This window comes from Haliotis rubra, unplaced genomic scaffold (genome assembly GCF_003918875.1).
Source record: "Haliotis rubra isolate DU_JTF1 unplaced genomic scaffold, ASM391887v1 Scf165, whole genome shotgun sequence".
NCBI lineage: Eukaryota > Metazoa > Mollusca > Gastropoda > Lepetellida > Haliotidae > Haliotis > Haliotis rubra.
In genome coordinates this window covers 4720-148898 of record NW_025765614.1, presented here as the reverse complement: position 1 = coordinate 148898, position 144179 = coordinate 4720, and the positions used below count along the sequence as shown (strand labels likewise).

Sequence of the window (144179 nt, the reverse complement as noted above, 5' to 3'; positions counted from 1 at the left end):
GAGCCTTGTTAGACATGATGCCGATAAATGACACATGTATATGCACGTCCTAAAAGACCACATGGCAATGTCTTAGTTGCGGTGTAATAACATGTCTGTGCTATGACAATGGAGGACCTGATACTGTCCTTGCTACACGCACTGTTAAATGCGACACATAGACTTGTGGGCATTCCTTAAGGTAGCTTCTGAAGTCCTGATATACCTAGTAAAACAGTCTGAATTCCACCTTCCTGTAGTCTTAATAAGGTGGTCTTCATTTTTAACTGTGGCTGCCGTAGTGGCTTCCCAATCCGGAATGAATGCCCCGAGTAGTCCGCGGAGCTAAAGCCGGTGTAAGATTGAAAACATACCCGCGTTGAAAAGGTACCCGGCGGGTACTTTTTCAACATTGAATTATTACCCGAACTCCCTTTTCAACGCCCGGGGTCTTTTTACAACATTGAATATTTACCCGGCTATTGAAAATAAACCCGGGTCACGTATTGAAAAGATACCCTCGTTGAATAATGACCCTCGCTGTTTCTACACTGTCAAGTAAGATACATATGTTAAGATATATACGCGTATGCAACGTACCGGACATCTTTGGTTTGATGCAATGTGCGAAATAGCCACTGGTCCGCTAGTCCGTGGCTAGTAAAATTCCAGTCGGGCCAGTAAATCTCCACAGTCACTGGGCCGACTGGCAAGAGAACTTTCATGGGGTGCTTTTGAAAACATATAATTCTCTCCTACATGTTAACTTATAATATACTTTTAAATCATGCAAGATTATGGCCTGATAAAAATGTTCATCATATTGGCAGCTTAATGATGAAACCCGTGTCTACATTCAAATTTCGGGCTAGTGATATATTTTGTGGGCTAGACTGGTAAGTACAATTTGGAAACTGTTTCGCACACTGGTTGGATGGTGAACATAGACACATTTTAGCTCACCTGGACAAACTTCAGATGAGCTTATGTCGTTGGCTGTATGTCCGTCGTCGTGCGACATCTGTAAACATCATCTCCGAAACTACTTAGCCGATGAGGCTGAAACTTGACATACATGATCCAAACCAAGAGGACACCAAAGGTTGTTAGAGGCATTCCGATCCAATTTCAGATATGGCGACTACAGCGGCCATATACTGAAAATGACATTTTCGCTCTTTAGTCCCCAATTTCTGCAGTGAATCAGCTGAAAGTTGATATATCTGTGCCAGATAGCAAACTCAACAGATTTGCTTTACTTCGCCATTTTACCTGTTTGACCTGTTATTCGGCACGGCCTTTAATTTCAGTTATATCTTTAAAACATGTTCTCTGAAACTACTATCTACTTGAGTGATCAAGTTGAACATTTTCATATATCTTCTTGCAATATGTATATGGCCATATTGAAAATGCCATTTTGACTGATTTGTGACTCATTTCTGCAGCAATTCAGCTGAAATTTACAATGTAGGTACTGAATAGTAAGAATCAACAAATATAGTGCGGCTTTTGCTGTGCATCGCATTTTACCTTCATTATAAAATTGCCATCTTGTCCCATTAGTGGCTCATTTTCGCACCGATTCAGCTGGAATTTGTTAAATAGCAATGCGTAACGCATGCATATCATGTTACGGATTTGGCTGTGTGTTTTGTTTTGACCTCTTTCGTTGCGCTAAGCACGTTTCCGTAAACTATAGTGCCATGGCACCATTGTTTCTGATATAGTTGTGTTATTGTAGGTCTATGTCTCTTTGATTAATTGTATCATGGCGAGAGTACTTTTGTACTGTTGAAATTGGACCAGTAGTATGTTGCACGTTTTATAACGTATGACAGAAGTAACTTTGTCAGCGTTCCTTGAATGTTGTATACCGTGCGTGTCAAATCTCGTAGATTGTAGTAGAATTATAACTTATAGCATGAACTATTTTCAAGAGTAGATGTCCAATTTTGTTAAAACATGTTGATCACACGTTCTTTCTAACTGTGATATGGATATGTCGTTGTCACAGACGAAACTCAATGTCTGTTTTAATGACACCTATGTGTCTGCCTGGGTGTCTGCTAAAGACAATATTCAATACACAACTTCGATCACTGACCACATGCAATTTGAACACCTATCAGGCTATACACCATAAACAAAACGCATTGATTTATGGCCGGAGTTCGGTCGCTGTCACCTTATGTAATTACACAAACAGGCAGGTGTGATACTTGTACACATGACATGTTATGATGTTTGTTGATTGCAAAATGTTATACACAAAAAAAGAGCATGTATTTACAAAACCCAACATCTCTATATATACACACACAATGAGCCGTGAGGGCATCTGCAAAAGTTGAACCAGCCGTTACACTTGAGTGCACACCCACCCGCTCTGGCTGGGTTCGGTATCCCGGCTGCTTCGTTTCTTGGGAAGTAAACCCAAATACAAAATATTACACTTTTGATTTGCGATTGTACGCTAATAATTTTGTTCATATGTTTTTTTCATAATCAGCAATGTATATTATATGTGATGAATAAGTGATAATTGTGTTTTAATTATGTTAAATTTGTTGGTTGCATGTGACCTTTAAAGTTATAGCTAATTCCACTTAAGCCTTCTTACTGTGAGCTGCAAGTTCTGAGACAACTTGTCTAAGACTACAATTACAAGCGAAAACAAAACATAGATATTTGTAGCAGTTTACCGCTTCAATGTTTCTCTCATCATAAAGCGAGTTTTCCTTAACCGCTAATTCCCCACCTCTCCTAAAAACAAGATTTTTAGTTATATCTAAATTTACAGTTAATCCCCAGTTATCTGCATACGATTTTAAAGTGTCTAACTGGCACTGAAGACCACCAATAGTATCTGACACAAGAATTACATCATCCGCAAATAACAACATTAGAATTTCAAGTACATCTGGAAACAATTGGTCTCCATGTTTACCATAATTTGTGATTTCTATAGGAAGTTCATTTATAAACAATGAGGATAACATTGGACTCAACATACAACCCTGCCGTAAACCAAATGTACCGTTAACTCGGATTGAACTCTGACACACGATTTCACTGTTTTATATATACTCATGAAAGCAATTTCCAGAGTTTATCTGTATTTACAAAACCAAAAGCTTTTATAAAACCTTCTTCTACACAGATTTTTCTCGATGATAGCATACAATGTGAAGATATTTATCCATAACATTTGCCCATTTTGTTAGTCTTTCATTTAAAACACAAGTATATATTTTCCCGTGTGAGCTGAGTAAAGGAACTATAATTGCTCTACTCCACATTTGTGGGAAACAACCATTTAAAATATTTTATTGAACATTGCTACTCAAAAGGGCATTATTTTAGATTCACTTGTTTTAATCATTTTATAAGGACGTTATCAATACCTGGAGATGTACCATTTTTCATATGTTGTATCACATGGATTCAAATCACTGTTTGGACACTGTTACGCAGTTGAAAATTAAACTAAAACTACATAAATTTGACTTACCTTTCAATCAACTAAATGTGAAATCCCCTTATAATCAACTAAACGTGAAATCCCCTTATAATCAACTAAACGTGAAATCCCCTTATAATCAACTAAATGTGAAATCCCCTTTTTAACGCAATGAGAAATGTGAAATAAACTAATAAATCATGAAGTTTAAACTTAATATGGGGAAACTGTCCATCTAGCAACTGTCAAAATGTTAATGGATAATTCTCTCGACTATGTGTATTTCTATTTCTATTTAATCTATACTTTTCTTGCTAGTTCAACATCTATCACGTGGAGAGATTTACCCATTAACAACCGTCACTAGCGCCTAAAACTGAAAGTTTTAACATCTGTATCATACGCGGTCGACCTTCGCACAGAATCTCGTGCAGCATGAAAAGCTAGTGTCCTTGCCGCGCGTGTATTTGTGCTATCAAGTACTGTGTCCGAGAACATCAGTTCTTCACGGACCCTTCAGAACAGACACTAATTTAAAAAAAATGAAAATCTAGACTTTCGCAATCGTATATTGGTTTCATATGTTATGATTAACATATATTTCAAGTTTGAACAAAATCGGTGAAGAAATGAAATTTTAGAAAATTCTACCTCTACACCCGTTACATCCGTTACATAAAACACACAAGGCGTGACACTCGCGATGCTAGAAACCTGATCGAAACTGGACAGCCCGATTCAACACAAAATATTGTGTTGAGCTTGTAGGTCATGCTTTTACCTTTCTACTCATCGTATTCAATTTGTCTAACTGCATTTCATATTTGACCACTGACCCTCGCATTAGCACAACCCTCTGCTTTGAACAAACGTCTGGCCTCTCGTCGGTAAACATCGACAGTTTCCGTAAATCTTGATTGCTATTTAAGCCGTTTCGAGACAATAACACATATGCCATTTGTAAACAATAACACATATGCCATTTCCAACACCAACATGTGCGTTGATATTTCGTGTCAGCTCGCTGTTGTCTCGAAATGGTACACACAAAACATGGATCTTAACGACCAAATTGCTTGAATATAGTTAGTATTAATGTAGTTTGATTAGGTATAATTCGATGATTTGGTCCCATTTCTTCCTGTTGTATGCTGGAAATAAACTGAACGCCTAGTAATAGTAACTAGAAAATGGTTGTTACCACATTATATAATTAATGATAAATAGATCTAACACATTTGAAACACATAACTGATTAATTCGAAAATTTATTTATGCAAAAGTGTAAGTGTGAAAAAAAATAAAAGTAAAGAAGAATATATTTATTATTTTTCATACATCATTTCAATATAACATCTATATATTTTCTTCCATTTTGCATGGGGTTGATCACGGTGACACGATATAGGCATTGATCTTAAAGTATGTACCCCTCCAACCCCAGATACAGCAGTGGCAGTTTTTTATGTCATCGGAAAACGGACACATTATGAATTATTAATAGAATGAATCCGATACACTGTTCACAGAACTGCACCATGATTGCAGTAGGTTGTGAAATAATCATGGTTTGAAAAGGTGAAAAAATATCTTCACATTTCTCACATCTTGTTTTAACCAGACATATTCAAATCCAAGTCTAAACAGAATATGTTTTATATGAGTAGCCCATATTGTACAGCCAGTGTCGTCCATTAGATAGAATTGGCGAGGCAGTCAGTGTTCATCCTAATACAGTAGCTTGCACCAATACTTAATATTTAACCCTTGGTCTGAGAGGGGCTCTGACACAGTCTCTCCAAACCATAGCATTGTTTGTTGTTTTACACATTTTATGCTGTACATCTTCAATAATTTTACAATATAGGGTTCCCTACACTTCTGCACCATAACACACTATAGAGACAATAATAGCATCAACTATCTTAAATATAACTTGGCATTGTATATTTCCAACTTTCTTTTAATACCTGTACAATGTCATATTTGCCTCTTTACTCTGTGTACCATGAGTAGTTTGTGCTTTAGTCCAAATAAGTTTAGGTGGTAACACAATATCCAAATATCATAAAAAGACACAATTTCGAGACACACCATACAATTTTAATTTTTAAAACAAATCACAATAGTGAACTGGTCAACAATTTCAGAGAACATTCTCCAAGCAAAATCACTGATTGTGTGTTGAAATATAGGTATGTATGCACTGCTGTAAAATATAAAAAAGTAAAGCAAAAAGAGTCAATTGCTGCATTTAATCAAACGTGTTACCTGCTATCTGGCTGAATATTGTTGATATCAAATTATGTGATTACTGACATGTATCAAATCCATTCTAATATCACCATGGTTATCATGCTCAAAATGATCAATACATGTATATAGCAAATGTATACTCTCATACTGGTTTCAAGCCATAAAAACTGCAGTGCTCAGGACAGGTGTCATAAGTAAAAATCACAAATAGTGGAATGTATCTGTCCAAAAAAGTTCATCTACAAATATATGTACCTTTATGGCAAGGTGTGCATTTTTAGGGTAATCTATTAACATACTGATCATACTGTGTATTTTTATATATTCAGTTTAGTAAAATAATGTGTCAAATTCCTATGTATCGAGCAGTATATCTGTGTGTATTTTTGTGTACAGAGAATTTGATTCTCCATGTTTATTGCCATCATAAACATTTCTGAATAATATTGGTATACCTTTGTCATGTTGTTTTGCAAACCGATTCAGACACTTAATGTGACAACATTCAGATAACTCCCCCCTCCCAACATACATCCCCACCTCCACAAACATATCCCCAGCCAACAACCAGACATCCTACTACTGTACATGCCCATCCCCACAACACCATACATCCCCAACACCTCAACCATACATTCCCACCCCCACAACTCTAGATCCCTACCCCCACAACCATGCATCTCTCACCCACACGTGGTTTGGGGATTTGGGATTTGTGGTCCTTAGGGTGGATATCTTTGGTTGTGGGGATGGGAATGTGCAGAAGTGGGATATATGGTTGTGGGGATGTAGGTTGGGGGGGGGTGGTGATTTGTTGTTTTGGGGGTGGTGATGTTTGGTTGTTGGGATGGGAATGTGAGAAGGTGGGATGTTTTCTTGTGAGTGTGGGGATCTAGGTTGCTGGGGTGGGGATGTGTGATAATAGGGGTGGGTTTGTATGGTTGTTTGGGCCGGGGTATGGTTGCGGGAGTGGGAATGTGCGGTGGGATGTATTGTTGTGGGTGTGGGGATGGGTGTTTGTTCTCACAGGACGCAAGCAATCAGTTATCATCGATGGGGTAAGGTCTGAGAGCAGAGAATTAAGGTATGAAGTGCCACAAGGCTCAGTCCTGGGCCCAATTCTGTTCACTGTATATACCATACCCGTTGGTGATATAGCCCGAGCCCACAATCTCAGTTATCATCTCTATGCTGATGACACTCAGCTATATCTCGGATTCAAGCCACAAACTGCATCTTCTGTACAGAATACCCCAGCAGACAATAACACATTGCATAGCTGAGATCAAATGTTGGATGAAGGGTAATTTTCTGAAACTGAACGATGACAAAACGGAGATTCTCATCATCAGCTCCAAACAGATAAAATAAAAGTTCAAGGTCCCTGGAGTTCAAATTGGAGACACGCTTGTTCAACCAGAAAGCCATGCTCGAAATCTAGGTGTCATCTTTGACTCAACATTAAGCACGGAAAATCATGTTAGTAACATCTGCAAATCTGCAAATTTCCACCTAAGGAACATCAGACAGATAAGCAGGTACATGGACACACCATCAGTAAAATGCCTAATCCATGCATTTGAGACATCACGCCTAGACTACTGCAACAGTGTACTCTATGGAACACAACAGCAGTGCATGGACACGTTACAGCGTGTTCAAAACACAGCTGCCAGACTCGTAATACGCACACATATGTATGTGCACATAACACCAGTCCTGAAGGATTTACACTGGCTCCCTGTAAAAGACAGCGTTGTATTTAAACTTCTTGTGTTGGTTTACATGTCCATTAACGGGCTTGCTCCAATGTGCAGGGTGGGATGTCTGTCAATGACGTATAAAATCCACGTTCATCAATCACGGCTTTTCACCTTTTTGGTAGTGCTAGTGTCGTTTAAGTTTTTGTTCTCGGTATAATTCAAAGGAAATTTATGTTGTACGAAAACTAACGTTGCTATCAAGTTTGATGTTCTATATACGCCTTAGTGGACAGGTAATAGCGAATTCATATATATACTTCAACGCGTGAAAAGGTCAAATAAAATAAAACCGAGGCTATGTTAGAATATCAGTAGATTTTGCATTTAAAAAAGCGTGTATACTTACGTTTTATTTACACCAAGGTGTGCCCCATTTCCTAATGGACGCTCTTCAGGCCCGATTTCTCGAAACAAGCTTAAGTCTGAGTTTTGACTTAAGTTAGAGTTTTTACTCAAATTTGAGAAAATGTATTTCCCAGAATGAACTGAAATCGATATAAAACTCAAACATAGTAGAGAATTTGAGTTTGGTGGATAGATTACTTAAGTTGTTTGGGTTTTTATTTTAAAAATGCAGTTGAGTTAAAAAATCAGCTGTTTCAAATTGTCAAACTCAGTTTGAAATTTGAGTTAAAACTTAAGTTTGTTTCGAGAAATCGGGACACTGGCACATCTGCCTTGTGAGGGACTCTTAGCGGTCCGGATTTGGATTTGAAAAACAGGTTGTCGTTATCCAGATTGAATTTTTCACATTTTCGCTGAAAGTTTGAAAGTTTGATTTTTAGACGCCCACTTTGGGTAGTTCCTACTGCTTTTGAAATCTTAGATATCCTTGACTTCTTGTTCTTCCACATTGATTAAAAGTGTTGAAATGCAATGACTTTATCAGTGTTATATTCTTTTGAAATGTGTAACATTTTTATACGGACGTGCATCGGCACGATATCAAAGATTTGGATGTTCCCGTCTGGATCTGCGGCGTCTATCAAAGACAGGCACAGTCGTCCAACACATGATTTATTTCGGTCTCACCGTATGTACAGCATTTTGAACAAAACATTTTGATAAAACCATAAATATGTGTACACAAGCCATTCCACACGGAATTGCGAGAGACCATATTAAAACACAAACACGAATCTATAATTAAGTTGAATTGCTAGAAATATACATAAATAAGTACATGGGTAAAAAGCTAATCAACGGTGTTTCAATTGGCTACGTACGTTTAGAGCGTTATGAACAGCGAGGGTCATTATTCAACGCGGGTATCTTTTCAATACGTGACCCGGGTTATTTTTCAATAGCAGCCGGGTAATTATTCAATGTTGAAAAAAGACCCCGGGCGTTGAAAAATGAGTCCGGGTAATAATTCAATGTTGAAAAAGTACCCGCCGGGTACCTTTTCAACGCGGGTATGTTTTCAATCTTACACCGGCTCTTGCTAGAACACGTCCCAACCATGCCAGAAACACACTCCTAGATATGGGTTGATACTCCCGATCTACAAACGGCTGATCCTTATTTGAAGCATTGCACTGCATTCCTAAAGAGAACAGTCTAGACAAAGCAGAATACGGACATGTTATGGTGTTGGTTGTGAAAAGTGAAATAGAAATACCCCGCCGGAAGGGATCGGTCTTGGACACTTTTAAGGTAATAGTACATTTCTTAATGTGATGTAGCAAGGAGTGGGTGTAGCAGCTGTTTTCTTCATGAGATGCTTGCGGTAACTGGGCCAATAGTTTGAATCTGAAACCTTGATGCAAATTAGTGTATACTTAAACTGAGATAAACTACAGTGAGTAATATGTACAGCGAAGCATTTATTTATTGTGTAAAGCTAGGTTTCCATGTGCACGTATTGTCTGCGTAATTGCGTGATGCGTATTACGTATTACGTGTGCGTGGTGTCCAATTCCATGTGTACGTGTATAAAGGAGGGGCGGTGGGGTAGCCTAGTGGTTAAAGCATTGGCTCGTCACGCCGAAGACCCGGGTTCGAATCCCCACATGGGTACAATGAGTGAAGCCTATTTCTGGTGTCCCCCGCCGTGATGTTGCTGGAATATTGCTAAAAGCGGCGTAAAACTAAACTCAGTCAGTCAGTCAGTATAAAGGCCATGTGATGCATTAAATCAAGTCTTTCTTTTTCTTGAGATATAACTTTCTGAATAAAGTGTATTCAAAACGGAACTTTGAAACTTAACATGATATGAAGATCTATATATTCAAAATACCAGTCCTTTCTTGGTCATCGTTTTCCTGAAGTTTCGTAACGGTTGCAATTGCGTTCCAAATATTGCATATCTTCCTAACATGGATGTATCGTAGATGGCTGGATTGCATTTGACGAGTTCAATTAATTGTTCAAGAATTATCTCGGTCACCGAATTCCTTGGCATTTTGCGTGTGTGTGCAATAAAACCACGTGACATTGGGGAAACCCTTGGGAATCCCTACTTCCGGCCTCCGTATAGTTGCGTGATGCTTATTCGGACGCTTTTGAGCGTCAGCACGCAGCACGCGTGCGTGGAAACGGCTATTACTATTTTAGCATGACGTGTTGTCTACGTACTACGCATCACGCACTATGCACTAAGCGCACATGGAAACCCGGCTTAAGGATATGAACACTCGCGACAGTTCGATATGTGTAGGACAGCAGTTTGGGATTATCTTCGTGTTGACTGTATACGTCATGGTCTTGTTACCACAAAGTGAGAGTGTTCCATATGCGTACAAATAAGCATTATATATCTGAAGGCATGGGAATATCATCTGACAGTCCGAGTCTCGGGGTAGGGTCGGTAGGCTAGTGGTTAAGCGTTCGCTCGCCATACTGAAGAGACCGAGATTCGATTCCCAACATGGGTACAATGTGTGAAGCCCGTTCTTGGTGTCCCCGCCGTGTAATTGCTTGAATATTGCTTAAAGCGGAGTAAAACTGAACTCACTCTGAGTCCGTTGTAAATTTAAGACAAGTGTGCAAGTTTGCTGTTTTTACGTTTTCGGTGTCGGTTTGCATTTTCACTTTTTGTTCACTTTTGTAACAAACACCCTACCCTCACGAGTCAGTGTAGATGTCTTGTTAAGTCCTCAGTTAGGAACATCCTCCCCGTGTTGGCCTTAAGTTCCATTTCACCTTTGGATGTAGTATTGTATCCATGCTCTCCCATCATTTCTTTTTTACCGAATAGATCCAAATTAAAATGAGATATATGTTAGGAATCATATTCATTTCAGTTAGTCTGTCCAAAATAGTGTCACTTTGGTGAGTAACCGAAATTGTCAGTTTTATATGCAAACTGTCCAAAAAACGGTCGTTGACTGTAACATACAAAATGAAAATTGATGCCCAATCACAAGGTGAGATGATCGCAAGGTTCATGTCTTTTGAACATATTTTAAATGCAAACTACCTCCAATTGTAGCTTCACTGGCTGCACATTGCAAATATTTGTTTGTAGGGAATGAGTTTTGTGATACTTTTAGAATTTCCTTCCTGTCGTTGTGCTAAATACATGCTAGATGTTGGCAAATATTGACATTGCCAGCACATTACGAATTACTTCTTTCAAAACACAATGAAATAAATATATAAGCCACTGGTGCTGCGCTTGTACACAGCAGATGTAATTCAAAATTAACATGTTCCTATTTTCGATAAGAAACAGTAAATGCGCTATCGTTTGAGTTGCCGATCACTTGATTGTTTGCCTGCCATCGGGAGAACTGCTCTGAGGCCCATGTAACAAACACGTTTATATGGGGACTACCAGTAAGGATGGACATGCTCACCCTCATCACGGTCAGTTATCCGTTCATATCATTTACCCATGAGAAAATGTAGCATTAATCTAAACCCGGTCACACCAGATTCAACGCTTTTCATCTATGCTCAGGATTTGAGATATTTGCCAGATGTTACAGACATGGCATTCATGTTCATAAATATTCTAAAAAATCAACACCAACATTTGCAAATGTTGAAGCTAGATAATGTTTCAAGCGTTCGTGTCGTAAACCTGGAATAACACACTCACTTCTAGTTTTACCAATGTTGGAAATACGTTCCTTCATGTTGTTTCTTTCCAATTTGATATAGAACTTCGTGTATGAAATTCTTTGAACGATTTACATATGAATGGTAAATTATAATGCAGAACTCCAGTAAATATGTATCATTACAGGCCACACACGTAAACACCTAACTTACTAATAATTTACAGAGACTATACAATATTTCGTTTACATTAATGAACATTTAAATACCCAAAATCGTATGTGTTCCGAGTGAACTCCAAAACGTTATCTTCTGCAGAATGGCAAACTTGCTCTGTCCTACAATTAGATAAGTAAAATGTTTGAAATGTTCTCTTTAATTCTTTTTCACTATTTATATTGTATTTGTATCATTTGTTTCTATTCATTCATTTTTATGTAAACCTTCTGTGAAAAGAGGTTTGTCAGACAAAACATGTACTTTTGGGCTGGATTCCTCTAACACTATAATAAAAATCTTGAAAATCTCGAATCTTGATAAATATCCATTTTTAGACGATAGTTCTGATGATATACATTTTTGTTAAATGTTTGATTCTTCCTTCAACGGGTAACAACAACAATTTCTATGAATTGCCTCATAATGTTTGGAAATTCCTTTCTTGAAAAGGGGGCAGTGGGGTAGCCTAGTGGTTAAAGCGTTCTCTCGTCACGCAGAAGACGAGATTCCCCACATGGGTACAACGTGTGAAGCACATGATCTCTCCCACCGTGATATTGTGGGAATATTGCTAATAGTGGCGTTATACTAAACTCACTCACTTCCTGAAGAGAGTCGAGATGACACGAAGTCGTGGGTGAATGAGAGGGCTGTACTTTCTACTTTTAGAAATAGGAGGATAATTTATTCCATAATTACCAGCCAATAGTCACTATAGCCAGGTGTAATAGTGGGTGGTGATACGATTAATGTAACGTAAAATAAATCAACAATATCTGAAAAGGTTGATTTTCTGACCAGTTTACCATTACCCAATCTGCTCTAATAGTTTCGGAATTGGTCTTCAGCAACCCTTGCTTGTTATAAACGGCGACTAACGGGATCGTGTTGTCAGGCTCACTCATTTGACACTTATTATCGTTTCTCAGTCGCGGTGATCGATGCTCACGATGTCAATCACTGGAATGTCTGGTCCAGATTCGATTATTTACAGATCATATACCTGGTATATTGCTAACTGCGGCGTTAAACAACAAACAAGCAAACAAACAAACAAACCATATGTTCGACAAACGCAAAGTCACGGGCATCACCAGTCCTCATGTTCGACAAACGCAAAGTCACGGGCATCACCAGTCCTCTGAAGTGTTGCAATTCGCAGTGTTGTTGCATCCATTGGAAATCCTTTCCCTTGGGTGTCCCTGCTTGTTCTCCCGTAGGTTTCACCCAAGTGGTAAACGTTCAAGACCTTCACCCCAACGAATGAATCCGATATGCCGTAAAGGCTGATCATCTTCGTTATGAGATATCTTCGCATGACTACCACTTAACCAACGGCCATAGTGGTCGTATAAAATTTGAAGTTTTTTAATACGGATAGGTGAGAGATTCAAATACGCATGTGCGTTTGTTTGCATAACGGCACTCATTTATCCTAAGTCGAGTATTTTCTTATCGATTTTTTTAGATAATATACTCTCCCCAAAAAGAAACGCATGTATGAATTTCAACTGTATTTTTATGTTTATTTTGAAACATCTTGTAGGCTTTATGAGTCAATGAAATATAGCGAAATTGCACACTGGGAATGCAGACTTATCCGTCTTTGGCACCAACTCGAGGAAAGTCAGTCTGAGTGTCACATGGAGACGTGTGGTGGCGCTGAAGTCAATACCTCGTGTGACCACCGTGGGCATCCAGAACTGCACGGCATCGCCTCGGCATCGAACGAAGAAGTCTCAGAATCTCGTGTTGCCCAATCGCAACCCACTCTGCCTGTAGTGCCTGTGCGAGTTGCTGAAGTGTCTGGGGCTGAGGGTTACGGCGTCGCACCCGTCTGTCCAGGGCATCCCACAGATGTTCGATCGGGTTTAAGTCCGGTGATCTTGAGGGCCAGGGGAGCACATTGATGTTGTGGTTCTGGAGGAAGTCTCTAGTGTGACGTGCTGTGTGGGGCCTGGCATTGTCCTGTTGAAACAACTCCCTCTGGCGATCAATGATTGGAAGGAGGTGTGGGCGTAGGATTTGAGCTGTCAGGTTGCCCTGGATCATCACCAAATCACTTCTCCTACGGCAGGTGATCGCTGACGGTATGTACAGAAAGCCTCCTCAATCCGGGTATTTGTCGAGCGGTACTGGTCGCCATAGCTGTTCGATGACGTAGGTGATGTACCCGGATGTAGCGATCCCGCGCCGCAGTTGTCGCTCGAGGTCGCTCACTACGAGGGGCATCTGCTACCGCATTCTACCGGCGATATCTCTCCCAGAGCCGTGAAATGGTGCTTTGGTGAACATTCATGCGTCGGGCAACTGCACGTTGAGACTGGCCAGCTTCAAGCAAACCAATGGCGATATGACGGTTGGCTTCACTTAGACGTGGCATTTTGCGTTCGTCAACAATATTCCCAAATACAGTGAATAATTGACAGACAGCAATCAACCTTTTATACCCATCATTGAGACTGACACTACACGCCGAAATTGAAAATCATTCTGTTAAATACGGGTATTTTACGGATGGTGCGTTTAATTGTGATGTTTCAAAACATAAACACCATAGGACTCATAAACAGAGCAAAACCTTTTGTAAAATGAATCACGTTTTAATTCATTGCTACATGCAATTGCTATTTTCATGATGCGTTTCTTTTTTGGGAGAGTATATAATTATAACTAGCTATGAGTTTCAAACCAATATACGGTATTTCCACTAATAAGCGCCCGGGCGCTTTTATTTTTTCAACTGACTTTCACAACCCGGGCCTAGATTTTCGAAGCTCTCTAAGCTCTAAGATAGTCATAAGTGCTATACATTAACATTGACTTACGACTATCTTAGCGCTAAGAGAGCTTCGAAAATCTAGGTCCCGGCGTTTATTAGAGGCCCGGCGCTTATTACATAATATCCATCAACCCGTGCCATGTGGAGAACAGAAAATTATGACTAAACGGACCATTCCTTAATACATCTATTTTTGGATGAAGGGAGAATACATTTATAAATAACGTACTCAGCGCTTATTAGAGGCCTGGTGCTTATTAGAGGAAATAAGGTAATATTGATATTAATAATCAATTTTAATCCTAAACACTGCGTTTACATTTCACTTCACTGAAGATATTTTGCTAAAAGCGGCGTAAAACCAAACTCAGTCAGTCAGCAGTCATGCTAATATTTGAAGCGTATTCACTTAACATTTAATAGCATCAAGGTTATACCTGCAAGTTCAGACAACTGGGAGACATCCCGTACACCAAATCATGTTTGGACTCTCCATGAATTCTCCAGTCACAGATTATTTTGGGACATGAAGCTCGCGCAGTTGTTGTAAACATTGCCGGACAAAAGAAATATTACACTGAAAATCGGATTCGACAAAAAACATTACTAACGTTGGTTGGCTACCAAAACATTGAGGTTCAAAAACAAAGCTCTGATACCCTCTGACACCGAATAGCAATTTGCCCCATGTTTAGCCACTGCTGGGTGTAGAATGGGTGTATACTATTTTTGGTTGTTTACTTTCGCTTATTCTATTATTATATGGGCATTTATATAGCGTTATAGTCAATCCCACATGCATGCTGAATGCGTTTCTTTGTTTTCCCCATGATCATTGGATATCAATTTCAGCGGCACATCATATTATCAATCTCAATTCCCTGGGGATCATACATGTAAAACCCTTGCAGCCACTGGGCGCATGTGACTTTCCCAACCTTTCGAGGTACCCATTCACAGCTGGGTGGACTGGGGCACATTTTTTGTGACTGATACAGCGTTGAGTCATAAGTCGACGCCTTTGAAAAATGAAAATGCATGCCTCTATTGAATGACCTGCTTGTTGATCTATGAAAAACGACAGGTACACAAGAGGTAACAAGGTCATCTTTTGTGTTCGTGCATCAAACGTTCCTCGTTGTAAATGCACCCAATAACACGAGGGGCGGTGGGGTAGCCTAGTGGTTAAAGCGTTCACTCGTCTATCCGAAGACCCGTGTTCGATTCCCCACATTGGTACACTGTGTGAAGCCCATTTCTGGTGTCCCTCGCCATGATATTGCTGGAATATTGCTAAATGTGGCGTAAAACTAAACTCACTCGATAATACGAATTGGTCACGAATGTTACCAGAAATGCTTTAACCATCATCGCTCCGGCCATGATCCTCGGTAAAGGAACTCTTAGAGACAGAAGATTAGATCTTTTCAGTGTCGTGGTCCAATTTCTGGTGTCACCCACCGTGATATTGCTGGAATATTGCTAACAGCGGGTCATGCACTCATTTTCTTGAGGTGATCTTTCTGGTCCAGGCTCAAATAATTACCATATAGCTGAAGTGTTACTGATTTCGGCGTCAAACAACAAACACAACTGCCTGGCATGAAAGTATTAAGAGTTATATATGAGGTAGGCGGACAGCAGGGTTTAGTGGCCGAACGCCAATTTCATTATCATCATCTTGCGTAACAAAGACTAAACATCACTCACACAATCAGAAGTGAAATGGGACTTCTGAATATGTTCAAATATCTGTCGAACGTTGAAAACCATAAAAGATCATCAGGACAAGCTTGGTTACTGAGTGGGTTGTTTTACGCATCCTTTTGACAACATTCCAGCAATAACAGGGCGTAGACACCAGAAACAGGCTTCCGCCATTGTATTGTACGAGGGGTTGTATTGTGGTTATTTGTTATATGACCCGTGAAGATCCAGGTTAGAATTGGTCTTCAGGAACCCATGCTTGTCGTCAGAGGCAACTAAAGGGATCGGGTGGTCATAAAAACTCTCCTCTGCAGGCAACATGCAATGTCATCAGTGTCACATGTCATCGTATCCCAATTGCGTAGATCGATGCTCATGCTGTTGATCACTGGGTTGTGTTGTCCAGACCGCCGCCATATAGCTGGAATATTGCTGAGTGTGGCGTTAAACAAGAAACCAACAACAACAAATATTTGTGACATTGCTGTCTTTGGCGCTGCACTTGACACAAAAAATATATACTTGCATTATCCAGAGGAAAACGGCCCTTAACGATGTCTGTTTCATTCCAGTTACAAACCCGCCATGTTGCAACGAAAGAATTTGGTCCAACTAGCGGTGGCACTTTCAGTACTGGCCATCATCGGTTTCGTCACCGCTAGGATTCTCATGGCTAATATGACCAATTACGGGCCAGCTGCAAAGGAACGGTCAGTAGTCCAAGATGGTTTCAGGGCAGCCGACCAGTTAAGAAAACAGAGGAATAAGCTGTCGGAGATACTGAACAATACGAGGAGAGAACTCGCGATGATGAGTTGTAAAATGGTCGAAATGACTACAAAATCCAATAAGGTAAGGATATGCTTTCTTGCAAATGTTTCAGTAACGTTTCTCTACGAAGCCTATTCATGTGTGCAGAGAATACAAGCGGTAAAACACTTTCCATTGCAATAAGAAATCGTTCCTATAGTAAAAGCAAAGCCGATTGTACAATTCTGACTGCATCACCGGTATGTGGTTTTGAATCATTGCCACCACCTATTGATGATACCAGAGGTTCGCCAAAAGCTGAGCCTGTTTTGCCCCCACATGTTGAAGAAGAAGAGAGGTGTCCTACTTCATTTGATGAGTGTGATTAATGAGTTTCTAATCCCTCTCACGTGACCTCATACGTAGGTTGCTAGGTCACCTAATGGAAAAACCCATTCTTATCAGTTCATGACACGCAAAAGGGCATGACATGACATGACATATAAAGGTTTACACCCATTAGTCACACATCCCACATCAATTGTCAGACGCTGGACTAGAGATCAATTAGGGCAACACCCATATATAAATGGGAATGCCACAGTGGGATATTTCAACCAGTTAGTTGCACCTAAGGAAAACTGTTACTGTGTATAAATATCTTGAAGCTATTTTTGATAGAAAATGTTTTTTCAAATTATCTATATCAAATCTTTGCCAACAAGCTACTAAAGCCATGTATTTTGTTTTATGCAGGAGTCAAAATGTTAAACTTATCAATACAATGTCAACTATATCTCTTTGATTCAACGGTGAAACCAATCTTGTTGTACGGTTGTGAAATTTGGGGGTATGCTATTTTAAAACAAACTGAAAATGAACATATATGTTTTATGAGGAAATTATATTCTATTGTATAGAATCTTCGTAATGAAGGTATTCACAGCTGTAGCTGGATTTCATGAACAGAGAATATTTCTAATAACATTGGTTTAAGTTATGTATGGCTTTTACAGTCTCCTACACCCCCCCCCCCCCAAAAAAAAAGAAAAAATCACCAAAAATCATACATATTCTCTTTTGAAACTTCATGCCACCATTTACCATTTGAAAAAGGAAAATGGAATAGGATACCAATAGTTGAAAGAAATAGTAAATTATGTTGTATGAATGATGTGGGTGATGAGTTTCATTATATTCTTAAATGCACAGATTTCAGAAAAGAAAGATCAATATACCAGCCTACTTTATGAAGGTCCAAATATGTAAAAAAAATAAATCACTCTTGACATGTAAAAATATATGAAATGAAAAATCGCAGTAAATTCTATACATATACTCTCCCACAAAAGAAACGCATCATGAAAATAGCAATTGCATGTAGCAATGAATTAAAACGTGATTCATTTTACAAAAGGTTTTGCTCTGTTTATGAGTCCTATGGTGTTTATGTTTTGAAACATCACAACAAAACGCACCATCCGTAAAATACCCGTATTTAACAGCATGATTTTCAATTTCGGCGTGTAGTGTCAGTCTCAATGATGGGTATAAAAGGTTGATCGCTGTCTGTCAATTATTCACTGTATTTGGAATATTGTTGACGAACGCAAAATGCCACATCTAAGTGAAGCCAACCGTCATATCGCCATTGGTTTGCTTGAAGCTGGCCAGTCTCAACGTGCAGTTGCCCGACGCATGAATGTTCACCAAAGCACCATTTCACGGCTCTGGGAGAGATATCGCCGGTAGAATGCGGTAGCAGATGCCCCTCGTAGTGAGCGACCTCGAGCGACCACTGCGGCGCAGGATCACTACATCCGGGTACATCACCTGCGTCGTCGAACAGCTACGGCGACCAGTACCGCTCGACAAATACCCGGATTGAGGAGGCTTTCTGCACAGACCGTCAGGAACAGGTTGAGAGAGGCTGGTTTACGTGCCAGAAGACCTTATTTTGATCCTGTGCTTCGACAACAACATCGTCGACATCGAGTTCAATGGTGCACCAACGTTCAGGCCTGGAACCTACCGAATTGGCGTAGAATCTGGTTCAGTGATGAATCACGATTTCTATTGGAACGACGCGATGGAAGAATGCGGTTGTACAGACGCCGACGTGAACGTTTCGCCGACGCTTGCGTTCCCCAGGTGGACAGATTCGACCGGGGCAGTGTTATGATGTGGGGTGCGATCATCTGCCGTAGGAGAAGTGATTTGGTGATGATCCAGGGCAACCTGACAGCTCAACGGTACTGTGACGAAATCCTACGCCCACACCTCCTTCCAATCATTGATCGCCAGAGGGAGTTGTTTCAACAGGACAATGCCAGGCCCCACACAGCACGTCACACTAGAGGCTTCCTCCAGAACCACAACATCAATGTGCTCCCCTGGCCCTCAAGATCACCGGACTTCAACCCGATCGAACATCTGTGGGATGCCCTGGACAGACGGGTGCGACGCCGTAACCCTCAGCCCCAGATACTTCAGCAACTCGCACAGGCACTACAGGCAGAGTGGGCTGCGATTGGGCAACACGAGATTCTGAGACTTCTTCGTTCGATGCCGAGGCGATGCCGTGCAGTTCTGGATGCCCACGGTGGTCACACGAGGTATTGACTTCAGCGCCACCACACGTCTCCATGTGACACTCAGACTGACTTTCCTCGAGTTGGTGCCAAAGACGGATAAGTCTGCATTCCCAGTGTGCAATTTCGCTATATTTCATTGACTCATAAAGCCTCCAAGATGTTTCAAAATAAACATAAAAATACAGTTGAAATTCCTATATGTGTTTCTTTTTGGGGAGAGTATATATATATATTCTGCAAATTGTAAAATCTTCCTGCTAACTACTATTCCGCCATAATATTATCATTTATTGTCATCTGTACCTCATATGCCGATGATATCTTCCTGAGTGTAAGAAAGTTCTGTTCTGTTCTGTTCTGTTATTTATTTATTTTATGGGCCATTCCTATTTCATTAAGAGGTAACAGGCAGCGGATTAGCTGTGCACTCAACCAGATGGTTTGTTGTTTTAACCTGTCTGACTATTGGGGTGTCTGACCAATGGGAGGATAATCAACTAAAATCGTATCACCCAATCAATAAACAGTATCCATAAATGAATAGTTGTTTCTGCGACAACTGAAATAGGTGAATGCCATGTGAGGCTGTAACTGATAAGATACATCATATGATCGGTTGATATATGACTTTAAATAACCCTATTTTGGTCCTCAAATAGATAAACCCATCAAGTGACCCATACTCTGATTGCTAAGTAACCGAATGGATAATCTCGTTATCCCTCCAGTACATCATTGATGATTTTATTAACAAGAACTATAACCTAAAATACAGAGATGACAACCCAGTCTATGTAGGTTCAAATGTTTGAGTAACTGTGTTTAGGCATCTTTATCTTTATCTAAGCCCTTGTTTGTTTTTGAACTGGCCGTGGTCTGATAAGGTCCTGACCTTGCTAAACCCAAGTGTGTTTCACCTCAATCTTGTACTCCTAATGTAGCCAGTAAAGTCTATGTGTATGTATACAGTAAAACTTGAATTTAAAACTAAAGATTTAATTTACTAACTGTAAAATTGACACAGTTGTCAGTAGAGCGTAGAATACTTAGGTTGCTACAATTCAACGCCGGTAATGTTCTACTGCTGGGCCGTCTCACCTCAGTCTGATGAATAATGAGTCGATGTTTAGAATATGGTCAAATATTGTTAGATTATAAGTAAAAATGTTCTATGGTACAGTAGGACATATCGTCAAGATGGACAGCACTAAGACTAAAGCTTGGACATGCAAGAGGTGCCTGGGATACGTCCCTGTGTATGCTTGGTGGAATGATGTCTACGATGACACGTTTACCTGTGTCTACTGCAAGTCTAAATCAAGGACAGGGTAGCCTCAAGAAATGTATTTATATTGAAATTGAAATCACTATAGCCTGTCTAGGTCTGAATGATCTGGATAATAGCATTACTACTAAACAGATTGTGCCAAACATTTTCATAGTTCACACATCATACTGAAGATTTCCATATCTACACTTACGGACCATTTCCAACACCCAGTGGTCCACTGAGGTCCAAAACATACCTACGTTGTCTAGGTACCCAGTAATGTTGAAACCTCAAGTCCGTATTGATTGGGTGATACGATTCTATTTGTCATGTCATGTCATGTCATGCCCTTATGCGTGTCATGAACTGATAAGGATGGGTTTTTCCATTAGCAACACGCGTATGAGGGATTAAAAAGTCATTAATCAATTCATCAAATGAAGTAGGTCACCTGTGAAAAATATCCTCCACCCTTCCCACCTCTGCAACACCCACAGGTTTCTCCCGTCATAAACACATGCACTTGGGAGTCTGAGGGACCTTTTACCTACTTTCTTTAGTGCCAGTTCTTACGGAATGTTTCCAGGTTGATCAGCATCATTCCCCAGTCCGTGGGTTGCAGCCCACATCAAGCAGAGACAAAATGATAACATTGAAATTCCTCGTCTAAACACCCAACTCGCTCATTCATATAGCTGGAATATTGCTGAGTGCGTCGTAAAACTAAACTCACTCACTCATTCATTCAGATAATGGATTAAAGGCGTCAATGTGTCGGAAAATGTAAGTGATAGTCAATGAATATTTTGTGTACCAATAACTTAAGCTTTGTCTATTTCTCTCCAACAGAGTTCTGTTGCCGTTACTGGCGGGTGGTGCAAACAGTCAAGTAAATCGGCAGGTGGGCATCACTTGTTTGACAAACCTCTGGCAACCCAACTTTCACTTTTCTTTCAAAACAAAACCGTTGCGAGTTTCGGGGATGGTCCGGGCGACTACAAGAAGTTTCTGGACTCGACCAATCGACTTCGTGCATACGATGCTTTTGATGGCGCCCCCTATGGGCGGGAAACAAGCGGCGGAGTAGTTCAGTTTGCTGATCTAACGGTTCCCCTGTACGGACTTCCGCTGTACGACTGGATCATAAGTCTGGAGGTGGCAGAACATATTCCAAGTAAGTCTGAAGACGTCTACATTGACAACATCGTGCGTCACGCAAAGAAAGGCGTAGTTCTGAGCTGGGCAGTACCTGGTCAAGGAGGTCTTCAACACATCAACAACAGACCCTTGGATTATGTACAGAATCTTTTTTCGAGCAAAGGATTTGATACAGATATTGTGGCGAGCCAGGAACTTCAAGAAAAGGCAACTTTTCCATGGCTGAAGAGAAATGTTTATGTCTACAGGAGGAGGTTTAACAGTGTGGCCGATCCAATAGATGCATAAATGCTTGATGTTTTCGAAATTCCTTAACAACAGTTATAAAATGGGTAATGTGTACCAAGTGTGCTATATTTTGTTTCCAGGAATATAAGATCAATAAACTAAACTAATTACATGTTCGGGTCTTGTCTGACGCCAGCTAGGCTGTGGTAGCCGCTGCAAGCACCATTGTCATAATGCAATGGCGCACATGATCTATAGTACTCGGTTATCCGATGGTCCCATAAATACAGAGGAAAAAATAACATACAGCACTGTTGGTGTCCCACATGTTTCCTTGTTAAAAAGACGACCTTCTCTCCTTTGATATACATTATCCCTTATCTTACCTCACACATAAATGTCGTTTTCTGATTGGCTGAACGCTTTTCTATTATTTTCAATGTACCCTGCCCACAAGCGAGTAACATTTCCGATGTTAACTGCTGGGAATGCCGAACTGTGGGAATTCATTTGGTACTTCGTGTTAGTAGTTCTTTATCTCGAATAATTGAGTCATGTATGATGTACGGAAATTACCAATGTTTTGTGAATGCAAACCTATGCAAGGGAGATAACTCTAAATTTGTTTTTCCTGTCTGTCGGTGTCGGTATTGACTAATCGCTGAACTCGGGTACTCCTTATTACGATCTCATAACATTGAGGTGTTCGGTAAGATAAATACGTTGTTCACTGGTCTCTCGGGGCCCATGTGTTGGTGTACCCTCTTTGTTTGTTTATGTTCCTTCGGACATAGAGGGTACATCAACCCATGTCCCCCTCGTGACCACTGACTGACTGACTGACTGAGTTTGGTTTTACGCCGCTTTTAGCAATATTCCAGCAACATCACTGCGGGGGACACCAGAAATGGGCTTCACACATTGTACCCATGTGGGGATTCGAACCCGGGTCTTCGGCGTGACGAGCCAACGCTTTAACCACTAGGCTACCCCACCGCCCCTCGTGACCACAGAGCAACTGATGTCGTCATAATGCAACATTCTCGTTGTACCTCCCTTGTCATAAAGACGACTGGAAACCGTGGATGGATTGTTTGCGACAAATCAGCGACATCAGACACCAACTGGAAATGGAACGTGATACAGGGATCGGATTGCACAAAAATACCGCAGAGCTGTGAATGCAATTGACAGCGCAGACACCGTGCTCGTAGCAGTCAGCATGGGGTTAGGTGCGGCCGGAGTTGGGTTATTGTCCACCATCGTGGCCGCGTGCTTGGCATTGAAATAGCGGCTGGGGCCTCGGGATTGGTGGGAATAGCTCTTAAATTTATTTCACGCCAGCTGCAACATAAAGCGTTGAAACACGACGAAATTCGCATTCTGGCCGAAGTGAAGTTAATACTATAGAGGATCATATCTCCACAGCCCTATCCGATAGTAAGATATCCGAGGAAGAGTTTAGGCTGGTGCAGTCTCAACTCGCCAAATACCACAGGATGAAACAAGAGATAAGAACCAAGTCTCGTAAGACAAGTGACATGAGCGAAGAGGAGCACAAAAAGCTCATAGAACAAGGGAGACAACAAGTCAAGCCTTCCTTACCAAAACCAAAGAAATCATAGGAGAATAACGCTAAATTGTTTCCTCGATATTTCACAATTAGACTAACGTGTACCTATGTGCATAGCAATGGCATACTACATGGGGAATATTATAATTCAACTCCTTGAGATGGAAAACATACAAATTGGGTGGATAGACGAAAACTTTGTTGATAAACTTGTTGAAGGGTTTCATCGGATGGTTCCCTCTGAAAAAGAGTGGGGAATTCTTTTAGACTTTCTAAATATTTATTCAAACGAGATCATTTACCTGTTAATTTCAGATATACTCAACCAGCAGAAACCGTATCATCAAATCTTTATGGTTTCGTTTTACGATTGATGGAAAAGGAAATGCGTCCAAAATGGAGATATTCGACAACAACGCGCCACCAACCCGATGTGGTCTATCCATAAGTACCACATTTTAATGTATAAAAATATGGGAAACATTGAAAGATGGTCGACGACGTTTTCTCTATTTTTCGACCATCGGTGGGGCATTATTGGCCATGAAAAATGCCACAGGCTGTAGTGCAGCAGTATCACCATCGCGTATACTACTCGTAATTGTACGATCGTTGACATGCGTCGTTATCGCCAATCGTAGCAGTGAATTATTGCAGAAAAGGTTCCTTTTTTAGATTCGGATTGTGAAGTGTGGGTATTAAGTTGAGAAGTGTTTGGTCATGCAGGACGTTATATGGTAGAAATGTGAGTCATTGAATATACATGAAACTAACGCAGTGTTACTATACAGTGTTATTGTGTATGTGTATTAAGTGGAAGGTGTTCAGTTGTTATTGCAGTTATGGAGGTTTGGGTATAGGGGATGAGGATATGATGTTTGATCTATCAAGGCTCATTCATCTATTCATACACAGAGGGCAGAAATATTATGCTTTTACATACTTGTAAACCGCTGTAGAGCCATATAATGATTCATGATCAATGCCACTGTCGCATGACCGGATCCATGATAACGAAACTCTTGTTAAAACAACAAGCGTCCTTCAGCTGGGGCTAGGTTGGATCGGATACAAAACTACTACACTGCTCGAATTGTTTGCATAGATTGTTTGTTCGTGACAGTTTGACGTAACAGTAACTTTGGCGTAACACATAGTAATGCAACACGTAATAGTAGAGCCAATTGAACGCAAGGCAGTAAAGTATAACAGTCGGTCCAATACATATCAGTAATGTGCAACAGTTAGTTCAACACATAACAATAATGTGCAACAACAATTAGTTGCAACACATTCAACACATCACTCTAATATTGAATGAAACAGTAGACTCTATTAGTAAATGAAACACATGGCAGTTGACTCTATTAGTGAATGAAACACATGGCAGTAGATTCTGTTAGTGATTGAAACAGGAGATACTAAGTCCTACGTAGGAGATAGTACGTCCTCCGTAGGAAATAATAAGCACTACGTAGGATATACTAAGTCGTAAGATATACTAAGTCGTAAGAGATACTAAGTCGTACGTAGGAGATCATGAGACTAAAACAAAATTCACCATGGCCCTACTACGCTTCCGTATGATACTCCATGTATTCTTGTGAGGGTGGTGTGGTTGGCTGGTGGTTAAAGCTTTCGCTCGTCACGCCAAGGGTCGGGTTCGCATCCCTGGTGGGAATAATTTCTTTTGTCCCCACCGTGATATTGCTGGAATATTGCTAAAAGCGGCGTGTAAGCAAACTCGCTCATTCATTCACAGGCAATATTCATTTAAGGCTGACGACATGCGTCGTAGCTCACAATAGTGAATCAGTGAGTGAGTTTAGTTTTTCGCCGCTTTTAGAAAAATATTCCAGCAATATCACGGCGGGGGACACCAGAAATGGGCTTCACGCATTGTACCCATGTGGGGAATTGAACCCGGGTCGTCGGCGTGACGAGCGAAAGCTTTAACCACTGGGCTACCCCACCGTCACTGTAGCTCACAGTAACAATCACTGGATTGTTTATAAGCCCACATACATTCGCACACATTTCTATATTGATAACATGGGCTGTCGGGTAGTCTAGTGGATAGTTAAAGCGTTTGCTCGTCACGCAAAAGACCCGGGTTCATTCCCCACATGGAAGCAACGTCTAATGCCCCTTTCTGATTACCTTTATTGTATCCCGACTTACAACAAGCGGCAAGCAACCTTACTCACTTTAAGGATGGACCAGTGAAGATACAGGTTACCACTCGTCTTCAGTAACCCTCGTAAGAGGCGACACAGGGATCGGGTGGTCAGGCTCGCTGACTTGGTTGACACATGTCATCGGTTCCCAGATCATGCTGTTTGATCACTGGATTGTCTGGTCCAGACTCGATTATTTACAGACCGCCGCCATATAGCTGGAATGCGGCGTAAAACTAAACTCACTCACTCACGATGTCTGACGTATCGTTTCAGGTTACTATGCGTGGCGCAGGGACACTGGCGCGTGGTTTACACAGAGCCTTCGCAAGGTCCTAACACCGTGCAATGCAACGTGCTTCTCACAACGCTGCTGACCTTCGTAAATCAGAGATTAGCAGTCTGGTATGAATCATCGTATGGAAGTGACACATCCATGAACGAAAAGAAGCAAGTTCCTTGCATCACGCATATGCTGACCAAAGACGTGTATTTCAGACCTAAAAGCATTCAGCATTCCACTTTGGTATAGTTGTATGAACAGCGGAGCATGAACAACGACTTGATAAGGCAATATATGAACACATACAGTTGCGTCTCTTGGCTAGCAGGATGTGCTGAATAGCCCGAAGATAAATCGCGACTGTTGTGTGATTCTGTTTAGTTCTTTAGATCAGATCAGATGATCAATCTCATAGAATTTTTGATAATATTAATCTCGCGCAATTTACGTAAATTACAATTCTGTGAATATTGTATCACTTTGCTTTCATACAGAGGTTTCAGTGGTTATTCTTTGCCGAGATGTGCTTATTTGAAGTGATGTATTTTAACTTGGAAGCCCTTGATGTTGTCAAGATGCAAACATCGCAGTTCAAATTCCAGCAAGGAAAATCAGCATGGTGACATTATCAGTGTAATGTGTAACAGTAGCATACAAGAGTTGGTAATTGTGTAGATGGTGCGGACTTCAAATCATGTTTTAACACATTTGGTCTGTGTTGATGTTCAACCGTATGAGAAGTCCAGCTATATGGCTCCGGTCTGTAAATAATCGAATCTGGACCAGACAATCCAGTGATCAACATCATTAGCATCGATCTACGCAATTGGGATACGTTCACATGTGTCAACCAAGTGAGCGAGCCTGACCACCCGATCCCGCGTTAGTCGCCTCTTACGACAAGCATGGGTTACTGAAGATCAGTTGTAATGCGGATCTTGACGGGTGCCCTCTGGAAGGATGTTTATTGACGTATGTACATGAATACTACATCAAACAAGAACGATAACTCCCTTTCTGTTTAATTCCAGCAACAATAAACATTACTGAAGCACTCTAAACGTGTTGCTTTTAAAGATGTTAACATGTAAACAATAGTAATGATGATTGTTTGTTGAAAATATACTGGCCACATAAAGAAACTGTGCACACAGAAAATATACATATAGGCACACGGCGTCTTTATACATAAATACAGGTATGAACATAGCAAGTATTGGAGACAATCAAACGCTCAAGCACGTGTCAAGCGACGTGACGTCATTGATTGTGGCCTATGCACTTGCAATGTTTTACTGCATGTGCAGCCCGTGCAGCTGTACACAACATGTAAACCTGAGAAATTGCTGTCACTGTAGAAAGTTTGATCTTTGGTCATTCAAACGTTCACAAATTCACATGAGGAGTCACATGCACATCATTCCAAGATTAACATCTGCTCAACGTCAAGAAGCCATTGGAATGGTTCAAACAGGAATTAGCCAACAACAGGTGGCAGCACATTTCCAATGCCATCGTAACACGATATCTGCATTGGTCCGGCGTTATCGAAACAGTAATGACGTCGCCGACCACCCACGTTCTGGGCGTCCCCGACGTAACGACGCCAAGACAGGACAGATGGATTCGGGTGACTCTTCTCAGACACAGGTTCAAGACGGCAGTGACCACGTCCCAGACCATTCATCGGGCCTTCAATGCTCATTTGCTAGCCTCTATGTATCGTCGATGCACTGCTGTGCTTCACGCACATGGTGGTCATACCCGTTATTGACTTTGTGACTTCGTCGTGTGACCCCCTACTTGATTTGAACTTCTGACGTCATCGTTACGGATACTGCTCATGTTCTTTTGACATTTTCTTGTGGTCCGATACTTCAGCTTAGAAAGTGTCTACTTCATTTCGTCTTTTCTGTGTCGTATTCGAATTCTGAAGGAATATTCTGTGTGCACAGTTCCTTTATGTGTCTAGTAGATATTGTAGTGAGTGAGTGAGTTAAGATTTTAAGTCACATCGGCAATATTTCAGCCATATCGTGACTATAAAGAAGTTTTGAATTCATCATAAATACATGTAAGTTATATAAACCTGTCAACGAAGGACAGTAAAACCAACTAGAACATCACAGACACAATAAATAAAACTAGTATCTATCTCTAAAACTGGATTTCAAATTAGGACAATACAATATAAAAAAACGGGCTATAGATCACCGGCAACCGAAGGTAGATCACCATACTAGGGACCATGGGGACTTGCAGTACCTTTGCTACCTGCATGGACCCAAGTTGGATTTATACCATCCCTTCTGCCGCTGGCGATTGTAGGAAGGTTAAGCCATAAATTAAAATCACACAAATGCTACGTTTAAAAATTTTGGTAAGCTGAAATGTACTTTGAAGGTTTTGGGAGGAGGAGGACGAAAACATATTGTAACGTAATTAATAGCATTTTATTTCACCTTTATATCCAAACTTGCTGTTAAAATGGCTGTAAAATATATCTCCAACTGAAGAATTTGTATAGAGTCCTATTGTGATTTAGTGATTATGCAGTGTCTACCCGTTGTCTGACCTTGCATGTAACCAAGCTGTGTACCCCTGGTCGAACTTAAAATGAATACGCTCAGAAAATATGACGGACCCCACTAACGTCAGACTAAAATATTCCCAGTCAAGTGAATGTGAGCACAGTGTATAATTTAAAGTTGATTAGTTATATGTGAAAATATTGTTTTGAAACACGTAGCTATCATTATCCCATTTTATAAAAAATGGAGATAAAATTACCTGCTATGTCACTTTTCAGTGTTTCTGGCAAACTATTGACTAATATTTGAAACAATAGTCTGAGACAGCAGAATATTCCTGTATTCCCATGGCCAGCTATTTCTCCGGACATGTCCCCTATCGAGCACGCTTGGGATGAAATGGAGCGATGTTTATGTCAAACCCAGAATGTTTATGTCAAACCCATTGACGTTAGCTGAATGGGGACAAGCGTTGGTTCAGACATGGAACAACATTCCCCAAGCTTTCTTCAATCACTTAATGTCGTCTATGTGCCGTCGTTGTCAAGTCTGCATCAACGATAATGGTGGACACACACGATACTGAATTTGTTAACTGACTTTTGACACCACATCTATTCAATGGTGAGTCACGAGGTCTAGAGTCAAATCGTACAGATTTTGATATTATCCTGTCAGCAGTTAAGCAGAGATTAAGGAAAACACCACAAGTCATGTTATTAACATCATTTTGCATTAAAAAATGACATAACATCAAATAATGCCCAGTTACTTTATTCCACCAGTATAGTTTCGCACATAACATTCACCGATGCGGGGACAAGTATTCTTGGAGGATGTGGAAAGCGGCAAGTAGTGTCGAATTCTACCTACTATACTTATCTGGCAGCTGCGAGGACGTCCATGAAGCGGCAATAAAATTTCTCTATAACAGATAACAGATCGAGAAGACTAGAGTCACGACATCTGTCGAAGACCGCTACATCCGACAGATCCATCTCCGGAAGAGATTCGGGACGGCATGAAGAGGGAAACTTAAACTATTAGCCCAATGCTATGGAAAACCACAAGAAGTACAACACTATTAAAAAGACATATATGTATGGTTGTAACATGTGATATGGTAACATGTAAACACATGTAAATGTCTCTTGCTAGAGATTTATGTTCCATTTAAACCCAGTGCATGTAATGACAAGTCATGTGTTGTTTGTATATTTCCGTTGATCGAAATTGCAACCTTTGTAAGTGACCCGTGTAATAAATATATCAACGTATAGGACATCAAACTAGTTTTGCAAGATTCAGTACACACATTCCGATGCAATCGAAAGCGTTCACAGTCACACATGCACGGTCACTAATACTTTCCGGCAAAGCAAGCTTTGTTTTATTGGCTAGAACTTTGGATCACCTGACAGAACTTGTGCAGTCTTCCAAGTAAATCCATACTTCAACAACAAGGAAATCTCGCTGATTTGTTAGAAGTTCGGACCACAGACACAAGTCTTCCAGACTTGTTTGAAAGCGAAGGTAATTTTGATTTAAACAATATTTATTTCCTCAGATGCCATGTATATGTATATATTTACACACAATAGGATTTGGGGGATTGGCAAACAGGCACAATTGCCTATGTAAATGCTTCTCTCCACATAATATGGAATATACACACACAGACGTCACACATTAATTAAAGGAAACAAAATGCGCATCCACATTGTTGATGTTGTGAAGTTTCTTGGAGTTAAACTGATAATAACGGTACAGTCTTAATAGAGTAGTCAAGTATCGTTGCTAGATTTTATATATTAGTGAATCGATTTGTTTCTTGAATATAATTGTGGACTGATGTTACTAGGTTATTACTCTCAGTATCACCTTATAGAATAGTTTTGATATCAAATCCTTTAACGTAGAAATATCTGTTTTGTCTCAAGTGATTAAAACGAGGACAGACAAAAACATAATGTAGTGGATCCTCTGTGGAATGGCCACAAGGACAGGAGGGGTTTCCAGGCAAATGCCTATCAACAAGGTGAGAGTTCAAATCGCTACAACCAAGACGTTGTCTGCATAGTATTATCTGACAATGGCGTGATCCGAAGTTAGCATACTGTCTGACATTTGGACACAGAGGTCTATTCTTGTTTATGATACGTTTAAACTGTGCAAGTGTTGGGGCGTTTCGGGTAGTACTAGCAAGGGAGTTCCAAATTTGGATAACAGACGGTAGAAAGGAGTCCAGTTTCTCTGTATATACGTTCGTGGTTCGTGCCTCTTACTGCACCACAGATACTTTGGAGGGCTAGTTTACATTGTTCGTGTGTCCAGTTATCCCACATGTGATCGCAGTAATCAAATGTATGAATCATGACTGATTTATACAGGATGTAGAGTGTTTCGCTCTTGAGGCGATATTTTAGACTCCGTAAACAATTTATGAGAGGGCTGTGGGGCTGGAAAAGTTACTTTTAGGAAACAGCATAGCATGGCTTCGGTTTTCACTGGGCTAAATGTCACCTGCCGCTCAGACCGGCGAAGACCGGCCGCTGGGTAGATTTATGACCGTTGATAACCACAAATTAGTTCTTAGGTAACTTTTGAACCAGTTACATAATTTTCCAGTTATACCCGAAGACCAGAGTTTGTCCAGGAAGCCTTGATGCCACCGTCAAAAGCCTTGCTGATATCACAGAACACGGCTCTAATTTCTCTTACCTCTTCAAGTGCTTTAGATAACGTCTGATACAAATCAGTTAGTTGATACCATGTAGAATCGCCACGTCTAAATCCGGAGTGAGCACTGATTAACGTATGATTTGATTGGAAGACATTATAAGTATGTTTGAATGTGCACTTCTCAAAGATTGTTAAAGCAACTGGTCTATAGTTTGAACATTCATGGATACTACTATCCATAAACGGTATATATTGTGGTTTCGGGCTACGCCCTCGACATATTCAGCTGTCAATCAACACCGGCTCGCCCATCGTCTATCTGGACAAACATTTCGTTTTTAGATAGCAAAACTACTACTGGTTCAGAGAGGAGGTTGTTTAAAGCTGTAGCAGTTCCTTGGTCGTTGTCGAATATATTGACTTTATAGATGACTGTAGGAAACTGATTATAAGGAATGTATTGATTTATATACCTTTTGACTAGACGCCACCATGATTTAGAGCCGATCTCATGCTCTCATGATTTAAATACTTTCTTCATACTCATGAAAATTGTTGTGCAGAATCATGTGTATAATCTGAAGCCTTGCAAGTGTGCATTCAGTTCTTTGAGTGTCTTATATATGCAATATGTTGTGGAAAGAGGATTCTGAAATATGTTTGTCTATACGGGCCACCTCCTGTAAAAAGCAATCTATCAGATTCTTTATTATTATTATTGGTTCCCATGGTTACAAAGTCAGCATCAAAGGTATACAGTAACAACAAACACAGAAAAGGTGAAGATAGATTGCTGTAAAGATGTAATTATACTTAGTTGCTGAATATTGGGATGAGTGAATTCCAATTATGATTGAAATTTCAATTTCATTGTTTCTCTTTGAAATACATTTTTCTACTGAAGATATTGCTTTTAATACCGTTTAATAATTAATGAATTTTGGAATTGATTGCTTAAACATTACTTATAGCTAAAATACATGGAATTATCATGAAACGGCCAACCTATTATCAAATATTTGCGGGCGCTGGAAATGATATTGGACCGCTCAACCTTAACGACGGGCCACTATCAGTTCTGTTGTCAAGTGACGTCATAGTGGGTGCGTGGGCTCACGGTTCATTCGACATGGGCTTTGGACTGTACTGGCAGATATTCTGGGGCAAACAAGTCAAAGCAACCCGAATTCCCGCTTTAGCGGTAATATAGGCTTTCTTGCTGGTGCTAACCTTAACAATTGCACTATTAACGTTGTTGTTGGACCAAAACCGAAAACTGACGTTGTGTCTGACATAGTTTGACATGTTGCAGTCCATGGTCTTGTCAAAGGCCAAGGTCGAATATCGTCACGTTCTGTTGTGACGTCACTTGAATTGTTCGATGACGTAATTGCATTCGGTCAGTCAACCCCGTCAGAAGTTGGTTTTGAGTAAACTTACAGTCAAATCCCTTCACTGTTTCCTTTTTCTTTTCAACACAAATTCCATGTATTTTAGCAATAATAACGGTAATGCTATTTCTGAGGGCATTATCATTTGCAGAAGCCCTCGGTCTTTTTCAACTGCTATCCTTCGTCGGGCAGTTAATGGAAGACCTCGCGCTTCTGCAAATGATAATACCCTCAAAAATAGCATTACCCTTATAATAAATTGATATATGTTTTGCCAGAGATAATGATTCGATTTAGTAATTCATCATTATGCAATGTACCAAACCAAATCAAATATTTTGTGATGTTTATTTTTCGTGGTAAATAGTTATTAATCCAGGGTTCTAGATCATTTCAGAATTTCATGCTTTTACAAGATTCCCAAAAACCACGACAAATGCTCTCAGAAACATCATTGCAAAAAACACACAGATCATTGTCAATCAGGTTCATTTTCAATAATTCCTTTTTAGTACAAATAATTCTTTGCAAAAATCTGTGTTGAAAATAAAGATGTTTAACATCTTTCAATCCTTGTCTATAGAAGTTAAAAAATTGTGCCAATCAAATTCACAATCACTGAATATCATTTCCCATTTAGTACAAATCTCAAGTTTATCATTTTTGAAATCAGCTTGTCATAAAATAGTCTTGCACCCTTTTGCAGCTTTCATATATTTCTTTGGTAAACATTGATGTATACATTGTAGGGAGGAATGATTCTTGTCTATTAAATAACATTTTCCAAATATCAGGAAAGATGTGAAGTAGATAGTTATAGTCTAATAGTGTCCCTCTTATGTTGTATTTTATCTTTCACTTATCAAAGGCATTAATCCATGTTCATCACATAAGTCTTTCACTGTCAATAAACCCTTATCAGACCAGTGTCTAATAATAGGACTGTAACGATGCATCGAACTATCGATGGATTGCAATTGTTGAGTCTCCGATATAAATTAATCGATGGTAGAAACGAATAACTATCGATGCATCGACAGTATGTGTGACTATCGATAGTTTAGTAATTGACGTCTGTTGATAAATGCACAGCGCAAAATACAAGAAGTACCAGATTCCTTCACTCTGTGTTAGAGTTATCCGTCCCTGTAACCTCTTAAACAAACTTGATATGGGTTTCTTGTCAGTTATTAAGAGACTGAAACTACTTCAGCTTGTTTTTATTTCAAATAAGCTAAACACTAAACATGGGAAATAACTTCAAATGAGACAATTCAAGGAGAAAAGACCTGTGCAATAGTATTGAAATAGTTGATCACAATAGACTATCGCTATCGCAATAGTTGTTTCCCCCTCAATAGTCACCCCTAGTTGTGATCATAATAGGGAACTGTGTGTGTGTACACAGTGTGTTCAGTGTGTGTGTGTGTGTGTGTGTATCCCAGACGTGTAGTGTGTGTGTGTGTGTGTGTGTGTGTGTGTGTGTGTGTGTGTGTGTGTGTGTGTGTGTGTGTGTGTGTGTGTGTGTGTGTGTGTGTGTGTGTGTGTGTGTGTATACACATCCTAAAAGTACGTCTTTGTAACTTGTAAACATTTCATATGAGAGTTTTATCCATAGGGCACAATCACAGCGGTGATCGGGAAAAAAGTCATCTGTTATCAAACACCCTAATCTCCAGTTATTTTCTTTGTTTATACTGTACTTCATAAATACTATTTCACATTCATCTTCAAATAATCTTCAGTAATAAAAACATTCTGTTCTCTAGTTATTTGCAAAAACTAACAACTGTTTTGAAAAACGTCCTGTTCTCCAGGAAATTATATATACACCTCCGAGGGCAGGTTATCGATTTCAGCGTCGTCACACAGTGTGCTCCCAGGTTGGTATCGCACTCACTCATGCACCAGACAATAATCAACTAGTCCTAACCAAAATTCTCAATGCCATGAGACCAAGCTGTTAAAATCAGAGACGAGACAGGCCAGATTTTTGCCCAGACGCTCCTGAAACCGAAGAACTATGGATCCGGTTCCTGGCGTCATGGCAGCGGTCTTTCTAACCTCGTGGGACACCAGCATCATTCCATCTGGCGTACGATCGAATGGTTTCAAAAAGAACATGCAACAGTATCTACGGCGATTGCGCAAGATGCCGTTGGCAACTACCCAACAAAGAGACGAAAACACAAGTCATATCCAGCTCTGGAAGAAACTACAAAATCTGTGTTTGGACAGAGTGGCTGGCCGCAAGACTGTGACTCGCAAGACTCAGACTCTTCACGGTATTTGATGGAACATTCGGATACATGAAATATGCTAAGACAGTTGATGTAGTGCTATTGCAGATGGTAGTGTTGTGATCTGTTCAGTTTATGATGTCATGTATTATACAAAAGGGATGATTTCAACTTTCCAAGATACTTCCCGTTCACGTCGAGAAATAATCCAACAGTTCCGGTCCAGCCTTTGGTGTTTACATTTCACAACTTTTGACGTACAAGCAAGTGTGCTCTTTTCATTAGGATTTCAAAGAGCGCCATGCAACTCTTGCTCATCAGTTGTTTGATAAAGTTTACAACATTCAAGGTCTCAGAAAAGCTTTCAAGAAGTTTTATGGTAGACATATTGAGGACATTTCAAAGTGTGATGCATCAGTAACAAAAAATCCCTACTTTGGCTTATACCATACGTTCCCGATTTATTTCAGGTTACCAAATGACTAGACTTGGCATATGTTTATGACGGGTGCCACCGGTGGGGCAGGATACGCCCACCTTTTCACGAACACCTGATATTTCATTTCATAGTGATGCATCGTATCGCATGGTGACAATCACTGGATTGATTGGTTCAGATCCGATTTATTCACCAACAACATCATACAGCTGTAGTACTGCTATAACAAATAACTGCTCATGATATAGACACAATTGTACAATCAACTCTGGTTTAGGCAGAGATTTCTTATGAATGTGGAAATGGTTTTGTCGCCTCTATCTAGATTACGGAGTTTTCTCCAAAGTTTGGTCAGATGGTTACAGAAAGATTAATAATATACAGAACAACTTACAGATTCGTCCCTGGTGTCAACCATACTACGTCAAACTGTGCAGTTAGAGGTGAGATGGGATGGGATGGTCCTCATGATTCAGTTTAATGTTTGATGTTGTGGATATTCTAGTAGAAATTTGAGAAGACCCCCGGTGACTTCTATTTTTAAGCCAAAGACATCGCTTGACTTCATCACACATTGTGAAAAATAGGTGGTGGCAAGATGAGGAGATCTCGTTCACAGCAGTACTATCCAAGCGCCTACAAGGTTTTAAGATAATACGAATCTCATAAGTGACTCACAAGCTGGCTTTCGGAAATCCGCATTCCATAATAGATGATATATAGTGTGCATGTGTTTAAAGCCCTGAAAAATATTTTCCAAAACATCTGGAGCGTGGTGGTCTGACTGGTAGTTGTGTGGTCTTGCAAACTTGACATTGATGTCATTCTTGGTGTTGAAATTAGCAGGACAACCGCTGGCATGTTCTTTATATCTATAGAATATCGTCTCCTTGTAACTGTTCTTCTTTGGGTACTCATAACCAGCATGGAGTAATATACGTCCATCTCTAGGATTAGGTACAAACTTGACCTGAACGTTAGCATTTACCATGGTGAATGATGTCCCTAAGATGATAATATGGATAAACCACCGTACCCCCCAAAATGTAAATGAAGGGGCGTTAACTTAACTGAATTTTGAATGGAAACGTTTAAAAACATGAGATGAAGTAAACAAGTGAGTGAGTGAGTCTGGTTTTACGCCGCTTTTAGCAATATTCCAGTAAATACGCTTTAACCACTGGGCCACCCCACCGCCCGAAGTAAAAAAGCGGAAGCTATGAAGCGAATGTGAAAAACTAGCAGTATTTGTTAGTTAATGAGAGACAGAGGTATAACTAAGATGAAAGTAGCTATAAATGGGGACATGGCCATGTGTGTGAAGTGAGGTGAGGTGAGGAGAGGTGAAATTGGGTTTAACGTCGTGCTGGAGAATATTTCGCTCAGATGACGACGCGCATGCGTGTGTATGTGTATATGCGAATGCTTGTACTAGCCCAGACTTAAGCTGGTTTTATAGTGCTAGCCCACTGAGATACCATGCCGCAGTGAAACATAAATACCCCACTCACACACAGTATACTGACTCCGAGCCGACCAGTCCTTGTTGTACCCATTAATGCCGAGCGCCAGGCAGGGACCAACAAGTACCATATTTTAACGTCTTTTGGTATGACGCGGTCGGGGATCGAACCAGCGACCTTCCGCTCTCCGGGCGGACGCTCTAACCACTACCCCACGGAGGCGGTCGTGTGTGTGTGTGTGTGTGTGTATGATTTAAAGGGGGGTAGTGGTAGTTAGTTATACATATTTCTCCATAAAATGGTTACATTGTCAAAAAGGGATTAAAGGTATCCACTTCATGTTAAACATGTTATATATATTTTCAACACTCTATACATTCTCAAAAGTAATACTGCAATTTCCACCTCATGTTTAAACTGTTACATACTCATGGAAGCAAACAAGGGAACACCTGAAAATACAGGCGCCCCAATATTCCTGTCCAGAATTTCACCCACAGTGCAATACAAAGCTTGTGAAGAAGCCTGGAAAAGAACAGAGGAACACCCGTACCCCCAGGAGCCTCCATGAGCATATATACAATGCTTTCTATACATGTTACATATACAACGTTTGCCGTATATTGTCGAAAGTACAAACATACAAATATAAACAACAAGCCTTCCTTTAATCTACAAGGGATACACAACACAATATCCTTTTCTGCTCTCGACCTTGCCTACTCCTAGTGCCGTTGACTCGCATTTCATGTCACATGTGTGGGCTAAAGACATGGTCATCAGATAAAAAGGTTCCGACACAGCCTGTGTTGTTATTTGTAGATAGAATTTCATCTGGAGAGGAACCCACTTGGAAGAAGTCGGGATTATTCCCGTGTTCTTGTCAAACAAGAGGGTTTCTTTGGCAGTGTTTCAAAGCCTAAATTCCATCTGAACACACCTCATATCGAGCCAGTCGGGATATTCCCGTTCTCGTGTGTAATGCTAGGGTATGCCCGACGATTTCTGAATATGTATGTGCTCCGAATCTGATATTCGGCTGTGTTTATCTCACCCAATATTATCTTTAATTGAAAATTTTATTATAAATTGTATATTTATATACTTATCCTATCTCACGGTATGCACCTCTTCTCTTCTTCTACGACCATGTGTGGAAACGTGCTGTAGGCTAAGTTGAATCAAATCTTGATGGCCTCTGACCCGCCCTGACCTCTGCCCTCACTCCGACATCAGCACCTGTCAATCATCTCTGTAAGCATGGAGCTCGCTCAGACGATCATGTGACTACCTGTGCCTGTCATTCTCGTCTTGAAGGTTCTAGTAATCTGTGATGTGGGGCAGGTCGGGTGGGTCCTATCGCGTGAGATATGATAAGTATATAAATATACAATTTATAATAAAATTTTCAATTTTTTAAACTTATCCTATCTCACGGTATGCACAATCCCACGGTTGGTAGGCGGGTCGCAGATTACCCTGTTACTACCACCAGGAAAAACGCATAACCCAAGAGGCCAGGAGAAAGCACCAACTCCCGATATGCAAACTCCAACTTGAGATGGGTTTCTTCATGTAACCCCTTGGCTTACACAGCACAAAAACTCTAGGGAGTGGGTGCTCCCGAATTAATGTGGTTTTCGGCCGCAACTTTTGACAAGCAAAAGGACGCAGTTTGGCAAGTAGGCCCCGCCGCCCAACGATTTATCAGGTGACCCCCGTGAATTAAAGTCGAGGACCTTAATCTGGCCAGTCCCTGCTTCGAAACTACCCCCAACAGACACACGCAGGAAGGCGGTGAAAGAGGGAATAGTTCGGATGCTCAACTAGTTTAACGTTCAGTACCAATCTCCCTAACGTACCAAAGGTGAGAAAGCACTCAGGAGCAGAACGCTTCGAAAACCATGTAGGTAATCGGAAATCAACACTTAACTGACGTAATTGCTCAGAGAGTAGAGGTCAGTAAGCGGAGTCATCTCTGCATGTAGCACAAGACTGGCCTCACAGTCTATGAAGTCATAACTTATGACAGTGCAGACACGCCCTATTCCCATAGGTGAGAATGATCTAAGCCCAAGAGAAAAAAGTACCAAGACATGGATAACATCGGTATCTTATATTAGGTACAAAGCAAACCTGACCAAGGAAGGATTGCTTTATTTGCGAACACGGGCCAATGACAATTGCTGCGCCAGGACCAAGGGGCCGAATTGATGTAGACCTTCCACGTCTGTAACTGAGAGGTCCCTCTGGTAGTGTGAAGCAAACACCGTATCTGATCGCCAAAACAGCCCTCCATGATGGACCGCAGGGAACAATTTCTGTGAAGAGCCATGGTGGAGGCAAGAGCTCGAGTCGCATGAGGCTTCGCCGTCGACGGTGGAGGCAGGTCAGCAAAGGCAGAAGCACGCAGGATCGTAGTTCGCATCCAAAACGCCAAAGTAGTACGGGAGACTTCCGAGGTGGAGGCAGTAGACAATGGAATGAACAATCTCTTACGCAATCTGCGGCGATCCTGTGAGGCATCTAGGTAAATCCTTAAGGCACGCACCGGGCATAAGGACAGATCCTCAGTGTCATCTGGGCCGAAGATAGTGAACAACGGCTGAATCGTGAATGTGCGATCCGGCTGTCCTGGTAACTGATTCTTGGCGAGAAAATTCCACTGCAAACCATGGAAAACTTTCGCATGTCTAGACCTTTCAAACCTTACCCGAGAAACATCAAGGGCATGCAACTCAGAAATACGAGCAGCCGTAGCCAAGGCCAATAGAAAGAAGGTCTTAAAGGAGACATGTTCGAAATCTTTCACCTCCAAAGGTTCATAATCAGCTGACGTGAGATGAGCAAGTACAACGGAAAGATCCCAAGCTGGAGGACGGGAACTTCCGAGATTGGTCAGCCAGTTTGTAAGACTGGAGGAGAGACTGGAGTTCAGGGACAGTGGACACCTTCACACCTGAGGCAGCTGCAATAACCGCGTTAAGAGCCGCCAGATAGGTAGATAGTGTAGAACCTTTGAGTTTTCTGGAGGTTCGGAGATGCTGAAGGTACTCTGCCACCATCTGCGGGGACGCCCTAGTGGGTGATGAGACGCCCCTCTTCCTGCAATACGCTTCGAAATTCTTCCATTTGTCAAAGTAGAGTGACCTCGTAGAAGTACGATGCGCTGTAGTAATGGCAGGAGCCATCCGTTTAGAATAGCCCTTCGCCGTTAATGACTGATGTAGATGTGCCAAGTGTGCAGATGGAGCGTCAACAGGGACCAATGTAGCTGGTGGGAGTGCGGATGTACCAGGAGATCGTGTCGAACGGGAAGTGACATGGGATCTGGTTTGGCTAGGTCTTGAAAGTTTACTGACCAACTTCTGGCCGGCCAATAGGGCGCGACCAAAAGCAGAGTCATCCCCTGAGTTGCGCACAGTTTCAGTAACATGCGAGGAAGAAGGGCCACTGGTGGAAACGCGTAAGCGTTCAGGTCCTCCCACAGAATGGCTAGAGCATCGAGGTCCCAAGCCAGAGGATCCGGAATCGGTGACACAAACCGAGGCAGCTGATGGTTGAATCGGGTGGCGAAGAGATCTACTGTTGGAGTCGTCAACGGAAGGCAAAAGGTCTGGAACACCTGAGGATGCAATTCTCATGCCGTTGGAGAGGGACGACTTGGTCGGGACAGAGAATCTGCGATGACATTCTACAGCCCCGGAATGTGGGTGGCTCGTACCAAGATGTGGAGAGAGTCCACCAGATCGAAGAACCGTTGGGTCCACTGCAGCAGTTGAGTAGACCCCGTGGACCCCATCCTGTTGATATGCCAAACCACAGCTGCGTTGTCCGACCGGATCATGAGGGAAGTTGCTCGTAGGACATCCTGCCAGTGACTGATTGCAAGCATCACCTCCCTGAACTCCAGAACGTTGATGTGACAGACGCGATCGATGGGAGACCACCGGCCTGCCACTAGTTGATTGAGAAGCTGAGCTCCCCACCCGTGTAGAGACGCGTCCACATACAGGTGGTGAGACGGAACAAACGGCCCTTAACAAACTCCGTCGCAAACATTCAATGCTTCCATCCACCACAGGAGATGGGTATGGAGCTGCAGAGGTAGAGAGATCAAGGCAACGGGATCTCCCACTCTGATGTAAGGTGCTAGAAAGAACTGAGGGTGAACGCCTGAGCCGACATCAAGGGGCCCAGGAGCTCCTGCCACTGACGAAGCGTCCTGGGTTGCACCAGTGCCAGAGAAACCAATTGCTGAATCTTGCAGAAACAATCTCTCGGGACAAAGAGTTTGTTGGACTCTGTGTCGAACACTGCTCCAAAGAATTGAAGACGGCGCATAGGGGCTAGTTCCGATTTCTGCAGATTGATTAACTAGCCTAATTGGCGAAAAAGCTGTATCGCAAACTGCATGTGACGAAGCAAAAGGGCATGATCGGTCTGCGCCTGAATGCAGTCGTGGATGTAAGCTTCGAACACTATCCCCTTGCGGTGAAGGAAACAGGTGATAGGCTTCGATAACCGTGTGAACAGCCACGGGGCCGAAGAAATTCCAAACGGGAGGACACGCCACTGATAGTGGGTGCCCTCGAAGACAAACCGAAGGAACTTTCGAAGAGCCGGAAAAATCGGGATGTGAAGGTACTCATCCTGGAGATCGAGACTGACCATGTAGTCTCCCGGCTTGATGATTGTTGAGAAGAGCCACCGACACCATACGAAAGTGAGGCGGGGGTTGTAGAACCATTTTATGGAAAATCTTCATATTGAAAATTAATCTCAACTTGTCCGAATCTTTCTTTGGCACCAGAAAGATTGGCAAATAGAACCCCAGGTCGGTCAGAGCCAGGCCCAGGGCTTGATCGCAAGTTTCTGAAGGAGAGTGTCGATTGTGGAGCGTAGAACAGCCGTCTGAGATACGATACGTTCGAGTAGCCAAGCTACCATAACAGCACTGAAGAAGTGCTGAATGTAGGAGGTTCGTGGCATGAAGATGTCAGCAACGTACACATTGTACACAGAGTGATGAAGGCCATATAAACAATGAATGTAGGAACGTTCGCCAAATGAAGTTTTTCGTCCACCAGATGGAGTGAAAAAAAAGTTAGTAAATACGATGCATGGGATCGTCAGTCTACCGGAACATTGGTAAAGTTGATTGAATGGCAGAGGTAAAAAAGACCAATGACTCCAGACACGTTCGATAAAGAGGCGAAGGTAGTAACATCGATGCCTACGGACAGTCCGGACATAGCTGCAGTGACCTCTGAACTGAGGCCTTCAGCTAAAAAACCGAGTAAACCCAGCCAAAGTGAAAGCGCCTCGCCGATTCCGTCTGGCACCCGCGGTAAACTGCATCTCCCGGCTGACTGACAAACTCGACATAATCACTCCTACCGCGAAGGGCACCGTTCATCATCACTGGCAATTAAAGGCTGGGATAGGTATACGCTTCGTCGGACCAAGGCAAGTCTGTCAGGTACTTCCTAATCGATGTATCATCAAAAGTCTCCCCCGTTGAAAAGCTGTTTACAACTATACACGACTTCCTGTTATGTGAGCTATGCTCGACTTCAGCGCAGGGCGTTGTCTCTCATGGACCAATCAAATTGCAGCATTTGATTCATCTAAGATTCCCGCGATGTGACGTCACCGGTGTTGCAGGAAAAAGATCCTTGTAAAAGCTTGTGCAGTCGTTGATTTCTTCATCAACACTCGGCCTTGTCCGTAATCTCCCGGAGTTACACGAGTGAACACGTGTACAGCAGACTGAGTGGAAAACGCGCGAAAGATTTCGCCGCGTAATACCGATGTAAGTAGACTGTCTCCCTGGCTATTGTGATTGTTTCCTTCTTCACTGAAGATAATGTAATCGTCATCTTAACAGATGATCAGCTGAAGTTCATACTTGCTTAAGGCTGTTACTTGTAGACTATAGTCATCGGTCTCAATGAAGCACCGTAAATAACCAATTGTGTTGAATACATAAAGGTTCTTGTAGAGCTACAAGTTCATCTACGACTCCCATTGCAGAACTTATACATCAGCGTGCTTGACTCTTGTGAGGAAGGGGACAGTTTGACAGTTATCACTAGCCTAGCTCAATACTGGAGCCAGTGAACTATGAGAAAGCACCGAACCAGGAACACCATGAGTAAGCGCTGAACCGGGAGCACCATAAGTGAGTGTAGAATCAGGAACCCCATGAGTAAGCGTTGAACCGGTAATACTTTAGGTAAGCGCTGAACCAGGAAGACTGTGAGTGAGTGCTGAACTAAAAGCATCATGATGAAGCGCCGATCCAGGAAAACCGGAGGTAAGCGCCGATCTGGGAGCACCGGTTATAAGCGCCGAACTGGGAACACCAGTAGTAAGCGGCGATCCAAGAACACCGGGAGGAAGCGCCGATCCGGGAGCACCGGTAATAAGCGCCGAACTGGGAACACCAGTAGAAAGCGCCGATCCGGAACCACCAGTTGTAAGCGCCGATCCGGGAACACCGGGAGGAAGCGCCGATTTGGGAACACAGGTAAAAAAAACGCCGAACTGGGAACACCAGTAGTAAGCGCTGATGCGGGACCACCAGTAGTAAGCGGCGATCCGGGAACACCGGGAGGAAGCGCCAATCCGGGAGCACCGGGAGAAAGCGCCGATCCGGAACCACCAGTAGTAAGCGCCGATCCGGAAATGCCAGTTGTAAGCGCCGATCCGGGCACACCGGTAGTAAGCACCGAACCGAGACCACCAGTAGTAAGCGCCGATCCTGGACCATCGGTAGTAAGCGCTGATCCGTGACCCCCAGTAGAGAGCGCCAATGCGGGAACACCGGGAGATAGTACCAAACCGGGAGTACTAGTAGTAAGCGCCGAATTGGACACAAGCAGTGCTCTGAAAGACATCACGTGATCGGAAACAAGCGGCCCTCTCACCGATATCTGGCCTAAAGGACGCTTGTGAGGCAAGTGGTGCACTAGAATAAAGTGGTGGTCTAGAAGCAAGTGACACATTCGACTGAGACACCGAATGCGAATCAGACGAAGTAACAACCACCGTAGACAGATGAGGTTGTGGAGAGGACGTAGACAACACAACAACGCTAGATGGAGACGAGTCTCCAACGTGATGGGGTCAAGGCCACGCGGTCGGAACAGTTGTCGTAAGTTCTCACTGAGGTAAGAATCAGACGCCTCCCCTAAGAAATCTTCAGTAGGAGACGGGGACCTCGAACGACGGACTGCCGTTTCGATGCCGACGGACCCTCAGATAGTTGACGGCGATCTCGATCGGATAAACGTCTACCAGCCACCCGGCGATATGCCGAGAAATCATCCTTGTAGAGATCCTTACAAAAAGAACAATGACGCGACCATTCACATTTGCCTAAACAGTCAACACATAAGGCATGTGGATCCGCCGCCGAGAAATTACTATTGCATTTATCACAATGCTTTCGTTTCTTAGAACTACTGCGATTAGACTTTCCCATAGTTGAAGAAAAAACGCAAACAAACTTTCTATAGACAAGCACACGTCCACACGACGTAGCGACAAGAAAGAGAATGACAGGCACAGGTAGTCATATGATCATCTGAGCGAGCTCCACGCTTACAGAGATGATTGACAGGTGCTGATGTCGGAGTGAGGGCAGACGTCAGGGCGGGTCAGAGGCCATCAAGATTTGATTCAACTTAGCCTACAGCACGTTTCCAACATGGTCGTAGAAGAAGAGAAGAGGTGCATACCGTGAGATAGGATAAGTTTAAAAATAAGCCTATTTATTGCGTCAATGTGGTCCTGTTTCCTTGTGTAATGCTAGTACATGCCTGATGATTCCTTAATATTCGTGAGCTCCGTATGTATGTGCTCCGAATCTGATATTTAAGGCTACCGTAATTCTGGAATATAGCCAGTACTTTTTTATGTATAAAGGAAAAATGGCATATTCAACAAATAACATAACAGATCATAATTCTTTTGAATAAAATATTTTCAAAAATGTTTCGAGTAGGATTTTGAAAGATTCGTTTGTGACCTTTTCCCATTAAAAGCCAAAAGTGACACTGTTTTAGTTAAATTTAAAGACGTGTGTAAATATAAGTACATTAGACTAATGATGACCCATCTTCTACAATTTCATTATGATAATACCATGTCTCACATTGTTTAACAATTCCACCTTTACAAAAAAAAATTAGTTTAATTTTCAAGAAGAACATTTAACGTCCAAGCTGAACACAATTATTTATAATATTCAACTGCTCTTGTAATCTACTTATTCCATCTGAAATATAGATAAAACACAAGTTATCTTGTTTGTTGTTTAACGCAGCACCCAGCAATATTCCAGCTATGTGACGGCGGTCTGTTAATAATCGAGTCTGAACCAGACAATACAGTGCCTGACCACCGTGCCTAATTCCGTTAGTCGTCTCTTACGACAAGCACAGTAGTCTTTTATGGCAAGCAGGGGTTGCTACAGACCTATTCTACCCCGGATCTTCACGGGCAACAAGTTATCTTGATATGATTTATTAAAAGATTATCAGTATTACACCTTTGACAACCAAATTTGTGCCACTGTAGATAATTAAAATCTAAAATATCAACAAAAAGGACAATCCGTTTGTCACCAAATTAGAATGATGAATTGAAAAATTACTTACCATCGGGAATAGCACATTAAATGTCAAAACGGTAGATGGTAATGAATATCCTTTGTTATTTATACCCATCACTGGAAAAAATTGTGAAAAAAAAAGCTTATAGAATCCGTCGGAATAGGTGGTGGGTCAAGCCACTGGATTCAACAGCTGTCCTTAGATACGTCCTGTATTCCCCCCCCCCCCCCCCCATGGGAACTGCGAACGGCATTTCCGTGGTCCTATTCTTTAAACTTCCGTTGTAACTCGGGGGGACCACTTCTTGTCTTACTTCAATCTCAGACAAGTTGAATCATGTTTATTCGTGGGCCTATAGATAAACTAGTATTCTCCTATTACTAGATATCTTATAACAACCCATAGATTATGATAAGATCTTTATCATAAATGAGTTGCGATCCCTTCATGTACAGGTAAGATCTTTACCCGTACAGGATCTTTAATCACTCATGCTAGCCTATCCTAGACTGTGCGCATGGACTTTCAAACTAATACTTTTCCTTAGTAAAAGTCATCTACAAGTCAGCGTGATAAAGGGTGAGATTTTCCAACTCAGCGCCTTTGAGGAACCGTTAGTTGCTGTGCTACAACGAAAGGTCCAAATTGGTGAATGCCTGAGACGTCTTCAGTGGCTATGTCTCGGAGGTAGTGGTTGGCAAACACCGTATCCGACTTCCAAAGGCAGCCCTCCATGATTGTCGGTATAGAGCAATTTCCGTGCAGAGCTAGTGTTGACGCCAGTGCTCTGACTTCGTGTGTGGTTGGAAGCTCAAGGAGGTTCTAGTTCTGCTGCTTTATAGGCTCTCAATATAACGGCTCTCATCCAGAACGATATGGTCGTTCTTGAGACTTATGCTGAAGTCATTACGCATCATATAAGTGTAGACTTCATCTTTATCCTTAGAAGGAGACTCCAAGTTCAACCCGTTAGCAATCCATGCTGTAACTTCTGAGTCTGGGAAGATGAAGTCCGTTTGCAAGTCCGAAGTCTCCTGATTATTAGAGCTTGGTCTCAACAATTCATCCATCTGCGAACCTGTTTCCCTTCTCGAACCTTCGTCCTCGTTTCGCGAACCTCTATCTGAAGATTCCTCCCTATGCGAACGTCTATCTTGAGAGTGTTCTCTCCGCGAACCTCTATCTGTGGATACATCTCTTCGTGAACCTCTGTGAGGTGAGCTATCTCTTCGCGAACGTCTATCGTAGGGCGAAATCCTGTGATGTGAGTCTTCTCTTCACGAACCTCTGGCTTGAGGTGAGTAACTTCGGGAACGTCTGTGCGAGATATGAGATCTCAACCTAGAGCGGCTAGGTGTAGGAGCTGGATCCTTTGATGTTCTCGAACGTTGAGGGTTCGCAGAAGTAGATTTGAGAGAAGGTAAGTCATCTCTTCTATCCTCCAAGATGACAGAGTCGTCCGACTGGGGAGACCTTCGCAAAGGTGTATGTTCGCCAACGTAGCCTTGGGATGTAGTTCCAAGAGGAGTAGATTCGCGCAGGCCCGTGGGTTAGCACATGTCCGTAGGTTTGCGCACGGTGTCGGTAGATGAGAGGCTTTTCCTAGCCTTTGATTCCTCCTGGAATCTACGTTCCATCATGGCCATCATCTGGTTGGTGAATTGTGTCATAAATTCCCCCTGGGTCGAAGTTCTGCATAGGTTGACGCTGCTGCGGTGTAGATGACTAGAAGTAAGAGGTAGTACGTCAAACATCTGTCCTGCTGTGACTGCAGTAGGGGACGATCTCGTAGTAGTAGAGGTCGACTGAGTCGCTGATCTCATAGATACTTCGGGTAGAAGTAATGGGGTTCGTCAAAAACGTCTAGTTCGTGAGGAGGTACAATATCTTCGTTGAAGGATTTCTGGTGCGTAGATGAGCTAGCATGCGTAGATTTGCCTTTCGATCTGGTAACAGCTGACTTCTTCTGCGTTGTAGAAGAGGATGACATCTTTTTCTTAGTCTGAGACGGAGTCGACTGAGATGCAGACGATCTCTTCCTGGCTCCCTTACCAGCAGACTGCCTCTGTAACGTACTAAACATAGCACCAGTATTATGAACATCGGCAGTAGCAAGCAACATACGGTTTGAAGGCTGATCTGCAGTTTTATCAATCGTGACTTGAGATGACTTTCTCACCCGATCCATGGCACGTCTATAAATATAAGACAAATATTGATTAAATTGAAGATTTGATAAATCAATACAATAAGTACAGCGCAAGCTGGAGGAACATGGATTTATGCACGAAGGACATTGGGGGTGAGGATCAGCCATGGATAACCTGTGCCTGCAAACACTGCAGGATTTCATGAAATGTAAACAAAGTTACATGACGATGAAAACACGACTCAAAGTCAATAATATTTACAAAAAATTTACAAATACTACATAGTAGTTATAGCCAAATCCATATACAGCGTAATTTTGAAGAATAGGCCTAAATAAAAAGGATATGATGCCGTATACGGGACTCCAGTGTTCGCCCAACCATCCGCTTGGGCGAAAAGGGAGAGAGTGACAAGTACGGCAGGTCACCTAACTGGTTTGCGCGGGAAAGGGCAAAGGGAGGTAACTCGTGGGTGAGTGTGTTTATACGTCCGCTTCGGGAACTTCAAGGGATTCAAGTGTTCCACTACCATTCGACAGGGAAAGGGAGATAAGCAAAAGATCATGAGTCAGGATAAGTAAAAATAATGAAAACTGAAACACTTCCAGGCTTGAGTGCAGTGCAGGCATGGGTGGGATTTTGTTGTGTGAAATAACTACCAATGAATTTTACAATTTTCAGAGAGCATTAATTACATAGAAGGAAGGTGGATGACACAACCCAAGCAAGGACCATACAACTATTAAAATACAACAAAGCAGGAGTTTGCTGTTACCAGTAGTCACTGAAGCGACTGCTGAGATGTATTCAAGTGGGATGGTTTTTAGTAAGTAGAAATACGTCAGACAGGGGTCAAAAGAAAGATAAAACATACAGACAGGATACGTTTTTTAAAAATTGATAATTGAAATGAATGAAATTAACTGGAACGGGTTTGCAACCACCCTTGGCACAGGCTTTTTTTGTATTATCTTAATAAGATCTAAACAAATGCAAGTTGAGTGCCTGTTGGGCGTATTCCTGTTGACCACAACAGAACGTACAAGATGATCCCCAAAATCAGACTGACAAGTCAACTGACTCAACAATATACGCCACACTGATACCTGGGGGTCTTGGAATTTCCTTTCAAGTGATGGGTCTGTGTATACACTTGCTCATTTAGATGCACTTGCTACTGGGGACTTAACACACACTCAAGCACATTTGTCATACAATTCCTTCCAAGTGAGGATTTGATGTATCCACTTCCAACTAAGGAAGTAACATAGAGCTTCCAGAGTTCAAAGTATTATTTTGTTTTATTCTGTACTCGGCAATATTCCAGCTATATGGCGGCGGTCTATAAATATTCTAGTCTGGATCAGTCAATGCATTGTTCAAAAGCATGAGCATCGACCTACGCAACTGGGAAACAATAACATGTGTCAACAAAGTCAGCGAGCCTGAACACCTAATCCCCTTCGTCAACTCTTACGACAAGCATGGATTGCTGAAGACCAATTCTAACTCAGATCTTCCCAGGTAAAAAAGCACATCAGCTTTTACTTAGTTTATGAATAGATTAGATGAGGTGAGGTGAGGAGAAATCGGGTTTAATGTCGTGCTTGAGAGTATTTTGCTCATATGACGACGTGCATGCGTGTGTATGTGTATGTGCGGCTGCTTGTACTAGCCCAGACTTAAGCTGGTTTTATAGTGCTAGCCCACTGACATACCATGCCGCAGTGAAACATGAATACCCCACTCAGACACATTATACTGACTCCGAGCCAACCAGTCCTTGATGTACCCATTAATGCTGTGCGACAGGCAGGGACCAACAAGTACCATATTTTTACGTCTTTTGGTATGACGCGGTTGGGGATCGAACCCGCGAGCTTCCGCTCTGCGGGCGGATGCTCTAACCACTAGACCACGGAGGCGGTCGAATACATTAGAACAGATGTTCACTTGTGGTAGTGCTGCATGTAGTATAAGATATCTTTAACCCTCAAAAGATAGAGTGGGATTGAAATTCTTCTCTTATCACATCAAGGGGTAGAACAAACCAGCGACTCCATACACAGCACCAAGTCCCAAAATGCTCTTGATTTTGTCTTATCCCTGTTGCTTAAGACCTGTTTGAAATGACAAGTTAGGGACCCAGATGCGTTCCTTATAGCTCTTTGCCATAGTTGCAGCCAAAGGTCCAACTAAAGAGGGACCAATTTGAAAGATATCAGGAATATTCTTGTTCTCGTGTCATATACTATATTGAGCAGAAGGGCTCTGATGCTGGCATTTGGCTGTATTTTGTGGCCTTTCTACATAAGGTAAGGATTATTCTAGTTCTCTTGACATAAGAGAAGAGAGGATCTGAAGTTCACTTGATTATTTAACATCACACTGGGAATGCAACATTCTATTTGCACACACCACTGTATAAAAATTTAAACAAAGTAACCCAGGAATAGAAATACTTTTTTTTTTAAGTGTGCCTTAGGGCACCAGGCAAATATTTTAAATGTGCCTATCAGAAATCAAGTGTGCCCACATGTTTTTAGAACAAATGACTGTAGCAATGAAGATGATCTTTTGAAATTTATTTTTAGTAAACAACAAATGTAACCTGTTTTCTGTTATCACTGATATGTCTTCTGTTTGAGATGGCTTTCTTAAGCTTCATTTGTTCTGCTTTCCCAGCACCTGTAATAGCTAAGAATTCTGTGACAGGTTATCAATATGTAAGTTCAATATATCTAACATACCGGTACACAATTTCCTCTTCAATAATCAAACTATCAGTCTTCCCAAACTATCAGTCATTTGTGTAAGTGTTTTGTTTTGGGGAATAAATGACTAAAGGTGAGTTATGTCTCTAAAAAATTAGGCATGCCATAAGGGCACTGAGAAAATTATTTATCCGTGCCATTTCAATATTTACCGTGCCATGGCACCCTAATATATGGAGTATTTCGAACCCTGTAACCCATTTAAAATCAATATAAAAATCATGATAATAACTGAAATCCATAGCAGAATGTTTGTGCTGAATTTCATTCAGATACCACTTCACAAAAACTATCAACAATGAAATGTTTAGTTTTAAAGGTCTTGTTAATGCTAAGATATATAATACATTTTCTGTATTCATAAAGGGGTGTATTTTTACTATCTCATCCTGTTGACGAGCTTTCTTTACTGATTCTGTTGTCCCAGACACATCGAGAAGCCAGACATTGTTCAGAAGCCCATGCAGCATTGTCAGGGTGAGTCCCTGAACAAAACGCCTGGCATCTACAATAAAAACATATAGGATTTGCTATTAATATTGAACGTACTACTTCACTTATGTGTAGAACAGGAGTAATTTACATTGATGTGAGATAGTCAACAGAGAATGCAGCACAAAATATAATGACTAAATCTTCCTTAATGATCAAAAGAGATAGTGAAGGAACATACCACCTTGACAAACAACATGGCTCATCAGTGTTTCCGCATAGCGGCCATTCGTCATGTTTACAAACCTGTCAACTGTTTGCTGCAGGATAAGAGTCAAAGGATAAGATAAAAGTTATGATTATGTCAAATGTTTTGGTGTGTATATAGAAAAGTGGAAGGAGAGTATTGAAAGGTTTTATTTTAAGTTCTGTTCCAGAAAGGAGCACTACCAGCAGTTTCAGTCAAAGTCAAACTTGTTGCAATGGAAATGGAATGATATTTTATTAAGAAATCCAAAACTACCAAAAGGCACCAGTATACCACCTGACCAATCTAAGTGCCAAGTCTGGTGAAGAAATAGTGAGCGGTTTTAGATTCTGCTCCGGAAAAGAACACTACCACCAATTTCAGTGAAATTCAAACTTGTTGCCATGGAAACGCCAAAAATATTTTATTCAGAATTCCAAAACAACTACCAAAAGGCACCAGTACACCACCAGATGTATGTATGTCCCAAGTTTGGTGAAGAAACATTGAACAGTTTTAGAGTTCTGCTCCGGAAAAGAGAATTACCACCAATTTCAGTCAAAGTCAAACTTGTTGCCATGGAATTGCCAAAAATATTTAATTCAGAATACCAAAACTACCAAAAGGCACCAGTACACCACAGATCTATCCATGTGCCAAGTTTGGTGAAGAAGTATTAGAACGGTTTTTTAGTTCTGCTCTGGAAAAAACAAATGTCTCATGGAGACCTTTTAACTCAGCCTGTGAAAACATACACACAGACAAGCAAAATGCTAAATAAATACTATACTTCACCTCAGCTTACTTTCCCCAGCAGGTTGCCATCAGTCAAAATGCCATGTGATATCAAATCAAATTTTTCAATATGTGAGTGAGTGAGTGAGTTTACGCCACACTCAGCAACAATCCAGCTACATAGCGGCAGTCTGTAAATAAGAGTCTGGACCAGTCAATCCAGTGATCAACAGCATGTGCATCGATCTACGAAGTTGGGATACAATGACACGTGTCAACCAAGTCCATGAGTCTGACCACCCGACCCCATTAGTCGCCTCTTATGACAAACATGGGTTACTGGGTTCTAACCCAGATTTTTACGTGTCGCAATACTAATGTTAAATACCTTATGACTTCAAAAACTAGAAGTCAGTATTGGTCTTGGTATTTCATTGAGCTGGCCCTATCTAACCAACAGTAGTCCAGGGCAGTACAAGCAGTAACAAGAACATATCACAAACAATAGAATTATATATATGACATCACATGCTAATCTCGTGAGTGTCCTTTCACACAACAAAGCAGTATGCTGATTTGTGCACCAAATCAATCTTACATTTCTTAAATTTGAGTTGTTCTTCATATAGAAACCAACATGAACTGTAAACAGCATTTCACCCCACTTTTTAGAACATGCTTCTCCAATGGACCAATAACCTGTCATTTGGACCTGAGGTCGGTAAAATTCTCTTAACTTCAGAAGATGTGCAAATATCTCAGTTACCAGATATCAAACAGAATTTCATTGAGAGATTGATTTTAAAAAAATGCTGTCTTTGACAAAACGATTCACTATGCATTATCTTTGATAGGCTACAACCCATTGACAATGGGGTCAAAGCCCAGAATAACATTGATTATGATTCTTGGTTTACAAGCAATAAAACTGTGCCTATGGTTTACAAGAGAAATGTAAACATCATCCATTTTCCTCCCACCTAGCTCAAATAACATTCAAAGTGGCATTATATCAAACACACTGACAAACTGAGCGTACCTTAACATGATCGTCATGAATTCCTGTTAAGAGGATAATTGGGCCTGGTCTGTTTTCACCTTTAAGAAAAATGTGAAGCATCTGAATGTATTATATCTACGAATGTATAGAGAATACTTCATTTTGTTGTTAGCTTATGGTTTACAAAATGAAGGGATATGGAAAAGGTTAAGTTTCCATCATCTATGAGCTGGCTTTTCAGGGATCGATTAAGTGCTTTGTTACTTGCACTGGTGCAACCCAATATTACAAAGTGCAACATAGTTATTTCTCTAAATTGCACCAGGTGCAGGTCAACTTTTGAGAAATATATTAACAATAAATCTAACATTATAGGCATAATTATGTAAGCTCATTTTTCTTCTAAACTTTAAATAATTCAATAGCATATTTCTTTCATTACATATTGCAATGAAGGCAGTGCAATTGGAATTTGGCTGATGCAACTAGGTTTTTATCTTAGGTTGCACCTGGTGCAAGTAGGTTAACAATTCCTAAATTGAGCCCTTCGTTTCGTTAGTAGCGCCATGTGTAAAATGCATGTGAATTTGATATTGTGAATCTTGTTTGGTTTTGCAAGTGTTAGTAAAACTTGTGTTTTCATGACAAACATCTATAAATAAAGAAAAGAAGATAGTATCAGTTAAAGCTTTTTGAATGACTGCGGAAATAACCTTTCCTCAACCTAAACATGTTGAAAAGACATAACAGACTCGCTGTCAAATTTTTTAAACAGGGGACAAGGGCTTGTGAAACAGTACAATTATGTTTCTGCATCATTTAGTCAAATGAACTGTATCCTTAGCTGACAGTGCATTTGGCCTGTGATCCACATTATCAAAGAGTAATGATATGCCCCAAGTTAAAAGATGTGACCTAGTGCATTTGCTCCCCATTACCTTGGTAGAATCATTTCAATATTTCAATTTTCTGTAAATAACGTTAACATTTTCTTGAAGAGTAATGTTATCAGAAATACAATTTGCCTTTTGTCTAATGACCAGATGAGCAACAATGAATAACAATGACTCCAACAAGTAAACTAAAACGATGTCTCGGAACACTTGACAAGAACATATACTCACCACATCTTACTGACTGGAAGGCGGATAAATGTGAGATGTACCAAACCATTAACACAATTTGACAAAATACACAGCATAAGCTTCTGCATCATGGAAAGATAGGATAACAAATACACACTAAACGAGAAAAGGTTCAAGTCAGCATATGTTCTGGGGCCTTTACTCTGATATCTATCTGACTGGAAGCGTTCTGTTTATATTAAGAGGCAGAGAAGCCTAAAATGTTCGGATACAGTATATAAAAAGTAAACGCATCACCAAACAACAGCTGATCTAAACATAAAACTACATCAGAAATATCTGTTATGAAATTTGACAAGAAAATAAGTAGTGTTACAAATCTAATTTCCTGATTCATGTTGGACAGTAAAGCATATATTTCGTTTGCACTGCCTGCTGCAATAATGGAGTCAAGCTGGGCCAGTTAAATGAGGTATGAATTTCGGAGTAAAATGGCCAATGCTTTGTAAGCACCACATCTGCCGTTACTGCGCTGGACAGCAGTGCTAGTTATCGCTCACAATATGCAGATCGATAATCAAAGCTCATTAATTAATCACCACAAAACTTATGTGGGCACTTACAGGACACAATCGAAACATTGTTCAAATGAAACAGGCACCAATTAATATAATGATGAAGATGATGACTGATTGGGTATGTATCTTGAGGCATGTGCATAATAAAAGTTAAAGGTCAATTAACGTACAGTGTGAAAATACCATGTGTTTCCATTACAAGCTACATGTACATATTTCTAGAATTTGTGAGAAAACAGCATAGTAATAGTTGTAATGTGTTGATATGGCCGATTCTAAGAATGAAACATTGTTTCTGAATGAAAAATCAGGTGTCAAAACTGACAGCAATAACCATGCATAGATTGCATTTCAATGATCCAAGGGTTTGGGATATCAACAGATGCTAAGGCCAGATGCAGTCATGACTTAAGCTCATCTGACATTCAGTGCTCATAGAGCCAGTAGTCTGTTAGTATAAGCCTGTTAAAAACATTGAGGGAGAGAAGATATGATAACTATTTGGCCTAAACAGGGACTAACTGGACATGACAAATGGTGTTTCAAAGTAAACCTGGTCAGGTGAGCAAAAACTTCAAAATATTGTGTAAATATCACAGTTTATTAACTATATAATGTAATAGTTCATTCTGTATTTATGGGGGGAATGTTAAAGAAATCAGATATGACAATAAGCTCAAGTATTCTGTGAGACAATGTAGATATATGTGAGCAAGGCATAATTTTTATGCTCATTTCTTGCTTCCATCTATTTCATGATTTATAACATTATAAAAGATAGATAATCAGAAATATTGCTGATGGAAAGAATTGTTAATGATTATTGATATTAAAATCAAGTAACTGTGTAACAACAGGGTTAACTTGCATTATTCAATACAGATTTGTTCATATTCTATGTCTGATGATGTACAAAGGTTATGACCAACTTATGTACCAGACACACCACTTTGATACAGATTTTAAGTTAGGACCCTGAGATAAGCTTATCAACATACATATCCTGTAGATTTCAGACTTTAAAATAATTATCAATATTTAGTTAATAATTATTGATCTCTATGACCTATATAGTATTGAATACCATGATATAACAAAGATTGATAATGGCAGAAATCGCAAAAGTGGATGATAATCTATAGATATTCACATTCATCACAAAAAAAAGAATATACGGAGAAAAGAATCAGAAGTCTAGAAACATGCCTAAATAATGGCTCAAGTTGACAATTTTAACAAGACTGCCGTAGAGATAATGTGTTCAGTGGGATCAATAAAGATTATGACCGACGGATTGACTAAATCAGTGGCATGATTTTGAAAAGCCACTTGAATACTTACTGTTGATTGCCATGGTAGATCGTCTATCCCATAATCATACAGGATTTCTTCCCCTTTGCTTATCGGCCTGCAACAATTGTTATTCGTAACATGCTCAAAGTAGAGTGCTCAACAGCATTATATAAGGATGAATATATTTGTTAAGATCATGTAAATTGGGCAGTGAAACAGAAATAAGAAACAAGAATAGAACAAATACCACAAAGTCATCAATATCCCCGGCAATGGTAAAATACTCATCATGAATATGTCATCTAGTTATGATTATGTCAAATGAACGGTTTGATGTACCTCAGTAGTGTTGATACTGGAAATAGAGTGGTAAGGTTGATTTATGTCATTACGTTCTTGGATACCCACAAAGTGGAAAGAGAGTATTGAAAGGTTTTTAAGTTCAGGGACCTGTTCCACAAATCAATCGTAGTGCTACGACTGTTATAGGTCTATGTTAAAGTAAGGGAGTTGTGATCATCTTAAATATTGAAAATATGTGCCGTTGAGATTGACATCCAGTGATCGAGGGAAAACTATACCAGCGCCTTGAGCAAGCACTAGTTGCTTGGATATGTGCGCTATATAAATATCATATAATAATATTTTATTCAGAAATCCAAAACTACCGAGTGGCACCATTTCAACACCAGACCTATCTATGTGCCAAGTTTGGTTGAAAAATATTGAACGTTTTTGAAGTCCAGAAAAAAATGAGTTTGCACACACTGACGCAGAGACGGATGGAGTCCATTTTAATAACACCCCCCACCCCCCAAAAAAAAATTGTGTTTCGGAGGATAATGAGCAGTCTGCATTATTACAAGATATACTGGTACATAGAAACTGCACTTTACGGGTCCCCGGAAGTTTCGCTACAGACATGCGCAGAAGCCATATTTACATCGAAGCGAGCACTAACGCTGACGCCATTTTTTGTTTGCTCCAGCGAATAACAACATCGCTGTTAACATGGCCTTGTTTTGGCCCATTAAATTACCCTTGGATACTAATCGATAATCTTCTCTAGCCCTTCGTTCCTCAACAATGTTTTAGGGTGTATTATTTTCTGGGTTTGTCAATTGCAATGTTTATTCATATTTTAAGAAGACGCTGACATAAAAATACCCCAGTAATGTATTGTTTCGTTGAAATGAAACATTTTAGCCCTAAGATGCTTCAATGTATCCTTCTTTTTCCATTTTCATTTACAATAAACAAAACAGGTAAGTTTACATGATGTGTAGCACAGCAAGAAAACAAATATCGAAACGCTTCACTTACCTTATATTACAAGAACAAATCTGCGCCTGAATTGAATTGACTTACCTCACAAGAACCAATTCACTTGAATTAAATTCATCTGTGCTTTCATTTTGCATGGCATTTTCTTTATTTTCATTTTCAACCATTTTAAAATATTCTTGGGTTTTTGTGGGGTCAAATACACGGCGGATAAAAGTAAGAAATGTAACGAAAGGATCATCAGAACAATGTAAATATTTCTTCCTCACAATGTACTCCACAAAATAACTATCATACAATCCTTTTGTAGTTCCATACCTGGGCAGGGACGCTTTCACCGCTCTCCACGTACTCTCAATTTTATTAGTGCACGCACCATTCTCTGCATTCACAAATTCCTTACTATGATTCACTGTCACATGCTCGTATCCCATCTCATTCAGCCTAGCATACGCCTTCCAACAATCAGAATGAATTATCGATCCCGGTCGCACCCACTTTCTCAGCACACTCAAAAGGGTATCTGCATCACGCTTCTCCACAACTTCCAAAAACATCCTGTTACTTTCTTTCTCGATACCCCCAAACACCCACACACCATCCACTCGCCTTCCTCGGTGAAACTTACGCTTCCCAAACTTACTCTCATCAATCTCAACTTCAGTCCCTGGCCCACCTATCATCTCATTCTCCTCTTCCATCACAAACAAACACACATCTCTGCAATAATTAAACCAGTCAATCAAAGTGTGATCAGACCCCAGACGCAACTGCACTCTCACAAAATTCTCTCTCACTTGATAAACCCAATAAAATGTCAATTTCATAATTTCACTAACGGACAAATGAGACTTAAAAAACCAAGAATCACGCCTTGCTACAATTTTATGATTGCTTTTTTTATTTGAACAACGCCACACATAACCCTCACTCCGACTCGAATCCATTCGCTTTCCTATACTCCCACTGTCACACTTCACACACTTTCCACTGAAATTTCCAATCAAACCAAACGCTTCCAACCAATCCATCAACTTTCTCTCATCTCTACACAACTCATACATATCATCATACACCATTCTCCTTACAGCCATAGCTAAGCAAGTCAAATAAACAATATTGAAATCAAGCGACAAGCAAAATACAACTCACCAACTGTGTGTGTTAAAGTTGTGGCAGTCGTAGTAACCCACTACCTTATTTGGAACATTCGACACGTGCGTCCACAATTGACCAATCAGATAAAAGGAACATCATCGGGATTTCCCCCTTGATTACTAACGATTGGATTGATGTTTTGGAGCATTACTAAAATTCGTGTTTAAAACTATCGTCTTTCAGACGAAGTTTTAAATTAAACTTTTGCCAGTAAACACGAAAATGACCTCTAATTTCGTTTAAAATGTCTCCTAACGGAGATCAGCCCGCTCTCGCCTGCTTCTCTATATATATGACGCGCTGTGCGCGTCACTTACTGCCGAAGGCAGCAAATGCGGCTTTGGCGCGTGCTCGCGCAAAGCGCGAGCTATAAAGAATACAGTTCTACTTCCGGGTCTGGGGACCCGTAAACTGCAGGTGTCCCTGTCCCTTGTACAAATCAGTGCCAGAATGTGATCCCTTTGTTGTCTGATATTCTGAGCATTTTGCTGTTCCTCTCATCCACCTCACCATGATTTACATTGCGGCCTAAACGGTCTGTTTCCTTGGTGGCATCAACACTGCATGCAAAATGCTATTAGTAAACATTTGTCCAAACACAACTTTATTAGAGGCAAAATATTCATGATACATCAGAGAAGGACAGTCATAAAAAACCTCAACGCCTAGATTGGTTACTGTTACTATGTCCCCCAAGCTTTTTGAAGCTGAGCTGTCTCAGTTCGATACTGGACAATATTTCCTTACATTTGCACCTGGTAGATGGTAGGACATCGAAAAGGGTACCAGCAAAGGGGTTAAAAACATTTTTTGACGAGTATGTGCACGGCAATTACCCACTGAACACTGGATCCTTATCCCCCAAGTTTTAAACCAGAGCTCAGGTTACAACCGGATCCGCAGACCCCACTTTAAAAATCAGAGTCCACAGACTCCACACACCTCTTCGTCCAAGCCGGCGCAGCGGTTCCAGTACGGCAACCTAGCTCTTGGTCATCCCTTCTTCAGTTATAGTCAGCTCCCAAGTTGTGCAAAATAAAAGTTTATTAATAAAACAACTGTTGTGTTAAATTGCTTGTTGTGTTGTGTTTGCACAAACAATTGAATGTAATTTATATAAGAATTCAGAATCACTGAAAAAACTCTAAAGTATGCTTTCTAAATTTTATCTTCCCTTTGTTCTCTTTCTTAACAAAGCTAAGACATCGTTCATAGTTGTTAATAAATGATGTTATTTTTCAAACAACTAAAACACATTTCAATTACTTAAAGACAGGTATTCTACAGTTCACAGGGTTTGAAAAATGTTCACACTCTTTCACTTATACACCAACTCCTTTGTCCATGTAACAAAGATAACAGATACAAACACATTCCTAAAAGGTTCAATTTGTTTTTGAAAATCAGAATAATTTCAATGAGACTTCCTTCCTATTCCTAATGCAATACTCCTTACAACGTTAAGTAGTATTGAAGTTGTATCAGGATATATCGTCTCTAGTGGCGATACATCGATGTGTCTTGGACCCTTGCGATATAAATATCCTGATATATTGCCTAAATGTGTTTTGTATCGATGCACTCGTATCGCGTAGTTGACGATATGCACAGTATGGCCTTAGAGCTGCAATAAAAACACAGATTTTGACTAGATTAACCAATTCCTTTTCCGAGTACAGGAAGCTGAAGACACCACCCCAGTTCTGCACCATATGTCACCTACTTGAAAATAATAACAACTGACCCTTACTAGAATGTAACATTATGGTTCTGACTTCACATGTAAGTGACATAATAGTGTTCTATAGCAATAAATTATCTCCCCTGTTTACCGAAATACACTATGTCATTCTGTCACCCAATAACCCACAAATTTTTGCAGAGAAAAACTGTTTTCAGCTGATATTGCCAAACACTTAATTGCTATCAAAACAATTCCCTTTTGGGCATGGTAACCAATAAATCCACTAAGTCATGTATTAATCCTAGTATATATTCTTCTGTGTTTGAAATATTATATTTTATAAATGAATATTTCAATATTATTATCTTCTATTCAATTTTTAAAAAATACCATCTTAATATATATCCTGAATTCATAATCAAAATGCAGTCATTGGAGACATTTGCAATATATATCCACCATTTATCCATACAACCACGTACCATACACCATAAGCAAAATAGATTTAAGATATTTCCATTCTATTTTTAACAATCTATCCATCATATTTGAATAGTATTAAGACATGTGTATATAGTAAATGATTGACATTATTCGTCTGTTACTGTTATTTTACAATTACTTGACCATTATTTCCCACTTCCAGATTGCGTTTATATTGCATAAAACTGTGTGGTTCGCCTCAACACTTCAACAACACGGATAATGCACAACCGATTTAACGTTGGATACATTGTTATTTGCTGTAGTGAACCACATAACTATCGAGTCGATATCACATAGTACTAGTCCCACCCGATTCGATATTGGAATAAGTGTGAAACAACATACCTTTTTGATAATCAAGGAAAAGATAATAGCGAATGGTGTCTGCATGCGATTAACAATGGCCGTGACCTTTTCATTAACTAATAGCAGATAATTTCAGTTTATACGCAAGATTGGATTTGGTTTCCCTTGGCATATGCCGTTGCCATAGAGTCTGTGATACCCAATCGCAGAGCTGTACATACTCATATCTCTTTTTGGTCATGGAGTGATTTTGTCTTAGTTTATCATTAAAGTAATCTACAATTAGTTAACGTGCAAAATCAAGTTTCCTTCTCATCCATAAAAATAAATTTGATTATGCATTTTAAATATATACAAGTATTAATCAAATAGAGATATACGCTCTCTCGAAATATTATTTAATATTCGTATTTCCCTGCCATGCATTCTTTACAACACTTCTGTAGCCAATTTCCCATTGTAAAAACCAATACTTCTAGGATATATTTAGCATTTTACCCCCCAGAAATCCCCCGAACAGCTTCGTATTAAACAATGTCTCATTGACAACCACTGGCAAATCATACATTTAGGTGTACTGTTATATCATAAGGAAATATTGTTTATATTTGATGTTTTAATTTCCATAATTATTAAGTCACTAAATCTAGACCCTAATTTATGAATGCATTTTTTTCATAGTTCAATATTTTCATAAAACATGGGTAGGTATTTCTGTGGTTGCAATATCACATTCTCAGTTCATAATTCAAAACAGTTAGAATGTAGAAAAATATATGCTATCGTCCAAGTAATTGTTTCCTTCAAAGATTTCTGGGAATTTTTCATGAAATTATGCAAGGTGCGATTGAGGGAGGTATGTATTGTGTGCAGGGGCCAGTATCACTTTTTATTTGCGCAGCATGCTATGCGCACTTGAGGACAACTGTAGACAGGAGTTAAGTTTAAGAAATTCGTGGCTCCACCATTGAAGAGTTTGATCTTAGCTAAGATCGCGATCTTAAATACATGCCGACTTACAATCGCTCTAAGATCGGCTTCGTGCAAGTGGATGAGGACAATTGTATGGCAGTTGTATAGTTCATTGTAAGGGCCTAAGATTGATTGTAACTAAGATTGTTCTGTGCAAGTGGGCCCTGCTAAATATCTGTGTTGTACAAAAATCCCAGTATACACAACCTGACAAAATTCATGTTCAAAACCTTTACATTTCGGGCATCAAATCAGTTCCCGACCCTGCTGAATTTACATGAACGTAGCCTTTCGGCCATAATTGAGAGATTTGTGCATGTATACAATGAAATACACTACAGGTTTAAAAGTGTGGTGTTCAGACGGTTAGGTCTACTAATGCCTACAGTGAATAATGCCTAGTGTCAGACTTTAATTACTGATTGCTAAACGTCAACAAAACCACAAACCATAAAACATGACCTGTTTGACCAGCTGATTTGACCGTCTCACTTTGAACTGCCACACTGGTAGGGAACTTGGTTCCAGTGCGAGTGGAGTCTTTGTGACTTTTGTGACAGAAACTTTATGATTTGTGACAGTCTTTGAGATTTTAGCAACTGCAAGGCGAGGAGGGTAAGGTGCAAAAATGCCCTGTAAGTGTAAAAAAAACAGCTTTATAAGGGAATTAACTTTAAGTTTACCTCATCGCTATGTTCCTTTAGGAACAAATACAATTACGTTACTCTGATAAACCCTTGATAATCATGTGAAGTCATAAATTGTCAAGATATTTTATACTTTTTTGTGATGAATTGATATATGTAAAAACCGATTGAATAAATTAATGTAGCATAAAGTCAGCATTCTGATTGGGTTTATCTTCCACTTTAAAGAAGCATGAGCTGTTTTATCAGCAAAAAGAAGATATATCCAAAACACTGAATTAGTCTAATGTGGCAGAAAATGTGTGACAATGAAATGGATGTAACGGAAAATTCATTCATGGCCACAGACAATTCACAATCACAAAAATGGAATTGACAGAACATAACTTGTAAAATCTTGTTCATGAATTGCAATTGGACATTTCTATTAATGTATCTGTGGCTTCTAAAGATCACCTGAATGTTTGAGGTAATAATTCAAGGCGATTTAAACTCAATATAAAACCTACATTTTTAGCCTCTCAACTGTTCCATGTCAGGACAATGTTGACTAGAACATCGTAAGTGGTCAAGCATGATGTGGTGATACATGTGTAATGTCCCATGCTTTCAATTCCTTCATGAATTTTACGTGAATTACTTATAACAGAATTGTGCAGAATCAGTTCACTTTGGTTGACAATCTCCTAGCAATGCTGTAACAGCAAGGCCAACCTGTCATACCTTCCTTTTTCGCACAGTTTTCTCTATCCTTAGATTCAGAGGCCCAGATAAGCTGCGTATCCGGGTAAAATACGCATAGGAAATTTCCAATTACGCATTGAAAAAATAATTGTTGCATACCAATTACGCATTTAAAATGTTAGATACGCAAAAAGTTTAAAACAAATGCGTACAGAATAATCTTATAAAAATCGCTTGCGTAATGAAAAAGACATCGATTGCTATCAAGTTGTACTGTTAGTATAGGATAAGTGTTGTACTGTCAGTATAGGATGAGTGATTTTAAATTTTTATGAAATCATTTTCATTATATTAAAGTTGGTTTTGATTAGGTATGACATAAGGCAGAACATCCCTACTTAGTAAACTTACTCAATGACGTAATACTTAGGAAAGCAGCGGAAATGAAATACCCACTCAACATTCATAATACCCACTCCCAAAAAATACAGTGGGTACAGTACCCACATGAGATTTACTTCAGTATCTTCCTGGAGGGGCGGTAGTCTAGTGGTTAAAGCGTTGGCTCGTCTCGCGGAAGACCCGGGTTCGAATCCCCACATGGGTACAATGAGTGAAGCCCATTTCTGGTGTCCCCCGCCGTGGTATTGCTGGAATATTGCTAAAAGCGGCGTAAAACCAAACTCAGTCAATATCCTGGAAACATATAGTTCAGTAAAAACAAATCTAATGAATCCACTTATAGGATTAAAGATATGAATCGTCACTTGAACAGGGATGTAAAACTACAGTCTATTCCTAAAGCCTGTGGTGTTTATTCACATTATGTTGTGTTACTTGAGACAACACTTTACATTTTGAAGTCAACTTATGATTGACAGATAGTCATCACTATCTACAAGTACAACAATGTGTAGATCACTATCATCATCAAAATCATCATGAACATTAAATTGTCTTCTTCTAATAATAATTGCTTCTGTACAGAATATGTGAGTTGAGCATTGTGAATGGGGCTTTGTACTATCTATTTGTATGTGTTTCATTTTGAGAGGTAATGATATTGTGACTTGCAATCACTTGCAGGTATGTTATACTTTTGTCCTGAAAGTGTTGACTCAAGTGTATCCGTCCCTGAATACCACAAACTAACGCTATAATTACCATTTTATGTTATTATAACACGTATCATTGCAAAGACTGTGACAAAATCACAATGACTCTGTCAGAAATTGTAAAGTTTCTGTCGCAAAAATCACAAAGACTCCACTCTTACCGTAACCACGGATACAATCCTGCCGTAACTGAGTTCCCTTCCAGTGGGCCATGTCGCAATTCATTATTGCAATAACAGCAATCATGGCTAGCGTCATGGAGTCACGGAACAAATATTTCAGGACATAGGTCAAGGGAAAAGATATACTGACTGTACTGTCCATGCACCAGCTGGTAACTGTCTCTAAGTGCAATAGTAATAGCTAGTGTATATAGTTCGGTTTTCGATCGCCGGGATAAAGCGTCAACAATTTGGACCAGCAACATAACGAAAGCTATGTGAGCATGGCGATAGCCCCACATCTTCTGCCATCTTTCATACTTCTGAATCAAACATCAAAACTTCTAACTAACCTGTCTTGTCCCGTGTCTTCGTTCACGCACCGTGTACTGTATTTCCCTCGGCAATCTTGTAAATCATCCATTGATAATGGATAAATGTTACAATTATTAGATTCATCATGTTAAAATACAGTCATTCTCAGCTACATTAATTGAGTAAAGAGTTATTGTAAGAAATGTTTTTAATTTTTGTTGTGTTGTGCTTAACTTTCTGTTAACCCAATGAACCAATTTTCTTTTGTTCTTCTACTAACCATTAACTGAACACTTTTTGTTGAATATACTAGTTCCCTTACATTTCTTGCCAACATTTTTAATCATGCTAAAGATAATGTAATTTCATTTTTCAAACGCATACAAAATCCTAAAACAATTTTTCTGAAAATACCTGGAATATTTATTTATGCAAAATCAAATTAAGATTAAATTAAATTCTGTCTGCAATAAAAGAAATACATGTTTTTCTTTAACACATGAAAAAACCCATAATTATTCATGGTTTTCTTTTTCCTTCTTTCAGGGCCATTGACTCAGTGATGTACCTCAGAAATCAGAAGATATACAGAAGTTGTAAACACCAAATGCTTTAATATGGATTGTGTTATCATTTAGCGTAGTTGCTTGAACATCATTGAGATGATTGAAGGACAAATGTAGATATCATCTAACATCACTTTTGAAAATATTTTTAAAAATTCTCATGATGCCTTATCTCTGCTCTATATTTATTATATATGGCAATAATTATATTCTTGTGTAATTCTTTTAAGTGTAGATATCTACCACAGTCTTAAGCGTTAATCATTCACAGCTTGAGTCATTCCGTCCCATTAAATGTTTATTATTTTTGTTTGTTCATAATAACCATTTACTATAAAAACAGATAAATATTGTTCAATAAATATAGCATTAGCCATTCCAGTTGTAAGTGATATCTACATTATGGAGAATAAATCTATTGTGATATTTTGCTTGTCTTTGAAATATCTTTTTGTTTCATATAAAAAAATCTTTTGGCATAAAAATGGTAGTTGAAAGATGGTTTCCACACCTCAAATCATTCTCCATAAAACTTAGGTGAAGAATATTGTTTTATGTTATGAATATTGCAATGAAAATGATTACAATCACAAATATGTTAAGATTATGTTGTATTATTACCAAACATTTTGACACTTTTAAAATTATTGCCCACATATTGGGGACAATTTGAAAGCTGTAATAAAGAGAACGAACATGTACCATATTTGTGATTTTTATGTTTTATCATTTTTCACCTTAATTAAAAATATATCGACCTTGAACATGGATCAGGATGGAAAAGGTGGGCGTGGCCGGTTGAGGTAAAGAAATGGCTTTATTTTTTGTTTCACTGAACCTATTTCAAAAAAAGTAAAGTGTTTTGCTTTTCTGAGGCATATATGAATGATAAAATACGGAAAGAAATATTAATGTGGTCATTTTAAAAAATAGCCTGGACATGCTAGTAAAGGGTGCCTAACCCTAAACCCTAACCCTAAGGATCGTAAAGGGTGCCTAACCCTAAACCCTAACCCTAAGGATCGTAAAGGGTGCCTAACCCTAAACCCTAACCCTAAGGATCGTACAGGGAGCAGCGAGGGCTGCGCCCGGTATAGTGCATTCTAGCCGAATTTCTCTATGTATGACGTCATACACTGTTTTGTAAAATGTCCACATAGACAGAGCTAGTTATTTCTTAAGAATCATCCATTTCAAGTGGTCATATACTGGTCACACACAATGTTGAGACTTTTTTCTTGCAAGCTAAAGGGACATAACTCTGACAGCGCAACATCATTATCCAGAATGGCTTCGCACAACCGGCAGTTTTAGGTTTCGTCTCGTCATCTGGAAAAATTGAGTACCCGCATTTATTACCCACGAGGTCAACGTATGGGTAGTTGCATTACTATTCTCGTGCGTCACACGAGTGTCGTATCGCGTTGACCTGTGTCGTAACGACATGACCTGAGATTCTAACGATTTGATCTGATAACCGATGGCCTCTCAACTAGGTCACATTCTGACGTAACTATTTACTCGTTGCGTATAATTCGTATGTAATGAGACCTCGTGTAGTATTCTCTATTTATTACCCACGGGGTCAACGTATGGGTAGTTGCATATTAATCTCGTACGTCACACGAGTGTCGTATCGGAATCGAGTACCCGGAAATGTAAGAAATACGTTCGGGTCAACTTTCTGAATATTCAATCACGATTTGACAGAGACTATTATAGAAAACTTGAACAGTTGGTAATAAGACATTAAAACTGACCTCAAGCTATTTAATTTACGTCTGTTTAACCAATATAGAGAGTAACACCATTACTTACATTCCTCGTTATAACAACGAACGTTTTTTTCCTGCTGCTACTGTAACTTAACTACTCACTGCTCATGCACAGATAAATTACAGTCGTTAAAACTATGCTCCATTAATCGGACAATACCAATGATATAAAAAACCGTGAATTTCCGGGTTAGAATATGAATCTTCAGTAACCCATGCGTGTCGTAAGAGGCGACTAACGGGATCGGGTGGTCAGACACGCTGACTTGGTTGACATATGTCATCGGTTCCCAATTGCGCATATCGATGCTCATGTTGTTGATGACTGGATTGTCTGGTCCAGACTCGATTATTTACAGACCGCCGCCATATAGCTGGAATATTGCTGAGTGCGGCGTAAAACTAAACTCACTCACTCACTCACTCAATGATGTAAATGTGTGTTACGTCAAAAATGAAAAACACAAGCTATTGTCTGCCCTTGTCATTACAGAGCTCTCTCCCTTTCAGGATTCTCGATTCCTAGAAATAAGACTCGATGTCAGCTGTACCCGACCCGGATTCGAATACCCGAGTACCCGTCCCAGCCGTAGAATGCAGTGATTCTTTCGTCGCCGCTGAATATGAAATATAAGTGATGTAATTGGCGTTTCAATACAGGCCTTCTCGAAACGTGATTTTGTAAACACTATCCAATAGGGCGCAACGTGCACTTGGGCGTTCGTGTGAGTGTATTTATGAAAACATCTGAACACGATTCCAGGCTTATCGGCAACGTTTCAGAATTATTAGTGATTTTATTAAAAACTGATATCATTGTTAATTAATATGCTATTTTTGAAAGTCTATACTCCAAGTAATTATCCGATTTTGTTTTGACATGTTCGTCTGGCATCCCTTCCCATTGGTGGATTTTAATTATATTTTTACTAATCATTTCAGCAATAGGCCTAATTTCTTTTTCATTCTTCGAATGTTTTAATTGAAGCAAATCATCTTTTGAAAATGCTATATTAATTGATGAAAACTTAGCAGAAACATTGCTCTCGCAACTGATGTGTAGGAAAACATTATTATGTATCTATTTCTGTTGTGAGTGATATGCAGGCCTACTTCGTAGTCACTCAACTGGTTAAAACAGATTTAGATCTATTATTTCAAATCATATTTTAACGTTCTGTCACGTTCGTGTACTGCCCTTTTATTGAATGAGAATTTCATGTTTCAGAATGAAAGTGTATAATCAAGGTAATTACTGACATGAAGCATGGGCTATATTATTTTCCCATCATTAATGTTATATGTATCCAAATGAATACTAATAATGTCGACGTCCTTTTTATCTTATCTGAACGATTCTTTTTGGCGAAATAATACTTTGTGATTCTTATTAAATCAAGTCACTGTGTTGTGCGCAAATAGACCTCTTATTGGCCCTATAATCACTGGGCGGTGGTTGGCCTAGTGGCTAAAGCGTTCGCTCATCACGCCGAAGACCCAGGCTCGACTCCCTACATGCGTACCATGTGTGAAGCCCCAAAAAGGGGGGTAAAAAAATTGAAAAATTGACATTTTCAGTGAAATTTTTTTAAAATCTCATATTGAGACACAAATTTACCTTTTTATGTATATTTTCAAAGAGAACACAATGTACTACTAATACATGGGTTAGAAAAGTCAAATAATGTTATGCGAAGTCCTATTTTGGTGTAAAAAATTGAAAAGCTGAAATTTCAGAGAATTATTTTAAAAATCTCATATTGAGATACAAATGTACTTTGTATGTATATTTTAACAAATAATAATAATAATAATAATAATAATAATAAATGCATATGCAGAAGGCTGCAGTGTTGGGGAGCCTTCATATTCTCCGGAAAGTTCTTGGTGGGTTCGACTAGGCAGCGTTTCCTGGGAGAAGTCCCATTCGCTGTCTGGGCTGCGTGTAGAGGGGGCAAGGGCCCTGAGCTGATGATGAGCCTTACCAGCCTGACTGTGCCAGGATCACCCGAACCCTCTCTGCTGCATACAATAAATCTGTAAATAATAAATGCATATTTATAATGCGCCCCTACCACACCCTAAGGCATGCTCAAAGCGCTACAGAATATTTACACTGGAGTATTTACAGATGAAGTTATACATAATATACTGAGAAAAGGTGGGTTTTAAGTCTGGACTTAAAAATGTCAATTGTGTCAGAGCTTTTAAGGGCACATGGGAGAGAGTTCCAACGTACAGGTGCAGAGTAAGAGAATGATCGGTGTCCAAAGGATTTCAGTTTGTAGGATGGGATGACCAGTCGATTTTGTGTGTTTAAGCGCAAGTTGCGTGCGGGGACATACGGATGTAGGAGTTCAGACAAGTAGGAGGGAGCCAAACAATGGAGGCACTTGTATGTCAGAGAGAGGATCTTAAAGTCAATTCTGGCCCTAACTGGTAGCCAATGCAGTTCTTTCAACACCGGTGTTATATGGGAACGTTTAGAAGTCTTGTTGATGACGCGGGCGGAAGTGTTTTGGATCTTCTGAAGCTTATCAAGGAGTTTAGAACTGAGGCATGAAAGGATGCTGTTATAGTAGTCAAGCCTAGATGTAACAAGAGCTCGAACAAGGGCTTGAGTTGCAGCAGTTGTCAGGTATTGCCGAATGTTACCAATGGATCTTAAGTGAAAGTAGCAGGTCCTGCTCAGACGGTTAACATGAGCATCCAGAGTCAAGTTGGAGTCGATGTTGACACCCAAATCCTAACAACATCAAAGAATCTGACGTCAGCGTCTGCGACTGTACGGAAGTCGGTTTTGACCTTGCTAAGTTGCTTTTGCTTTGTACCAATGAGAACTGCTTCTGTTTTTGTGTCATTAAGTTTAAGCATGTTTCCTGTCATCAAGCACTTGATGTCCTGCGTACATTCAGCGATGCAGTGGAGAGATCTGACAGATGAAATGCTTTCAGGAGCTTGGTGTCATCAGCGTAGGCATGGTGAGAAACTGTGTGGTCTGTAGTAATCCTTCCGACATATCCGGTATACAACACAAACAGGACTGGACCAAGGACTGATCCCTGTGGCACCCCACATGTGATTACAATGCCTTTTGATCTCTCAGTGCCAACGACAACAGATTGCTGTCGGTCAGACGAACATATAGTACTACTAATAAATGTTCTGGAAAAGCCAAATTACTTTTTGTTTAGTCCTATTTTTGAGTTAAAAGGTAGAAAGTTGAACTTTATAGAGAATATTTTTTTTAATTTCATATTGGGACACAAATGTGCTTTTTATGGATATTTTCAAAGAGAACACAAGGTACTACTACTACATGGTTTAGAAAAGTCAAATAAATGTATGCTAAAGCCTATTATGGGGTAAAAATTTAAAAAGTTGAAATTTTCAGAGAATAATTTCTAAAATCTCTAATTGAGACTCAAATGTACTTTCATATGTATATTTTCAAAGTGTACACAAGGAACGTCTAGAACATGGGCTGGAGAAAACAATATAATTTGAACAAAACCATAGATGAAAGACTTTTCAGAGCATATATTTCTTATATTTAAGGGTAAATTAAACACATTAAACACTTCAGGAACATGCACTTTCTTTTTGTCTCATCAAAGTTATGATTTATCTGAAAGAGAGCTATCCCTTATCAATAGGGATAGTACAGATGTCTATCTATAGCATGTGTGTGTGTGTGTGTGTGTGTGTGTGTGTGTAGCCTACAGCTTGTATGTATCCGAAGGTAAGTCTCTAATAATTCTAATTACATTCCATATATCTAAGACTAACATATGTTCATTTATAACTTTGAACAGAGAGAGAGAGATCAAGTTATTGCTTAAGATTGAAATCCACATTAATATGTTTCTGCTGTAATCTCATGAAACGGATTGAAGTACACGGGGCCAGATCATGCATGAGGGAACTTCCATGGCAACATATGGGTGACAGATTCTATCAGTAAATCCAATTCCAGTGTCCTATGTGAGATATTATTTGTCAAATACAGCCAGCTGACTTCAACGTGACTATGAGTCTGTGTAGATCACTTAATTAACTTATCAGGTGGCTTGAACTATACTGATAGTGACCTTTAACACCGAGGGCGTTTCAATGGGGTGACAAAGATACCCTTGGTCTCACAGTCTGTATATCTGAATTAATTTTGAGTATCCTGCGTGGTGAAAATGCTATTCCATGCAAAACTTAATAATAACAGAAGATATTCTGAGTAAAGAAGTCCAATAATTTGAAGGGTCGTGTTCAGGCTAACTTGGATATTTGAGATGTGGTTGGGTGAGGTGATTTGATTCAACGGTGCTTGCAATAGTTTTTCACTACCTCTGTACATCGAATTGTACAGGATTTCATGACAATTACTCCCAAGGACATGTAATACCATGGGACTTAAAGTCAGTCAGAAATCTTCGTTTCCTGAGCAAACTTTAAAGACGATTGATAAACAAGAATGCACCACCTACCATTAAAGTATTTGAAATACTTAAAGTATTTGTCCTTCAGTAATTTCCGTTTATAAATACCGATACTATTTAATTGTTTTACTGGCAGTAAAAGGAACAAAACTGGTTGTACTTTCAAAACCTTACTAGAGCTTTAACAAGTAGCCTAGCACCCGTGAAGATCTGGATTAGAATTGATCTTCAGTAACCCATGCTTGTCGTAAGAGGCTACTAACGGGATCGGACGGTCAGGCTCAATGACTTCGTTCGCATCCTAATTGCATGGATCGATGCTCATACTGTTGATCACTGGATTGTTTTCTCCAGACTCGATTATCTACAGACCGCCGCCATATAGCTGGAATATTGCTGAGTGCGGCGTAAAACTAAACCCACTCACTACAAGGAGCCTAAATAAATGTTTTTTGTAATCTTCAGAAAAAGATTGGTACATTTTTCATTAAAAATCTGTGTTATATGTCCAGTTTATGGAAATCAACTTCAATTTTTTTTCATGTAGATTTCAGTCCGCTTCTTAAAAGTTGCTGAGATTTCAAATCGGATAAAAGAATACCAGTTATACTATAAATATTTGCTAGGATTCACTCAATTCTGCTCACATAATATGTGGTTGCCAGTTAAAGTTATAAGAGAACAGGCTTATCCTCAAATCATCTTTTGAATTGTTATAAAATTTATAGCATAGGAAATAAAAATGTTATCATATTTCCTAATCTATCATTCTAGCATATGTTTCTTCAAGTTCTGTTAAATCTTGATTCAGAATGTCCCATTTATCACCTAGGTGCGTAGTCTTACACGACCGCAGTGCATATAGCTCTGTGGGCTAATTATGGAAGCTGAATCATTTCAGTCCTCCTCCTCATCGCTTTTAATTATAGTTTTTAGCTGTCTTTTCAATCTGTTATCTATTAGGCTAAATAGAGCCTCATATAGTTAGACTTTAATAAAAGATAGAACCTTTTCTTTCCATTCAGCTACTTCAATCTATTGTAAACAAAGGGGAGATAACTCTCATTTTCTCGTTTTCTGTGTGGTGGAGTGTCCGATATCCAAGTTCAAACCTCATATCATAGTTTTTTTTAAATTTTAATTTTAATTATTTACTATGTTGTACACTCTAGTTGTATGTTTTTCAGTATTTCATGCCGTTATCTGGACTTATCTTGAGATAGAACAAAAATCATTAAGAAATACCATTTTTCATAGTTTTTGCCCGAAAAAGAGCCACTTAGCATCAACATCCAATGGAGGACTTTTTATATATTGCTTACATAACTATTGTCAGTGATATAAACACAAAACTATTTCTGTACCAATTTTTTTGAGGTTCAATGACTTTTCCACTAATTTTTCTGGACTACCAGTCTAAGTAAACCTAGGCCCAGTAATATTCGTTACACTGCTTATACTGAGTATAACAAACCCTAGTAGAAGGTCGCGCCAGGTAACCTTTTCAATTGACCAATCAGAACACAGCTTACCAAATCGCGAAAGTGGACATTCGCACATACCTTTTGAAAGTTTACCTCGAAAACGTTTGTACCCGAACGATTCCGAATGCTATTTTCCGGACGATTGCTTCCGTGCGATGCACATGCAGCACGCCACAACAGTGAGTAAACAGTAGGTCTGGGACGGGTAGGAAAAATTTGAATCGAGTACCTGCATGTACTTACCCGAATCGGAATCGAGTACCCGGAAATGTAAGGAATACATAGCTTCAGTTAACTTTCTGAATATTCAATCACGATTTGACAGATATTATAACAGAAAACCTCACAGAATGGCAATGAGACATTGAAACTGATCTTAGGCTATTTGATTAACGTCTGTTTATAACTAATATAAAGAGTAACACCATTACTTACATTGTTACTTAAAACACAGAACATTTGTTAAAACACAGAACTTTTCATTCCCGCTGTTACTGTGCTTTGACTACTCACTGCTCATGCGAGGATAAATTACCGTCGTTGATAATAACCTCCATTAACTGGACAATGCCAAAAATGTGTGTTGCGTCAATAATGAAAAGCCAGTAGACAACCACGTTCATGTGTGATGTTCTAACTGAACCTATAATGTTTTACATGCAGACTTCATATAAACTTGCATAGAATACAATTTGATTGATCGGTATACCAGATGATGGGGGAAAGGAAAACTGGAATGACTCTGAAGAAAAGGTGAGAGAATTTCTGAAAACTAAACTTGAAGTAGCGTCAAGCCGTGCCGACTGTATACCCATTGAACGTGCTCACCGCCTACCCACCAAGAGACACCCACGGCCCATAATTGTGAAATTCTCTGCTTTTAAAGATAGAGAATATGTCAGTAAAATAGCCAAGGAAAAACTTTCGGTTCGGGTATCCCCCGACTTCACCCAGGCCGTAAGGAACACACGGAGACAACTGGGGAAGTTTCTGCAAACATACAGAGAAAAGGGGGAAGATTGTTATATATCTTATGACAAACTCGTGGTTAATAACACGGTCTACACATATGACTGGGATAAGGACTCATTGCGTGAGGTAGGAAGACGGCGGATCCCCCCAGCGAGCCGTGCTTCACCCACTCTCTCGAGGGCAGGGGACCGGTCTGACACGCGACGAGAGTCGCCGGGCCAGTATAGCAGACGACGAGACTCTTTGGACAACTCACAGCATAGTTAGCGAGGTGGCCGAGGCCGGGCATCAGCAGCCCGTACGAAGCTAAGTACACATTTCATTATAGATGGAAAACTCAATAAGACAATATCAACAATTATAATACATTTCTATGTTGGAACGTAAAAGGCCTTAATTCTAAATTAAGTCAGTTGGCTAACCTCACAGGGTTATGTCAACAATTTAATGTCATCGCTTTCGTGGAGACGTGGGCAAAGAACCCAGTAGATTTTGCTACTCTGTTTCCAGGATATATCTCCTACCAGTGTGTGCGAGAACGCATCTACTCTGTCGGACGATTCAGTAGCGGTATCGCTGTGTATGTGAGACAGTCCATCGCATCAAGATTCACCCGTATACACGGCGAGTGGTCAGACTGTATATTTTTCAGAAGCGACATTATGAACGACCTCGCCAATAAACCCACGATATTTGGGTTCGTATATGTGACTGATACACAGAACTCCGTTGATGTAGGACTTTCAGGAATCGGACTCCTTGAGAGTAGACTATATACTTTAACCCGAGAACATCCTGATGCATCGCTTGTTTTATTTGGAGATTTTAATGCCCGTATAGGCGACAAACAGTCTTATATAGAACATGACTCCACTGAGTATTTACAAATTGAAGATATAGACTATGAGAGTGATCCATTTAACATTCCTAGATCATCCAAAGATAAAATAGTCAATTCAGAGGGATTAAAACTCCTTGATATATGCCGCAATTTTAACATACATGTTTTAAATGGTAGAAACGGGAACGATAAAAATGGAGAATTTACATTCATTGGACACCAAGGAAACAGTGTTGTGGATTATTGTTTGGTTTCCTCATGTTTATATAGATATTTCGAGAACTTTGATATTCTAGCGCAATCCGAATCGGACCACTTGCCTGTAATAGTAGATATGAAAACATCACATGACATGACACGTGACAGCAATCACTCCGAGCATGCGCGTGCAGAGGTACACAACATTGAGACAGAGCTATTGGACGCTAGCCGTAAGGGTGAGTTTATTCAATACATTTCAGATAATATTAATGAATTCAGCATAATATTTCATGATGTATTACATGACAGTGTTGAAGGTGCTATTACATCGCTGAATGACTTTATCCGTAGAGCCATGCATGCACCAGGTGGTTCGACCGTGAATGCGAACAGGCTAAAAGACATAAGTATGTTTTACTAAATAGATTCAGAAAATCAAATAACTCACTGCATTGTAAACATTATCTAAGGGCAAAGAAGGATTTTAAAACACTTTGTGATAGAAAGAAATCAGATAATGAAAAAAGCATTTTAAACGAAATTGTTGATGCTGCAAAGAAACAAGACTGTCGACATTTCTGGAAACCTATAAAGAAATATTGTTTTTGTAGGGAAAATATATCTGAAAATATATCAGTTGACGAATGGTTTAACTATTTCAAAAATCTGCTCGCTGGAGATACAAATAACATTGATAATTCCTTTGGGGAACATGTTCTTAGCTATATAAGTAATCACAACTTTAATGACTGTGAGGATTGTATTACTTCTGATGAATACCTTGGTAATCGTATAACTGATAACGAGATATTGAGTGCAGTAAAAAAGTCTGAAATGTGGAAAATCACCCGGGGTAGATGGCATTCAAGTTGAAGTTTTTAAAGAATGTATTTCTTTATTGCTTCCTTTTATGAATAGTCTGTTTAATCGAGTTCTACACAGCGGCGTTTTTCAAGATTCCTGGAATGTAGGATTGATTGTACCTCTGCATAAGTCGGGTGAAAGGGGTGATCCAAACAATTATAGAGGTATTGCATTATTGAATACACTAAACAAAATATTTACCACTATATTAGATAATCGCATTAAGGCTTGGATTTCCACTTGTGAACTTTTATCTGAGTGCCAAGCGGGATTTCGAGAAGAGTATTCAACTACGGACCATATATTTACTCTCAACAGTATTATCCATAAATATCTGCGGAAGAAAGGGGGGAAGTTTTATTGTCTTTTCGTAGATTTTAAGAAAGCGTTTGATTCCGTTAATAGGTCAAAACTGTTATATGTACTACTACAGTCAGGTATACATGGCAAACTCCAACGTCTTTTACGTAATATGTACACCAATGTGAGAGCATCTGTTAGAACCAGTAAATTTCAAATGAGTGATATATTTGATACATATGCCGGAGTGAGGCAAGGTTGCATTCTATCACCTGTACTTTTCCTGTTATATGTTGAAGAACTTGTTAAGGAAATGTTATTAAATGATACGAGAGGTGTATTTATTAACGAACATATCAGAGATCTTGCAATAATGCTATTTGCAGATGATGTCGTGATTCTTGCCGATTCTGTTGTCCAGTTACAATGCAAGATAGATACTCTAAATGAATATTGTTTGAAATGGGGTCTTCAGATAAATATTAGTAAAACTAAAGTAATGGTATTTAAAAATGGGGGTAAAATCTCTAAAAGTGAAAAATGGTTCCTTAATGGCAAAAAAATTGGAGGTGGTGTCATATTACAAATATTTAGGTATTATATTTTCGTGTAGAAATATATTCTCCAGAGCCTGTGAAACATTATCTATGCAAGCTGAACGAGCCCTACATGTCATAAAGAAATTCATATGCAAATATAAAGAATTACCGATCCATGCATCATTTAAACTGTTTGATGGAAAAATTCAACCAATTTTGTTGTACGGCTCTGAAATATGGGGCATTAACATAAACAAGAATATTGAAAAGGTACCTTCAAAGTTCTGTAAGTTCTTGTTGCGTGTTGGCTACAGAACTGCGAACAAGGTTATTTTAGCTGAATGTGGACGTTTTCCACTGTTTATTAACGCCCGATGTCGGGTTATTTCATATTGGCTAAGATTGATGAGACAACCAATTTCACGATATTCAAGATGTAGTTATGAAATGCTTAAAACACTAGATGATCCCGGAGATATTAATTGGGTTTCATTCGTTAGAACTATTCTTTTTAGTCATGGCTTTGGAAATGTATGGATCGCCCAAAATGTAAGTAATACACAATATTTCATCAAATTATTCAAGCAGAGATGCAAAGACATTTATCAACAGGACTGGTATAATGAAATAACGTCATCAACCTGTGTCAACTTTTATTCAGAATATAAATATTGTATTAATACAGAAATTTACCGCTTACTAAATTTAGATGTAACGCTTACAACTTCAAAGTCCAAGCGGCGCGATTTGCCAAAACTTCAAATGCAATAGATATCCAATGTCCATTCTGCAATTTATCGCAAGAAGATGAGTGCCATGTATTACTTGTATGCCCGAAATATTTAGAAATAAGAGAAACATATTTGCCTTATTTTTTCTATAACCAACCGTCGAGACATAAATTCTGTATGCTACTTCGCACAGAAAACATTGACTTGTTGTTTAAGCTAGCCCTTGAGTTGTACCACATACTTATGTTGAGAGAAAAAATGTAAATTGTGAATGGGTGTTTATGGATTTATTGATGTTCCTATAACTCGCGTATTTACAGGTTGCGCATAACTGCACTGCTATTATTGTACACATGTACTATAGGCCTCAGGGCCACATATACAAATAAATATGTCTGTCTGTCTGTCAATTTGATTGATGCATTTACTCACTGGAGAATTCTGTACGAGATATACAGACAGGCAAACTGTAAGCAATATAGCAAAATGCTTGGCTCGCATCTGAGAAGACTGGTCATTTTGCTCTGTTGCGCAACTCGGTTGCATTACAGTTTCCCTATTAAATGAAAAACAAAACTATTGTTAAATCGATATTCTAAAATTGTATCTATCTTCATTGGAATAACTCTATGCTGATTATTATTTGTTAAACTATAAAATGTATATGTTACGTGAGTTCTGCTTCTATTTCTGATCATCTTTCTTCTTATTGTAATGATAACCAGTCGAACATTGTATTTGCAAATCAGAATGTTAATTCCTTAGTTTTAATTGATATTCCCAACACATACAATCATTTAATTGCAATCTCTTTAATAGTCAATGTATTCATGTTAAACGCAAATGTAAAAGCTGTGTTTCATGAAATTGAAATAAAATAGAAACTAAAGACAAAATTCAATGTACATGTAATCTTAAAAGCTTGATAAGCAATGAACAAAATACACAATGTAATGAACACGTTTATTGTTTAGGTTGTGTTTTAGTGCAAGCTGTTTTTGCATTGACCTTGTACAGCTTCCGCAGTAGATTGACATATTAGATTGAAAAACCGTATGGGTCTTCAAATTTGTAACTGTGTTAAATTATGAGATTAAGTATATCCTGATCTTGGCGCGTCAGCTTCATAAGGGATGAAGCCCAGGAGTAGCGCAAGTCCCACACCTTCACCACTTCAGTAGAATTCACCAGCAGGATCTAACACTGATAAATCTAAAAACCATAAGCAGACTGTACTATAAATTTCAGACATGATACCACAGAGTCGGCATTTGGTTCTCTTGCCATTTGCATCAAGCTCAAAATGAGCCCAAACACTCAACTTAGCATGCGTGTCGTCCATATTGCTCTAGGTTAGAGTTACCTGCCCTAACCGGGTACTCGATTCCTTGAAATAGGACTCGATTCCAGCTGTACCCGACCCGGATTCGAGTACCCGAGTATCCGTCCCAGCCCTAGTAAACAGTCGCTGAAAATAACGTTTTCGTCAATAATCAAGGATGTCAGCTTGCGGAAATATTAGCTAATGGTAACCATGTCATCAGAAAGCCATAAGCGTATAAATTGCAGGTCAAATATCGGTGTTGTATCCGCATTATCGTTTGTTGAGAGATCAGTCTCAGTGACCGAGGAAGTTTGTAAGTCCCGCCGAACCCTAAAAAGTAGCCGTTGTCTGATTGAATAAATCCGTTCGGGCGACTTACATTTTGTTGGGCGGCCATAGGTCGTTCAACGGTTAGCTGACGCGACCTTCTACTAGGGTTTGTTAGACTCAGTATAGCAGTGTAACGAATAATACTGAGCCTAAGTTTACTTAGACTGACTGACTACATGGGTTGCTCGAGATCAGTCACTTTGTTTATGAGCAAGTTAGGACATCTGTGAGTTACCCTACGATCTGTAGGTTATAGGTTTGAAAAACCAATCACTCATTTTTTTTACTTCAGGTAAAGTGATCCCAAAGTACACGTAGTGCAACCTTCATGACATCTTGTCTCAAAGTGACGAGATCACCCCGCAGCAACTCCACCTCTCTGCTCCACCTCCCCAAACCGCTAATACCCAGTCATAAAATCAATACTGACTTCTATTTGGACCACATCTCAAGTCTTCGTTGGCAAGATTACATAACACTTTTTCAAGTCGTCTTATCTAACAACCATGATATACTGAACAGCAAAAGAAACGCAAGTTTCGAAAATGAAATTCCATGAAGGTAAGCGTTCATGGTTATGGAACGTTCATGGTAAAGTGACGTAATGATCCCAGATGAGATGATGTCATGCAATTTGACGTCCATACGAACCATTCGCACAAACACACCAACAGTGCAGCAAAACCATAATTTTAGCACGTGCGTCGACGGTTCTGGATGGAAAGCATGAATTTCACTCTGAGGTATTCTTTATAAAGGTTTGTGTCAAAAAACAGTTCAGTATTGACACTAGGAGGTGTAAACGCCACACAAACGATGCCTAGACTAACGACTGAGCAGAGGGGAGTGGCCATGGGAAAGTTGCACGGAGGTAGCTCTGCAATCGCTGTAGCTAGGCAATTGGGCTGTCATCTTACCACATTACACGACTTGCTCAACGTCATCAGCAAACCGGGGTTGCTGCTGATCGTCCCCGTACCGGACGGCACCTCATACGCAGGATCGGTCACTCATCTAAAGAACCGAACTCAAGCAGAAACAGTAACAGCAGTCTTAGTTCTTGGGTCAAGTGGAGCAGTTCCCAGCGATACGATTAGACGTCGTCTTCGGGCTGCTGGAATCCACTGCCGACGACCATATGTGGGGCCAGTTTTGACACGTCAACAACGCAAGCAGACCTCACACAGCAAGGGTGTTGATGGATCATCTGGCTCAGAACAACGTTAACATTTTTCCATAGCCGTCTCTTTCCCGGATTTGGCTCCCTTTGAACATTCTGGGACGAAATTGGACGGAGGATTGGGGCATGTAGACAGCCACTCACACTTGCACAATTGGAATACAGATTGGTGTTTGAGCGGAACCAGTTGCCTCAGGCAGCCTTCCAGACTCTAGTGAACTCAATGAGGCCACGTTGCACGGCCTGTGTGCAAGCTTAAGGTGGCTTTTCGCGCTATTAAAGAGATTGTCACTTTTCGCGTTCAGGGGTATCTCCATTTGACGGACTGTGATCAATTTGAACTTATTGCAATTCAATGTCAACAGCAACTTTCAACTGTTAAATTGACAGTGTTTTCTATAGAATAAATGATTCGACATGACTTTGGTGGTTTTCTATTAAAAAACTTGACAAAAAGCCAGACTTGCGTTACTTTTGCTGTTCAGTATACATACAATACAAGTGCCCCCGATCTCAATATATTTGGAACTAGCTGTGCACTTGTCTCCAAGCTGTGCACTTGACGGATCTCCAAGGTAAGCAATATCGTTTGGTATATCATATAGTCGAAATTTGGAGAAAATAAATGAATTTAGAAGAAAAACATCAAAGCAACACATAGCAAAGAATTATGTTACAAAAGAGGCAGCATTAGGCTATCGTACGATCAAGCTAAAAGAATAATAATAAAAATAATTTTGTTTAAAAAATGTGGCACGTTTTGGGGATTTCGTTTTCAATATCATCATCAAATTTCATTACCTTTCATTGGTATACTATATATTATAATATATCAAATAACTATAGACATACCCAGTCCAGGTCTTTGCTGAGATATAGGTGATCAACCAGCAATGCTTACAAAGACACAAACTGGACTCTTTGCTGGTAAGGCACAAGCAAATGGTAGCCGTACGATTGGGTTGTATAGCGCAGGCAGAATTATGACTTATGACTTTAGTGCACAAAGAAAAATGTCTGCAATGATATGATTATGGAAGTTTCATTCCTTTTACACTCGAAACCGTTAGAGCTTTAAATACACTTGGTAAGGTCGTTCATAAACAGATTTGTACTAAAGTTATTCTATTTGCTCAGCTATGCCAAAAAAAGCACAAAAAAGCATCATAAATATTTTAAAAAGTGTTTTGATTGTGACTTATAATTCACAAACATTGAGATTGTGTTGTCTAACTAGAACTTTATTTGTGGCACAGTGAAATATAATATACACTAGACGCCAAAAGAAACGCTACCCTCCTACATTTATGAATTACTTTAAAACTATCAAAGATACGTTAGAAGGTATTAGTTTACAAGAAAGCTTAACAACACACCTTTATGCAAATCACGAAACAAAAATCTCAAATGCATTCCTATTTAGGTGAAATGCATCTTATTTAGAAGGGTTAAATTGTCCTATTTTCGTCCATGCCGAAAAAACCAATAACAGTGATTTAGATTTCCAAAACAAAGGTTGAAATTAAATTCTGCTTTGAGACAAAGATGAACCATTTAAAGAAACCATTTTTCAACTATTAAAAGAAGAAATAACTGTGTGTACAATTGTAAAATAATCATTCCTATGATTTCAGTCTTTTAAAACATTTTCTGCTGATTTGGATTAGTGAAAACAAGTAAAACGTGTCTTTGATATTGTTGAAAAATGTTTAGGAACATCTAAAATTATCTTTGTTAACATTTTTGCTTTCAAAGTAACATTTTTCCATAGCAATGTCAGTCGTCAAAGTGCAGCAATATTCAAGCAGTATCTGCATCCATTTCACATGTAGAATGATTCTATAGGGTATGAAGAGAGCCTAGAATACATGATTTGATACACAAGTACGAGAAATATGCCACGATTAACAGCTGAAGAGAGAGAAAGAGCCTTTGGGATGGTGCAGATGGGGTCGACATACAATGCTGTTGCCAACGCCCTCGGATGCCATCGTATCACGGTTATAAGACTTATTCAGGGCTTAAGACAGACTGGGGTCACCGTAGACAGACCAAGAAGTGGACGTCCACGCATCACAACGCCAGCTGAAGATAGGTACCCCCGTCACTGGGATAGGAGGGTAACGTTTCTTTTGGCGCTTGGTGTATACATGCCAACTTATATTGGGCTGATTTAGGAGAGTGAGTGAATTACATCGACAGTATTTCAGCCATATCTTTACTACATAATACATAAAGTTAACTTTTAAAAAAATCTAGTCAACGAGGGACAGTAAAAGAACTAAATTATTACAGATATAGATATAAACCTGTCAACGAGGGACAGTAAAATCAACTACATTCTCACATAAAGATGTAAAACAAGAATGTAAATCTAAGACCTTTTAACTATTGAAAACAATACAATATAAGAACAGGCTATAGATCATCAACAACTGAAGGGAGATAACCATACTAGGGACCATGGGACTTTGAGTAATTTTGCTACCTGCATGGACCTTAGTAGTATAGGGAATGGCGGTAAGGTGACAGGTCCCCTATAAGCGATATTTTTGCGAACTCTGGATCCTGTCAGAGTGAAAAATACGGGTCATCATTCGACGTCCATGCAAAAATCGTTCCCTTTTTAGAGGTAAGATATTATTAGAAGTATAAACGAAGATGAACGTGCAAAGAGAAATTGAGATACCAGAATGTATCATTGGGTTGGTATGGAATGGTGTATGGATTCCTGAGAGCTAAGCGTACTAAAAAAATATTGGCCATAGCGGGAAGAGAGACAGACATTCTGGTTTGATGTAAGTGGGCAGGACAGAGTTCCAGTAGAGTTGTGCTTAAAGATGGGACCGTTGTTTGGGCAAACCAAGAATTGGAGCTTGCATTAAAAGAGAAATCTCACTATGCTGAATCATTCGTGGACGGGGAACGGAAAATTAGCTGGATAATGAGAGACATTGGCAGGTTCGACACTCGGATTTAGAGTTTTCGTAGAACCAGCCCAAACTTTCCGGTAAGACAGAAAAAAGATAACTTGTTATCCGACCACTTTAACGGTTTTACCGAATACCATACAACCATCTGATTATTTTATGGATTTAGATTGACATCGAGGAAACAGTTCAGCGTCATATGATCTCTTTGGTTTTGGAAAGAAACGCTTGCCTGTCCTGTTGTCTGCCCTGTTCTATAAGTTTTTTCTCGTCTTCGCCGATGTCACTCATCTTGTGGACCTTGGTTCGAATCTCTTGTTTCAACCTGTGGTACTTGGCGAGTTCTGCTAAGACCAGACGGAACTCTTCCTCTGTGATCATCGATCATGTTCAACTTGGCTTCAGCTAGAACCCTAATCTCATCGTGCTTCAGTGCTTTACGTCGCAGACGACCTGAAATGAATTTGAGAGCTATTACCACCAGCCCCGATACCCCGGCTACTATTTCCAACACGAGGACAGCGGGCATGACTACAATGGTTGACAATAGACCGATGCGGATCGCACCGAGTCCCATCCTGGCTGTTATGAGCGCTGAATCCACGCTGTTGATGGCATTCACGCCTCAGTGGTACTTATTGTGCAATGCGCTTCATGCATCTCGTTCTTGTTCTAGTTGGCGTTTGATCTTGCTTATCTGTCGCAGACGAAATCCGGCCACGGTTTCAAGTGTTTTGGCAACGTTCCCATGGTGGCATACAATCCCATCTTCATATATTAATATAAGTTAGAAAGTAATATTTAATTGGTTTTCCGTCAGTTTCTGATTGATGTACTTGAGGTTGATAAAGTTTAGGTTTTCGTGCAAGTAAATAGGTGAGAGCTGAATGAAATCTGTTTCATCAACATGAACCCTGTCGAGGCTTGTTGATGGTATCAGCCCTGGTCTTATGAAAATACGGCAACGTTGGTGCGTGTGTTGATGGCTTCAGTTTATCGTCAACCCATTCAAGAGTGCCAGATTTTCCGAGGGAACGTTGACGAGATAAACTTCTATTATGAGCGTAGTGTGCAACTTTATAGCGAAATTTGAGTCGAGAAAATGCAGTTGGTAATTGGGTATGTTGGACAGCAAAGACGCATTCGAGTTGACTGGAGCTAAAATGTTGCCCGTGTGACCCGGTATTTGCAATACCTGTATGGTATTATCGATTTTTCATCGTGAAAGACGTGAGAAGGATCCTGTTGTTGATGATTTCAGAGAAGTAACCATTTTTTACAAATATGAACGATGCCGAGGTGAGGGTGATATCCATCAACCAGTCGATTTTTTGTGAAACTTCTTGCCGCACATACACATTGATTTGCAAGTGAAAGGCGTATAATGTATTTTCCGTGCCGGTTCAATGGAATCCTTGCGTGTCCCCGAGGTTGGTGAGTGCTACGGTGGCGCAATTTGCAACATCCATTGGCTATGATTAATTTCATGAAATAATTTTCAATTGGTTTTGCGACAGTCTGTCGGGCGTGCACTTGAGGCTGATGAGATGTATGCGATTGGGCAAGAAAATTTTGGCTAGTGAAATTTTTGCTTTCGAGGTCACTGGAGACTTGTGTAAGACTTCACGTCTACCTGCACGTAAATTGAGCAGATGTGATATTGCTGCTGCTTGGACCAACGGAGTTTGATCCTTTTCACGATTTTGACATCCTCTTTGTCCGCTGATGGTGCCTCTCAGAGATACACTTCCATGTAAATCGTCGAATTCGGAGGTATGCTTTCCAGGATTCTGACCATGCCATCGAATTCCGACACCAGCTGCAAACTGATGTTTTGTATCGCGGGTTTACTTGATAGCATATGACACTCCTTCCCTGCGATGGTACGTAAGCCACGAGTAGAATCCCGCTGTTGATGACTTTGGTGACGTGATGATCCTTGTTCTCAATAAACACACAGGGAGAAATGAGAGCGATATTCAACAGCCAGTTTGTTTTAGGCGAGATCATCATCCACTAGTTGTCATCAGTGTAGACGAGATTGTACGTGGTTTTTTGGAGGTACCCCGAGTCTCGAAGTCAAATGCTGCGACTATCGCCATTTGGTTTTGTCATAGTTGTTGCATATGAGATTGTATTGCATGTTGATTTCATCCCCAGTCTTGACTAAATCTCCTAGGCTGCTGACGCCACCGCTGCTGTCACCACTGGGCACTTCGGTGCGTTTGTACACGTTTTTCAGTTGCAAGGCGTACAGCTTGCCTTCGGTTCTGGGTTCATTGAACCCTCGTGTGTCCCCAAGGTCCAAGAGCATTAACGTGGCGCATTTTCTGACACGATGCGCGTTTCCGTGACCTTAAGCCTGCGTCATCGTTTTACGTGCAGTGTCATTCTGAAATATCCTATGTGTATCCTATGTGCATATAATGATGCACTTAGGACTAAAACTAGATCCTTTCCGAAGATTAAAGGAACCGCTCGGAGTCAAAGCCATCAGTGATGATCATGAACAATCTAAGCACGACCGATCAAAACCAAACACTGCTGGTTCGATTCCCCAAACTTGGTGAGAACGACGTCATCATACCTGGAACGGCACGCCTGGCTTTTCACATCACTTTGGATTCTGAGAATGACAAACGCACGATCATGGACATCAAACGACCATCAAAATCAGCGGGAACGAGGTGCTCAGCATCGATGACAGCGACATGCTTTTCACATATGTGGACCTCTGGAGACACTCGTACGAACGTTGTATAAAGGACTTTGTTGGGCAACTGTCATGTGAATAACATACATGTAGCAATAGCTCATATGCAAGACGAGCTTGATCAAATGGCACTGAAAGATAGAGCCATTGCCGAAGCATACAGGAACCGGTTTTGCATTCCGCTCGACTTCGAGTTGCTCGATGGGCACATGCCTTTTACCAGGCCACGCTGTGTGACAGGCTGGAATACGAACTCACGTTCAATGAAGACAGCAAAGACCAGACGGCACTGAGGCTAGCTACATCGATGACAACATCTCGCAGGACTTCGACATGGTCACGAGCCCAGAAGTGGCTCGGCAGATTTGCAACCAGTACTTGGGCAAGCTGTCCATCCTGTACGATCTTGTTTTGCGGCACCGGAAGATTGTCAAGGGCAACAGAGACACGCTTTGGAACATCAACCTGAACATGACGGCCCGATCGATGAAAGGCATTCTGATCATTCCCATGGAGGAATACCAACCGTTACAAAGAAGCAGCAAAAAGACTTGGAACCCCAAGATCATGAAAGTGGATGTGACCTTTGAAGGCATGCCAAACCAGCTGTTCAACCAAGGCATGCGACCTCACGAACAGTGGGATGAGATCCGAAAACTGCTGGCAATCAAGCGCGCACCATAAATCAACACAGTTGTCAAGGATCTTCAACTCCACGACATAACGATCGGGACTAAGGGATCACAATCAAAATCACCAAGACGGCGCAAGAGGCCAGCAAGTTAAATTTATATATGCATGTGATAATGGACGCGCAACTCAATATAGACAATGGAAGATTCGTGCAAGCGATTTATTGATCTGCCTCATGGTCCGCACTGCACCATCGTGTGCGGTCAGATGGCGTGCGGAAAAATGGTGTTCATGCTGGACATTCTGGAAGGATACTATTGGAACGTTTTTGATCACATCGTCATTCTCTGCCCGACATTGCACATGAACAAAACTTACAGAGAGAGAGAGTGGTTAATGAACGACAACGACATGCACAAAATCGATCCGGGAACCCGTCTGCAGAACTGTTGGCATGCTTATCACGACAGGTTTAAAGGAGAGTCGATGCTGTTTGTCGTAGACGACTACAGCGCCAACAAAGAAATGGTCAAAAACGAGACATGCTGTCATACCTGGCCTTTTCCAGCTGGCACGCCAAACACAGCGTGTGGGTCCTGACGCAAAAATTCAACTGCTCAAAGACCTGCAGGAACAGACGCGATGGGTCGCCCTGTTTCACTGCAAGGACCAGGATTCCTTTGAAGAATTCCTGGGGAAAATAACGCGGTCCTGACCAAACAGCAGCGTGACCGCATGAAAAAACTGCTGGACGAAAAGAAACACGCCAAACTCATACTGAAAACTGACCAACCCGTGGTATGGGGTTTTGGTCTTAGCAACTGTACCTGTGCGAAGACCTCGACGTGGATCCATTCATCACTCATGCAAGCTGTACCACCAGTACGGCATGTTCCTAGCTCCGCTGACTACGGTGATCATCATGGCGAAACATTGCCGATTAAAAGATTTAAATAATAATAATATTAATAATATAGAAGATGTCAATGGTGGATGCTGCCCCCGACGACAAACAAAAGACGACTACCGAGGAGGATCAGTCGCAACCAGTGATTGATGCAGTAACAAGACAAGTCGTCAATGGAACCCATACGCCAAAGTGGCAGCATGCATCACAATAATCACTCCATTGATATACAAATCAAACCATCATCATCACCGCTGCTGCCCAGGATGCCACCGCCACAACAACAGTTAGAAGTAAACCCATAATAATATCATATCATAAAATTAATACTTTTTTATTATTTATTGTATTTTTTTGTTTCATATACACAATGTCGACCATCGACAGAAAAAACATTTGTCAACGATGCGTATAATGCCACTATGGTCAGCGGACTGGCCATAGGCTTGATCACCAAAGAACCTGCGCCCAAACTCGATTTCAACTAGCAATAGATGTGCATGCTCGTGTTCGTCAAGTAAGGCATCATTGAAATAATATAAATCGATATATTAATATTATAGAGATGGCCTGTATTGCAATGATGGTCGATGGGGCGTTAGTCAATGCCATGGCATTTTCAGGCAGCAATTATTTCTTGTCTTATTTACGAACATCTAACAGCCGAGATAGAGGTGGAACGGAAACGTCAGGATTTAACTCTAGAGCAATTGCAAGCCGCACAAGCCGAATACAGGAAAAAACGCATGCAGAGAATGGATTTCATCACCGACCAGCTCCGGCAGGATCATCACGCCTTGCACACATTCAACAGCAAAAAAGCCAAAACGTGCGGTAGGAAAAGCACAACCGAGTATAGCGCTGTACACATGTTGACGATAAGAAATACCCACATCGTCAACTAAACGTGATTGGTGTGCGGCGCCAGAGTGAAGTGCCACTATCGTGTGTGCAAGGCCCATGGCGGCGATGCCTTCACGTTCAAACTCATCTATGAAAAGAAAAAACAGTACATGCACGAATGCTGGCGGCTCCGCAAAATACAACTTTGAATTAATTAATTTTTTATAATTTTTGTTCCCACATGTATGTATAAAACCGTTCGTCAATCTGTGAGACATTCATTTCACTCAAAATCATATCGAACTGTTAGACGTTCGTTTCACTCAAAGGCATAATGAACTGTTAGATGTTCATTTCACTCGAAGGCATAGCAAACTGTTAGACGTTCGTTTCACTTGCAGCCATAACGAACTGTTAGACATTCGTTTCACTCAAAGGCATAGCGAACTGCTGGACATTCGTTTTCACTCGCGAATACGAAAAGCACAACCATGACGATGACTACTACTACGGTCGGAGCATTCAAAGCAATCACTAGAGAGCGCGAATTGATGGGATATTCTTGCATGAGGAAATCTCAACTGTTGCACTTACTCAACATCTAATACATCAAACCCTTAACCGTGAAGCAGTTGAAGCGCTGAGCCAGAGACATCAGCTTACGCAGGTACTCCAGGCTTCGCAGAGCCGAGCTGATCGCATTGCTGGAAGAGAGCAAGCCTGGCGGTAAACTGAGATTCGTGCCCACAGACCACCAGAGCATGTCGATCCTTAACAGCCGTTTCTCCTACTCCACGACAGTCTTCTTTGTGTGCTTCCAACAGGTCGGTTCGACTATAACCGTGAAGGCATCGTTCACAGAAGTGTGTTTCTTCTCCAGTATGTTTCGACTGATCTCTTGAAAGTCTGCTCAGACTTTGAACTTTTGTATAATGAACCTTGTCATCTTTTTCGATTAGGAATGTATTGATCCTGGGAATGTGGTCGGGGGCATCGCTTATTCTATGCACAATCGTTCAATTACCATCGTGTCCGAAGATGTTGATGGCCAAATTGTTTTGTTTTTTGACCTTTGAAATTTGAGAGATCGGGGTAGGTTCGTCTATACCATCCCAGTTAATCCAAAGTACCATCTGCCTTTGAATGGCATGTAGTTTGTGACATCCAAATAAATGGTGTCAATACTTCCCACCACCCATCCGGAACCCCTGTGAGTCCATCGTTCCAATGATTCCTGTATTTTTTCATAACGACGTATCGATGGTCGAATAGATAGAGTGGGATTGAATGATGACTTCTTGTTTGCGTCTGAAATAAGGCTCGATGTACTACCATCTGCCTGTTCTTTTTCTAGTGACATTTTTCGTCATATGAGCGAAATATTCTCAAGCACGATGTTAAATCCAATTTCACCTCACCTAGTGACACTTTGATTGTCAACTGGTATTTAATGCTTTTCAAATCCTCCAACTCATCACTGATTTTGTTGGCGATCAGGGGTTTAAGTTTACTAATATCAATATTAGACTAGACAGTCATCCACCAGCCTTTAAGATACTTACCTACAGTGTGGTCTGTGGGCACGAATCATAATGAGATCGGTTTGCTGTCTTCCAGTAATGTTGGTACAGTAACAGTTGGTCCTTTTTTCGGAATAACCCTTGAATATCTCAATATTCGGCCGTGCATTTCGTGCCACAGGTCTGGACTTTACCCAGAAGCACGAATTTGCAACGATAAGGAGCGGGTCTCATCTTTGTTACATATATATTCACATAAATATATTTTTTAATGTAATTGTTTGGCGATTAAGACCATCGTAGCGAGACCTAACACCACGAAGATCAACTCGCGTTTTTTCTGATTCAGGGAAGGTGTGTAGTATTCCGATAGGTTGGGCTCATCTCCGAGGGGTTCCCGTTGTTTTCCCGTGACGAGATAATACTCGTGCATGGCCTCGTTTACGTCCTGAAACGTTCGTATGGCGTGACCTTCTCGTTGGAGTTGATCGTGAATAAAATCCATTCTTTGCATTTGTTTTTTCGCGTAGTAGGCTTGCACGGCTTGTAATTTCTCCACGGCTAAATCGTGGCATTTCTGTTCCGCTTTGGATGTTCGTAATGTAGAAAAAAGGTAATTGCTACCCGAAAAAGTGAAGGGGTTGACTAAAGCCCCACCGACCATTGGGCAATCGTGGCCATTTTTTGTGTTTTATAGTGGTTCTTTACTTTGTTTTCCGGAATGATGCCTTGCTTGATGAGCATATCTTTGGTGGTTATCGCTAGTCCCAAATCCAGGACCAGCATGCCCATGCCCTACGCATTGAAATTGACGTAGGGCTGAATAAATATCGAGCACATCAAAGTCCACCCCCCAACGCGATTGAACAACCCTTTCTCGATCAATCTCTACATGATGATAATATACTGTAAAGGTTTCAATTTTTTATAAGGAGATAATACCATGTCGAGAGGTACGACGAGCAATTCCATTCAATATAATGAATATGTTCTTAACCTTTTTTTTATTTTTGATGAGTCTACACATCTAATTAAACATCATTGTTAGAATGTTTTAGTTTCACTGAGAAATATCCTTAAACGTGTAACACTATTTTAATTTCGGTGCGATCCTTGTTTATATGGGTTGTACCGCTCCACGTCCTGTCATTGAAGCCTTATGGAGAGCAAACGACCCAGCCCGTGTGATATATAAATATGTATTTTCATAAACCTTACAGTCGCATTTGTAGAAGAATAATTATGTAACAATGTAAAACATTATGAAGACCGCGCCGAATCGCTTACGTTGGGCCAGTCTCTTCTTATATACGAATATGCACGTTTGTTGACAAACAAGAGAAAAGTCCGGTCACGTGATATGCATATGAGCCTGTGGCAGTGATTTTATGCTAAGTCATTGATGCGCCGGAGAGTGCGTGTCGCGATGCCTAGTGTTAAATCATACAGATTTCGATATTATTCTGTCAACAATTAAGGAAAACACCACAAATCATGTGATCTTTTTCAATTAAAAAATGGCATACCATCAAATAATGCAGTTACTTTGTTCCAGTAGTATATGATTATCGAAACCAGTTTTTCTGTAACTTATATACTGAGTCAAAAAAGAAACTTCACATTCTTTCTTCAGGGCACTATAAAAGAACAAGAGATGGTAAGATGGTGAAATTGTTATTATTTCATTGCTGAGATCTGTGTGATGTACTCGATACACTGACAGTGCCATAATCAGTTCCATTAGGCTACACCGCCGTTCCAAAACATGGGTATACAGAATGTCAAGTCACAAGAATAAAAATGCGAAATTTCTCAGTTCAGTATTGTGTATGGCCGCCCCGCGCATTCACCACTGCCAAACACCGTCTCCTCATCGACTGCCTGATGCTTGTGAACACGTGGTTGGGGATTCTGCGCCATTGCTCTTGCAAGGCAGCGCCAAGTTCCTGCAAATTCTGAGGTCGGTTCCTAAGACCACGAAGCCTTCTCCCAAGTGCATCCCAAACGTGCTCTATTGGATTAAGGTCAGGGGACCTCGATGGCCAGTCCATGACGTTGATTCTAGCGTTTTGAAGGAAATTTCGTGTCAACATCGCGGTATGCGGCCGAGCTTTATCACTCTGGAACTGTAGACCTGGGCCATGAGCCGCCATGAAAGGAACGAGTTCAGGGGTGAGCACCTGGTCGCGGTAAGCAACAGCTGTGAGGTTTCCACGGATGACCAGAGTCAGGAACGGTTGTTCCCGCAGAAAGCACCCCACACCATGCAACTTCCGCCCCCGAATCTGTCGACTTCCTGTACACAACATTGGGCACACCGTTCACGACGTCGTCTCCAGACTCTATGCCTACCGTCCGCGAATCTGAGGGTAAACCTGGATTCATCGCTAAAGACGACTCGATTCCAGTCTCTCTGGGTCCATTGGAGGTGACGTTGGGCCCACAGCAGACGCTGACGTTGATGAAACGGCGTCAATATTGGCCCACGATATGGACGTCGAGAATGGAGATTGGCAACCCGCAACCGATTGCGAATGGTCTGTGAGGACAGTCGACCTCTAAACATCTCAGCCCTGGTTCCTGTAGCCGGTCTTCTGCTCGTGACGTCAAACGTGGACGACCCGACCTTGGGCGATCAGAATTGGTGCCAGTTTGTTGTAGACGACCTCACAAGTCATACACAGTACGACGGCTGCATCCCATTGCTCTTGCGACGTCAATAACTGATCTTCCCGCTTGCAACATGCCAACGGCACATTCACGTTGCACATTTGACAATCGTGGCATTTCAAGTACCGTTAGAACTGTGGTTTAAAAGTGTTTTTTTCAATTCTTGAGGCCAATGCAAACACGTGCATCTGAAGAAAACTTCGATGCAAAGATCACGTGATCGACTGCACGTGCAAAACCTGATTTGGCACTAACGTCATTTGCACGACGAATGGATGGGTTTGAGTGGGTTTTGCTAGAGTCGACATATAGGGATCCCATTTCGGATACATAGATGTATCATCAGAGAAAGATTATTCATTATTTCTCAAATTACATTTTGTGAAGTTTCTTTTTTGACTCAGTATATATTCATTTTTTCTCTCATCAACACCATGTGTGTTTTAAACACTACAGGTTGGAGCGAGCGTCGTTCCCCGGCCGCGTCATACCAAAAGGCGTTAAAATATTGACTTGTTGGTCCCTGCCTGGCACATGGTTCGTTTTCATTAGGCCACGGAGCCGATCAAAGCTACGAGAGCCTAATGTGCAAACGTGGGTGTGCGATTGCCTGGTTACCGACCCTCAGACAGGCGTTTTTATTATGAGCTGGGTTTTTTCTGTAAAATATGTTCATTTCCGAGACTAGTTGTTCGTCTAATCACCCGCCTCAAACTCTACATACACATATCTGCTCCCTACCTGATTCATGATAAATTTTACTTCATGCAATATTCGGATATACGAGTATATATCCGGGTATATGCTCATTTTTCGACATATGGTTGTCTGCAACAATCAGAATCTCCTACCAGGATATGGTTATTATGTGCAGTTCGTTCCGACAAAAAAACCCACAAAAACATAATGTAGTTGAAATCCATATGTGACACAATAGATGATATTCATTTTTACTTGACAACACAGCTTCGAATATGCATATAGAATAGAATCAATATAAAATATAGTAATGTCCGAAGATTGTAATTCACATACACGTCCATGTGTATGAAACACTAGTCTCTGAGTCTCAAATGCTAAAGCAGTTTGAGGGAATATTTCATGCCAATTTGATATATAATGAAAGTATATTGTGTAGTTGTACATGGCTGAGATAAAAAATTGTGAATTAAAATCTGTTTGACAGGAGAATACATATAATCCATCAGGTATATCAGGTGTAGTTTCGTTTTGTGCAGCCGTATGTTTAGCTTCCATGAATCGCAATAGTCCTCAAATGAGTTCAAAGCATCTTGTAGTCCCTTTGATGATTCATCAAATAATATTGTATCACCTGCATATAATAAAATGAACAACTGTACAGATATCACCAAATCTTCGTCTTCAATATAGTTTAGATTTACACCATTACAGTCTGAAGTAAGTAAATGAGTTTCAATATCATTTATGAAAATGGAGAATAGTAAAGGTGACAGATTTTCCCCTTGTCTGACGCCGTTGTTACATGAGAAGTAGTTTGATACATCATTATTACATTGTACAAGTGATTTGATATTGCTATACATTGATTTGACAAGATTCAGGAATTTGCCCTCTATACCAATCGTTTGCATTGGTTTGTCATCCTCTTTATTTTGATTACCATTTAAAATTTTGCAAAACTCTTTCGGATCATGTTTCTGTTTTTCTCTCAACACTTTATCTAATCCTTCTTTGTACAATTCATCTTTTTATAATTCTTAGATTCAAGTCTATAAACGCGTTTGTTATAAACAGAATTAATTTTTTTCAATCGCCGTTTGGTTTTATTAAATCTTTTCCTAGCATTATGGCACGCTACACTAAACCACGGTTTAGATTTGTTAACATTTTTCTTGCTTCTTTCTCTCTGACTTCGGACTCCGAAAGTTGCTCGTGCAGCCTGTGTCAGCACGTGCGCGACCTCATCTGTGATGCCACTCACCAGGACTGGGTCACCTTGCTCAAGCCTGGCTAAATGTGATTTATGTTGTTTATCCTTGCGGTGTCTAAGTTTTTAATGAATTCTTTGGATTTATCACGGTTATATCGTCTTGGCCTACGTTGAGGGTTATGTGACCTATTGACTTTATGTTGGACACCTGTTGTTTGAGCCTGCAAAATATTACTGGAAATGCTAAATGTTATATGACAGTGTGCATCTTAATACAAGGGTGAAAAGTCAAGTACATTCAAATCAATGATTAAATGTAAGCATGATGCAGAGCATATTACATAGTCAACAACACTAGCATCTTTACATGTTCTTCTACCAATATACTTGTCATGACCGATTCTACCATTACATATAAATAGGTTACAATTTCTACATATTTCAATCAGTTTATTCCCTGAATTATTTAATCTAGATTTATCTTCACTTGCTCTTATCAGAGGTAAATTGGGGTCTTCTAATAGTGTATTAGGCTCAATATTAGTATAAATATCATATACATCCATATCCATTTCCTTCAATATTTGTTCACTGAACAAAATAAAATCACAAAGCTGCTTTAGTTCTGGCATTGAAGACTCCCATCAAAATAATATGTTCACTTATTGAGCTAAAATAAAGTGGAGAATGTTCAGTGTCAATAAATGTCTCATTTGTGAAATATTTTGAGTTTTCAGGAGGTATATATACAATACCTTAGTAAACATCTTCTTGAACATCAAATAGGGATTTACATATTTTTATCCATAATATGGATTCACAAAATTCTTCTGTAATGACTGTCACATATTTTTCGTATTTATGTCTAAATGCAACGACAATACCACCAGATTTCCTTGATGATGTCTTTCTGTTTCGGAGAAATAGCTTATAACCTGGGATATCAATATCGTCTAATGTATCAGTTTTAGTTTCTTGAAATCCTACAATGTCATTGTTTGATATCATTTCTTGTAATTCTGTGTAATCTAAGCGTTTTTTCAGTCCACATACATTTAAGGAGAGGACTTTTAGAGTGTCATTTGAATTATTAGAATCATCGTCATCATCACCACCATCATCCACATCATCATCATCATCATCGTCGTCGTCATCATCCCTGTAGGGAGGGTGAGGAGTATCTACAAGTCTGCTGTCAATATAGAGCTTGTCAACAACTATGTTGGCTCTCTTACCTTTTCGCTTGGCTGCCTTCAGCTTAGGAAGAAGTATATCTCGTCTATATTGGGCAATTTCTGGAGGAAACTGCTCCATAACACTATGTGGTTTGCCTTTAAGTTCCTTACCAGCGTATTTCACAGAATCACGCTCCCTTGTGTAGACAAAGTTGGCGATAAGTGGCCTGGGTCTCGCCTCCCCAGCTCCCTGGGGGGTAAACCGCCTCTGTCCGATCGTGTGCACCCTCTTAAAATGCAAATCAGAACTTTCTGGCTTCATATGATCCTTGATGAACTTTCTAAGAATGCGTTCACTGTGTTCCCATGTTTCATTCTGCTCTTCAGGGATGTTTGTAAAGATTAGATTGTCGCGCATAGATCTACATCTTTGGTCAATCAGGTTTTCTCTTAATTCCACATTTTCATGTTTAAGTTCAGTGGTGAAATTAACTTTTTCCTGTAAATCTTTCATTTTCTTTTCAATCAATGCTTTATCCCTGTTCCAGTCAACCGACACTCGCTGATGAAACCAACACTCGTCTCAACAGATTCTACCTTAGATTTCAGGGTATAAATCTCTTTTACTTTCGTTTCCAGTTTAGAGACGTTTAGGTTGATATCGGTCACATCCTTTTCAATGATATCAAGTTTTCTCAACCTACTGTCTATCGAGTCAAGTCTAAACAATCATCGATCGATCGTGAATGTGACCGACCTGTTGAATGTGTTTTTCCTTGTGAGGGATTGAGCACCTCCGGGTGTTGAATCTGTTCCACGTTATACAGGGTGTTCAGGGATTCTCTCAATATGTTCCCAGTGTCCATGGCCGGCTTCTTGCGAGTCTGGCTCGAACGTGTCAGTTTTTGGCGACGACTTTTTTCTCTTTCTGTTTCTTATTCTTTTTACCTTCAGAGACTGGTGTGGATGTTGTAGGCATAATAAACAATCTGTGTATAGCGTATATGCATGTGTGGTACGCCAGCTGACTTCAGGGTAAGGTTGATGACTTATCTCTTGTCAGGAGCTCGTTACAACACGTCTTGCCTATCCACCATCTTGGATCTTGAGCATAACTGTGCATAACATAACATTGCATGAAATAAACGTTATTTGAAAAGTTATAAATATAACCCTAAATAGACATGTAACAACGCAATTTGCATGCAATTTGATGTAACTATCACACGTGCACATTGTGCACAAACGAACCTACTCACTTTTTGTATGCTTTTTGACACCTGAAGTTCACACACCTGATATTGAAAATTGGAAAACGGTTCGATATTCTCTAGCCTCTGAATGTTGTGGAAAGCAGTTAATTTCAACGTAAACCGCGCGTACTGCTTACCGAAAATCAGCGTCTCCGCGCCGTTGGTATGCTGGAGACTGAAATGGCCCAAAATGAAGTAGCCAGACATTTTGGTGTCCATCGAAACACGATCTCGTCTCTATGGTAACATAATTGGAACACGTGAGATTTGCCTCGGAGCGGCCGCTCACGCGTGACGTCACGTCACATCACATTCGGCTGACCCTATTTTAGGAATCGATTCAATCAGGCATTGTTTTAAAACAATCATGATTGTGGGGTAGTCATGGTGACCATACCTTCCGGCATTGTTTATGTTCACCTTTTTGTGTTATCGTCTTAGATTGCAGTAATTTGTTACCATGGTTCAGTTTCAGCTTTGTTCTGTACCACTTATCGGTTTTCAAAGCATACACAACAAAATGGAGTACTCATCTTAAAAAAAATGGCTTCTGTAGATTAATGCTCATGGATATATTTCGTTATGGCATTAAGAATGGAGAGAAAATTCAATATCATAATTTGTCATTCTTTCATAACTGCCAAAGTACCTGTAAGTGAAGAAGATAATTGTGTCACCATGATTATATAATTTATACTAATATATGTCATATCCTAGCAGTTGACGGGTCAGTAATACAGCATGAGACTTTAGTTTATCATCATCAACTTTGGCTCGTCACGCCGAAGACCCGGGTTCGATTACCCACATGGGTACAATGTGTACCCGTGATATTGCTGGATTATTGCAAAGGCGTTGTAAAACCATACTCACGCACTCTTTGCTTTTGTACCCCATAAGGTCATTTGGATTCTTGTATAATTTTGCTTTTTTTCTAGTCTTTCTCCAATATGGACTGCTCGTCGGATTTCGCTGTTTAACCAGGGCTTGTCTCTTGGCCAAACTCGTTTGGAGGGAACACATTATTTTACATAATGTACGAGTGATAATGTTAGCGCGTTACAAGCTTTGCTGACCGACGTGCAGTTCTTAAAAACTGTTTCCTCAGTTTTGGAAAGAATCACCGGTTCGTAATCACTTTACTTGTATAGTAAAACACCTCTTGCAAGTTAAGTAAATATAACTTAAAAGAGAAACAAAAACTCTTGTGGTCACAGATATCGCCGCTAAAGTCTCAAACGTTTTCTGCGGTGTCGCGGTGACGCCAACCCGGAGAGCCGATATTCGTGCAATATATGTGATAACTGTATAATGGCATTACGTTAATCTATACTTGCATATATACTCAAGCCAATAATGGTTGTCCTCCCCCTCCCCACCCCAACCCCACCCACACCCCACACCCCTCTCCAATAAAAAAATTTGAAGGGGGTGACAACCCATTATTCGCATGAGTATATATATCGTGTTGGTTGTGGACAATGATTTTCAACAAATCATCGTCTAGGTTTCCATCGAGAACCACATTTGTTGAGTGATCAAAATAATTCCAACATGATACACGGGTGTTAAATGGGCGATATTTAAAGCACAGTAACAAATTCATTTGAAGTATATAGTTGTATTTGAAACCACGTTATTTCATGCTTGTGTTCTTGGAAATATGTTCGGTGTTTAAAACTTAATGGTTCACCTAAACAATCCCTGTCCCTTTTAACTAGGACAAAGACCCGTAAAGATCCGGGTTAGAATTGGTCTTCAGCAACCCATGCCAGAGGTTTGACAGACTCGCTGAGCTGGCTGACATACGTCATCGTATCCCAATTGAGTAGATCGATGCTCCTGATGTCAATCACAGGATTGTCTTTTCCAGACTCGATTAATTTCAGAAACCTTTAGTATGGCCGTTACACATTGTCAGGGGAGATGCTAGCTCTCCACTCGCTTGGTCCGTTGCAGGATGCTAAGTGTAGGAGTGAGGGGTCGGGCGACCGCGACTCCTAAGTAACAACATTACATTCGTGTACACATACATTCGAAGATAAACGTAACACCAGGTTCTATACTCGCATAGGTTGACTCTCAGTCCATCACTCTCACTACAACTTCAACATAAGACTGGGTATCCATGTACCACACAGAGAAACTGAGTGACGTGGATTAGCTTCCGAAAATGTCGACATTGCTCTCCTTGTGTTAAACATGTCTTTTTTTTTAAAAAATGGTTCGAGCTTAGTCACATGTTCCAACACATCGTTTTGGTTCGTTAAAACTGGATCTGACCTTGAAATCCTGTGTGTCGTGATCGGAAGAATATTGGGTAGCACCGTTCGGTGACTCACCCCTTTTCACTGATTTGCTGATTGTTATTTTGTCAGCTTACTCTGTTCTGTCTTTCACGATGGATGTCTTCTGTCTTTACCTTTAATAGCTTACGGTCAAACGCCTTTCTGTCTCCATAACGTGCCTAACCATTATTACTCAAGAGCAAACTGCAAGTCTAATCTGATGTAATTCTCTAATGGCTTAGGAACCGGTGAAGGTCCGGGTTAGAATATTGGCCTTCAGAACTCATGCTTGTCGTAAGAGGCGACTAACGGGATCGGGTGGTCAGGCCCGCTGACTTGGTTGACACATGTCATCGGTTCCCAATTGCGCAGATCGATGCTCATGCTGTTGATGACTGGATTGTCTGGTCCAGACTCGATTATTTACAGACCGCCGCCATAAGGCTGGTGAGTGCAGCGTAAAACTAAACTCACCCACTCACTAATGGCTTAGGGGTTCATTTTTACCTTAGGATTCATATTTTAACATTCCCTGTTGTACAATGAACTGGTCCCGAATTTGGTTCAATATCACCTGTGAATATTGTTAATAATAGTTAGGTTACAACCACGTTAGCTCACTTGCATCCTGCTTGAAATATACACACACTCAGTTACAAATACAGAGCAGTCTCCTGATTTCAACATCTGTTTATCTGCATTTCGGATAATATATGTCAGGATAACGCGGAGAGGACATTATGCGATTGCGGTAAGCTGGGCTGTATTTGTCATCATTTGTTTGTTTGTTGTTAAACGACATCGTTTATGTGTGTTGAGCCCCCTTTAATTTATTATATACACATGGAAATCAAGCATTGCAACCACCGAGTCAGCGAGCTTGACCACCCGATGCCGTTAGTCGTCTCTTACGACAAGCATGGGTTGCTGAAGATCAATTCTAACCTGGATCTTCACGGGTGTGAAATAAATCTAAAGAAACTGTGTATAACATTATACTGTACATGATATGAATATTTGCAGTATCAAAGACGAATAGTAAGTACGAAACAAGTTACTGTGTTATTGAATTCCCTGCAACGTAAAGAACAATATTTTGTAGCAAGGAGCGGGTGTAGCAGCTGTTTTCTTCATGAGATGCTTGCGGTAACTGGGCCAATTGGTGCAAAACACAACACTACTAAGTAGTACATGACAGGAAACCTTTATTTACATACACATATATGGCACAATATGGGGTTGCCTCGATTGCCTACTGTGTAACCCTGGGGTCGTGGTGACCCGGGTAGAGAGAGGCCCTGGGGTCGTGTTGACCCGGGCCGGAAGATTGAAATGGCCTGGGGTCTTAGGGACCAGGACTTGTGTACGTGAGAGGGATATACCGGTCCTGGGGTCCGATGACCCGGACGATCCCTGCTTAAGTAATGCTCTTTGGGGGCCACAAGCCTTCCATGCTCTGAGTATGGAGTAGCTTGTGATGCTCAAACGAGGTTAGTACAAGGAGCGGTTGTAGCAGCTGTTTTCTTCATGAGATGCTTGTGGTAACTGGGCCAATAGTTTGAATCTGAAACCCTGATGCAAATTAGTGTATACTTAAACTGAGATAAACTACAGTGAGTAATATGTACAGCGAAGCATTTATTTACTGTGTAAAGCTAGGTTTCCATGTGCACGTATTGTCTGCGTAATTGCGTGATGCGTATTACGTATTACGTGTGCGTGGTGTCCAATTCCATGTGTACGTGTATAAAGACTATGTGATGCTTTAAATCAAGTCTACCGTTGAGCTGTAAGGTTGCCCTGGATCATCACCAAATCACTTCTCCTGCGGCAGGTGATCGCTCCCCACATCATAACACTGTCCCGGCCGAATCTGTCCACCTGGGGAACGCAAGCGTCGGTGAATAATCGGCGGACAGCGATCAACCTTTTATACCCATCATTGAGACTATCTGATCCCCAACTTTCACGTGCATTGCATGTGAATTGTGTATTCTGTGACATTACGCGCCGAAATTGAAAATCATGCTGTTAAATACGGGTATTTTACGGATGGTGCGTTTTGTTGTGATGTTTCAAAACATAAACACCATAGGCCTCATAAACAGAGCAAAACCTTTTGTACAATGAATCACGTTTTAATTCATTGCTACATGCAATTGATATTTTCACGATGCGTTTCTTTTTTGGGAGAGTATATAATTATAACTAGCTATGACTTTCAAACCAATATACGGTATTTCCACTAATAAGCGCTTGGGCGCTTTTATTTTTTCAACGGACTTCCACAACCCGGGCCTAGATTTTCGAAGCTCTCTAAGCGCTAGGATAGTCATAAGTGCCATACATTAACATTGACTTACGACTATCTTAGCGCTAAGAGAGCTTCGAAAATCTAGGTCCCGGCGCTTATTAGAGGCCCGGCGCTCATTGGAGATCCGGCGCTTATTACATAATATCCATCAACCCGTGCCATGCGGAGAACAGAAAATTATTACTAAACGGACCGTTCCTTACTAAATCTATTTTTGGATGAAGGGAGAATACATTTATAAATAACGTACCCAGCGCTTATTAGAGGCCTGGTGCATATTAGAGGATATAAGGTAATATTGATATTAATACTCAATTTTAATCTTATTGAATGACTGCGTTTACATTTCACTTCACTGAAGATATTTCAGTCTGAAGTTTCTTGAGGTCCTTTATGCTAATATTTGAAGCGTATTCACTTAACATTTAATAGCATCAAGGTTATACCTGCAAGTTCAGACAACTGGGAGACATCCCGTACACCAAATCATGTTTGGACTCTCCATGAATTCTCCAGTCACAGATTATTTTGGGACATGAAGCTCGCGCAGTTGTTGTAAACATTGCCGGACAAAAGAAATATTACACTGAAAATCGGATTCGACCAAAACATTACTAACGTTGGTTGGCTACCAAAACATTCAGGTTAAAAACAAAGCTCTGATACCGTCTGACACCGAATATCAATTTGCCCCATGTTTAGCCACTGCTGGGTGTAGAATGGGTGTATACTATTTTTGGTTGTTTACTTTCGCTTATTCTATTATTATATGGGCATTTATATAGCGTTATAGTCAATCCCACATGCATGCTGAATGCGTTTCTTTGTTTTCCCCATGATCATTGGATATCAATTTCAGCGGCACATCATATTATCAATCTCAACTCCCTGGGGACCATACATGTAAAACTCTTGCAGCCACTGGGCGCATAAGACTTTCCCAACCTTTCGAGGTACCAATTCACAGCTGGGTGGACTGGGGCACATTTTTTGTGACTGAGACAGCGTTGAGTCATAAGTCGACACCTTTGAAAAATGAAAGTGCATGCCTCTATTGAATGACCTGCTTGTTGATCTATGAAAAACGACAGGTACACAAGAGGTAACAAGGTCATCTTTTGTGTTCGTGCAACAAACGTTCCTCGTTGAAAATGCACCCAGTAACACGAGGGGCGGTGGGGTAGCCTAGTGGTTAAAGCGTTCGCTCGTCTATCCGAAGACCCGTGTTCGATTCCCCACATTGGTACACTGTGTGAAGCCCTTTTCTGGTGTCCCTCGCCATGATATTGCTGGAATATAGCTAAATGTGGCGTAAAACTAAACTCACTCGATAACACGAATTGATCACGAATGTTACCAGAAATGCTTTAACCATCATCGATCCGGCTATGATCCTCGGTAAAGGAACTTTTAGAGACAAGATTAGATCTCTTCAGTGTCGTGGTACAATTTCTGGTGTCCCCCACCGTGATATTGCTGGAATATTGCTAACAGCGGGTCATGCACTCATTTTCTTGAGGTGATCTTTCTGGTCCAGGCTCAAATAATTACCATATAGCTGAAATGTTACTGATTTCGGCGTCAAACAAAAAACAAAACTGCCTGGCATGAAAGTATTAAGAGTTATATATGAGATAGGCGGACAGCAGGGTCCTACGCCACTTGGTTTAGTGGCCGAACACCAATTTCATTATCACCCTCTTGCATAACAAAGACTAAACATCACTCACACAATCAGAAGTGAAAAGGGACTTCTGAATATGTTCAAATATCTGTCGAACGTTGAAAACCATAAAAGAACATCAGGACAAGCTTGGTTACTGAGTGGGTGGTTTTACGCATCCTTTTGACAACATTCCAGCAATAACAGGGCGTAGACACCAGAAACAGGCTTCCGCCATTGTATTGTAGGAGGGGTTGTATTGTGGTTATTTGTTATATGACCCGTGAAGATCCAGGTTAGAATTGGTCTTCAGGAACCCATGCTTGTCGTCAGAGGCAACTTAAGGGATCGGGTGGTCATACAAACTCTCCTCTGCAGGCAACATGCAATGTTATCAGTGTCACATGTCATCGTATCCCAATTGCGTAGATCGATGCTCATGCTGTTGATCACTGGGTTGTGTTGTCCAGACCGCCGCCATATAGCTGGAATATTGCTGAGTGTGGCGTTAAACAAGAAACCAACAACAACAAATATTTGTGACATTGCTGTCTTTGGCGCTGCACTTGACACAAAAAATGTATAATTGCATTATCCAGAGGAAAACGGCCCTTAACGATGTTTGTTTCATTCCAGCTACAAACCCGCCATGTTGCAACGAAAGCATTTGGTCCAACTAGCGGTGGCACTTTCAGTACTGGCCATCATCGGTTTCGTCACCGCTAGGATTCTCATGGCTAACATGACCAATTACGGGCCAGCTGCAAAGGAACGGTCAGTAGTCCAAGATGGTCTCAGGGCAGCTGACCAGTTAAGAAAACAGAGGAATAAGCTGTCGGAGATACTGAACAATTCGAGGAGAGAACTCGCGATGATGAGTTGTAAAATGGTCGAAATGACTACAAAATCCAATAAGGTAAGGATATGCTTTCTTGCAAATGTTTCAGTAACGTTTCTCTACGAAGCCTATTCATGTGTGCAGAAAATACAAGCGGTAAAACACTTTCCATTACAATAAGAAATCGTTCCTTTAGTAAAAGCAAAGCCGATTGTACAATTCTGACTGCATTACGGGTATGTGGTTTTGAATCATTACCACCACCTATTGATGATACCAGAGGTTCGCCAAAAGCTGAGCCTGTTTTGCCCCACATGTTGAAGAAGGGGGAGGGGGAGGGGGGGGGGGAAGAGAGAGGTGACCTACTTCATTTGATGAGTGTGATTAATGAGTTTTTAATCCCTCTCACGTGACCTCATACGTGGGTTGCTAGGTGACCTAATGAAAAAACCCATTCTTATCAGTTCATGACACGCATAAGGGCATGACATGACATGACCCAAAGGTTTACTCCCATTAGTCACACATCCCATTAGTTAGACATCTCAATTGTCAGACGCTGGACTAGAGATTAATTAGGGCAACACCCATATATACATGGGAATGCCACAGTGGGATATTTCAACCAGTTAGTTGCACCTAAGGAAAACTGTTACTGTGTATAAATATCTTGAAGCTATTTTTGATAGAAAATGTTTTTTTCAAATTATCTTTATCAAATCTTTGCCAACAGCTACTAAAGCCATGTATTTTGTTTTATGCAGAAGTCAAAATGTTAAACTTATCAATACAATGTCAACTATATCTCTTTGATTCAACGGTGAAACCAATCTTGCTGTACGGTTGTGAAATTTGGGGGTATGCTATTTTAAAACAAACTGAAAATGAACATATATGTTTTATGAGGAAATTATATTCTATTGTATAGAATCTTAGTAATGAAGGTATTCACAGCTGTAGCTGGATTTCATGTACAGAGAATATTTCTAATAACATTGGTTTAAGTTATGTATGGCTTTTACAGTCTCCTACACCCCCCTCCCCCCAAAAAAAATCCCCAAAAGTCATACATATTCTCTTTTGAAACTTCATGCCACCATTTACCATTTGAAAAAGGAAAATGGAATAGGATACCAAGAGTTGAAAGAAATAGTAAATTATGTTGTATGATGTGGGTGATGAGTTTCATTATATTCTTAAATGCACATATTTCAGAAAAGAAAGATAAATATACCAGCTTACTTTATGAAGGACCAAATATGTAAAAAAATAAATCACTCTTGACATGTAAAAATATATGAAATGAAAAATCGCAGTAAATTCTATAAATATACTCTCCCACAAAAGAAACGCATCATGAAAATAGCAAATTGCATGTAGCAAGGAATTAAAACGTGATTCATTTTACAAAAGGTTTTGCTCTGTTTATGAGTCCTATATTGTTTATGTTTTGAAACATCACAACAAAACGCACCATCCGTAAAATACCCGTATTTAACAGCATGATTTTCAATTTCGGCGTGTAGTGTCACAGAATACACAATTCACATGCAATGCACGTGAAAGTTGGGGATCAGATAGTCTCAATGATGGGTATAAAAGGTTGATCGCTGTCTGTCAATTTTTCACTGTATTTGGAATATTGTTGACGAACGCAAAATGCCACGTCTATGCGAAGCCAACCGTCATATCGCCATTGGTTTGCTTGAAGCTGGCCAGTCTCAACGTGCAGTTGCCCGACGCATGAATGTTCACCAAAGCACCATTTCACGGCTCTGGGAGAGATATCGCCGGTAGAATGCGGTAGCAGATGCCCCTCGTAGTGAGCGACCTCGAGCGACAACTGCGGCGCAGGATCGCTACATCAGGGTACATCACTTGCGTCATCGAACAGCTACGGCGACCAGTACCGCTCTAGAAATATCCGGATTGAGGAGGCTCTCTGCACAGACCGTCAGGAACAGGTTGAGAGAGGCTGGTTCACGTGCCAGAAGACCTTATTTTGATCCTGTGCTTCGACAACAACATCGTCGACATCGAGTTCAATGGTGCACCAACGTTCAGGCCTGGAACTTACCGAATTGGCGTAGAATCTGGTTCAATGCTGAATCACGATTTCTATTGGAACGACGCGATGGAATAATGCGGTTGTACAGACGTCGACGTGAACCTTCCGTCGACGCTTGCGTTCCCCAGGTGGACAGATTCAGCCGGGGCAGTGTTATGATGTGGGGTGCGATCACCTGCCGTAGGAGAAGTGATTTAGTGATGATCCAGGGCAATGTGACAGCTCAACGGTACTGTGACGAAATCCTACGCCCACACCTCCTTCCAATCATTGATCGCCAGAGGGAGTTGTTTCAACAGGACAATGCCAGGCCCAACATAGCACGTCACACTAGAGACTTCCTCCAGAACCACAACATCAATGTGCTCCCCTGGCCCTCAAGATCACCGGACTTAAACCCGATCGAACATCTGTGGGATGCCCTGGACAGACGGGTGCGACGCCGTAACCCTCAGCCCCAGGCACTTCAGCAACTCGCACAGGCACTACAGGCAGAGTGGGCTGCGATTGGGCAACACGAGACTCTGAGACTTATTCGTTTGATGCCGAGGCGATGCCGTGCAGTTCTGGATGCCCACGGTGGTCACACGAGGTATCGACTTCAGCGCCACCACACGTCTCCATGTGACACTCAAACTGACTTTCCTCGAGTTGGTGCCAAAGACGGATAAGTCTGCATTCCCAGTGTGCAATTTCGCTATATTTCATTGACTCATAAAGCCTCCAAGATGTTTCAAAATAAACATAAAAATACAGTTGGAATTCCTATATGTGTTTCTTTTTTGGGAGAGTATATATATTCTGCAAATTGTAAAATCTTCCTGCTAACTACTATTCCGCCATAATATTATCATTTATTGTCATCTGTACCTCATATGCCGATGATATCTTCCTGAGTGTAATAAAGTTCTGTTCTGTTCTGTTATTTATTTATTTTATGGGCCATTCCTATTTCATTAAGAGGTAACAGGCAGCGGATTAGCTGTGCACTCAACCAGATGGTTTGTTGTTTTAACTTGTCTGACTATTGGGGTGTCTGACCAATGGGAGGATAACCAACTAAAATCGTATCACCCAATCAATAAACAGTATCCATAAATGAATAGTGGTTTCTGCGACAACTGAAATAGGTGAATGCCATGTGAGGCTGTAACTGATAAGATGCATCATATGATCGGTTGATATATGACTTTAAATAACCCTATTTTGGTCCTCAAATAGATAAACCGATCAAGTGACCCATACTCTGATTGCTAAGTAACCGAATGGATAATCTCGTTATCCCTCCAGTACATCATTGATGATTTTATTAACAAGAACTATAACCTAAAATAGAGAGATGACAACCCAGGCTATGTAGGTTCAAATGTTTGAGTAACTGTGTTTAGGCATCTTTATCTTTATCTAAGCCCATGTTTGTTTTTGAACTGGCCGTGGTCTGATAAGGTCCTGACCTTGCTAAACCCAAGTGTGTTTGACCTCAATCTTGTACTCCTTATGTAGTCAGTAAAGTCTATGTGTATGTATACAGTAAAACTTGAATTTAAAACTAAAGATTTAATTTACTAACTGTAAAATTGACACAGTTGTCAGTAGAGAGTAGAATACTTAGGTTGCTACAATTCAACGCCGGTAATGTTCTACTGCTGGGCCGTCTCACCTCAGTCTGATGAATAATGAGTCGATGTTTAGAATACGGTCACATATTGTTAGATTATAAGTAAAAATGTTCTATGGTACAGTAGGACATATCGTCAAGATGGACAGCACTAAGACTAAAGCTTGGACATGCAAGAGGTGCCTGGGATACGTCCCTGTGTATGCTTGGTGGAATGATGTCTACGATGACACGTTTACCTGTGTCTACTGCAAGTCTAAATCAAGGACAGGGTAGCCTCAAGAAATGTATCTATATTGAATTTGAAATCACTATAGCCTGTCTAGGTCTGAATGATCTGGATAATAGCATTACTACTAAACAGATTGTGCCAAACATTTTCATAGTTCACACATCATACTGAAGATTTCCATATCTACACTTACGGACCATTTCCAACACCCAGTGGTCCACTGAGGTCCAACACATACCTACGTTGTCTAGGTACCCAGTAAAGTTGAAACCTCAAGTCCGTATTGATTGGGTGATACGATTCTATTTGTCATGTCATGTCATGTCATGCCCTTATGCGTGTCATGAACTGATAAGGATGGGTTTTTCCATTAGCAACACACGTATGAGGGATCAAAAAGTCATTAATCAATTCATCAAATGAAGTAGGTCACCTGTGAAAAATATCCTCCACCCTTCCCACCTCTGCAACACCCACAGGTTTCTCCCGTCATAAACACATGCACTGGGGAGTCTGAGGGACCTTTTACCTACTTTTGTTTAGTGCCAGTTCGTACGGAATGTTTCCAGGTTGATCAGCATCATTCCCCAGTCCGTGGGTTGCAGCCCACATCAAGCAGAGGTTATCAAGCACATCAGTTATTAAATGATAACATTGAAATTCCTCGTCTAAACACCCAACTCGCTCATTCATATAGCTGGAATATTGCTGAGTGCGGCGTAAAACTAAACTCACTCACTCATTCATTCAGATAATGGATTAAAGACGTCAATGTGTCGGAAAATGTAAGTGATAGTCAATGAATATTTTGTGTACCAATAACTTAAGCTTTGTCTATTTCTCTCCAACAGAGTTCTGTTGCCGTTACTGGCGGGTGGTGCAAACAGTCAAGTAAATCGGCAGGTGGGCAACACTTGTTTGACAAACCTCTGGCAACCCAACTTTCACTTTTCTTTCAAAACCAAACCGTTGCGAGTTTCGGGGATGGTCCGGGCGACTACAAGAAGTTTCTGGACTCGACCAATCGACTTCGTGCATACGATGCTTTTGATGGCGCCCCCTATGGGCGGGAAACAAGCGGTGGAGTAGTTCAGTTTGCTGATCTAACGGTTCCCCTGTACGGACTTCCGCTGTACGACTGGATCATAAGTCTGGAGGTGGCAGAACATATTCCAAGTAAGTCTGAAGACGTCTACATTGACAACATCGTGCGTCACGCAAAGAAAGGCGTAGTTCTGAGCTGGGCAGTACCTGGTCAAGGAGGTCTTCAACACATCAACAACAGACCCTTGGATTATGTACAGAATCTTTTTTCGAGCAAAGGATTTGATACAGATATTGTGGCGAGCCAGGAACTTCAAGAAAAGGCAACTCTTCCATGGCTGAAGAGAAATGTTTATGTCTACAGGAGGAGGTTTAACAGTGTGGCCGATCCAATAGATGCATAAATGCTTGATGTTTTCGAAATTCCTTAACAACAGTTATAAAATGGGTAATGTGTACCAAGTGTGCTATATTTTGTTTCCAGGAATATAAGATCAATAAACTCAACTACTTACATGTTCGGGTCTTGTCTGACGCCAGCTAGGCTGTGGTAGCCGCTGCAAGCACCATTGTCATAATGTAATGCCGCACATGATCTATAGTACTCGGTTATCCGATGGTCCCACAAATACAGAGGAAAACATAACATACAGCACTGTTGGTGTCCCACAGGTTTCCTTGTTAAAAAGACGACCTTCTCTCCTTTGATATACATTATCCCTTATCTTACCTCACACATAAATGTCGTTTTCTGATTGGCTGAACGCTTTTCTATTATTTTCAATGTACCCTGCCTACAAGCGAGTAACATTTCCGATGTTAACTGCTGGGAATGCCGAATTCATTCGGTACTTCGTGTTAGTAGTTCTTTATCTCGAATAATTGAGTCATGTATGATGTACGGAAATTACCAATGTTTTGTGAATGCAAACCTATGTAAGGGAGATAACTCTAAATTTGTTTTTCCTGTCTGTCGGTGTCGGTATTGGCTAATCGCTAAACTCGGGTACTCCTTATTACGATCTCATAACATTGAGGTGTTCGGTAAGATAAATACGTTGTTCACTGGTCTCTCGGGGCCCATGGGTTGGTGTACCCTCTTTGTTTGTTTATGTTCATTCGGACTCCAGGAACGTAACCAAACATAGAGGGTACATCAACCCATGACCCCCCTCGTGACTACTGACTGACTGACTGACTGAGTTTGGTTTTACGCCGCTTTTAGCAATATTCCAGCAACATCATGGCGGGGGGACACCAGAAATGGGCTTCACACATTGTACCCATGTGGGGATTCGATCCCGGGTCTTCGGCGTGACGAGCCAACGCTTTAACCACTCGGCTACCCCACCGCCCCTCGTGACCACAGAGCAACTGATGTCGTCATAATGCAACATTCTCGTTGTACCTCCTTTGTCATAAAGACGACTGGAAACCGTGGATGGATTGTTTGCGACAAATCAGCAACATCAAACACCAACTGGAAATGGAACGTGATACACAGATCGGATTGCACAAAAATACCGCAGAGCTGTGAATGCAATTGACAGCGCAGACACCGTGCTCGTAGCAGTCAGCATGGGGTTAGGTGCGGCCGGAGTTATTGTCCACCATCGTGGCCGCGTGCTTGGCATTGAAATAGCGGCTGGGGCCTTGGGATTGGTGGGAATAGCTCTTAAATTTATTTCACGCCAGCTGCAACATAAAGCGTTGAAACACGACGAAATTCGCATTCTGGCCGAAGTGAAGTTAAATACTATAGAGGATCATATCTACACAGCCCTATCCGATAGTAAGATATCCGAGGAAGAGTTTAGGCTGGTGCAGTCTCAACTCGCCAAATACCACAGGATGAAACAAGAGATAAGAACAAAGTCTCGTAAGACAAGTGACATGAGCGAAGAGGAGCACAAAAAGCTCATAGAACAAGGGAGAAAACAAGTCAAGCCTTCCTTACCAAAACCAAAGAAATCATAGGAGAATAACGCTAAATTGTTTCCTCGATATTTCACAATTAGACTAACGTGTATCTATGTGCATAGCAATGGCTTACTACATGGGGAATATCATAATTCAACTCCTTGAGATGGAAAACATACAAATTGGGTTGATAGACGAAAACTTTGTTGATAAACTTGTTGAAGGGTTTCAACGGATGGATCCCGCTGAAAAAGAGTGGGGGATACTTTTAGACTTTCTAAATACTTATTCAAACGAGATCATTTACCTGTTAATTTCAGATATACACAAGCAGCAGAAACCGTATCATCAAATCTTTATGGTTTCGTTTTACGATTGATGGAAAAGAAAATGCGTCCAAAATGGAGATATTCGACAACAACGCGCCACCAATCCGAAGTGGTCTATCCATAAGTATCACATTTTAATGTATAAAAATATGGGAAACATCGAACGATGGTCGACGACGTTTTCTCTATTTTTCGACCATCGGTGGGGCATTATTGGCCATGAAAAATGCCACAGGCTGTAGTGCAGCAGTATCGCCATCGCGTATACTACTCGTAATTGTACGATCGTTGACATGCGTCGTTATCGCCAATCGTAGCAATGAATTATTGCAGAAAAGGTTCCTTTTTTAGATTCGGATTGTGAAGTGTGGGTATTAAGTTGAGAAGTGTTTGGTCATGCAGGACGTTATATGGTAGAAATGTGAGTCAATGAATATACATGACACTAACGCAGTGTTACTATACAGTGTTATTGTGTATGTGTATTACGTGGAAGGTGTTCTGTTGTTATTGCAGTTATGGAGGTTTGGGTATAGTTATGTTTGATCTATCATATATTCATCTATTCATACACAGACGGAGAGAGAGAGAGAGGGGGGGATGAGGTTATGATACGAAACTCTTGTTAAAACACGTCCTTCAGATGGGGCTAGGTTGGATCGGATACAAGGCTCGTTGTTTGCGGTTTGTTTGTTCGTGACAGTTTGACGTGACTTTGGTGGAAAAGTGTTGAATGCAGCGTTAAACAATACGAAAGGCAAAATATTATGATTTTACTTACTTGTAAACCGCTGTAACACAAAAGCCATATAATGACTCATGATCAATGCCACTGTCGCAAAGCCTACCGACCCGATCCACTTGGTCCACCGAACCACAAGCATAGGTTACTGGGGTCTAGTTCTAACACAGAATCCCCATGATGTGAAATGCCACAAACTCAACAAGCTGTAATATGTATACCCAAGAAGAGGATGACGTAGTCTTTAATCTTGGAGGATTGTCAGGAAAAATATTGTTCACAAACATTTTCTGTGTCGACCAAACTACTACACTGACCTACTTCTGAATCGTGGGAATAAGCACGCAAAGACAAGTCTGTGCGTCAGAGGTAAGCACGCAGATTTTGACCCACGTGCAACGACCTCTGAAGCAGTAACAGTAAAGTGTAACAGAAAGCGCAACACATAACAGTGAACTAACTGCAACACATAATAGTAGAGCCAATTGAACGCAAGGCAGTAAAGTATAACAGTCGGTCCAATACATATCAGTAATGTGCAACAGTTAGTTCAACACATAACAATAATGTGCAACAATTTGTTCAACACATGACAGTAATGTGCAACAATTAGTTCAACACATCACTCTAATATTGAATGAAACAGTAGACTCTATTAGTAAATGAAACACATGACAGTTGACTCTATTAGTGAATGAAACACATGGCAGTAGATTCTATTAGTGATTGAAACAGGAGATACTAAGTCCTACGTAGGAGATAGTACGTCCTCCGTAGGAAATAATAAGCACTACGTAGGAGTTACTAAGTCGTAAGATATACTAAGTCGTAAGAGATACAAGTCGTACGTAAGCGATCATGAGACTAAAACAAAATTCACCATGGCCCTACTACGCTTCCGTATGATACTCCATGTATTCTTGTGAGGGTGGTGTGGTTGGCTGGTGGTTAAAGCTTTCGCTCGTCACGCCAAGGGTCGGGTTCGCATCCCTGGTTGGAATAATTTCTTTTGTCCCCCACCGTGATATTGCTGGAATATTGCTAAAAGCGGCGTGTAAGCAAACTCGCTCATTCATCCACAGGCAATATTCATTAAGGCTGACGACATGCGTCGTAGCTCACAATAGTGAATCAGTGAGTGAGTTTAGTTTTTCGCCGCTTTTAGAAAAATATTCCAGCAATATCACGGCGGGGGACACCAGAAATGGGCTTCACACATTGTACCCATAACTTATGACAGTGCAGACACGCCCTTCCCATAGGTGAGAATGATCTAAGCCCAAGAGAAAAAAGTACCAAGACATGGATAACATCGGTATCTTATATTAGGTACAAAGCAAACCCGATCAGGGAAGGATTGCTTTATTTGCGAACACGGGCCGATGACAATTGCTGCGCCAGGACCAAGGGGCCGAATTGATGTAGACCTTCCATGTCTGTAACTGAGAGGTCCCTCAGGGAGTGTGAAGCAAACACCGTATCTGATCGCCAAAACAGCCCTCCATGATGGACCGCAGGGAACAATTTCTGTGAAGTGCCATGGTGGAGGCAAGAGATCGAGTCTCATGAGGCTTCACCGTCGACGGTGGAGGCATGTCAGCAAAAGCAGAAGCACGCAGGATCGTAGTTCGCATCCAAAGCGCCAAAGTAGTACGGGAGACTTCCGAGGTGGAGGCAGTAGACAATGGAATGAACAATCTCTTACGCAATCTGCGGCGATCCTGTGAGGCAGCTAGGTAAATCCTTAAGGCATGCACCGGGCATAAGGACAGATCCTCAGTGTCATCTGGGCCGAAGATAGTGAACAACGGCTGAATCGTGAATGTGCGATCTGGCTGTCCTGGTAACTGATTCTTGGCGAGAAAATTCCACTGCAAACCATGGAAAACTTTCGCATGTCTAGACCTTTCAAACCTTACCCGAGAAACATCAAGGGCATGCAACTCAGAAATACGAGCAGCCGTAGCCAAGGCCAATAGAAAGAAGGTCTTAAAGGAGACATGTTCGAAATCTTTCTCCTCCAAAGGTTCATAATCAGCTGACGTGAGATGAGCAAGTACAACGGAAAGATCCCAAGCTGGAGGACGGAACCTCCGAGATTGGTCAGCCAGTTTGTAAGACTGGAGGAGAGACTGGAGTTCAGGGACAGTGGACACCTTCACACCTGAGGCCGCTGCAATAACAGCGTTAAGAGCCGCCAGATAGGTAGATAGTGTAGAACCTTTGAGTTTTCTGGAGGTTCCGAGATGCTGAAGGTACTCTGCCACCATCTGCGGGGACGCCGTAGTGGGGGATGAGACGCCCCTCTTCCTGCAATACGCTTCGAAATTCTTCCATTTGTCAAAGTAGAGTGACCTCGTAGAAGTTCGATGCGCTGTAGTAATGGCAGGACCCATCCGTTTAGAATAGCCCTTCGCCGTTAATGACTGATGTAGATGCGTCAAGCGTGCAGATGGAGCGTCAACGGGGACCAATGTAGCTGGTCGGAGTGCGGATGTACCAGGAGATCGGGTCAAACGGGAAGTGGCACGGGATCTGGTTTGGCTAGGTCTTGAAAGTTTACTGACCAACTTCTGGCCGGCCAATAGGGCGCGACCAAAAGCAGAGTCATCCCCTGAGTTACGCACAGTTTCACTAACATGCGAGGAAGAAGGGCCACTGGTAGAAACGCGTAAGCGTTCAGGTCCTCCCGCAGAATGGCTAGAGCATCGAGGTCCCAAGCCAGAGGGTCTGGAATCGGTGACACAAACCGAGGCAACTGATTGTTGAATCGGGTGGCGAAGAGATCTACTGTCGGAGTCGTCCATGGAAGGCAAAAGGTCTGGAACACCTGAGGCTGCAATTCCCATGCCGTTGGAGAGGGACGACTTGGACCACCGAGGGCTTGGACAGAGAATCTGCGATGACATTCTACAGCCCCGGAATGTGGGTGGCTCGTACCAAGATGTGGAGAGAGTCCACCAGATCGAAGAACCGTTGGGTCCACTGCAGCAGTTGAGTAGACCCCGTGGACCCCATCCTGTTGATATGCCAAACCACAGCTGCGTTATCCGACCGGATCATGAGGGAAGTTGCTCGTAGGACATCCTGCCAGTGACTGATTCCATCCACTACAGGAGATGGGTATGGAGCTGCAGAGGTAGAGAGATCAAGGCAACGGGATCTCCCACTCTGATGTAAGGCGCTAGGACGAAGTTGTAGTTGACCCCTGAGGGTGAACGCCTGAGCCGACATCAAGGGGCCCAGGAGCTCCTGCCACTGATGAAGCGTCCTGGGTTGCGCCAGTGCCAGAGAAAGCAATCGCTGAATCTTGCAGAAACAATCTCTCGGGACAAAGAGTTTGTTGGACTCTGTGTCGAACACTGCTCCAAAGAATTGAAGACGGCGCGTAGGGGCTAGTTCCGATTTCTGCAGATTGATTAACTAGCCTAATTGGCGAAAAAGCTGTATCGCAAACTGCATGTGATGAAGCAGAAGGGCATGATCAGTCTGCGCCTGAATGCAGTCGTAGATGTAAGCTTCGAACACTATCCCCTTGCGGTGAAGGAAACAGGTGATAGGCTTCGATACCCGTGTGAACAGCCACGGGGCCGAAGAAATTCCAAACGGGAGGACACGCCGAAGCGGGCGGAAGTGTTTTGGATCTTCTGAAGCTAATCAAGAAGTTTAGAACTGAGGCATGAAAGGATGCTGTTATAGTAGTCAAGCCTAGATGTAACAAGAGCTGGAACAAGGGCTTGAGTTGCAGCAGTTGTCAGGTATTGCCGAATGTTACCAATGGATCTTAAGTGAAAGTAGCAGGTCCTGCTCAGACGGTTAACATGAGCATCCAGAGTCAAGTTGCAGTCGATGTGGACACCCAAATCCTAACAACATCAAAGAATCTGACGTCAGCGTCTGCGACTGTAAGGAAGTCGGTTTTGACCTTGCTAAGTTGCTTTTGCTTTGTACCAATGAGAAATGCTTCTGTTTTGTGTCATTAAGTTTAAGCATGTTTCCTGTCATCAAGCACTTGATGTCCTGCGTACATTCAGCGATGCACTGAAGAGACGTGGGGGGATCTGACAGATGAAATGCTTTCAGGAGCTTGGTGTCATTAGCGTAGGCATGGTGAGAAACTCTGTGGTCTGTAGTAATCCTTCCGACATATCCGGTATACAACTCAAACAGGACTGGACCAAGGACTGATCCCTGTGGCACCCCACATGTGATTACAATGCCTTTTGATGTCTCAGTGCCAACGATAACAGATTGCTGTCGGTCGGACGAACATATAGTACTACTAATAAATGTTCTGGAAAAGTCAAATTACTTTTTGTTTAGTCCTATTTTTGAGTTAAAAGGTACAAAGTTGAACTTTATAGAGAATATTTTTAAAAATTTCATATTGGACACAAATGTGCTTTTTATGGATATTTTCAAAGAGGACACATGGTACTACTACTACATGGTTTAGAAAAGTAAAATAAATGTATGCTAAAGCCTATTATGGGGTAAAAATTTAAAAAGTTGAAATTTTCAGAGAATAATTTCTTAAATCTCTAATTGAGACTCAAATGTACTTTTATATGTATATTTTCAAAGTCTACACAAGGAACGTCTAGTACATGGGCTGGAGAAAACAATATAATTTGAACAAAACCATAGATGAAAGACTTTTCAGAGCATATATTTCCTATATTTAAGGGTAAATTAAACACAACTTCAGGAACATGCACTTTTTTTTTGTCTCATCAAAGTTATGATTTATCTGAAAGAGAGCTATCCCTTATCAATAGGGATAGTACAGATGTCTATCTATAGCATGTGTGTGTGTGTGTGTGTGTGTAGTCTACAGCTTGTATGTATCCGAAGGTAAGTCTCTAATAATTCTAATTACATTCCATATATCTAAGACTAACATATATTCATTTATAACTTTGAACACAGAGAGAGCGATCAAGTTATGAACTAGAACCCTGTGCTATTGTTAAAATGTGTATTTATTGCTAAAGATTGAAATCCACATTAATATGTTTCTGCTGTAATCTCATGAAACGGATTGAAGTACACGGGGCCAGATCATGCATGAGGGAACTTCCATGACAACATATGGGTGACAGATTCTATCAGTAAATCCAATTCCAGTGTCCTATGTGAGATATTATTTGTCAAATACAGCAAGCTGACTTCAACGTGACTATGAATCTGTGTAGATCACTTGACTCTGGTTAACCTTATATATGGGACTTGTCGAAATGAGTACCGACATTGTACCTCTTTGTCTGACCGCTCACAAAGACATAAGTTGAACAAATACAGTTATGAGTTTAGGATTCAGGTTGGTCACAGGCACGAAGGTGACATAACTCAATACTGAGATAGATACAATCTAGTGATTCATTTTATATTCTACATGAATTATTTATGACACCAAGCAATTTGATTCAGCAAAGTCTGAACGAATTGCTTGGTAAAGGACATATGAACCCATCCCTTTTAGCACATCAACACATCGGCAACCTTGGCAAACAGTCACCTGATTGGCAGAAACGTCATCGATATGCGTTCATCCATGTTCTCCGATGGATCTACATAATCTGTTGCAAATTGAATGAACTGACCTTGTGTACACCCATTTACGGAGGCGTTGCGCTTAGCTCCTACTTCAGTAACTTGAGACAGTAATAACTGAACAACATATTAATTAACTTATCAGGCGGCTTGAACTATACTGATAGTGACCTTTAACACCGAGGGCTTTTCAATGGGGTGACAAAGATACCCTTGGTCTCACAGTCTGTATATTTGAATTAATTTTAAGTATCCTGCTTGGTGAAAATGCTATTCCATGCAAAACTTAATGATAACAGAAGATATTCTGAGTAAAGAAGTCCAATAATTTGAAGGGTCGTGTTCAGGCTAACTTGGATATTTGAGATGTGGTTGGATGAGGTGATTTGATTCAACGGTGCTTGCAATAGTTTTTCACTAACTCTGTACATCGAATTGTACAGGATTTCATGACAATTACTCCCAAGGACATGTTATACCATGGGACATATAGTCATCCCTATGTCAGTCAGAAATCTTCGTTTCCTGAGCAAACTTTAAAGACGGTTGATAAACAAGAATGCACCACCTACCATTAAAGTATTTGAAATACTTAAAGTATTTGTCCTTCAGTAATTTCCGTTTATAAATACCGATACTATTTAATTGTTTTACTGGCAGTAAAAGGGACAAAACTGGTTGTACTTTCAAAACCTTACTAGAGCTTTAACAAGTAGCCTAGCACCCGTGAAGATCTGGGTTAGAATTGATCTTCAGTAACCCATGCTTGTCGTAAGAGGCTACTAACGGGATCGGACGGTCAGGCTCAATGACTTCGTTCGCATCCTAATTGCATGGATCGATGCTCATGCTGTTGACCACTGGATTGTTTTCTCCAGACTCGATTATCTACAGACCGCCGCCATATAGCTGGAATATTGCTGAGTGCGGCGTCAAACTAAACCCACTCACTACAAAGAGCCTAAATGAATGTTTTTTGTAATCTTCAGAAAAAGATTGGTATATTTTTCATTAAAAATATGTGTTATATGTCCAGTTTATGGAAATCAATTTCAATTTTTTTTCAGGTAGATTTCAGTCCGCTTTTTAAAAGTTGCTGAGATTTCAAATCAGATAAAAGAATACCAGTTATACTATAAATATTTGCTAGGATTCACTCAATTCTGCTCACATAATATGTAGTTGCAAGTTAAAGTTATAAGAGAACAGGCTTATCCTCAAATCATCTTTTGAATTGTTATAACATTTATAGCATAGAAAATAAAAATGTTATCATATTTCCTAATCTATCATTCTGGCATATGTTTCTTCAAGTTCTGTTAAATCTTGATTGAGAATGTCCCATTTATCACCTAAGTGCGTAGTCTTACACGACCGCAGTGCATATAGCTCTGTGGGCTAATTATGGAAGCTGAATCATCTCAGTCCTCCTCATCATCGGTTTTAATTATAGCTTTTAGCTGTCTTTTCAATCTGTTATCTATTAGGCTAAATAGAGCCTCATCTAGTTAGACTTTAATAAAAGATAGAACCTTTTCTTTCCATTCAGCTACTTCAATCTTTTGTAAACAAAGGGGAGATAACTCTCATTTTCTCGTTTTCTGTGTGGTGGAGTGTCCAAAATCCAAGTTCAAACCTTATGTCATAATTTTTTTAAAATTTAAATTTTCATTATTTACTATTTTGTACACTCTAGTTGTGTGTTTTTCAATATTTCATGCCATTATCTGGAATTATCTTCAGATAGAAAAAAAATCATTAAGAAATACCATTTTTCATAGTTTTTGCCCCCAAAGAGCCACTTAGCATCAACATCCAATGGAGGACTTTTTATATATTGTTTACATAACTATTGTAAGTGATATAAACACAAAACTATATCTGTACCAATTTTTTTGAGGTTCAATGATTTTATCCACTAATTTTTCGGGACTACCAGTCTAAGTAAACCTAGGCCCAGTATTATTCGTTACACTGCTTATACTGAGTATAACAAACCCTAGTAGAAGGTCGTGCCAGGTAACCTTTTCAATTGACCAATCAGAACACAGCTTAACAAATCGCGAAAGTGGACATTCGCACTTACCTTTTGAAAGTTTACCTCGAAAACGTTTGTACCCGAACGATTCCGAATGCTATTTTCCGGACGATCGCTCCCGTGCGATGCACATGGAGCACGCCACAACAGTGAGTAAACAGTAGGTCTGGGACGGGTAGGAAAAATTTGAATTGAGTACCTGCATGTACTTACCCGAATCGGAATCGGGTACCCGGAAATGTAAGGAATACATAGCTTCAGTCAACTTTCTGAATATTCAATCACGATTTGACAGATATTATAACAGAAAACCTCAAAGGATGGCAATGAGACATTGAAACTGATCTTAGGCTATTTGATTTACGTCTGTTTATAACTAATAAAAAGAGTAACATCATTACTTACATTGTTACTTAAAACACAGAACATTTGTTAAAACACAGAACTTTTCATTCCCGCTGTGTCTGTGCTTTGACCACTCACTGCTCATGCGCAGTTAAATAACCGTCGTTGATAATAACCTCCATTAACTGGACAATGCCAAAAATGTGTGTTGCGTTAAATAATGAAAAAGACCAGTTATTCATTCAGCTAGTAGACAAATACGTTCATGTGTGATATTCTAACTGAACCTATAATGTTTTACATGCAGACTTTATGTAAACTTGCAAAGAATACAATTTGATTGATGCATTTAATTACTGGAGAATTCTGTACGAGATATACAGACAGGCAAACTGTAATGCAACTGAGTTGAGCAAAATATAGCAAAATGCTTGGCTCGCATCTGAGAAGACTGGTCATTTTGCTCTGTTGCGCAACTCAGTTGCATTACAGTTTCCCTATTAAATGAAAAACAAAACTATTGTTAAATCGATATTCTAAAATTGTATCTATCTTCATTGGAATAACTGTATGCTGATTATTATTTGTAAAACTATAAAATGTATATGTTAGTGAGTTCTGCTTCTATTTCTGATCATCTTTCTTCTTATTGTAATGATAACCAGTCGAACATTGTATTTGCAAATCAGAATGTTAATTCCTTAGTTTTAATCGATATTCCCAACACATACAATCATTTAATTGCAATCTCTTTAATAGTCAATGTATTCATGTTAAACGCAAATGTAAAAGCTGTGTTTCATGAAATTGAAATAAAATAGAAACTAAAGACAAAATTCAATGTACATGTAATCTTAAAAGTTTGATAAGCAATGAACACAAATGCACAATGTAATGAACACGTTTATTGTTTAGGTTGTGTTTTAGTGCAAGCTGTTTTTGCATTGACCTTGTACAGCTTCCGCCGTAGATTGACATATTAGATTGAAAAACCGTATGGGTCTTCAAATTTGTAACTGTGTTAAATTATGAGATTAAGTATATCCTGATCTTGGCGTGTCAGCTTCATAAGGGATGAAGCCCAGGAGTAGCGCAAGTCCCACACCTTCACCACTTCAGTAGAATTCACCAGCAGGGTCTAACACTGATAAATCTCAAAACCATAAGCAGACTGTACTATCAATTTCAGACATGATACCACAGAGTCGGCATTTGGTTCTCTTGCCATTTGCATCAAGCTCAAAATGAGCCCAAACACTCAACTTAGCATGCGTGTCGTCCATATTGCTCTAGGTTAGAGTTACCTGCCCTAACCGGGTACTCGATTCCTTGAAATAGGACTCGATTCCAGCTGTACCCGACCCGGATTCGAGTACCCGAGTATCCGCCCCAGCCCTAGTAAACAGTCGCTGAAAATAACGTTTTCGTCAATATTCAAGGATGTCAGCTTGCGGAAATATTAGCTTATGGTAACCATGTCATCAGAAAGCCATAAGGGTATAAATTGCAGGACAAATATCTGTGTTGTATCCGGATTATCGTTTGTTGAGCGATCAGTCTCAGTGACCGAGGAAGTTTGTAAGTCCCGCCGACCCCTAAAAAGTAGCCGTTGTCTGATTGAATAAATCCGTTCGGCCGACTTACATTTTGTTGGGCGGCCATAGGTCGCTCAAAGGTTAGCTGACGCGACCTTCTACTAGGGTTTGTTAGACTCAGTATAGCAGTGTAACGAATAATACTGAGCCTAAGTTTACTTAGACTGACTGACTACATGGGTTGCTCGAGATCAGTCACTTTGTTTATGAGCAAGTTAGGACGTCTGTGAGTTACCGTACGATCTGTAGGTTATAGGTTTGAAGAACCAATCACTCATTTTTTTTACTTCAGGTAAAGTGATCCCAAAGTACATGTAGTGCAACCTTCATGACATCTTGTCTCAAAATGACGAGATCACCCCGCAACAACTCCACCTCTCTGCTCCACCTCCCCAAACCGCTAATACCCAGTCATAAAATCAATACTGACCTCTATTTGGACCACAGCTCAAGTCTTCGTTGGCAAGAAACATAACACTTTTTCAAGTCGTCTTATCTAACAACCATGTATACATTACAATACAAGTGCCCCCGATCTCAATATATTTGGAACTAGCTGTGCACTTGTCTACAGAGACGGATCTCCAAGGTAAGCAATATCGTTTGGTATATCATATAGTCGAAATTTGGAGAAAATAAATGAATTTAGAAGAAAAACATCAAAGCAACACATAGCAAAGAATTATGTTACAAAAGAGGCAGCATTAGGCTATCGTACGATCAAGCTAAAAGAATAATAATAAAAATAATTTTGTTTAAAAAATGTAGCACGTTTTGGGGATTTCGTTTTCAATATCATCATCAAATTTCATTACCTTTCATTGGTATACTATATATTATAATATATCAAATAACTATAAACATACCCAGTCCAGGTCTTTGCTGAGATATAGGTGATCAACCAGCAATGCTTACAAAGACACAAACTGGACTCTTTGCTGGTAAGGTACAAGCAAAGGGTAGCCGTACGATTAGGTTGTATAGCGCAGGCAGAATTATGACTTATGACTTTAGTGCACAAAGAAAAATGTCTGCAATGATATGATTATGGAAGTTTCATTCCTTTTACACTCGAAACCGTTAGAGCTTTAAATACACTTGGTAAGGTCGTTCATAAACAGATTCGTACTAAAGTTATTCTATTTGCTCAGCTAGCAAAAAAAAAAGCATCATAAATATTTTGAAAAGTGTTTTGATTGTGACTTATAATTCACAAACATTGAGATTGTGTTGTCTAACTAGAACTTTATTTGTGGCACAGTGAAATATAATATACACTAGACGCCAAAAGAAACGCTACCCTCCTACATGTATGAATTACTTTAAAACTATCAAAGATACGTTAGAAGGTATTAGTTCACAAGAAAGCTTAACAACACACCTTTATGCAAATCACAAAACAAAAATCTCAAATGCATTCCTATTTAGGTGAAATGCATCTTATTTAGAAGGGTTAAATTGTCCTATTTTCGTCCATGCCGAAAAAAACAATAACAGTGATTTAGATGTCCAAAACAAAGGTTGAAATCAAATTCTGCTTTGAGACAAAGATGAACCATTTAAAGAAACCATTTTTCAACTATTAAAAGAAGAAATAACTGTGTGTACAATTGTAAAATAATCATTCCTATGATTTCAGTCTTTTAAAACATTTTCTGCTGATTTGGATTAGTGAAAACAAGTAAAACGTGTCTTTGATATTGTGGGAAAATGTTTAGGAACATCTAAAATTATCTTTGTTAACATTTTTGCTTTCAAAGTAACATTTTTCCATAGCAATGTCAGTCGTCAAAGTGCAGCAATATTCAAGCAGTATCTGCATCCATTTCACATGTAGAATGATTCTATAGGGTATGAAAGCCTAGAATACATGATTTGATACACAAGTACAAGAAATATGCCACGATTAACAGCTAAAGAGAGAGAAAGAGCCTTTTGGATGGTGCAGATGGGGTTGACATACAATGCTGTTGCCAACGTCCTCGGATGCCATCGTATCACGGTTATAAGACTGATTCAGGGCTTAAGACAGACTGGGGTCACCGTAGACAGACCAAGAAGTGGACGTCCACGCATCACAACGCCAGCTGAAGATAGGTACCCCCGTCACTGGGATAGGAGGGTAACGTTTCTTTTGGCGCTTAGTGTATACATGCCAACTTATATTGGGCTGATTTAAGAGTATTTCAGCCATATCTTTACTACATAATACATAAAGTTAACTTATAAAAAAATCTAGTCAACGAGGGACAGTAAAAACAACTAAATTATTACAGATATAGATATAAACCTGTCAACGAGGGACAGTAAAATCAACTACATTCTCACATAAAGATGTAAAACAAGAATGTAAATCTAAGACCTTTTAACTATTGAAAACAATACAATATAAAAACAGGCTATAGATCATCAACAACTGAAGGTAGATCACCATACTAGGGACCATCGGACTTACAGTAATGTTGCTACCTACATGGACCTTAGTAGTATAGGGAATGGCGGTACGGTGACAGGTCCCCTATAAGCGATATTTTTGCGAACTCTGGATCCTGTCAGAGTGAAAAGTACGGGTGAATGATGGCGGGTCATCATTCGACGTCCATGCAAAAATCGTTCCCTTTTTAGAGGTAAGATATTATTAGAAGTATAAACGAAGATGAACGTGCAAAGAGAAATTGAGATACCAGAATGTATCATTGGGTTGGTATGGAATGGTGTATGGATTCCTGAGAGCTAAGCGTACTAAAAAAATATTGGTCATAGCGGGAAGAGAGACAGACATTCTGGTTTGATGTAAGTGGGCAGGACAGAGTTCCAGTAGAGTTGTGCTTAAAGATGGGACCGTTGTTTGGGCAAACCAAGAATTGGAGCGTGCATTAAAAGAGCAGTCTCACTATGCTGAATCATTCGTGGACGGGAAACGGAAAATTAGCTGGATAACGAGAGACATTGGCAGGTTCGACACAGGATTTAGAGTTTTCGTAGAACCAGCCCAAACTTTCCGGTAAGACAGAAAAAAGATAACTTGTTATCCGACCTCTTTAACGGTTTTACCGAATACCTTAAAACCATCTGATTATTTTATGGATTTAGATTGACATCGAGGAAACAGTTCAGCGTCCTATGATCTCTTTGGTTTTGGAAAGAAACGCTTGCCTGTCCTGTTGTCTGCCCTGTTCTATAAGGGGTTTTTTCTCGTCTTCGCCGATGTCACTCATCTTATCGACCTTGGTTCGAATCTCTTGTTTCAACCTGTGGTACTTCACGAGATCTGCTAAGACCAGACGGAACTCTTCCTCTGTTATCATCGATCATGTTCAACTTGGCTTCGACTAGAACCCTAATCTCATCGTGCTTCAGTGCTTTACGTCGCAGACGACCTGAAATGAATTTAAGAGCTATTACCGCCAGCCCCGATACCCCGGCTGCTATTTCCAACACGAGGACAGCGGGCATGACTACAATGGTTGACAATAGACCGATGCGGATCGCACCGAGTCCCATCCTGGCTGTTACGAGCGCTGAATCCACGCTGTTGACGGCATTCACGCCTCAGTGGTACTTTTTGTGCAATGCGCTTCATGCATCTCCTTCTTGTTCTAGTTGGCGTTTGATCTTGCTTATCTGTCGCAGACGAAATCCGGCCACGGTTTCAAGTGTTTTGGCAATGTTCCCATGGTGGGATACAATCCCATCTTCATATATTAATATAAGTTAGAAAGAAATATTTAATTGGTTTTCCGTCAGTCTCTGATTGATGTACTTGAGGTTGATAAAGTTTAGGTTTTCGTGCAAGTAAATAGGTGAGAGCTGAATGGAATCTGTTTCATCAACATGAACCCTGTCGAGGCTTGTTGATGGTATCAGCCCTGGTCTTATGAAAATATGGCAACGTTGGTGCGTGTGTTGATGGCTCCGGTTTATCGTCAAATCATTCAGGAGTGCCAGATTTTCCGAGGGAACGTTGACGAGATAAACTTCTATTATGAGCGTAGTGTGCAACTTTATAGCGAAATTTGAGTCGAGAAAATACAGTTGGTAATTGGGTATGTTGGACAGCAAAGACGCATTCGAGTTGACTGGAGCTAACATGTTGCCCGTGTGACCCGGTATTTGCAATACCTGTACGGTATTATCGATTTTTCATCGGGAAAGACGTGAGAAGGATCCTGTTGTTGATGATTTCAGAGAAGTAACCATTTTTTACAAATATGAACGATGCCGAGGTGAGGGTGATATCCATCAACCAGTCGATTTTTTGTGAAACTTCTCGTCGCACGCACACATTGATTTGCAAGTGAAAGGTGTATAATGTATTTTCCGTGCCGTGACAATGCAATCCCTGCATGTCCCCGAGGTTGGCGAGTGCTACGGTGGCGCAATTTGCAACATCCATTGGCTATGATTAATTTCACGACATAATTTTCAATTGGTTTTGCGACAGTCTGTCGGGCGTGCACTTGAGGCTGATGAGATGTATGCGATTGGGCAAGAAAATTTTGGCTAGAGAAATTTTTGCTTTTGAGGTCACTGGAGACTTGTGTAAGACTTCACGTCTACCTGCACGTAAAAATTGAGCAGATGTGATATTGCTGCTGCTTGGACCAACGGAGTTTGATCCTTTTCACGATTTTGACATCCTCTTTGTCCGCTGATGGCGCCTCTCAGAGATACACTTCCATGTAAATCGTCGAATTCAGAGGTATGCTTTCCAGGATTCTGACCATGCCATCGAATTCCGACACCAGCTGCAAACTGGTGTTTTGTATCGCGGGTTTACTTGATAGCATATGACACTCCTTCCCTGCGATGGGACGTAAGCCACGAGTAGAATCCCGCTGTTGATGACTTTGGTGACGTGATGATCCTTGTTCTCAATAAACACACAGGGAGAAATGAGCACGATATTCAACAGCCAGTTGGTTTTAGGCGAGATCATCATCCACTAGTTGTCGTCAGTGTAGACGAGATTGTACGTGGTGTTTTGGAGGTACCCCGGGTCTCGAAGTCAAATGCTGCGACTATCGCCATTTGGTTTTGTCATAGTTGTTGCATATGAGATTGTATTGTGTGTTGATTTCATCCCCGGTCTTGACTAAATCTCCTAGGCTGCTGATGCCACCGCTGCTGTCACCACTGGGCACTTCGGTGCGTTTGTACACGTTTTTCAGTTGCAAGGCGTACAGCTTGCCTTCGGTTCTGGGTTCATTGAACCCTCGTGTGTCCCTAAGGTCCGAGAGCATTAACGTGGCGCATTTTCTGACACGATGCGCGCTTCCGTGACCGCGTGCGTCATCGTTTTACGTGCAGTGTCATGCTGAAATATCCTATGTGTATCCTATGTGCATATAATGATGCACTTAGGACTAAAACTAGATCCTTTTCAGAAGATTGAAGGAACCGCTCGGAGTCAAAGCCATCAGTGACGATCATGAACAATCTAAGCACGACCGATCAAAACCAAACACTGCTGGTTCCATTCCCCAAACTTGGTGAGAACGACGTCATCATACCTGGAACGGCTCGCCTGGCTTTTCACATCACTTTGGATTCTGCGAATGACAAACGCACGATCATGGACATCAAACGACCATCAAAATCAGCGGGAACGAGGTGCTCAGCATCGATAACAGCGACGTGTTTTTCACATATGTGGACCTCTGGAGACACTCGTACGAACGTTGTATAAAGGACTTTGTTGGGCAACTGTCATGTGAATAACATACGTGTAGCAATAGCTCATATGCAAGACGAGCTTGATCAAATGGCACTGAAAGATAGAGCCATCGCCGAAGCGTACAGGAACCAGTTTTGCATTCCGCTCGACTTCGAGTTGCTCGATGGGCACATGCCCTTTTACCAGGCTATGCTGTGTGACAGGCTGGAATACGAACTCACGTTCAACGAAGACAGCAAAGACCAGACGGCACTGAGGCTAGCTACATCGATGACAACATCTCGCAGGACTTCGACATGGTCACGAGCCCGGAAGTGGCTCGGCAGATTTGCAGCCAGTACTCGGGCAAGCTGTCCATCCTGTACGATCTTGTTTTGCGGCACCGGAAGATTGTCAAGGGCAACAGAGACACGCTGTGGAACATCAACCTGAACATGACGGCCCGATCGATGAAAGGCATTCTGATCATTCCCGTGGAGGAATACTAACCGTTACAAAGAAGCAGCAAAAAGACTTGGAACCCCAAGATCATGATGTGGATGTGACCTTTGAAGGCATGCCCAACCAGGTGTTCAGCCAAGGCATGCGACCTCACCAACAGTGGGATCACAATCAAAATCACCAAGACGGCGCAAGAGGCCAGCAAGTTAAATTTATGTTTGCATGTGATAATGGACGCGCAACTCAATATAGACAATGGAAGATTCGTGCAAGCCATTTATTGATCTGCCTCGTGGTCCGCACTGCACCATCGTGTGCGGTCAGATGGCGTGCGGAAAAACGGTGTTCATGCTGGACATTCTGGAAGGATACTATTGGAACGTTTTTGATCACATCGTCATTCTCTGCCCGACATTGCACATGAACAAAACGTACACAGAGAGAGCGTGGTTAATGAACGACAACGACATGCACAAAATCGATCCGGGAACCCGTCTGCAGAACTGTTTATCACGACAGGTTTAAAGGAGAGTCGATGCTGTTTGTCGTAGACGACTACAGCGCCAACAAAGAAATCGTCAAAAACGAGACATGCTGTCATACCTGGCCTTTTCCAGCTGGCACGCCAAACACAGCGTGTGGGTCCTGACGCAAAAATTCAACTGCTCAAAGACCTGCAGGAACAGACGCTATGGGTCGCCCTGTTTCACTGCAAGGACTGGGATTCCTTCGAAGAATGCCTGCAGGAAAATAACGCGGTCCTGACCAAACAGCAGCATGACCGCATGAAAAAACTGCTGGACGAAAAGAAACACGCCAAACTCATACTGAAAACTGACCAACCCGTGGTATTGGGTTTTGGTCTTAGCAACTGTACCTGTGCGAAGACCTCGACGTGGATCCATTCATCAGTCATGCAAGCTGTACCACCAGTACAGCATGTTCCTAGCTCCGCTGACCACGGCGATCATCATGGCGAAACATTGCCGATTTAAAGATTTAAATAATAATAATAATAATAATATAGAAGATGTCAATGGTGGATGCTGCCCCCGACGACAAACAAAAGACGACGACCGAGGAGGATCAGTTGCAACCAGTGATTGATGCCCTAACAAGAAAAAAGAACCCCCAAAAGGTAGCTGCCGGTCAAAGAGACGGGTTAGCCAAAAGCAGAAAAAATATAAATAATCATCATCAATGGACCCCATACGCCAAAGCGGCAGCATGCATCACAATAATCACTCCATTGATATACAAATCAAACCATCATCATCACCGCTGCTGCCCAGGATGCCACCGCCACAACAACAGTTAGAGGTAAACCCATAATAATATCATATCATAAAATTAATAATTTTTAATTTTTTATTGTATTTTTTTGTTTCATATATACAATGTCGACCATCGACAGAAAAAACGTTTGTCAACGATGCGTATAATGCCACTATGGTCAGCGGACTGGCCATAGGCTTGATCACCAAAGAACCTGCGCCAAAACTCGATTTCAACTAGCAATAGATGTGCATGCTCGTGTTCGTCAAGTAAGGCATCATTGAAATAATATAAAACGATATATTAATATTATAGAGATGGCCTGTATCGCAATGATGGTCGGTGGGGCGTTAGTCAATGCCATGGCATTTTCAGGCAGCAATTATTTCTTGTCATATTTACGAACATCTAACAGCCGAGATAGAGGTGGAACGGAAACGTCAGGATTTAGCTCTAGAGCAATTGCAAGCCGCACAAGCCGAGTACAGGAAAAAACGCATGCAGAGAATGGATTTCATCACCGACCAACTCCGGCGGGATCATCACGCCTTGCACACATTCAACAGCAAAAAAGCCAAAACGTGCGGTAGGAAAAGCACGACCGAGTATTGCGCCGTACACATGCTGACGATAAGAAATACCCACATCGTCAACTAAACGTGATTGGTGTGCGGCGCCAGAGTGAAACTGCCACTATCGTGTGTGCAAGGCCCATGGCGGCGATGCTTTCAAGTTCAAACTCATCTATGAAAAGAAAAAACAGTACATGCACGAATGCTGGCGGCTCCGCAAAATACCACTTTGAATTAATTAATTATTTATAATTTTTGTTCCCACATGTATGTATACAACCGTTCGTCAATCTGTTAGACATTCATTTCACTCAAAATCATATCGAACTGTTAGACGTTCGTTTCACTCAGAGGCATAGCAAACTGTTAGACGTTCATTTCACTCAAAGGCATAGTGAACTGTTAGATGTTCATTTCACTCGAAGGCATAGCGAACTGTTAGACATTCGTTTCACTCAAAGGCATAGCGAACTGCTGGACATTCGTTTTCACTCGCGAATACGAAAAGCACAACCATGACGATGACTACTACTACGGTCGGAGCATTCAAAGCAATCACTAGAGAGCGCGGATTGATGGGATATTCTTGAATGAGGAAATCTCAACTGTTGCACTTACTCAACATCTAATACATCAAACCCTTAACCGTGAGAAATTCAAAATCATGCTGTTAAATACGGGTATTTTACGGATGGTGCGTTTTGTTGTGATGTTTCAAAACATAAACACCATAGGACTCATAAACAGAGCAAAACCTTTTGTACAATGAATCACGTTTTAATTCATTGCTACATGCAATTGATATTTTCATGATGCGTTTCTTTTTGGGGAGAGTATATAATTATAACTAGCTATGAGTTTCAAACCAATATACGGTATTTCCACTAATAAGCGCTTGGGAGCTTTTATTTATTCAACGGACTTCCACAACCCGGGCCTAGTTTTTCGAAGCTCTCTAAGTGCTAAGATAGTCATAAGTGCCATACATTAACATTGACTTACGACTATCTTAGCGCTAAGAGAGCTTCGAAAATCTAGGTCCCGGCGCTTATTAGAGGCCCGGCGCTCATTGGAGACCCAGCGCTTATTACATAATATCCATCAAACCGTGCCATGCGGAGAACAGAAAATTATGACTAAACGGACCGTTCCTTACTAAATCTATTTTTGGATGAAGGGAGAATACATTTATAAATAACGTACCCAGCGCTTATTAGAGGCCTGGTACATATTAGAGGAAATAAGGTAATATGAATATTAATAATCAATTTTAATCCTAAACACTGCGTTTACATTTCACTTCACTGAAGATATTTCAGTCTGAAGTTTCTTGAGGTCCTTCATGCTAATATTTGAAGCGTATTCACTTAACATTTAATAGCATCAAGGTTATACCTGCAAGTTCAGACAACTGGGAGACATCCCGTACACCAAATCATGTTTGGACTCTCCATGAATTCTCCAGTCACAGATTATTTTGGGACATGAAGCTCGCGCAGTTATTGTAAACATTGCCGGACAAAAGAAATATTACACTGAAAATCGGATTCGACCAAAACATTACTAACGTTGGTTGGCTACCAAAACATTGAGGTTAAAAACAAAGCTCTGATACCGTCTGACACCGAATATCAATTTGCCCCATGTTTAGCCACTGCTGGGTGTAGAATGGGTGTATACTATTTTTGGTTGTTTACTTTCGCTTATTCTATTATTATATGGGCATTTATATAGCGTTATAGTCAATCCCACATGCATGCTGAATGCGTTTCTTTGTTTTCCCCATGATCATTGGATATCAATTTCAGCGGCACATCAAATTATCAATCTCAACTCCCTGGGGACATACATGTAAAACTCTTGCAGCCACTGGGCGCATGTGACTTTCCCAACCTTTCGAGGTACCAATTCACAGCTGGGTGGACTGGGGCACATTTTTTGTGACTGAGACAGCGTTGAGTCATAAGTCGACACCTTTGAAAAATGAAAATGTATGCCTCTATTGAATGACCTGCTTGTTGATCTATGAAAAACGACAGGTACACAAGAGGTTACAAGGTCATCTTCTGTGTTCGTGCATCAAACGTTCCTCGTTGAAAATGCACCCAGTAACACGAGGGGCGGTGGGGTAACCTGGTGGTTAAAGCGTTCGCTCGTCTATCCGAAGACCCGGGTTCGATTCCCCACATTGGTAAACTGTGTGAAGCCCTTTTCTGGTGTCTCTCGCCATGATATTGCTGGAATATAGCTGAATGTGGCGCAAAACTAAACTCACTCGATAACACAAATTGATCACGAATGTTACCAGAAATGCTTTAACCATCATCGATCCAGCTATGATCCTCGGTAAAGGAACTTTTAGAGACAGAAGATTAGATCTCTTCAGTGTCGTGGTACAATTTCTGGTGTCCCCCACCGTGACATTGCTGGAATATTGCTAACAGCGGGTCATGCACTCATTTTCTTGAGGTGATCTGTCTGGTCCAGGCTCAAATAATTACCATATAGCTGAAATGTTACTGATTTCGGCGTCAAACAAAAAACAAAACTGCCTGGCATGAAAGTATTAAGAGTTATATATGAGATAGGCGGACAGCAGGGTCCTACGCCACTTGGTTTAATGGCCGAACACCAATTTCATTATCACCCTCTTGCATAACAAAGACTAAACATCACTCACACAATCAGAAGTGAAAAGGGACTTCTGAATATGTTTAAATATCTGTCGAACGTTGAAAACCATAAAAGAACATCAGGACAAGCTTGGTTACTGAGTGGGTGGTTTTACGCATCCTTTTGACAACATTCCAGCAATAACAGGGCGTAGACACCAGAAACAGGCTTCCGCCATTGTATTGTACGAGGGGTTGTATTGTGGTTATTTGTTATATGACCCGTGAAGATCCAGGTTAGAATTGGTCTTCAGGAACCCATACTTGTCGTAAGAGGCAACTTAAGGGATCGGGTGTTCATACAAACTCTCCTCTGAAGGCAACATGCAATGTCATCAGTGTCACTTGTCATCGTGATGTCCCAATTGCGTAGATCGATGCTCATGCTGTTGATCACTTGGTTGTGTTGTCCAGACCGCTACCATATAGCTGGAATATTGCTTAAATATGGCGTTAAACAAGAAACCAACAACAACAAATATTTGTGACATTACTGTCTTTGGCGCTGCACTTGACACAAAAAATGTATACTTGCATTATCCAGAGGAAAACGGCCCTTAACGATGTCTGTTTCATTCCAGCTACAAACCCGCCATGTTGCAACGAAAGCATTTGGTCCCACTAGCGATGGCACTTTCAGTACTGGCCATCATCGGTTTCGTCACCGCTAGGATTCTCATGGCTAACATGACCAATTACGGGCCAGCTGCAAAGGAACGGTCAGTAGTCCAAGATGGTTTCAGGGCAGTCGACCAAGGTGGTTTCATGGCAGCCGACCGGTTAAGAAAACAGAGGAATAAGCTGTCGGAGATACTGAACAATACGATGAGAGAACTCGCGATGATGAGTTGTAAAATGGCTGAAATGACTACAAAATCCAATAAGGTAAGGATATGCTTTCTTGCAAATGTTTCAGTAACGTTTCTACGAAGCCTATTCATGTGTGCAGTGAATACAAGCGGTAAAACACTCTCCATTGCCATAAGAAATCGTTCCTAAAAGCAAAGCCGATTGTACAATTCTGACTGCATCATGGGTATGTGGTTTTGGAGGAAGAGGTTCGAGGATATTTTTGACAGGTGACCTATTCATTTTATGAGTGTGATTAATGAGTTTCTAATCCCTCTCACGTGACCCCATACTTAGGTTGCTAGGTGACCTAACCATCCTTATCAGTTCATGACACGTATAAGGGCATGACATGACATGACAAAAAAAGGTTTACTCCCATTAGTCAGACATCCCATTAGTTAGACATCTCAATTGTCAGACACTGGACTAGGGATGCATTAAGGCAACACCCATATATAAATATCTTGAAGTTATTTTTGATAGAAATTTTTTTTTTTAAATTATCTATATCAAATCTATGCCAACAAGGTACTAAAGCCATGTATTTTGTTTTATGCAGAAGTCAAATGTTAAGCTTATCAATACAGTGTCAACTATATCTCTTTGATTCAACGATGAAACTAATCTTGTTGTACGGCTGTGAAATTTGGGGGTATGCTATTTTAAAACAAACTGAAAATGAACATATATGTTTGATGAGAAAATTATTACCCGTAAAAAGTACCCCATTGTATATGATTTATGGTGAATTAGGTAGAGTCCCACTTTCTGTTGCTGTTAAAACTTGTATGTTAACGTTTTGGTCTTCAAACGTATATTCTATTATTCACAGCTGTATCTGGATTTCATGTACAGAGAATATTTCTAATAACATTGGTTTAAGTTAGTATCGCTTTTACAGTCTCCTATCCTGCCCCCCCCCCAAAAATAATCCCCAAAAGTCATACATATTCTCTTTTAAAACTTCGTGCCACCATTACCATTTGAAACAAGACAATGGAATAGGATACCAGTAGTTGAAAGAAATAGTAAATTATGTTGTATTGATGATGTGGGTGATGAGTATCATTTTATTCTTGAATGCACGAAAAGAAAAGAAAGATCAAATATACCAGCTTACTTTATGAAGGACCAAATATGTAAAAAAAAATCAACCTTGACATGTAAAAAGATATGTAATGAAAAATCGCAGTAAATTCCATAAATATACTCTCCCAAAAAAGAAACGCATTATGAAAATAGCAATTGCATGTAGCTATGAATTAAAACGTGATTCATTTTACAAAAGGTTTTGCTCTGTTTATGAGTCTTATGGTGTTTATGTTTTGAAATATCACAACAAAACGCACCATCCGTAAAATACCCGTATTTAACAGCATGATTTTCAATTTCGGCGTGTAATGTCACAGAATACACAATTCACATGCAATGCACGTGAAAGTTGGGGATCAGATAGTCTCAATGATAGGTATAAAAAGTTGATCTCTGTCTGTCGATTATTCACTGTATTTGGAATATTGTTGACGAACGCAAAATGCCACGTCTAAGTGAAGCCAACCATCATATCGCCATTGGTTTGCTTGAAGCTGGCCAGTCTCAACGTGCAGTTGCCCGACGCATGAATGTTCACCAAAGCACCATTTCACGGCTCTGGGGGAGATATCGCCGGCAGAATGCGGTAGCAGATGCCCCTTGTAGTGAGCGACCTCGAGCGACCACTGCGGTGCAGGATCGCTACATCCGGGTACATCACCTGCGTCATCGAACAGCTACGGCGACCAGTACCGCTCGACAAATACCCGAATTGAGGAGGCTTTCTGCACAGACCGTTAGGAACAGGTTGAGGGAGGCTGGTTTACGTGCCAGAAGACCTTATTTTAGTCCTGTGCTTCGACAACAATGGTGCACCAACGTTCAGGCCTAGAACCTACCGAATTGGCATAGAATCTGGTTCAGTGATGAATCACGATTTCTACTGGAACGACGCGATGGAAGAATGCGGGCGTATAGACGTCGACGTGAACGTTTCGCCGACGATTGCGTTCCCCAGGTGGACAGATTCGGTCGTGGCAGTGTTATGATATGGGGAGCGATCACCTGCCGTAGGAGAAGTGATTTGGTGATGATCCAGGGCAACCTGACAGCTCAACGGTACTGTGACGAAATCCTACGCCCACACCTCATTCCAATCATTGATCGCCAGAGAGAGTTGTTTCAACAGGACAATGCCAGGCCCCACACAGCACGTCACACTAGAGACTTCCTCCAGAACCACAACATCAATGTGCTCCCCTGGCCCTCAAGATCACCGGACTTAAACCCGATCGAACATCTGTGGGATGCCCTGGACAGACGGGTGCGACGCCGTGACCCTCAGCCCCAGACACTTCAGCAGCTCGCACAGGCACTACAGGCAGAATGGGCTGCGATTGGGCAACACGAGATTCTGAGACTTCTTCGTTCGATGCCGAGGCGTTCCCGTGCAGTTCTGGATGCCCACGGTGGCCACACGAGGTATTGACTTCAGCACCACAACACGTCTCCATGTGACACTCAAACTGACTTTCATCGAGTTGGTGCCAAAGACGGATAAGTCTGCATTCTAAATGTGCAATTTCGCTATATTACATTGACTCATAAAGCCTCCAAGATGTTTCAAAATAAACGTAAAAATACAGTTGAAATTCCTATATGCGTTTCTTTTTTGGGAGAGAGTATATATTCTGCAAATTGTAAAATCTTCCTGCCAACTACTTTTCCTCCGTAATATTATCATTTATTGTCATCCGTACGTCATATGCCGATGATATCTTCCTGAGTGTAATAAAGTTCTGTTCTGTTATTTATTTTATGGGCCATTCCTATTTCATTAAGAGGTAACAGGCAGCGGATTAGCTGTGCACTCAACCAGATGGTTTGTTGTTTTAACCTGTCTGACTATTGGGGTGTCTGACCAATGGGAGGATAACCAACTAAAATCGTATCACCCGATCAATAAACAGTATCCATAAATGAATAGTTGTTTCTGCGACAACTGAAATAGGTGAATGCCATGTGAGGCTGTAACTGATAAGATACATCATATGATCGGTTGATATATGACTTTAAATAACCCTATTTTGGTCCTCAAATAGATAAACCCATCAAGTGACCCATACTCTGATTGCTAAGTAACCGAATGGATAATCTCGTTATTTTCTCTAGTATACCATTGGTGATTTTATTAACAAGAACTATAACCTAAAATACAGAGACGACAACCCAGTCTATGTATGTTCAAATGTTTGAGTAACTGTGCTTAGGCATCTTTATCTTTATCTAAGCACTTGTTTGTTTTTGAACTGGCCGTGGCCTGATAAGGTCCTGACCTCGCTAAACCCAAGTGTGTTAGACCTCAATCTTGTACTCCTAATGTAGCCAGTAAAGTCTATGACTAAAGATTTGAGTTACTAACTGTACAATTGACACAGTTGTCAGTAGAGAGTGGAATACTTAGGTTGCTACAATTCAACGCCGCTCATGTTCTACTGCTGGGCCGTCTCACCTCAGTCTTATGAATAATGAGTCGATGTTTAGAATATGGTCACATATTGTTAGATTATAAGTAAAAATGTTCTATGGTACAGTGGGACATATCGTCAAGATGGACAGCACTAAGACTAAAGCTTGGACTTGCAAGAGGTGCCTGGGATACGTCCCTGTGTATGCTTGGTGGAATGATGTCTACGATGACACGTTTACCTGTGTCTACTGCAAGTCTAAATCAAGGACAGGGTAGCTTCAAGAAATGTATTTGTATTGAAATTGAAATCACTATAGCCTGTCTAGGTCTGAATGACCTGGATAATAGCATTACTACTAAACAGATTGTGCCAAACATTTTCATAGTTCACACATCATACTGAAGATTTCCATATCTACACTTACGGACCATTTCCAACACCCAGTGGTCCACTGAGGTCCAACACATACCTACGTTGTCTAGGTACCCAGTAATGTTGAACCTCAAGTCCGTATTGATTGGGTGATACGATTCTATTTGTCATTTCATGTCTTATCAGGCCCTTATGCGTGTCATGAACTGATAAGGATGGGTTTTTCCATTAGCAACACACGTATGAGGGATTAAAAAGTCTTTTGTTTAGTGCCAGTTCTTACGGAATGTTTCCAGGTTGATCAGCATCATTCCCCAGTCCGTGGGTTGCAGCCCACATCAAACAGAGACAAAATGATAACATTGAAATTCCTCGTCTAAACACCCAACTCGCTCATTCATATAGCTGGAATATTGCCGAGTGCGGCGTAAAACTAAACTCACTCACTCATTCATTCAGATAATGGATTAAAGACGTCAATGTGTCGGAAAATGTAAGTGATAGTCAATGAATATTTCGTGTACCAATAACTTAAGCTTTGTCTATTTCTCTCCAACAGAGTTATGTTGCCGTTACTGGCGGGTGGTGCAAAGACACAAGTACATTCACAGGTGGGGAACACTCGTTTGACAAACCTCTGGCAAACCTACTTTCACTTTTCTTTCAAAGCCAAACCGTTGCGAGTTTCGGGGATGGTCCGGGCGAGTACAAGAAGTTTCTGGACTCGACCAATCGACTTCGTGCATACGATGCTTTTGATGGCGCCCCCTATGGGCGGGAAACAAGCGGTGGAGTAGTTCAGTTTGCTGATCTAACGGTTCCCCTGTACGGACTTCCGCTGTACGACTGGATCATAAGTCTGGAGGTGGCAGAACATATTCCAGCTAAATATGAAGACGTCTTCATTGACAACATCGTGCGTCACGCAAAGAAAGGCATAGTACTGAGCTGGGCGATACCTGGTCAAGTAGGTCTTCAACACATAAACAACAGACCCTTGGCGTATGTACAGAAACTTCTTTCGAGCAAAGGATTTGATACAGATATTGTGGCGAGCCAGGAATTTCAAGAAAAGGCACTTTTTCCATGGCTGAGGAGAAATGTTTATGTCTACAGGAGGAGGTTAAACAGTGTGGCTGATCCAATGGATGCATAAATGCTTGATGTTTTCAAAATCCCTTAACAACAGTTATAATAAAATGGGTAATGTGTACCAAGTGTGCTATATTTTGTTTCCAGGAATATAAGATCAATAAACTCAACTACTTACATGTTCGGGTCTTGTCTGACGCCAGCTAGGCTGTGGTAGCCGCTGCAAGCACTATAGTCATAATGCGATGCTGCACATGATCTTTAGTACTCGGTCATCCGATTGTCCCATAAGTACAAAGGAAAAATATAACATACAGCACTGTTGGTGTCCCACATGTTTCCTTGTTAAAAAGACGACCTTCTCTCCTTTGATATATATTATCCCTTATCTTACCTCACACATAAATGTCGTTTTCTGATTGGCTGAACGCTTTTCTATTATTTTCAATGTACCCTGCCTACAAGCGAGTAACATTTCCAATGTTAACTGCTGGGAATGCCGAACTGTGGGAATTCATTTGGTACTTCGTGTTAGTAGTTCTTTATCTCGAATAATTGAGTCATGTATGATGTACGGAAATTACCAATGTTTTGTGAATGCAAACCTATGTAAGGGAGATAACTCTAAATTTGTTTTTCCTGTCTGTCGGTGTCGGTATTGGCTAATCGCTAAACTCGGGTACTCCTTATTACGATCTCATAACATTGAGGTGTTCGGTAAGATAAATACGTTGTTCACTGGTCTCTCGGGGCCCATGGGTTGGAGTACCCTCTTTGTTTGTTTATGTTCCTTCGGACTCCGGGAACGTAACCAAACATAGAGGGTACATCAACCCATGTCCCCCTCGTGACCACAGACTGACTGACTGACTGAATTTGGTTTTACGCCGCTTTTAGCAATATTCCAGCAACATCACGGCGGGGGACACCAGAAATGGGCTTCACACATTGTACCCATGTGGGGATTCGAACCCTGGTCTTCGGCGTGACGAGCCAACGCTTTAACCACTCGGCTACCCCACCGCCCCTCGTGACCACAGAGCAACTGATGTCGTCATAATGCAACATTCTCGTTGTACCTCCCTTGTCATAAAGACGACTGGAAACCATGGATGGATTGTTTGCTACAAATCAGCAACATTAAACACCAACTGGAAATGGAACGTGATACAGGGATCGGATTGCACAAAAATACCGCAGAGCTGTGAAAGCAATTGACAGCGCAGACACCGTGCTCGTAGCAGTCAACATGGGGTTAGGTGCGGCCGGAGTTGGTTATTGTCCACCATCGTGGCCGCGTGTTTGGCATTGAAATAGCGGCTGGGGCCTTGGGATTGGTGGGAATAGCTCTTAAATTTATTTCTCGCCAGCTGCAACATAAAGCGTTGAAACACGACGAAATTCGCATTTTGGCCGAAGTGAAGTTAAATACTATAGAGGATCATATCTACACAGCCCTATCCGATAGTAAGATATCCGAGGAAGAGTTTAGGCTGGTGCAGTCTCAACTCGCCAAATACCACAGGATGAAACAAGAGATAAGAACCAAGTCTCGTAAGACAAGTGACATGAGCGAAGAGGAGCACAAAAAGCTCATAGAACAAGGGAGACAACAAGTCAAGCTTTCCTTACCAAAACCAAAGAAATCATAGGAGAATAACGCTAAATTGTTTCCTCGATATTTCACAATTAGCTAACGTGTATCTATGTGCATAGCAACGGCATACTACATGGGGAATATTATAATTCAACTCATTGAGATTGAAAACATACAAATTGGGTTGATAGACGAAAACTTTGTTGATACACGTTAGTCTAGGGGCGCGGTGGGCGAGCTGGCTAAGGCGCCAGGCTAGTGATCCAGCGAGGTTGAGGTGTCGGGATCGAGCCCACCTGTGACCGGGTGTAAAAACCTTGGAGTCAACTTTGTGTACAGACTCTTTCAGTGTTGTCGCAACCCCTAGTGTACAGTACACAACCCTGTGCACTTAAAAGAACCCACGAATCCGTTGGTATATGACCAGATGGTGGCCACATGAATACGTGCAAACACCCAGTTGCGGGTACAGCAACGTGCAGTAAACTTGGACAAAGTACTGTGACTATGTGTCCCAGTCCACCCAGCTGTGAATGGGTACCTCGTAAGGATGAGAAAGCCACAATAACTCGGTGCGCCTAGTGGCTGCAAGAGTTGTATACTCCCCAAGGAGTTACGATGTGCTGTTGAGATTGACATCCAATGATCGAGGGAAAAAATACCAGCGCCTTGAGCATGCACTAGTTGCGTGGATATGTGCGCTATATAAATATCCTATAATAAAAACTTGTTGAAGGGTTTCATCGGATGGATCCCGCTGAAAAAGAGTGGGGGATACTTTTAGACTTTCTAAATACTTATTCCATCGAGATCATTTACCTGTTAATTTCAGATATACACAAGCAGCAGAAACCGTATCATCAAATCTTTATGGCTTCGTTTTACGATTGATGGAAAAGAAAATGCGTCCAAAATGGAGATATTCGACAACAACGCGCTGCAACCCGATGTGGTCTATCCATAAGTACCACATGTTAATGTATAAAAATATGGGAAACATCGAACGATGGTCGACGACGTTTTCTCTATGTTTCGGCCATCGGTGTGGCATTATTGGCCATGAAACATGCCACAGGCTGTAGTGCGGCTGTATCACCATCGGGTATACTACTCGTAATTACGATCGTTGACATGCGTCGTTATCGCCAATCGTGGCAAATGAATTATTGCAGAAAAGGTTCCTTTTTTAAGATTCGGTTTGTGAAGAATGGGTATTAAGTTGAGAAGTGTTTAGTCATGCAGGACGGTATATGGTAGAAATGTGAGTCAATGAATATACATGACACTAACGCAGTGTTACTATACAGTGTTATTGTGTATGTGTATTACGTGGTAGGTGTTCTGTTGTTATTGCAGTTATGGAGGTTTGGGTATAGTTATGAGTTATGTTTGATCTATCATACATTCATCTATTCATACACAGAGGAAGAGAGAGAGAGAGAGAGAGAGAGAGAGAGAGGGGGTGAGGTTATGATATGAAACTCTGGTTAAAACACGTCCTTCGGATGGAGCTAGGTTGGATCGGATACAAGGCTCGTTGTTTGCGGTTTGTTTGTTCGTGACAGTTTGACGTGACTTAGGTGGAAAAGTGTTGATTGCGGCGTTAAACAATACGAAATAAAAAAGGCAAAGGATTATGTTTTTACTTACTTGTAAAGCGCTGTAACACAGAAGCCATATAATGATTCATGATCAATGTCACTCGCATTAATAATGTCGTATAGCCTACCGACCCGATCCACTTGGTCCACCGAACCACAAGCATAGGTTACTGGGGTCTAGTTCTAACACAGAATCCCCATGATGTGAAATGCCAGAAAACTCAACAAGCTGTAATATGTATACCCAAGAAGAGGAGGACGTAGTCTTTAATCTTGTAGGATTGTCAGGAAAAATATTGTTCACAAACATTTTCTGTGTCGACACAACTACTACACTGACCTACTTCTGAATCGTGGGAATAAGCACACATAGACAAGTCTGTGCGTCAGAGGTAAGCACGCAGATTTTGACCCACGTGCAACGACCTCTGAAGCAGTAACAGTAAGGTGTAACAGAAAGTGCAACACATAACAGTGAACTAACTGCAACACGTAATAGTAGAGCCAATTGAACGCAAGGCAGTAAAGTATAACAGTCGGTTCAAAACATAACAATAAAGGTCAACAATTTGTTCAACACATGACAGTAATGTGCAACAATTAGTTCAACACATCACTCGAATATTGAATGAAACAGTAGACTCTATTAGTAAATGAAACACGTGACAGTTGACTCCATTAGTGAATGAAACACATGCCAGTAGATTCTATTAGTGAATGGAACACATGACAGTAGACTCTATTAGTGAATGAAACACATGGCAGTAGACTCTATTAGTGAATGAAACACATGGCAGTAGATTCTAATAGTGAATGCAACAGTTGACTCTATCAGTGAATGGAACACATGACAGTAGATTCTAATAGTGAATGAAACACATGGCAGTAGATTCTAATAGTGAATGGAACACATGACAGTAGACTCTATTAGTGAATGAAACACATGGCAGTAGATTCTAATAGTGAATGGAACACATGGCAGTAGACTTTATTAGTGAATGAAACACATGGCAGTAGATTCTAATAGTGAATGGAACACATGACAGTAGACTCTATTAGTGAATGGAACACATGACAGTAGACTCTATTAGTGAATGGAACACATGGCAGTAGATTCTAATAGTGAATGGAACACATGACAGTAGATTCTAATAGTAAATAAATGAAACACATGGCAGTAGATTCTAATAGTGAATGGAACACATGACAGTAGACTCTATTAGTGAATGGAACACATGGCAGTAGATTCTAATAGTGAATGGAACACATGACAGTAGAGTCTATTAGTGATTGAAAGAGGAGATACTCAGTCCTACGTAGGAGATAGTACGTCCTCCCTAGGAAATAATAAGCACTACGTAGGAGATATTAAGTCGTAAGATATACTAAGTCGTAAGAGATACTAAGTCGTAAGAGATACTAAGTCGTACGTAAGAGATCATGAGACTAAAACAAAATTCACCATGGCCCTACTACGCTTCCGTATGATACTCTATGTATTCTTTTTGAGGGTGGTGTGGGTTGGCTGGTGGTTAAAGCTTTCGCTCGTCACGCCAAGGGTCGGGTTTGTGTAATTTCTTTGTCCCTCACCGTGATATTGCTGGAATATTGCTAAAAGCGGCGTGTAAGCATCCTCGCTCATTCATCCACAGGCAATATTCATTTAAGGCTGACGACATGGGTCGTAGCTAACAATAGTGAGTCAGTGAGTGAGTTTAGTTTTTCGCCACTTTTAGAAAAATATTCCAGCAATATCACGGCGGGGGACAACAGAAATGGGCTTCACACATTGTACCCATGTGGGGAATTGAACCCGGGTCGTCGGCGTGACGAGCGAAAGCTTTAACCACTGGGTTGCCCCATCGTCACTGTAGCTCACAGTAACAATCACTGGATTGTTTATAAGCCCACAGACATTCGCACAACAGGCGCGCACACATTTCTATATTGATAACATGTCCTGTCGGGTAGTCTAGTGGATAGTTAAAGCGTTTGCTCGTCACGCAAAAGACCCGGGTTCATTCCCCACATGGAAGCAACGTCTAATGCCTCTTTCTGATTACCTTTATTGTATCCCGACTTACAACAAGCGGCATGCAACCTTACTCACTTTAAGGATGGACCAGTGAAGATCCAGGTTACACCTCGTCTTCAGTAACCCTCGTAAGAGGCGACATAGGGATCGGGTGGTCAGGCTCGCTGACTTGGTTGACACATGTCATCGGTTCCCAGATCATGCTGTTGATCACTGGATTGTCTGTTCCAGACTCGATTATTTACAGACCGCCGCCATATAGCTGGAATATTCCTGAGTGCGGCGTAAGACTAAACTCACTCACTCACGATGTCTGACGTATCGTTTCAGGTTACTATGCATGGCGCAGGGACACTGGCGCGTGGTTTACGCAGAGCCTGCGCAAGGTCCTAACACCGTGAAATGCAACGTGCTGGTCTCTCACAACGCTGCTGACCTTCGTAAATCAGAGAGTAGCAGTCTGGTATGAATCATCGCATCCATGAACGAAAAGAAGCAAGTTCCTTGCATCACGCATATGCTGACCAAAGACGTGTATTTCAGACCTAAAAGCATTCAGCATTCCACTTTGGTATAGTTGTATGAACAGCGGAGCATGAACAACGACTTGATAAGGCAATATATGAACACATACAGTTGCGTCCCTTGGCTAGCAGGATATGCTGAATAGCCCGAAGATAAATCGCGGCTGTTGTGTGATCCTTTTTAGTTCTTTAGATCAGATCAGATGATCAATCTCATAGAATATTTGATAACATTAATCTCGCGCAATTTACGTAAATTACAATTCTGTGAATATTGTATCACTTTGCTTTCATACAGAGGTTTCAGTGGTTATTCTTTGCCGAGATGTGCTCATTTGAAGTGATGTATTTTAACTTGGAAGCCCTTGATGTTGCTGTTGTCCAGATGCACACATCGCAGTTCAAATTCCAGCAAGGAAAATCAGCATGGTTACATTATCAGTGTAATGTGAAACAGTAGCATACAAGAGTTGGTAATTGTGTAGATGGTGCAGACTTCAAATCATGCTTTAACACGTTTGGTCTGTGTTGATGTTAAACCGTATGAGAAGTCCAGCTATATGGCTGCGGTTTGTAAATAATTGAATCTGGACCAGACAATCC

The 144179-nt window shown here is 40.8% G+C and overlaps 3 protein-coding genes and 2 long non-coding RNA genes across 5 annotated transcripts in view; 4 read left to right on the top strand and 1 right to left on the bottom strand.

Moving 5' to 3' along the window:
- LOC124271970 overlaps positions 1-22346 on the top strand; it is a 23547-nt gene extending 1201 nt beyond the window's left edge. The window contains exons 2-3 of the mRNA XM_046707140.1: positions 16747-17026; positions 21638-22346. Coding sequence (XP_046563096.1) covers positions 16747-17026; positions 21638-22234 — 877 coding nt within the window. The 3' untranslated portion in view covers positions 22235-22346. The remainder of the gene's footprint in view (positions 1-16746; positions 17027-21637) is intronic.
- A 5708-nt stretch (positions 22347-28054) lies between these two features.
- On the top strand, positions 28055-50281 carry LOC124271977. The gene is made up of 4 exons (XR_006897191.1): positions 28055-28190; positions 31498-31500; positions 36733-36740; positions 50271-50281. It is a non-coding gene; the product is annotated as an uncharacterized LOC124271977 (long non-coding RNA).
- A 31250-nt stretch (positions 50282-81531) lies between these two features.
- LOC124271969 lies at positions 81532-101633 on the bottom strand. Its single transcript, XR_006897189.1, has 3 exons — positions 101568-101633; positions 94836-94838; positions 81532-81543 (listed from the first exon to the last, which is right to left on the bottom strand). It is a non-coding gene; the product is annotated as an uncharacterized LOC124271969 (long non-coding RNA).
- A 2049-nt stretch (positions 101634-103682) lies between these two features.
- Positions 103683-109272, top strand: LOC124271968. The gene is made up of 2 exons (XM_046707139.1): positions 103683-103957; positions 108649-109272. The coding sequence occupies exons 1-2, from the start codon at positions 103691-103693 to the stop codon at positions 109243-109245; spliced, it is 864 nt and encodes a 287-aa protein (XP_046563095.1). The 5' UTR covers positions 103683-103690; the 3' UTR covers positions 109246-109272.
- A 12653-nt stretch (positions 109273-121925) lies between these two features.
- On the top strand, positions 121926-137998 carry LOC124271967. Its single transcript, XM_046707138.1, has 3 exons — positions 121926-121952; positions 132582-132885; positions 137287-137998. Exons 2-3 carry the CDS (start codon positions 132595-132597, stop codon positions 137881-137883), a joined length of 888 nt encoding a protein of 295 aa, XP_046563094.1. The 5' UTR covers positions 121926-121952; positions 132582-132594; the 3' UTR covers positions 137884-137998.
- Positions 137999-144179: the final 6181 nt, after the last annotated feature.

Bases quoted from the DNA above. Each gene is read 5' to 3' on its own strand.
- LOC124271967 (XM_046707138.1), top strand. From the start codon at position 132,595: ATGTTGCAACGAAAGCATTTGGTCCCACTAGCGATGGCACTTTCAGTA. The intron at 132,886-137,286 runs GTAAGGATATGC...TCTCTCCAACAG, and splicing joins TGACTACAAAATCCAATAAG to AGTTATGTTGCCGTTACTGG.
- LOC124271968 (XM_046707139.1), top strand. From the start codon at position 103,691: ATGTTGCAACGAAAGCATTTGGTCCAACTAGCGGTGGCACTTTCAGTA. The intron at 103,958-108,648 runs GTAAGGATATGC...TCTCTCCAACAG, and splicing joins TGACTACAAAATCCAATAAG to AGTTCTGTTGCCGTTACTGG.